The sequence below is a fragment of the Patiria miniata genome, unplaced genomic scaffold, assembly GCF_015706575.1.
Source record: "Patiria miniata isolate m_02_andy unplaced genomic scaffold, ASM1570657v1 HiC_scaffold_5, whole genome shotgun sequence".
Lineage (NCBI taxonomy): Eukaryota > Metazoa > Echinodermata > Asteroidea > Valvatida > Asterinidae > Patiria > Patiria miniata.
In genome coordinates this window covers 36859043-37002440 of record NW_024037072.1, presented here as the reverse complement: position 1 = coordinate 37002440, position 143398 = coordinate 36859043, and the positions used below count along the sequence as shown (strand labels likewise).

General features: G+C 41.4%; 8 protein-coding genes and 1 long non-coding RNA gene across 9 annotated transcripts; 7 read left to right on the top strand and 2 right to left on the bottom strand.

Moving 5' to 3' along the window:
• Nucleotides 1-197: 197 nt before the first annotated feature.
• Nucleotides 198-7075, top strand: LOC119740496. Its single transcript, XM_038215818.1, has 5 exons — nt 198-690; nt 2700-2766; nt 4206-4271; nt 6361-6494; nt 6675-7075. The coding sequence occupies exons 1-5, from the start codon at nt 576-578 to the stop codon at nt 6806-6808; spliced, it is 516 nt and encodes a 171-aa protein (XP_038071746.1). The 5' UTR covers nt 198-575; the 3' UTR covers nt 6809-7075.
• A 15597-nt stretch (nt 7076-22672) lies between these two features.
• LOC119741419 (neuronal acetylcholine receptor subunit alpha-6-like) lies at nt 22673-25881 on the top strand. Its single transcript, XM_038217163.1, has 5 exons — nt 22673-22819; nt 23390-23434; nt 23928-24040; nt 24363-25053; nt 25786-25881. Exons 1-5 carry the CDS (start codon nt 22673-22675, stop codon nt 25879-25881), a joined length of 1092 nt encoding a protein of 363 aa, XP_038073091.1.
• A 16917-nt stretch (nt 25882-42798) lies between these two features.
• On the bottom strand, nt 42799-46223 carry LOC119741418 (neuronal acetylcholine receptor subunit beta-2-like). The gene is made up of 4 exons (XM_038217162.1): nt 46077-46223; nt 45462-45506; nt 43843-44553; nt 42799-43111 (listed from the first exon to the last, which is right to left on the bottom strand). Exons 1-4 carry the CDS (start codon nt 46221-46223, stop codon nt 43016-43018), a joined length of 999 nt encoding a protein of 332 aa, XP_038073090.1. The 3' UTR covers nt 42799-43015.
• A 16574-nt stretch (nt 46224-62797) lies between these two features.
• LOC119740332 lies at nt 62798-76320 on the bottom strand. Its single transcript, XR_005272669.1, has 3 exons — nt 76308-76320; nt 72412-72415; nt 62798-62902 (listed from the first exon to the last, which is right to left on the bottom strand). It is a non-coding gene; the product is annotated as an uncharacterized LOC119740332 (long non-coding RNA).
• On the top strand, nt 67917-78256 carry LOC119740331 (neuronal acetylcholine receptor subunit beta-4-like). Its single transcript, XM_038215597.1, has 7 exons — nt 67917-67941; nt 68630-68727; nt 75053-75177; nt 75638-75682; nt 76139-76251; nt 76530-77226; nt 77938-78256. The coding sequence occupies exons 2-7, from the start codon at nt 68634-68636 to the stop codon at nt 78040-78042; spliced, it is 1179 nt and encodes a 392-aa protein (XP_038071525.1). The 5' UTR covers nt 67917-67941; nt 68630-68633; the 3' UTR covers nt 78043-78256.
• Nucleotides 78257-84513: 6257 nt separating this feature from the next.
• Nucleotides 84514-91762, top strand: LOC119741162 (neuronal acetylcholine receptor subunit alpha-7-like). The gene is made up of 6 exons (XM_038216868.1): nt 84514-84717; nt 87345-87469; nt 88393-88437; nt 88657-88769; nt 89066-89765; nt 90508-91762. Exons 1-6 carry the CDS (start codon nt 84633-84635, stop codon nt 90610-90612), a joined length of 1173 nt encoding a protein of 390 aa, XP_038072796.1. The 5' UTR covers nt 84514-84632; the 3' UTR covers nt 90613-91762.
• Nucleotides 91763-97442: 5680 nt separating this feature from the next.
• Nucleotides 97443-107826, top strand: LOC119741163 (acetylcholine receptor subunit alpha-type unc-38-like). The gene is made up of 6 exons (XM_038216869.1): nt 97443-97640; nt 101207-101331; nt 102473-102517; nt 103987-104099; nt 104307-104997; nt 105475-107826. The coding sequence occupies exons 1-6, from the start codon at nt 97562-97564 to the stop codon at nt 105577-105579; spliced, it is 1158 nt and encodes a 385-aa protein (XP_038072797.1). The 5' UTR covers nt 97443-97561; the 3' UTR covers nt 105580-107826.
• Nucleotides 107827-112741: 4915 nt separating this feature from the next.
• Nucleotides 112742-123752, top strand: LOC119741851 (acetylcholine receptor subunit alpha-like 1). The gene is made up of 7 exons (XM_038217763.1): nt 112742-112987; nt 115979-116000; nt 116357-116456; nt 118108-118152; nt 119204-119313; nt 121200-121893; nt 123432-123752. Exons 1-7 carry the CDS (start codon nt 112894-112896, stop codon nt 123534-123536), a joined length of 1170 nt encoding a protein of 389 aa, XP_038073691.1. The 5' UTR covers nt 112742-112893; the 3' UTR covers nt 123537-123752.
• Nucleotides 123753-127934: 4182 nt separating this feature from the next.
• Nucleotides 127935-138990, top strand: LOC119740260 (neuronal acetylcholine receptor subunit alpha-6-like). Its single transcript, XM_038215516.1, has 6 exons — nt 127935-128135; nt 132933-133057; nt 134837-134881; nt 135992-136101; nt 136834-137527; nt 138535-138990. Exons 1-6 carry the CDS (start codon nt 128042-128044, stop codon nt 138637-138639), a joined length of 1173 nt encoding a protein of 390 aa, XP_038071444.1. The 5' UTR covers nt 127935-128041; the 3' UTR covers nt 138640-138990.
• Nucleotides 138991-143398: the final 4408 nt, after the last annotated feature.

Sequence of the window (143398 nt, the reverse complement as noted above, 5' to 3'; positions counted from 1 at the left end):
ACCTGTTACATTTATTCTCGATAATGAAAAACGCAGCGCACCTGACGCCGAATTGAAAATGACTGGCATAGGATATCGCGAAACTCCATACGTTGCCTTAATAATAATTGCCGTTGTTCGCACAAGAGCACGTACCGTGGGCGACACATCTTCCATGCTTAAACGAAGCGGGCAGCGGCACAAAATTGTACCACGGATGCATTAAACACCCGGCATCTCTTTCCATTACACGACTCGTGGCTTTGTGTAATGAATCAAACCTACAGCCTGCCACTGTCATTACGAATGCAAATGGGAGCACAGTCGGAAATTGATATGAACGCGCGGTGAATCAGCCCGCAGAAAACAGGAATAAGCAGGAAAAAACCGTCGCTGTTACCAGTGCAAAAGATGCATATAGCTCTTGACACAAAATAATAATGTCCCGTTTCCCACGAGAGGACTGCATCTTGTGCACATCCCCCACAGTGAGTGCTCGATGATGTGTGATTGATGCTGGACTGCAGTATCGAGGCATCTTCTTTTTCCGCGCTGTGTAGTCGTATAGGGCCTGGGCGTTTTTTTTATAGTAGAAAATGGCGGAGGGAGAACGGGAGGAGGTGAAGTATTCGCGGTCGACGGTACGGGCAACATGCTGTCATCGCCCGCTGCTTATCGTTGGAGTAGTCTGGGGACTGCTGACAGCTATCGGTAAGGATCAGGACTTCGGTCGATTTACCCATTGCGATCTTGTCGATGTTAAGAGATGGGAGAGGTCGAGATGTTTTTTGTGTGTGTGTGAAATTTTCCATGCTTTGCAAAAATATCATGATGCTAGATTGTGAATTTTTGGGTTTGAAAGAGTAGGCACTCAGTAATGATGAAAGTCTGTATTAGTAGATAATGGAGTCTTGAATTATTTAGTATTCTTATTTCGACAAGTAAATTTGAGTTTCATTTCAGAAGGAAAATGGGCTTTGACGCGCGGATTCTTTACAGAATAAATCAAGGAAGGATTAGGGTTTGGGGAATTGCCCATTTCGTTTTTAAAATAAACTGTTTATTATGTAATAAGTCCTGTATTTTTGAATGCTAAATTTGTTGATATCCGAATTAGGGTTAAAACGGCTGGTGTGATTGATATTTCGTACTGATGTATGAGAACTGCACATCTGTACTTAGGTATTAATTGGTTTATCAGTGTCAAGTTGACAAGCACTTGGTATACTTGAGAGTCAACCCGGTGTAGTGAGTCATACTAAAAAAACTGCTGGCAAAACGAGACATATCATTAGAATATAGGCTGTACCGGCAGGCCTGCGTGTGTACCGTCCTTAAGGCCATTTAGGATTGTATTCGTCCGTCGCAAAAATGCACGGGCAGTTTTCCCAGGACAGTTCGGCACGGATCACTGCTCGTGCCTCGCGCACTGTTGTTTCGTAATGATTATAGAGAGACAGGGAGCAACCAAAACCATATCAGGAGTGATACACTTAAAAAAGACACAGTTCACATAAAAAAAACTGTAGTCAGGTTTGATTAGAAACGTACGGTCAGACCTGACACAGCCTCTTTTCTGCATGGATAAGAAATGGGAGAATCTAACAGTTGAAGTATATAATAGGCCTGCTCTTGATATCTGAACTAATCGGTATGTTTTTCCGCTCAGCGTTAAGCTTTCCAATAACGAAGCCAGCCTCTACAGAGTGTGTGCCAAAAAGAGCAACATTCAGAAAACAAATAATTAAAACTATTTAATGTTTTTTTTTCTGTTCAATAAAATTATGTATTACATTAAAGCCTGTGGCTACTTCTCCATCCACTCCTTTTTACCCCATCCATTTGGGTCCCGAGATCCAAAAATACAATCAGTTATTAAGTGAAGGTGTAAATTTTACTTGGGCCACTCTCGCCTGGACATGCTGAATCTGGGTTAAGCATTGAATAGGCATTAAAGTTGGTGACAGCACAGGTGAGAGTGGCCCAAGTAAACTGTACATCCTTGTACTTAATTGATTGTATTTCTGGATCTACGGACCCAATTGGAATGGGGTAAAAAGGAGTGGATTAAGAAATAGTCAGGCTTTAATCTAATATATAATTTTATTGAAGAAAAACAAACATTAAACAGTTTTAATTATTTGTTTTCTAAATGTTGCACTTTTTGTTGGGCATGCTATACAGGGTGAGTAAAAAAAACCCGAAACCCAAATGTCGAGACTATTGTTTTAGTGAAGTTCTGCATGTAGCACTTTCAAAATCTAGGATATGAAAGCCCAATTCATAAACTTTCCTTAAGTACAAGAATCATTCAAATCACTTATGTACTTTTCAAGTTACGGAATTTTAAACACAACCACCGTTTTAAAGTAGTGTCCACGGATACAAAAAAAGGTAAGTGTTCTTTCAGCAAAGTACACAAGTGATTTGAGTGGTTCTTGTACTAAAAGAAATCTTATGAATTGGGCTTTCATATCCTAGATTTGGAAAGTGCTACATGCAGAACTTCACTAAAACAATAGTCCTGACATTTGGGTTTCGTTTTTTTTTTACTCACCCTGTATACGTGAGCCAAACAACTTTTAACGGACAAAAATTACGACTAAGTTAAGCTGCCTTCGTCTGACCGGCTGGTTGTGATATTAATCACTTGGACACATTAGGTGTAATTTTGACTTGGCTTTTAAAAACCTATATTGTGAATGATTTTCGTTTTGTAGGCCTTATTGCTGTTGGAATTCATACTCTCATTACCTCTGCGCTATTCTGGATCGGCATCTACCTGGTGTAAGTATACATTGGACAAACAAGCGTGCAGTATATAATGTGCATTTGAATATACAGGGTGTATAAAAAGGTCATCCAAAAATAAGTTAAGAATTTGAACACTGTCAAAGTTGCTTCATGATCGTAAAGGGTAGTTCATCAGCTATCCATGCACTGATACCTTATATGCATCTCTTCAGTCACGGATGACCGAGCACTATTAATTTCAAATCAATGGCCAGAAAACCTCTTTTTTTTTCTTCAAAGTTTGCTGAATAAGACAAGTGGTGAGTTATTTTATTTTGTTAAAAAGCTGTCCGAAGAATGTGCTGTCGCTGTGGTCTAGTGCGTTGAAAGGAGTGGGTTTTTTTCAAGGCGTCCTGAAAAAAATGGTGCATGTAAACGCCTCCATTTTTGCTAATTTACAAAAATGGATGTTTACACCATCTTCAAGGTAACAGATTTAGCTTGAGAATACCGTTTGTGTTATTGAGATTGCTTTTGTAAATCCAAAGATATGTTTGAATAACAGCAAAGCCAAGAAACCCATTTTGTGCCACTTTTTGTGAAGCAGTTAAAATCAGTATAGTCCTAGTCTAAAACCAAATCACTTTACTGTTAGTGATTTTAATATTTTTAAGCAGAGTGTGCAATATTTATTTATATTTAATTAAAGTCTGTCATTGAAGTTTTAAAGAAGTGAACCTGTCTGTACTAAATTGTTTCAACATAAAAACAAAACCCTATATTGTCGTGTGAATGGAATGTTTGTCATTGTCTGATCTTTGAAGCACTCGCTTCCTAAAAGTGGCACAGAATGTTTTTGTTTTGGCTTTGCGGTTATTCAAACATATCTCTGGATTTACAAAAGCAATCTTAATTAAACAAACGGTATTCTCAAGCTAAATCTGCAACCTTGAAGATCGTGTAAACATTTGCAGTAAATTCCGGTTGTAAATTGACGAAAATGGCGGGGTTTACATGTACCATTACTTTCAGGACACCCTGTACACCCTGCACAGAGGGTGGCAGCGGGGCACACACCGCCACAGAATCAACTATAAATTTCCGAATGATTCAGGAATTTTGGCATGCAATTTCATAAGTAGACGAGAAAATCAACCTTGCAAGGCCCATATGTTTCAGGCTTCTAGTCCAGCCTACTGCGAGCACCTGTAGAATTGTTTCTCAAACCCTATAAATTAATTAGTCGTTGTCCCCCGGTATTGAGACGTCTGAATGTTTGGTGTTGAGATGCTTGCAGTGTAGCCCTTAGTAATCCACCAACTTAAGATTAATTTATCGCTATACAAAACATCTTCCACAGAAAGAGTCCCTCGTGAATTGATGTTTATTTCTAACAGAAAGTTAAATCACAGCATAAGGGCCTTTATAAAAGAAGACTTGTTAGTTCAGTCCATATAACACGAATTAACGTGATCTTATTTTCTTACACACAGCGTCGTGGGCGGGATCGTCACTGTGCTTGAGGTGGGGCTGATCTTCGCAAACTGCGGATGCTGCAGGTGAAAGCAACCACACGTACCCACCCAAGTTTACGTTACATACCAAGTGTGGACTTTCCATTGCTTTCGTGTAGTTAAGAAAAACCAGTGAAAAAAATCAGTTTTCTCAAACTGTGAAATTTCTTTCAACCCAATTTTTTTCTATGATTCCCTTTAGTGTTTCTCTTCATTGTGCTACAGATAAACCTAACCCAAAAATGCCTCTAAACCTGTTTTCCAGAAATGGGGAAACACTGTGTGGACTTGCCCAAGTCCGCACAGCGTCTCCTCTACCTGGTTTATGTGGACCTATCTTTTGTTCAGAAGTCCACACAGTGAATGTAATGCCTGTACACCTAGACTCGAGAAAAAAATCTACTCGTATACTGAACACGGTCAATACATGATCCCTAAAATTCCTCAAACTGCTACAAAATGCACGAGAAAGTATCTAGATTCTAAACATTTCCCAGGGAGATGAAGGCTCAGTATACCAGGACTGACATGTATCAACCTTTCTATGCCGTCCTATGAGGGTATTGTTGACACAATGTCTTGGAGATCTCATGCGACAGTTTTTTTTTTAATTATAACTAATTTGCCAAAGCTCCGGAAGCCATTATGCGTTTATGCGTGCAAACAGGCGAAAGAGGGCGCCATAATTAGGGTGATCCTGCCGGGAGGGATAGTGGAATTTCAAATGGGCACTAAAGCCAAGGGCCCCAGTGCTGTTTTTGTTGTTGTTGAGAGGATTAAAAAAAGAAAAGGTCCTCTACTATATCCAAAACGCACCATCGTATAAGTACCCACGCCACAATGGCGCCCCCACCATTCTAAACTTTTTAATCTTATCTCATATCACATTATTATATCATACCAATCATGCGATATGTTACACGCATGCGTATTATGGTAAATGACTTGATCCGATTGCAGAAGAACAACAATTGCTGCGAGGATCACGCTAGCCGTATCGTGTGCTTTCAGCACTCACGGGGTTGCTCCGGCACTCCCCCTTCGCCACGCGCCGTTCAAACCCAACCACGCCCTTCCAATCAAGGGCGGATCCAGAACACAATGGGGTGGCGAAAATACTTGGTCCCCAAAAAAGTGGGTCCAAAAAATTATGGAGTGGGGTTCGGGGCCCGCTAAAGGGCCCCGAAATTTTTTTTGGATTCTAGATGCTCTGTGGTGCGATTTGAGACAATTTCTGACCACTTTGACCATTTTTTTCGAGGAAAAGATGGTGGTGTACGCATGCCTGCATTTATTGCGACGTCTATGGTGTACTTTAAAGGACACCTATCTGTTATCGTCGTGCGTGTGTGCAGCTCCGTCGTGCCTGTGAGCAGGTCCGTCGTGCCTGTGAGCAGGTCCGTCGGAGCTCCCCACACGCACGACGATAACAGATAGGTGTCCTTTATAGTACACCATAGACGTCACTTAAAAAAATTTACAAAATTGGATTAGTTTTGTTGGGAGGGGGGCATGGCCCCCGTTGCCCCCCCCCCCCGGATCCGCCCTTGCTTCCAATTAATCCTCCTTAACTCAACCTCGTCCCCAGTGCTTACTTTATTTCCAACCTAGTTTCCAATAGTAAACCCTGGATAGGAAACTTTCTTCCTGCATCCTGATTCGATACGGCAGTTGGCTAGTAACGGATTTTTGACGTGTACTTGGTGTTGTTATTCACAACGTGCAGGACGTGTTTTCGCGATTTTTCGTCCACGCCTTCTCGAAAATACTCATTTCCTTCCCAATTTGTTCATATTAATATGAAATGTAATACTACATGTTGTCTCGGTAAGATCGTAACACTTTAATTAAATAAATCGTGTTTTTCGTAACTCACGCCATGCTCGCACTGCGACGAATTGTTTTTACCCCAGACACCGCATACAAAAACAAACGCAAATGTAACGCACAAGCAGGCACCAGACTATTCCTCATTTGCATACGTGTTCAAAATATCTTGCACATGCAAATGATCCAATACCAGGGTGAGAGAGCAGGTAGTGATGGGCGCGTACTGCTCGACACCCTGGGGTCGAGGTTGTCCTTAACTCGAATTCCTCTCTTGATAAAAAAATCAATCTTGTTTCTTGCGCAGAGACAAAGGATGTTGTCAGAAGTTTGGCAGACCAGTCCGTTGGTTCGACACGTGGAAGCGAGGCTGTCTGTACGTGCTCTTCGGCATCGTGTGCTTCGTCGGCGTGTTTCGGATCACTCTTGGAATCATATGCGGTAAGATCTTAGCAACTTTACACATCCAACCCAGAAACGATTCCCGGCGATCATTTTTTTGGGTAATCATTTTCTAACTTTTCAATCATGGTAGGTAATAATCCAGAAGTTTTTAAGGTTGTTATATTAATAGAAGTGCAAATGTTTGTGATAATGTGTTTTTTTGTGTGTGTTATACAGGCGTGATGCTCGTTGTGGGAGGTATCGTCTACATCCTGAAGACATGCAAAGACCGCCCTCTATCGAAGACAAAACGGGGAGACGTTGACAGGAAGCAACTTGCCGAGGAATTCATGGGAGAACAGCGAGCCTGATTGGGGCGCCCACTTACAGTGGGGGCCTTGCATGCATGCGCTTATAATTCTTTGTTTAAACATAAGAGAAACTGATGTCATTTTAAAGCAATTGGCTAAGTGTGCAGGCCAGTAAATCGATTTGAAATTGCCTACGCCGGCCAAATCACGATTTGTATGTTCTAAAATTATTTAGTATTAGAGCATTTGGGGGGCTGTGAACTTGATGATTTGTAGAAAAGAAGGTTGGAGGCCGTGCAGAGGACTGCAAGCTCGTATTTCTGTGAAATGTGGATGATGATTAGGCCCTGAAATGGCTCTATTTTGCAAGGGAGCGTAGGCGTCCATTTTCAAAATGGCGATGGGCTTCAGGATTGCTTTTAGGGGTGATCATCTTTGGATGGAATTTTCTCCTTAAAGTCATTGGTAAACCCCCAGAATATGAACAGAAAATGAAAGATAATGAAATAAGCTTTAATGTGATGTACGTCTTGAACAGCTCAGAGAGTTTTGAGTATTTTTCCTGAATTTCTGAAGTGAGGGAATTTATCATTGGGGTCTATGGAAATTTATTTGCTGGTCTGCAACCCTATATAGGTCGCTTGTGCTGCATCCATTTTGAGGTGTGTGCTTTTGCTTAACAGGGTTACGCCCGGGCAGACCTTTTGTGCCCTCATTGTTAATGAATTAACATAACAAAACACACCTCAAATATGGGTGCTGAATGCAATCGGTCTGTTGATAAGTTGCGACAACCGGCCATGTTTTCCCAAACGGTGTGCGGCGATCTCAGTGTATATGCGATTAGGTGTGCAGACTTGTAAATAGGCCCAGAGTTGCCTATACGCCGGCCGAATCACGATTTATACGCCCACAAATTCTCAGGTATAATAGAGGGCCATGAACTTGAGGATTTGTAAAAAAAAACCTTGAAAAAAAAGAAAGGATGGGAAGAAGCCATGCACATTAGGGGTGCAGACATACAATAGACACAGAAGTGCCTACCCCAGTTAAATGACGATTTGTGTGCCCTCCATTTCTTTGCTATTGGAGCATTTTCATGAATTTGAATGTTGGGTGGATGCCATACACTAGAGCGAGCTCGTATTTCTCTGAAATTTAGATGAAATTGGGCCCTAAGATTACTCTTTTTGCAATAGAGTGCAGGCATCCCTTTTCAAAACGGCGAGGAGCCAGCGTGGACTACTTGTAGGGGCAACCATCCGATTGGATGGCATTTTCTCCCAAAAGTAATAAGGTTACCACCAAAAAAAATTAAAAGAATATGAAAGATGATGAAATAAGTTATAGGTTGAACCTTGAAGTGTTGCGAGTACATATATTTCAAATATTATTACTTATATCTATGAGAGTCGATTTACAGGTCTGCATCCTATGATCTAAGTACGGTACATAGACTTTAGGCACGTGAGGGCATTGCGTGTATAGGAATCATCAAGTTTCTATCCGAAGTAGAATTTGTAGAGGGCGCCCTCTTTTCACGACGGCAACGCGATCACGTCAGTCTTCATTGTTGATATGCTTTGCCTTATATACTTTTATGTAAAAACGTGGTAATAAAACTACCATTAAAACAAACAGGTTTTTATGCGTCGTTGGGTGCTGCAAATATGCTGCTAGATTTTGAGTGCGGATAAATTTCCTGCAACGTATTTGACTGTTTTTTTAGCCGAAGGGGGCGCTGTTCCAAATGTTGGCCGGCCGGCATCTCGATTGCTGATGACAATGCATGTATTACCTTGATATAAATGTCTGGATATTTGTAAGCTTTAATCTTTAAGATATTATAGTGTCTGTTTTTTTTCACAGTGTCATTCGTCGTTAAAAGAATTGCAGACTGATTAAGCCTTGAATATTTATCTCGGTTATTAGATCGTAATTGTTACTCTCGGAATCCCAAAGAGTAAAAATTCACTCCATTCAAGTGAAGATTCACTCCTACAGTCGGAAACTAGGGACTACACGTTTTAGAGTGAAATTCCTTCAATGGAAAAAATCGAGTTTTCACTCAAACCTCGACTGAAGTGGTGCTTTTTCAGCCTATTTGAATTGATAATGAGAGTGATTTTCACTCTAAAACGTCTAGTCCCCAATTTCACTCTTTAGAATGTAGAGAGTAATATTTTGATGTGATTTACTTTTGTAGTTTTATTTAATTGGGGAAGACCCGTTTCATGGGCTATTTGGAGATTGTTTTCCCAGTGGTAATGATATACTGTACCAATCATGAGACACTTTGACGTTATAAGAGGAGAAAACAAACCTTGGCGTGCTGCTAGTGATTTTACTACTTTATGAAGAAATTACAAATAATTATATTGTTACATACTGAGCTGATGGCTCACACTGACATGGGCAATCATGTAAAACAACCACCACTTTTGAGTTTTTGTTTTAATTGTTCCAATAAAACTTTTAAAAGGGAGTATATGACCTGACTACTCAAAATTTGTAGCAGGTTGTGACAACAGAATTAGCCTATTGCATCATAACAGCGAATCCGAATTAAGGCCAAAGGTCTCCGGTTTCTGGTATGTGCGCGCGTCGCCGTAGCCATGCGCGTCGGCAAAATGAAACAGTTTTGATGATGATGTCTCAAAACCGCCAAACTCACTGGTTTGACTGGAATCCTGCTGCTGCACAATTTTAACGTGATTTAAAATTGGGTTATGGTCGAGAATAAGCTTTATGTGGCCTCTCTGGACTCCCATATATTTGCACTAAGTTTAGTCGGGCACATTTTGCAGTCATCAGCCGACATTTGAAGCAAAAAAATCAGGTAATAAAAAAAAAAAAGCCGCGTCACCGCACCACTCTAAATGTAAAACAAAATAGGTGTGCTCGGTCATTATTATGGAAGATGTTGCATCAATTAATATTAGCAAAGAGACCACAATTTTGATGTACGGTGGTGCGAAAATACAATCGAAACTGCACAACTAGATGTACACTTTATTGTGTTTTGTTCTTGTGGACGTGGTACATCGAAAGCATATCACGCACCAGAAATAGCGCCATCTTTCGGCACTAGTGAATAATGGTATTTTTTGAATGGGTTTGCCCTTTTGATTTATTCGTCCATTTTATTTCACGTCACATCACATGATAAAATCAATACAACCCGAGTCCACGAATGGATGCGTGTTTCATTTGGACCACCCCGCCGTTTCATAAATCCAGTTACAGTATACCTAGTGCGGCAGATGGGTGATTATTGTGCCTTTCATGATAATATGGATTTTGGCACACAGTCAGAGTATGTCATGAGAATGATATTTGGCTATAAGGCCATGGCAGATTTGTCCTTTAAAAAATATAGGGTACAGAATGACAATTAATGTCAGCCATTTTAAAACTTTGATAAGGCCAAAAAAAAAAGTCTCCGGTTTCTGGTATGCGCGCGCGTCGCCGTAGCCATGCGCGTCGGCAAAATGAAAAAGGTTTTTTTTTCAATAAAAGATGATGTCTCAAAACCGCCAAACTCACTGGTTCGACTGGAATCCTGCTGCTGCACAATTTTAACGTGTTTTTAGATTGGGTTATGGTCGAGAATAAGCTTTATGTGGCCTCTCTGGACTCCCATATATTTGCACTAAGTTTAGTCGGGCACCATTTGCAGTCATCAGCCGACATTTAAAGCAAAAAAATCAGGTAAAAAAAAAAAAAAAGCCGCGTCGCCGCACCTCTTTTTGGGCAAGCTCCATACCAGAAACCGGAGACTTTTTTGGGGGGCCTAATCATTGCTTGTTATTCTACCTACATTTGTTCAAAGGACAAATCTGCGATGGCCTATCTTTCATAAGACATACTTCTGACCGTGTGCCAAATGTCATGCTTGTATCATCAAAGGCACAATCCCCCCCCAACATTTCCCTTATATATAATTACCCACGGGAGGAATTGTTTGTCCATCCGATTGACAGTCGGCTGGGGGGGGGGGGGGGGAGTCAGGGTAGACTAACTGGCAATTATGCTTTGAAGTCTATATTCCCCCGTGTTTTTTGCGGCGGAAATACCAATGATTGAGTAAAATTAATTTAGTCAGCGGAGAATATTGATGGTATTTGCCGAGTGCATTAAAACAGATCCACACCATACTGGCCCCGTATAATTAGTAGGAACTGCATGCATACGCTGTGAGACTTGGTCCCAGCCTTGACCTTCAGAATGTAGTCTTGGTTCCCAGACGTCCTTAGCCTGGTGGCGAATTTTTTTGGAGGAATTTTCTTAAAACGGAAATAAAGTCCGAATTTCATAACGTTCAAAATCACTTTTTTTTTACTAATTTTCAAATTTTTCCTCATGTTTTTATAAAAGTTAAGTCCAAAACACCATAGCGTACACCCATACGTGGATGTCGTTTGGGAGAAAAAAATTGCAGCCCGGTGCGATGTTTGCGCGCATAGCACGGGTTATTGAACTATACCTTTTGCAGCGATTTACCGTAGAGGGCGCTCTCAACACACACACCCACACACCCACACGTTCGTTTTACATACCTAGTGTAGACATTCTTTTGTTTTCGTGTAGTTAAGAATGAACAGTGAAAAAGACTCGTTTTTCTCAAACTGTGAAAACTCTTTCAACCCAAGTTTTTTCTATGATTCTCTTAAGTGTTTCTCTTCATTTTGCCACAAATAAACCTAACGCCAAAATGCCTCTAAACGTGTTTTCCAGAGAGGGGGAAACACTGTGTGGACGTAGGCAAGTCCACACAGCGTCGCTGCTACCTGGTTTACGTGGATCTCTTTTGTTCGGAATTCCACACAGTGAATGCTTGTTCACCCGCATATCCACCCACACGCCAGCAGGTTGTTATGGTTGCAGACCAAGAAATATGGACTGGTTGGAAATTTATACAAAAATACCATTTTCTTGAAAATGACTTCACACCAGGTGCCATAATTTTACAGGATGCTTTAGACTGTCATTAACCAACATCCTAGTACTTATTTCGTAAAAACTTGGTAGTTTTATTTGTTGATGTTTGCAAATGTTGTATATTCCCTTTAAATTCCCCCGAAACGTCAATCCGTATTCTATAGGTATATAGTTCATGTCTCATTGGACCAAGTCTAGCCTGCAGTGGCTTTTTGCGCTTCTTTTTTTGTTCAACGGCTCAGTCTGGGTTGGTTTTTTTTTGATTTCATAAAGTTCAATCCTATTGAGGGTAGAACCAACCCTCCGTCCTTGTACTTTTTAAATCCCAACATAGCTGAAATTCCATTTGAGGCCATGCGCCATTGTTTGATGCACACGGTTACCCCGCATTTAGCGATTTCTGAACTTCACAGAATAGCAGGGATAAACCCGTCGCACACCGGCGAATTAAAGTCACACATTCACTGTTTCCCTATCCAGGGCTTACTATATTTGCGAGGTTGGAAATAAAGTAAGCACTGGGGACGAAGTTGTGTGCGCCGGGCTCTACCAGCCTTGTGGTTGCGAACGCGAAAGCATGCTTTTGGCAAGCAAAGCTAATCCAATTACGTACCTAGACGCTGTAACAGAGCAGTGAAATTAATGGAAACCCCCCCCCCCCCAAAGAAATAAATAAACCATGTCAATTTGAACGTTGTGTTTCTCAGAAAATTTGCACAGTATGACTGAAGTGTTAAATTACAACGGAAGAAATTCTAAGCTTCATGTCAGTGAAAAAAAAAAATCGCCGTCATCGATGCCGAAACGTCAATACTGGTTACTGGTAAAGCTGACCTTCAGATCTGGAAGAAACCGTTCGAAAACTTCTCCAAATCTCCAAATCTATGTAGGCCCCCCTTTTTATATCAATTTCTGGGAATTTCTCCAAGTTGTTATTTCACGAGTACAAAAGTAGTTGAACACTTATATCATCTAAGTATATTCCGAATTTCAGCCTTATCTTTCAGCTTACTCCTCTTAAACCCCCTCCCCGGCTTGGCTACGCCTATGCATGGTATCTCATGCTAATACACAAAACCCAATTTTTAGGCCACGTAGCCATGCGCGTCGAGAAAATTGAAAAGGTTTTTTTTCAATGTAAGATGATGTCTCAAAACCGCCAAACTCACTGGTTTGACTGGAATCCTGCTGCTGCACAATTTTCACGTGTTTTTAGATGGGGTTACGAGTATGAGCTTTATGTGGCCTCTCTGGGCTCCGATTACTTTGCACTAAATTTAATCGGGCACCATTTGCAGACGGTGTTGCAATTTTTTTGTGCGTCTGGAAGCCAGACTGACGGAGCGATGGTTGAGTATCTGGAACCTGTAAACGATTTATAGTCAGGCGGCATACGATCGGAATCGTGACCGACTGGTCCAAAGCACCAAACTTGGCAGATATATTATTATAGCCCTAAAGAAGATATTTAGAAGGGGTGACACCTGAAATTCTTTTGGGAAGGGGACCTAATTTGCATAAAGCGTTAATCCCTGTAGTCACCAAAGCGGTAAATGGTAAATAAAGCCGAGTACATGTATAAGTGAAGATACTCCCGTCACGGAGGTTCACAAGCGTCATTGTGCAGCTTGGAGTACGGGTCATACTAATCACCGTCAACACACACACTGTTACCGTCAACACACCGGCAACACCCTCAAAACACATTTTAAATTGACAAAAGAGGCATAGAATTGCAATGCATGAGCTAAAATAGAATTTCGATCGGTTTCAGGTTGCATTTCATTTTAATATGAAAATGGATTTCTCTTCAAGCGAAAAAAAAAAACAGTAATGATCTCTAAAGAGCACGGTGGTTGGCCGCTTCTTGCCTTCGCAAGGAGCCCGGACTATGCCATTTTTTGAGTATGGGTGTGCAGGAAATTGTGGCAAAGGTGCATGCCGGTTTCACACAACGGCCGCCCTCTGTTGGTTTATTGTATAATAATATCACCCCTTAGGCATAATGGTCCGCACTGCCCGCTGAGGCAACATGGCTGCCTATTTGGGAGCTGCACGTGAGGCAAATTTTCAAAAAATATGAAATTTTCTGACTTTTAACCTCCCGATCATTCCCAAACATGTTTCAGTACCGCATTTGTCAATTAAGAATGTGTTTTAGAGGAGTTGAAGGTGTGTCAATGGTGTGTTGACGCCTTAACGGTGTGTTGACGGTAGTTGTACGTACTGACGTGTGTTGACGGTAATTAGTATGACCGTTGCGGACGGTACGGGTGGCAGTTGCGTGATTAGAAAGTTTTCTTTACCCACATCATATCAAAATAAGTTGGAAAGTAAAATGGCGTTCCGCTGTGGTCCTCTGGTGGTAGTTGGGCTGTGTCTGCTGTATTTGAAGGGCGACGTAGGTGTATTGAGTGCAGTGTCACAAGGTGAGGCTTTCATTGTTTTACCCCATATACCAGCAGAGTCGTGGTATGTGAATATCACTAGAAAAGTCTCCCAAAGATTTGGAAAGATTTCCACAATTATCTGGCCATCACTAATATTCCCCTTTAGTGACCTATCAGCCATCAGAAAGTGATAATATGTCATAAAAAGTCAAATTTAGCAGAGAAAACATTGAAGTATAGGTTTTCCCGCTCTGAGTTTATTATTTTATCACTCGAATAAATTTCCTTCCATTCAATTTAAGAGCTTTTGGCCACAGCAGGCTGCTCAGCGATTTCAATTGAACGATCTGCAGATGTAGGTTTCAATCTTTTGCATTCAAAAGTCTCGACACGGCCACTAGCCGAATTCACTGTTTTTGTATTCCAATGAATCCTCTTATGACTTTTTTTACGAATCCGTCATTCAATTTCGACTGCGCGGTGGCATGACTGAAATACATGTAGTCTCCACAAATTCAATTTCATTTCGTAAGATTCATCTTTACATAATTTAAACTCAATTTAATTGACAGGGTTTATTCGTTGTCTTTGCCTTTTGTTCTTAATCACTTATTGCACACACTTTAATTTCAATGTAGCCACCCACACTATCTCCATCTTTATTTTATGCTCGTTTTACTCAGTTGCTTTTTATCCTTACTATGATTTTTCACTTTCTTCTTCTTCGTCTGTCTTATTGTACAGCTTTTCTTTAAGATGTCTGTTTTGATATTTCCACTGACCATTCACTATTTTCAATTTATTTAGGCATATAAATCTTTGTGTATGATTGCTGTATTAATTGTGTTTTTTTCTTTCGTATTCGTTTACTCTTTTCTTTCATCGTTATGTAGGGGGGGGGGGAGATTCCGGGTCTATTTTGCTTTTGTGTTCTTATCCGTCTATCTCCTTTCAGGAATGTTTTTTCTCAAAACTCTACTACCACACCAACCTTAAACGTGTTTCTGACTGAAATAGACAATAAAAAACATAGAAATCGTGTGATCAAAACGACACCATGAATTTCAATGTAGAAATTTCCAATTTGAATATGTAGTCCTGAAAACGAAAGCTGGAAATGCTGCTTTCGCAAGACAGCCGCGAATTCGAATGACAAGTTTGCATTTTAATACGCGTTTTAATTCGAATGTACATTGTAATCATTTGGATGACAAAAAGGCTTAACCAAATTACGAAAGTCAACATGTGAATGACTAATCCGACAGTTGAGGTGGCGTCGTGGCAAAATGAGTGCACTTATTATCAAATTGAATGTAAAGATGTTTAAAGTGAGCGGGAAAACCTATATTAACTGAGGAAAAACAGGAATGTTCAGACCAGCCTCATAGGGTTTGTGCACAGGGTGCCAAGTGATGGTCAGATATGGGAATCTGTCCCAATCCTGTGTATTAGCAACTAGATTATACTTTGGCACTTTCGTAACTCTGATCGACTTCAGAATTAACAGTGCGTTCAATTTGATATCTCGTCAATTTGCTTGGTGTGGACCAGTGTAGACTTAACGCATGTACAAGGTGTACGTGGAGGTACTGCTGCAGTCGGTCACAAGTTTGTTGTTCTAAAACGGACAGATAGATAATGGTTCAACTTTGAAAATGTCGCGGTTTAACTTTTCAAACATCGTGGTTCAACTTTTCAAACGTCGTATGCCTACTTTATCTTTCAAAACGTCGTGGTTCAACTTTTCAAACGTCGTGCTTAAACTTTCAAAACGGCGTGGTTCAACTTTTCAAACGTCGTACTTAAACTTTCAAAACGGCGTGGTTCAACTTTTCAAACGTCGTGGTTCGACTATGTGTCAAGCCAACTCGTTCCCTGGCCGACTCGCCCCTTTCAAACTCGCTCCCTAGCCATCTCACCCTTTGGATAATTATTATATTGAATGGCGCACTGAGTGCCTCATCAAGTTTGTGCACTTTGAGTTACTTGATTTTTTAAGTCTATCATTTTTCTACATTCATGAATTTGTTTTGGTGACAGGTTGATATGAATTATTCTCGGTGTATTTTTTGCCAAAAAAACAATTATTTAGGGGTCTGTATGATGCCGGTATAATAATGTTTGACCATGTTCTTTCTCTATGGTACGATTAATGTGTTTGTCTGTGTTACTTGTGACTTTTGTGTCTGATATTTAACTCGTTATTAACCGATATGAATCAAATATAACTTTTCAAGTTGGAAATAGCACGTTGTGTCTTTTAAAGCCGCTCCCTCGTACACAAGGTAAACCAACAGTTCAAGGCCCACGGATCCTACACAAGGATTAACGACTCAGCCAAACTCCTGGTTAGACGCGTCAAATTTGCAGCACTCGATCTGGTGTCAAATTCTGTCAAGTCAGCTAATTATATTTTTTGAATATTCATGATTATTGAAGTCTGATAAGTGATAACTACATTACCAAACACCGAGCACAATATCTTTAGCTTTAAAACGAACTATGAAATGTCGCATTTGTTAGTGGATCAGGACCACATCTCTCTAAAACTTTTTGATGAAAGCCTAATTAAAAACTAGATTTGAGTAAACGGTGTTCTCTTCGAAAAAGGTGTCCCATTTGGCGTTTATTTCCCGGGTAAATACTTCATCTATGACGACAAAAACTGCACAATACCATCTGTTATATCCTGAAGTGTTTATTTTTTTAAACAATTTTGGAACAAGTATATCTTACATAGGGAGTGGTTTTGCCTAAAGTTGTATGAATATTTGCGTTTTAAATGTCTTGCGAAAAAACGACAAAATGGCTCACCTTGAATATTCGCGATTAACATGCCAACGATTGTAGGCTCGTTATCACCCGTCCAACCAATTAAGGTAAGTCCGTTCCGTGCATTTTGCCCTGCAGCTCAGAACAGTCGTCCATCCTTGTGTTTAGGAGCAGTGCATAACCGAATGAAACTCTACATTCCAAACGTCCTTATGACTCGAATGCATTCCAAAACCAAATTGAAATTTTACAAACCTCAAACCTCAAAACCGAATTGAAATTTTACATTTCAAACCGAAAAGAAATTTTACAAACCTAACATGATTTTACGATTCGAATGCATTTCAAAACCGATTTTTTTTTTTACAAACCTAACATGTTTTTATGATTCGAATCCATTTAAAAACCGAATGAAATTTTACGAGCCTAACATGTTTTTACGATTCGAATTCATTTCAAAACCGAATGAAATTTTACAAACCTATCATGTTTTGACGATTCGAATGCATTTCAAAACCGAATGAAATTTTACGAGCCTAACATGTTTTTACGATTCGAATTTATTTCAAAACCGAATGAAATTTTACAAACCTATCATGTTTTGACGATTCGAATGCATTTCAAAACCGAATGAAATTTTACAATCCTAACATGCTTTTACGATTTGAATTCATTTCAAACCGAGTGAAACTTTACAAACATATATCATGTTTTTACGATTCGAATGTATTTCAAAATCGAATGAAGTTTTTTTTTTTTAAACCTAAACCAATTTATGTTCCAATCTTTTTACTCTAACTCTGCTTCGTGTGCTTGCTTTGTCGAAAGGACATGAATGACAAAACACAGTGCCACCTCGAAGTCGAAACTAAATTGAACTCATAAAATAGTCATGTTCGAATAGTTTTCTTTGGAAGGGGGGGAGAGGCAGGGTGATTGTACAATGGACCCACTAGGTGTGATTTTTTTTTTAAACAAATATGTTTTCAAAATCTGTCAGACACCCCCTCATTCTCAAGTTGAGCAAACAATCGCTGATGAGGAATTAAACTAGGCGAGTACGACGCCCGGCTAGGCTCCGCAAAACTGTCGGCTTCCCTTGATTAGTCCGCCAAACGGGTTAAAAAATAAACAGCCTGATGAAAGCAATGACAGTGAAGCCATAATTGAGTCGCTCAATACACCACTGAGGTTGCTACTTTGGAAAGGGACTATTTTTTTTTTCAGCCCGTTGTTGAATGTTTGGACTTAAGCATTTTGCCGACCTGATAAAATTTATTTTCACATTGTATGCATGTTCTTTTTTAAAGACGTTTTAGTATGTAGGACCAGACATAAAAAGAACGTACAATTTTCCAGAAACATCCATAAACCTTTATTCTGATAAACATGTTATTATTAAACCGAAGTGCTATATAGGTAAAAAAAAAAATACTCGTGTGCAAAACTGATGCTGGGATTCAAAGCCTAAACACACAAAAATATTCAGATTAAGGCATGCAGCCGCCAACGATGTAAAGATTGACTGATGACTGGGGCTGCAAAAACTGTTACACAAAGGGACCTTGTGACCTTGCTATTCAGAATTTTTGAGATGCAAGCCATACAACCGAGGAGATTTAGCGAAGAGGAACATGTTTTTACGAGAGCTACCTCCATGGTACTCACACAAAGGGATAATGGTACCTGGGTCGGGCTTTACAATTCTATAACGAGTGTTCTTTCGTTTCGTTCATATCTCATGGGTAGCCGATAGACGTGTATACCGAGCCCGATCAAATAAACAAAAATGACAATGGTTGATTTTATTTAAATCAACTGGCGAGACAGCTAATACTACGAAAGCGTATTGAGGACATGACCGAAAATATTTTTTAGGCCCACTACTTCGCCCCGGCGGATTAGTATTTCGCCCGGGCGGATTGGTGTTTCGCCCGGGCGGATTAGCATTTCGCCCAGGCGGATTACTATTCCGCCCGGGCGGATTACTATTCCGCCCGGGCGGATTACTATTCCGCCCGGGCGGATTACTAATTCGCCCGGGCGGATTACTAATTCGCCCGGGCAGACTACTAATTCGCCAGGGCAGATTACTAATTCTCCCGGCCGGGCAGACTACTAAAAAATTCGCCAGGGCGAATTAGTAATCCGCCCGGGCGAAATAATAATTCGCCCAGGCGAATTAGTAATCCGCCCAGGCGAAATAGTAAAGCGTATTGAGGACATGACCTGTGGGGACAGGTAGGGGAGACGGGTAGGGGGAGACAGGTAGGGGAGGGTTGGGGGGGGGGGTCGGGGAGGGGGAGGGAAATAGGGATTTGAGCAGGGGTTTGGGTGGGGAAGTGTAGGGGTGGTTGGGGATGGGTAGGTTGGTGTGGGGGTTGGGTAAGGGGAAGGGGCAGTTTACATGTATATGGATCGGAGTAGGGGTTGGGGTCAGGCGGGGATGTATGGGTCAATATGGGAAGGGGGAATGGGGTGGGCGGGATATAGGGATTTGAGTAGGGGTTAGGGTGGGGATGTGTAGGGGTGGGTAAGGAGGGATAGGGGAGGATAGGGTAAGTGGGTGTAGGGGTTAGGGTAGGGGGAAGGAGATAAGGATTGGAGTTTGGGTGGGGTTGGGATGTGTAGGTGACTGGGTGGGAATGGGTAGGGGGAGGATGGAATGGGTAGGGGAGGATGGGATGGGTGTGGGTAGGGGGTTGGGGTGGGGGAAGCTCATGGTAAGCGTCACTTCGTTAAAACTCGAACACAGCGTTATCTGATTTTGGAGTTTTCACGAAGTATACTCATGGTTAATTAGTTTAATAACTCATTAATGTTGTTCAATAAAACTCATACATCAACGCGTCATTCAAGATCCCAGCCTTCAGAAAATGCAACAAAATATGAATTTTGAGGCTAAAACGATATTCAGATCACCGTTTCAAAACACCATCAACTTAAATCGCTTGTATCTCGAAACGCACATTTCCTCTTTGCGGGGGTTAACGTAACTTCGTGGTTATGGTGTGATATTCGCGGTAACCCACCGATGCGATAACCTGCCCTAAACCCAAAGGGTGTATTCGGAACCGGCCCGTTCTCGTGTTCAACCAACTCGCGAACGGTGTTTACGAACAAGATTCTCACTCCCCACTGTACTGATTAGGGAGTAGATACAGAACGTCATGAAAAAAATGGCGAATTTGGGCCACTAAAACTTGCGTTGATATTTGTGTATACAATTTAAAACGTTTATTCACTGCAGGAGCATTACGATACAAAAAAAATTCTACATGGTCACAGATTGGGCTTTTCTCTTATGCTTTTCTTTTGCCAATATTAAGAGCTGTTATTTGAATTATTTTCATAAAAATTCTTTTCATTTGGCGTTTGGATACGGCGGCTTCTAGCTTGAATTTTCGTCCTACTACACTTCACAAGCACTTGGGGGTTCGTAATCGACAACACGAATACATGTACACTGTTAGCCGGGGTGACCGTAAGGTCATGGCAATATTCTGCTAAATGCGCTTCAAAAAGTTGTCAGATTGATCAAAAATCTGCCAAATTCCCCACATTTCTTCGAAATGCACTAAAACTCCTTAAAATCACATGCAGATTTGTAGTACTTACTAAATTAAGGTTCAAATTACATTATTAACAATTTATAGTCACATAAAGATGTTATGAAATTATTGCGTAAATTTCAGGCAAAACGCGGTTGCGGCATGAAGTCCAGCTCCCAGTGAACCTCAGCGCCTAGACCAGCCAACCGTTCCCATTATGCAAGGGTTTGTTTGAAAAAGATTGAAGATTTCTTTAACAAATGTACATTTTTTTTCACATTTGCTATGGTATTCTGTAAATAACTATTTTTGAAGAACTCTGCCAGAAATATGCCAAAAATATCCATTATGTCATATTTTCTGTCAAACTCGTTTTTAAACAAAAAAATCTGTCAAAGTTAGCCGAAAATCGGCTAAAACGGTCACCCTGCTATTAGCGGGTCACTCGAGGACAGAGTTTCGAATACGGCCATTGTCTGCCAGCCAATATTCCGAAATTGTATACACACAGTATAATACTGCAATTACTCAACATGGGACTCAATTACTCAACATTTTCTTCCGGTCAATGGCTCACCCAAAAGTGAACTAACTACAGTCGAATACCTTTATAACGAGGTTTTTTGGGACTTTACAAATTACCAGTTGTTATAACGTGCCTTGCATTATCAGTAATGGCAAACAACGAAAAACAAAGACTATGGATGTTGTATTATTAAACAGTGCTCTTCTTATCAGGGTTCGACCGTTAATTCTTGAAAAAATGGCAATTCAAAGGAATGTGTTTTCTTTTTCGGGGTACGTGAACTTGAAAATAGCACTGGAAAAGCATGTGCACAGTAGCCTGAGACATGACGTACATAGGCCATTTTGTACAACGGTTATTGTGTAAGCGTCTGTAAAATTCCACCAGACAACATGGTATGCGTGCATTTTTTATTTCCACAAAGAAAGTCTGCAACAATGTACTTTTCTTATGGTTCGTGGTACAATGGTTATCCTCCATGCACAAATGCTTTTTATTGGGGGTAGTTGCTCACATGTATCAAACACCTGCATATCCATATGCACACCGTGGGTTCAAGGAAGGTGCGAATTTGTTGACGATTTACCAGTAATCTAGTTTTTTTCAAAGAGTTAAGCCGTGTTGCCTCCGATGTTAGATCCATTTTAAGAACCAGATTTGCCTTAAATACCCTACCCCTGTAGAAAATGTAACTTACGGGTCAGAGTGTGTCTGGGATACATTGTACATGTTCATTGCAGGGCATGCCTGTGTGAAAACACGTTCGACTCGTTGGTCATCATCCCCAAATCGGAGATCGAGAACTTGGGTCGTTCACATTTTGATCACTGCCATGCATGATGTCTATTCTAGACAAAAATTCAATCGAAGTTTACAAAAGGGATGGCTCGAGGAATAGCCTATTTTAACATCAGTGAACCGATGCTTTCTTCAACCTTTTCAATGACAGATAATGTAACTGATAGGAATCCAGAAACAAAATAACATGTAGACTCGTTGCAATGTGCTTTTAATAACTCATTGTGCAGAGATTGCAACCTTTTATCTAGCACTTCTGCAGACCGATTCATATCAAAAACCAAATAATTCGTTAAACCAAAGTAGAAAACTTTGAATATCGTGTACATCGCCCCGCCAGCAAGAAGTTTGTGCAACTTCACTGGTCAGCTCTTTTGTGGTGTGTAAGTGGGACTGGAAATGGACTGTAATTGCCTAAGTAGCGCATGCGCACTATAGTTCCCCCATTTCAGAGGAGATTTTACAAATTGCCCAAGACGTTCGAGTGTTCCTGACAGGTTCGAGGGTGATATCGGTTGGTCGTGATAACGCCCTCTCGCGGCGGCAGGTTATCGCGTATATCAAATTGCAATGTCTAGCTATGGACTAGGTTGCGGACTAGTAAATAAACTGCCATAAAATCCAGTGATAAATACGCCAATCGTTTTCTGTTTATATTTTGGGGGTTAACCAATGACGTTGGGAGGAAATTCCACACCCCTTAAAGTCATCCGTACCCCTAAAAAGTAGTCCTGTTGGTGATATCTGGGCTCCCGTTACGAAATAGAGCAGTTTTAGTAAAAGTGGGGCTGATAGGGAAAATATCTGGGGAAATGGTGCCTTTGATGATGCAATGTACAAGCATGGAAATTGGAAAATGGACAGACTATGTCATGAGAAAGATATTTGGCTAATGGGCCATCGCAGATTTGTCCTTTGCAAAACTATAAGGTACATGTACAATAATATGTTGTATTGTCTCTACACAGACGAGGAACACAACAGTCGTCACAACCTGATTGTGGAGCTTATGGAAATGCACAACAAGGAAGTCATCCCCAAGACGCCCGTGAATGTCTCCTATAGCCTGTCACTTTTCTCGATCGACGGTGTGGTAAGTCCGTTGAATTGAAATTAGTGATCCACCAGATTTCGTGACCCGTTCTTCGAAAATTGGATTCTCATGTTTCGATACCGGATCATCTCCAGTTTTGCTTTATCATTAAATGCTAGTAGATGTTAAAGAAAATCACTTGCTTCATATACCATACAGTTTCATATTTTTGTAAGAAAACATTGACTTATGTTGAGCTGAAATCTTCAAAGTTATAGGACCCAAAAAGCAGGCGAAGCCGAAATGGAGACGAAGCCGAGATTTGGGATATCCCTATCCCTTTGGAATATCCCTATTTGAAGCAAATTTCGGGGAGGATACGCTCGGTTCACAATTCGTCCGAGTTGATTTTTTTGCCAACTTCGCAGCGCCAAAGCTTGCCATGACGTCAGAAATTCGCTTTTGTGTTTGTTTAGCATGCACCAATTACTTTAGTATTCATTTACTTGTATACTGTTGTTGAGCACTTTCGAAAGAATTCCAACAAAAAGTTAACGCTTGCGCTCATGTTTTGTTATGCATATTATTTTTTCTCAGAATAAAACACTTCTTGATTGGTTTAAATTGCAGGACGAGAAGGACAATATCCTCCGAATTTCGGCTTTCGCAACTTTGGTAAGTAACCAAACGACGAACCAGTTTGATCCATTAATATTTTTGTTTTTGTCAAACAATCAGAGTTTTTACAACAGCTTTGGCCTGGGATGGAACATGTTATAGAGTTTTTCAGGAGCTAACTTTCAAAATGCTTTGAACAGAACTCAGTCCCCCTTTTCAATAACGCCTTCTTGTGATTGTTCTCTGTCGTTTGTGATGGCCGCTTCATATTTCATATTTGCGCCTCCAAGAGTTGGCAACGCGTTGGCCAATCCCAATGCGCAAAATCTGTCGACCCAATGCACGTTTGGAAAAGGTCGACTGATTTCGTGCATTGTGATTGGCCAACGCGTTGCAAACTCTTGGAGGGGCACTATTGTGAAACGACCGTTTTCACCAATCCCACCGCTGCCACCTGTGGTCATATTGCCGCTTCGCGTTATAGCGCCACAGAAAGGGAACAAAAATTATTTCAGGGAGTTTATTGCCAACATTATTTTACATTTTACAGCTATGGTCTGATCACCGTTTCCAGTGGGATCCAGCAAACTACAGTGGAGTATCCAATGTGAATTTACAAGCAAGTAATATCTGGAGACCAGACTTGCGAATGCTGTACGCTCAGTAAGTAGCGTTTCTATGAGTTGATCTTAAAAGCCGTGTGTAGTTGAGTCAAAGCACTGTAAACATGCAGCAACACTGCACAGGTCACGCCACTTTTATTATCTATGTTTTAAAGACGAATTATTTGCAGTTTTGTAGTAATTTTGGAATTTTGTACTAAAGGAGTAAGGCCTAACGAGCAAGCAAGGTTGATACAGGATACACTTGTATATATATAGATAAATGGTCATTTCTGAATTTTTTCTTTCACAATGACAATTTTACAATTGACATTTGTCAACCGAACAAGATGGAAATAACTTTATTTCACCTGTTTATTTAGGGTTGTGGAGGCAGATGTCCCTTTGGTGGCGCATTTCGATGGGACTATCAGTTACTTCCTTCCACTGCAAATAGCCATACCGTGCCCTTTTAACTTCAAGGACTTTCCGTTCGATGTCCACACCTGCGACCTTCGACTGGAATCCTGGAGCCATCCCGGTTCCGCGATCAATCTGACTATCCTAGAAGATGCAGTATCTACCTTATTCTACCATCGTGAAAACAGCCAGTGGGAGGTCCAGTCCTTCAAAGTGAATAGGACAGTGGTTGAGTATGAGGATTACACCACCACGCAGTTCATCACTCTGTCGTACCGCATCCAAATCAAACGCACAGTGAAGGAGTACACGGTCCGCTTTGTGGCGCCCTCTGTCATCACATCGCTTCTGATCCTGCTGTGTTTTCTCATCCCTCCACTCTCTGGTGGGAGGATGGTTCTCTGCTCCGTCGTCATCCTCGGCCTCTTGCTTCAGCTGTTCCACCTCAACCAGACCGTGCCCATCCACGGCTCCGACGCCCCCTTCATGGCTCAATTTCTCACTTTCAGCGTGTTTCTGGCCGTCTTTGCAGCCGTTGAGAGTGTGGTGTCAATGAATCTCTCCAGTTGGGGAACCTGGAGTGGGAGTGGCAACAACAACAGTAACGCCCACAAAGACGGGGAGGAGCTCGTGGCGCAACCCAAGCCAAATTTGGTAGGTTTCGTGTGTTGCCCTCTAGGCCCTAACAGACGTTTATCCACGATAGCAAGGTTGACAAGTTACCTTTTTTAGCACATGCATTGTTTCTATCCCCAAAGAGGCCTTGGAAATATATTTTAGACATAGACCATCTTACATTGAACATATACTTTTGTCCTTAAGCTGGACGAGCTATAGTCTGACTTTTATAGTCATGCCTAAGCTCGGGACAAGCCCACTTATGGTGTGTGCTTCGCTGGTTTCCAGTCTGTCAAGTCAGGCAGAGGTTGAGTTTTGGTCGGAAAGCTAAGTAGCACGGTCACAAGAAGAAGTGGCCAAAATGGGCATGTGGCGCCTTTTCATAGGGACTCGGTCGACTTCATTGAATACAACCAATAGGCAGCCAAGTGTTTGGGATCACTTTGACCGCTGCTACAGATTGTTCATGTTCAGTATTTGTAATTCGCAAGCCATCGAATTTCCAGTGAAAGTCACACATGATCATCAGACCTATAAGGATATCTTTGGAATTCGAGAGCAAAGAAAACGTCATTAGCATATAATGGCATGACGTCATCAGCAAACAAAGCTTCTAAGATAAAAGCCGCACATTTTTGGAACTGTGCCGATTGACCCTTGGTGGCAAACACATCTGTAGTTGTTGCCATTTCGATTTTAATCATGTTTCTTTTCACTGTGATTTTGAACTATTGAACGTCTTGTCCATTTTTCTCTTTTCCTATTCAGTTCCTGATGCAACTCGCTCGAATCATCGACTTGGTCTGCTTCGTCGTCTTCACCGTCATCTTTGCTATCGGTGGGGGCATCATACTCAATCCTTAAACGGAGTAGAGAGGAATGCGTGACACTTCAAACAGCACACAACCGGCACATTGTAAATTAAACCTTGAAATCGGGGACATTAATGTTCTCGATCTGTCGTGATTATAGGAATAGTATCAAAAATGCTTCCCCAATGCCATACAGTTGCATATCACTGAGACACTCTGCATTGTTGCTCATCTAAACCCTTCTATACAGGGTGAGTAAAAAAAAATGAAACCAAAATGTTGGGACTATTGTTTTAGTGAAGTTCTGTATGTATCACTTTCAAAATCTAGGATATGAAAGCCCAATTCATAAGCTTTTTTTTAGTATAAGAATCATTCAAATCACTCATGTACTTTTCAAGTTACGGAATTTTAAACACGAACCTCATTTTAAAGTGATGTCCAGAAATCACAAAAAGGTAGGTGTTCTTTCAGCAAAACGAAAACAAATCACATAGGATGTGTGTGAATCGTTTTCCTTTTGCTGAACACTTTTCTTTGTGATCCATGGACAGAACTTTAAAACGGTGGTTGTGTTTAACATTCCGTAACTTGAAAAGTAAGTGATTTGAATGATTCTTGTACTAAAAGTGAATTGGGCTTTTATATCCTAGATTATGCAAGTGCTATATGCAGAACTTCACCAAAACAATAGTCCCGTCTTTTGGTTTTCGATTTTTTTTTTACTCACCCGGTAAACCATAATAATACCTGTGCCGTCATACCAAAGCGCAACTGACGGGCAACCCAAATAACTGAGTATCCCTTGCATTCCATTTTCCTACGATAAAACAGATATCGCCACTTGAACACCAATCACATTTCAAGGAAGTTAGCAAGTTAGCAAGTATGTATATAATTAAACAAGTAGTTCGGTTTATTGTATTTCCTAACAGCGTAGTAAAACAAGGTGTTCAGTATTTCTTAAGTTACACGGGGTGTTTACATTATTTCGTAAGAGCGTTTGTAAGCCCAACAAGGTGTTTAATATCTTTAAACAGCGTTAATAAGCTTAACAACGTGTTTAATATTTCTCTACAGCATTTTTGAGTTCGACAAGGTGTTTGGTATTGCTTAACAGCGTTTATATGTTGTATATTCCGTACAGTGTTTATAGGTTTTTGTGTTTGGTATTTCTTAACAGCTTTCATAAGTTTAACAAGATGTGTTATATTTCGCACGGCATTTATAGGTTAAGAAAGGTGTTTGGTATTTCTTAACAGCGTTTAAAAGTTTAACAAGATGTTTAATATTCCGCAAAGCGTTTATAGGTTAAACAAGGTGTTTGGTATTTCTTAACAGCGTTGATCAGTTAGGCAATGCTCATCGTATTCATTTACATCGTTTAATTAAACAAGGTATTATTTTTTTGTTAGCAGCATCTATTAAGTAATCAAGGTGTTAAGTATTTCTTTAAACAGTGTTTTTAAGTTCAAGGAGGTGTTTTGTATTTCTTAACAATGAAAATGTACGACAAAGTTTCCTTTAATTATAACTTTAAGTCAGGCCTTACTTTTATTGCAAAGTATACATATTGTTTTTCTAATTCTAATTCTAAATATAGCTTCGACTATAATAACATGCTCACTATAATTAAGCAAACGAAATTCAAATACAGATATGAACTGTTTAAGAGTGGCACCATGCACCTAAAGACAAATTTTCGAATTGAATTGATAATTTTCTAGCATTGCATTAGTTGTGAGCTTTCCCATGGGACATCGAACGAAAATGGCCCTCAAATGCTCTGAAACTGGATATTAAAGGGCAGGCAAATCGGAAATGGCAAATGCATCTGCCTGCAGCAGTAAGACAATGTGGGCAAATGCTATCCGAAAAGTTTCCTTAGAAATGCGCACATTCCATACCGGATATGATTTCAGCGGACCATGTGGACAAAATTTTGAGCGTCGCATAATGCAATCCGACCGTTCGTGATTCGAAACGGAGCCTGAGCAAGTGGCGGGAATCGAAAATTCACCGCGCATATAAGTTTTAAAGAATTTCCTATACATTATTACGCTTTCAAAGAAAACAAAAAAATCTCTAAACTGGGATAAAAGAGTCTTAATGGCCGTTTCAAACCTTGCAGAGTCATGACCGTGATGACGTGCAGGTCACAGGTCACGCAAAATCCAACCAATCAGAGCGTGAATTCATCAGAGTATGCCAGCGTCCTGTTTGCAGGGCGGGGGTACAAGCGAGGTTTATTACCATAAATTTCCAGGATTTGTAGAGCCGTTGGATAGTTCAGTTGGATAGGATCGTGATTTTGAATCACCGTTTTTGCCTGAATGTTTTTCCTTTCTAATCTGAGGCTTTGGAGGATTTTAAAAAGAGAAATAAAGTCCGAATTTCATTACTTTAGAATTCATTTTTTTCCCCAAATTGTATATTTTTTTCTTATGATTTTATTATCAGGAAAGTCCAAAACGTCATAACGTGCACCCCATGCGGATATCGTTTGGAGAGGGAAAAAACACCTGTGGCCTTGCCATGTAGGCAGCTCTTTCTGGCAAAATATAGTACACAGCCGACAACAATAGATATAGGCCAACATGTCATAGAGCGTGTTATAATACGGAACTCAAGGATGTCGACAAGAGCCTCTGCTCAGCTTCGCGTATGGCGTGCAAACTGAACATTAACTCTCAAAATTAAGATATCGCTATTTCTAATAGAGATACATGTATTTGTTTTTCTGATAGTGATGTCTTTGTTTCAAATGGAGAATATCTTTATCACATATCCCTACTAAAAATAGAGGTATCTTTTATGAAACAAACATATATCTATTTCATTTAGAGATATGTTTTATTTCAAATAGAGATATCCGTATTAGAAACAGAAACAATGTCAATGTAGAGGAGATGTCTCTATTTCCAATCAGGCGCAGATCCAGGGTGAGGTCACTCCCCCCCCCCCCCCCCCCCGGCTTTGCCACCCCCAAAAATGTTACTGTTAATTATGTCCACCTGTGCAGAATATACAGCTTTTTAGGGGGTATTTTTACACTATTCTGTAGAATAGAGTTAAAATGGTCGGATTTTAACTTATGCTACTTTAGCGCCCCCATTGAAAGTATTTTTAGAGCCCCCCCCCCGCCCCCCCCCCCCCCCCATTGATTCTACGAGGCCAAGTGTCCATACAATAAAAACTGTCTGCATTTCAGCAATGATTTGCTGATGAACCCCCCTGCAAAAAATTCTCGATCCACCTCTGCTAATAGAGATACACCTATCTCTATTTCCAATAGAGATCGAAAATTGAAATAGAGATATCTCTGTTAAGGAGAATACTCGAGAAAGTGTGAATTCGTAATTTAAGAATTCACGAGGCGCGAAGCGCCGAGTGAATTAGTAAATTAAGAATCCACACTTGCGAGTGTATTCTTCGACTTAAACCATTGCGTCAAAAAAAATATTTGCATTAACAGTGAGTGGAGATGAAAAGACTTGGGATAAATGTTGCAACCTGACGCCACTTCCGCGATTGTGTACAAAGTCTATGGAGAGTCAAAAAATTTTTAAAAGTATTTCCTAACAAAATTGGAAATATTTCTCAGTCCCAGATTCATGTCTTATCATTATTTTTGCAATGAATGCCCTTCATTGAGATGATATATGGAGAAAAAAAGTGGCGTCAGGTTGCAACAGTTGTCCCGGCTCCTTCCGTTGACAAATTGATAGTTCAGACGACAATTTCTTTCTGACTCGAAGTAGGTTTTGCAGTGACGGCGGAGAATCTGACAGGGAAGATGCATTAGTAATTTCGGAAGGAAATTTTCACGCAGACGGTCCTATTTATGCTCATTATAGAAAACAATTGTCTGACGTGTTCAAAGTGTGGATTCGTAATTCCGAATCCAAACTTTACTAAAGATTCTTCGTTCCGAATTCACACTTTGTGACCACCCACACACACTCCAAGGTACACACACACGAACACCCAAAACCACATTATCACAAACATTTGTACTTCAATTAATATAAACAACTTTGAAAACTTCTAGATCATTACCTTCCATTGAAAAAATTGAATTAATTGAAATGATTACCAAAACAATCGCCGAGAATCATTTCTGGGTTGGATGTGTAAAGTTACTTAGAATCTTACCGCATATGATTCCAAGAGTGATCCGAAACACGCCGACGAAGCACACGATGCCGAAGAGCACGTACAGACAGCCTCGCTTCCAGGTGTCGAACCAACGGACTGGCCGGCCAAACTTCTGACAACATCCTTTGTCTCTGCACAACAAACATGATTGTTTTGTTTTGTTTTATCAAGAGAGGGATTCGAGTTTAGGAGGATTAATTGGAAGCAAGGGCGGATGGGGGGGGGGGGGGACAACCGGGGCCCCCCGCCCCCCCCCCCCCCCCCCCAACAAAAACGAGCCAACTTAACAGTCAGTGGCCGTGTCACGCACACAGCCCTGTTTGACCTCAGTTTCTTTAGTGTCCCGAGGTCACGCACGCATGGCCCAAAAGCGTACGCGAGATTTTACGAGATGTATTCGAGACTACAGAAAAAACACAAAAAGTACCTGGATATGTGCACTGTTTGGCCACGATGGCTAAATAATTGAACAGTTGAAATCGTGTGCTTTGTTTTGACACCAAAAATAACTGCTTTGGAGAAATATAAAGTGTTATTACGGCCTGTCAAACAAAATCATATTTTATATCAACAAAAGCGAAGGCCGAATATATTCGATTCTAAAAACGGCCAAAAGAAATGGCAAGGCTCAGTAGATAGAGGAAAGTATACGCTTCTTTTTTCATGTGAAACACGTGCAGGAGACTTCTAATGTTTGGTCCAAATCGCCGGTTGAAAAATGAAGACTTTTGCGAGATTTTATGATTCGCAATCACATAGCAATATTAAAGTGTATGATATATGAAGCAGGTGAATTTCTTTAAGATTGTATCTGAACAAACTTGACATGAGAATCCAATACACCATTATCATGTTGCAGCCATTTAATTTTTCCCCATTCAAATCACTGTAACCAAAGCGAGGCTGGAGGGGAAAATAGTCTGGTTTCTTTTTGCACAAAAACATTATCATTCAGAACTGATATTGGATACAGGGAACATGACTAAAATGGAGGAAGCATGATATACATGTAGGTCTATACCATTGACTTACCACACCCTCGATCGCCAGGAGGTCTAGTTTGTAGGAAACTTTTAAGGGCGTGCTGGGAATGACTAGGGGATTGTGCGTACCCAACAGATGTGTCATCAAGTCATGACGGCTGCTGTGTTCCTTGTCTGTGTTGAGGGAGAGGAAAACAACAAATGGTCTAATAGGATCAGGAAGGTCATGGGCGTCCATCGGTGGGGAAAAGGGGATAAGCCCCCCGCCCCCACTTTTTAAAGGGGGAGGGGGTATCATATTGTTCCCCCACACTTTTTTCGTCTTCGAATAAAAATTGTAGCCATGCTCAGAATATCTAATTCAATGACTCCAAACTCGAAAATAAACCAAAATTGGTTTAAGTTGTCAAAAATTGTCTCAGATCACACGACAGAGTGTCTAGAATCCAGAAATTTCCCAGGGCCCTTAAGCGGGCCCCGGAACCCCACGCCAGTAAGGCTGCGCGCTTCGCACTCGCATTAGTGCTGATCAAGGAATGCCCCCGGGCCCCCACTTTTGAGAAGCGATTGACGCCTCGAAGAAGGTTAACGAAAGATTTGGGAATTGTCAGTCTTTCACGTCATACTATATTTGCAAGTTTCCAGTATATGCAGATGTTTTATACAAACCAACTGTACAAAGGCCTTTTTCGAGGATGATTTTCGTAAGATCACTGCACCAAAATAATAATAATGGCAAAGTTTAGAACTTTTGCACGTTGATATTTCTATTCAAGGCTCCGGAGGTGCGCCACTGTAGAAGTCAACTGTACTCAGGCTCTATTGCCTTTATTCAAGTCGTCGAAAAATCGATTACCCCTTGCTCCGGTGGAAAGAAATGCGCTCCCATGACCACACAATAACAACCCAGTGAAGAAAGGGAAACCCTAAAATGAAGGAGGTCACACTATTTTTATCTGTAAAAGTTTTTTGGACCAAATCAGTCGTGTCGAGCACTAAAAAGCAAAAACTGTTCGGTCAAAGTAAACAGGAGCGCGCATTCTGCCAGCGTGGGCATTATAGTTGGAACCGTCCCAACTATAGTGCAGCAGTTGGGTCAGCCCAACTATAGTTAGGACTGGAGTTGCGCCGGACGTCGGAGGGTGTTAATGTTCCGTGGCGCTCGCACCATGTATTCGTCGTGAATGCATGCCGCAGGGCTGGCCGGCCACGTGGTGATGCCTAGTTGGATGAGTTGTCCAGCTGGGTTTTATAGTCAAGCAACATGCAAAATTCAAAGATTGGCGTGGCCCAGCTATCGATGGGCCCCACCCAAAGCTAATTTCAATGGTTCCAAGTAAAGTCAGACGTGTATAATCAGAGCTGTATAATGTTACAGTAGTTGTACAGCAAGTGAACTATAGTTAGGACTGCAAAATTCAAAGATTGATGTGGCCCAACTATAGATGGGCCCCACCCATGGAATGTTTTATAGTAGTAAATTAATGTAAACTATAGTTGGGACCGCAAAATAAAAATATTGCAGTGGCCCAACTATAGATAGGCCCCACCCATAGCTCATTTCATTGGTCCCAAGTAAAGTCAGATGTGTATCAGAGATGTAGGGAATGTTTTATAGTTGTACATCAATGTAAACTACAGTTGGGACCGCAAAATAAAAATATTGCATTGGCCCAACTATAGATAGGCCCCCCACATAGCTAATTTTGGTCCCAAGTAAAGTCAGACGTGTATCAGACATGTAGGGAATGTTCTATAATTGTACATCAATCTGAACTATAGTTGGGACACCGCAAAATAAAGAGATTGGAGTGGCCCGAATATAGATCGGCCCCCTTGATGACTCCCAACTATAGTCGAGCCATCCCAACTGTGGAACTACAGTTGGGACCAGGCGCGTACGCAGGGGGGGGGGGGGGTGTTTTGGCTGTTAAACACCCCCCTTAGCCATGTAAAAATATGGAGGGAAAAGAGAGTTATGTGACCGAGCGCGGAACAATTACAAATTATATGCATGCTCTCAACTTTAAGCTTTGAATACAGAAGACACTTCATAGGAGCAAGAGTATATAGGCCTATATGTATTTGAAACAAATGAAACAAAATATCCCCTCATAATTTTAAAAACTTCTGCTAAAAAAACCAGGGGAAAGTGGCCAGGAAACGCCTCAGATTGCACCACAGAGCATCTACGATCCAAAATTTTCCGGGGCCCTTCAGCGGGCCCCGGACCCCACGCCGTAAGTGCTTCGCGCTCCGCGCTCGCATTGGTCCTCCGGCCAAATCCCTTCTATGCTATAATTTCACCCTAGCGGTGCCCCCACCATTTTGTACCTTCAGCAGTGAACGGCTCTACAAGTGGCCTAAATCCCTTTCCAAAATAGAAAATTGTGAAAAATACGGATATGAACATGGTTCTCAACTTTGAGTACATAACAAACTTTATAAACAACAACAAAAAATAACAAATTTAAATGGAATTTTCGATGTTTAAAACGTTTTCTAAATCGCCTCAGATTGCACCACAGAGCATCTAAAATCCCAATTTTTCCAGGGGCCCTTAAGCGGGTCCCGGACCCCTCGCCGTAAGGGCTTCGCAGGTCCTGGACCCTTCATTACAATAATTCTAGGCCCCCCGGAAAATGGCAGTCTGAATCCGCTCCTGTGAGCAGAGCGCATATGTATCCTGTATCTGAAGTTTGGCCTTAGGGGTGGGGGCGGTTTACACAAAGATTCCCAACGGATGAGAATCATGAGATCCAGGGACGAAGCTGAGTAATTTTAGCCAATTACAAGAACAGATCCTAGCACTTCCGCAGCCCGTGTCACTTTTTTTCTTGAATTTCTTCTTTTGTTTTTGTTTAAATGCTGTTGAGGGGGGGGGGGGGACTGCCCACATTGACTCCTTTACTCATATGTTCATCATATACTCTAAAGACACAGAACATTTTTTTCCCGATTTACTATGCTTTAGCTCAAAAAGATTACTGATGGTCGTGGGTTCCCGGCCCTTCGAGTTTAACCCGTCCAAATATACCCTCTTTTATTTCTGGCGCCAACACAAACTCCTGACTTTTATTTTAGCGTTAAGTTTAGCCCACTGATACTATCTTTTATTTCTGGCGCCAACACAATTTACCATCTTCATTTATAGCGTCATAAATGACGACATCCAATTTTGAAACACCCCCCTTGAAAAAATCCTGCGTACGCCACTGGTTGGGACCGTCCTAACTATAGTTGGGACGATCCCAACTATAGTTGGGACCGATGCCATAGTTGGGGCGTAACAAGGATAAGAAGTTATTAGGCCAAAATAAAAGTCTCCGGTTTCAGGTATGGAGCTTGCCCAAAAGGTTGTGCGGCGATGCGGTTTTTTTACCGTTTTTTTTTCTTCAAATGTCGGCTGATGACTGCAAATGGTGCCGGACTAAACTTAGTGCAAATATATGGGAGTCCAGAGAGGCCACATAAAGCTTATTTTCGATCGTAACCCCATCTAAAAACACGTTAAAATTGTGCAGCAGCAGGATTCCAGTCAAACCAGTGAGTTTGGCGGTTTTGAGACATCATCTTTCATTGAAAAAAAAAGTTTTCATTTTGCCGACGCGCATGGATACAGAGACGCGCGCGCATGTCAGAAACCGGAGACTTTTTTCGCCTTATATCCCCTTGGATATTAAGGGAAAGCACATGCAAGCAGACATCCCAACAAGCAAACAAGCAACCCAACACCTAAACTTACATGGGCGTCGCCAGGATTTTTTCTAGAGAAGGCAACATTTGTTTTTAACAAAAATGTCTGTATTTCTCAACACATTCTCGATTCAGCAGGGTTTTTTTTTGGGGGGGGGGGGGTTGGGCAGGGACATTTTGCCCCCAACCCAACCCATTAAATATACACATTATGACTTCGCACCTCTTTTTCTTTTCTTTTTTCTTCCTTTTTTTCTTCCTTTTTTTTCTTGTCGGGGGGGGGGGGGGGGCAAGTGCCCCCTTGCCCCCCCCCCTTGCGACGCCCATGTCTCAATTGTTCTAAGGTATCCTGCCACACTTTTGTCGTGTGAATGCAACCGTTTCTGCGTGAAAATGACTTGAAACTTAAAAGGCGTTTACTGGCATGTTTACTAATGCATACCTTATTTGATCATTTCCTCCTCAAATTACACCCCCCTCCCTCTTTTTTGAATTTCCAAAGCTGTTTGTCCCCTCCCCTTCCCCTCCCCTCTCAAAGTTGTGACAAGAATTTGCCCTTCCTGCTTCCTATTTGATAATTCACAGGGTTGTACAATGTGTTGCATACATTCCAAATATTTGGGTCACTGGGGGTATACCCGATGTTCCCCAATACCGATGTTCCCTGAAATCTTATAGGATTAGGGTTAACGTTAGGGTTAGGGTTAGGGTTGGGGAACATTGGTATTGGGTAACATAGGTAATAGGGAACATATGCACCCCTTTTCTGGCGACATCCAAACACCGTGACATTGCTAGCAGGACAGAGGCAATAACAGTGCTACCAACAGCTAGACTGGATTTCGCCTGCAGCAATTGCAACAACATTACCAACACATTGTCGTAAAAGTTGGTATTTAGACATTTCTGTACAAAACCCCCTACACCTGGGGTTTGTGCAGAAAATATCACACGGTTATTTAGTACTCCTCCGATCACGCTCAATTAAACTCGGCAGCGACCGCAAACCCATTTTTATTGAATGAGGATCAAGGTATCAACTTTTGCGACAACGTGCTAGTAATGCCGGACAATGCTGGCAGAACTTTTTTGGGGGCGCGCGGGGAGGGGGGTATTTTGTATTTCGGGCTCAGAGCTCTGGTCGCTGAATGACATGATGCCCAAAAATCTTATTTGAATTTAAATAGCAGACCTGGTATCCATATGGTCCTTTTTGTGCATATAATTCCAATGAGATTCGAGAGGGTAATAGAAGGTACTGTTTGAGAATATTTTGTTTTGTGTTCACATACAAAATAAGATTTGGGTTGGCCATAGGAAAGCACCGTCTGATGTTATTCCGGTTGGTGTTCACATTCAAATGAGATTTGGGTTGGTCATAAAAAGCACCGTCTGAAGATATTCAAGTGCTGTTCACATTCAAATGAGATATGGGTTGGTCATAGAAAGCACCGTGTGATGATATTCGGGTGGTGTTCACATTCAAATGAGATTTGGGTTGGTCATAGGAAAGCACCGTCTGATGATATTCAGGTTGGTGTTCACATTCAAATGAGATTGGTTTGGTCGTAGAAAGCGCCGTCTGATAATATTCAGGTTGGTATTCACATTCAAATGAGATTTTAGTTGTCTCCTGTCAGGCAGAACAACTTTGGGGCTTCACTCACGAGATCATCATACAGGTTTCTTGGGTTGAGGTGAATGTCACCGACCATATTAGTAAACAGAAGAGTGCATGTGCATTCTTGGGTTAGGTGCAGGTAGGCTACATCAAGTATAGCTGAACACAGGACAGCATGAAACAAACCGCTAAACGCGTTCCTCGTCAACTACACTTTCAAATGGTGGAGCAGTTACCATATAACATAATATAATAAAAATGATATAACGCCATCGATATTGCGTAACCGCGATCCATGTTGAAAGTGATGATCTGGAACCATGTGTAGACCTCAAACAAGATCATAGCATTACATCAAAATGAAAACACATTGACCTTTGTATGAAAAGTAGTTTATTAAATTCATCATCATCATTAGCCCAATTCGATCCAATGCTGGATGCAGGCCTCTCCACAATCTTTCCATGCTTTTCGGTCCCTTGCAAGTTGTTTTACATTTCTTCCCTATGAAATCATCTCTTCGGCTGTCTTCCTCTCCGCCTCTTCAATGATATATAATAGCGTCCAATCTGTTACTTTCAGGGTCCATAATGCTTCTCAGCATGACACGTCCTGTCCAACTCTACTTTTTCCTTTTGATCTAAACTACATGTATAAGCTTGTACCGCTGTCTTTCTTCCAAGATTTTAGTTCCTAATTCTGTCTCCCTTAATGTGACTCCAATCATTATCTTGTCCATTGCCCGTACAGTGACTGGCAGTTTTTGCTCTGATTTCTTTGAAGGTGCCCCGGTCTCAGCGCCATATGTTAGAACTGGGATGATGCACTGGTTGAAGAGTTGATGCTTAATTTTTTGTAGTATTTATCTGCCTTGAATATGCAACTCAACTTGCCAAATTTTTCCCATGCAAGTTGTATCTCCTCTGAATCTCCTCTGAATTCTCAACCTTAAATGTAATCATCATTCTGTCCCAAGTAGTAATTAATTCAATTACCCGTTATATAATCATTTTTCCTATTTGTTAAACATTATTTCATTACTTATCTGGAAATATCTGGTAGTTTAGTCACAGGTTATATATGTTATATATTGGTTTCCAAAAATATATACATTTTGAATTTAAGAGCATCAAATAAACCAAACATAATATTCGACAATCATCTTTCCTGTGATCCTTTTCATTTTAAATCACATTTAATATTCCCATACCATCTTGATCTTCCCATTCCCAATCGGGCCCTCGCACCACTCGGGCACCTGGGAAAATGCCCAAAGAGCGGCATTTGATGGCGCCAAATCGACAGGGGACTTCAATCCTGAAACGAAAATTTTTAAAAAGTGCTTTAAAGGACGACATCTTGAAGCAACACTGTACGTAGTGCATGCGACACTGTGCATTGCTTCAGTGCAGTAAATATGAACGCAATTCGACAAACAATATTTTGACTTTGTGATTCGCATGAGCGAACACCATGATACGTTCCATTGTTAGGTTTAGACTCGACGTCCCCATGGTTACATGACATAAGTGGACGACTCCATTAAACATAGCCCGTTACCAGCTTTATGTATGTAGCATGTACAAGGAATTATCGCCTAGCACGAATGCATTCATATTTTAGGAAGACATAATTATGCAGACATAATGTTTAGTCTATAGGTGCGTATTCAGAATTATAATGTCATTCCTATAAATCCATGCATCATATTTTACTCGTACACGTACACCACTTCTACATTATAAAAGATACCGACGAAATGGTCTTTGTGTTTGAATTCGTTGTTGCACAACATAATTTGGTAATAGAAACAGCGTTGTTGTAATTGAGTGAATTGTAATTATTTTCGAAGTAAATCTATCGTAAACACCAACTTGTTGAATTAAAAGTCGCGTTCGTTATTTCAAAGGTTTAGAAGATCGTGTACTCTGTATTCAGTAAACATTTGGTGATGGTAAATGTGGTCAAGTTGGCCACGGGCTTCAGGACTACGTTCAGCGGTGATCGTATTTGAAGGAGGAGAAAATAGCCTCATGTCATCTCCCCATCCAAAAGAACAGAGAGTAAAAGAGGGTAAATGAGCAGCTTGAATTTGATCAATCAACCTTTTTGATATTCACAATGCATTTTGGTTATGGAAGACAAACAACTCAGGCAGTTTGTGCACAAATCTAGCTCTTTTGAAACATGAATATTTAGGATGTTCAACAAAGACACCGGTCACACTTGTGTCTATCTTTTCATTGGGCGATGAACAGTTTCTACGCTGCTGCCGTACTACGTTCGTTCAAAACGAAGGAACACTATTAGAACGACCGAGGACGCAATTAGTTGGCGTTTGATTGCGCACAGTGAGTGAGAATTCAGTCTATGCGAGTTCATTAGCATGAAAAGTGGCCCCACAACGTTTTTTGCAGGAAAAAAAGACCGCATGGCTTAAAAAAAACCATGCACGGTGAAATCGTGTAAAAATAGCCGAGGATCTATTCCCTGGTTTTCGGGCTTCCATCTGAGGGTAGAATAGATAAAATTACGGTTGAAAATGGGTCCTATTTGCCTGAAAAAGTGTAGGGATGCCATGTGGTTGCACGCAGGCTTGGTTCTTGGCCGGCGGCCATTACCAACACATTGTTGTAAAGGTTGGTACCTGTATCTAGACATTTCTATACAAAACCTCCTGCACCGGGGTTCGTGCAGAAAATATCAGACGATTATTTATTACTGCCCCGATCTCGCTCAATTAAATTCGGCAGCGACCGCAAGCCCATTTTAAAGAATTAGTTAAGAGAGGATAAGGTACCAACTTCTTAGGCGGGGTTCTAAGGGGGGGGGGGGGCTAGGGGGCTGTAGCCCCACCCCCCCCCAAAAAAAAAGTTTGCCCATCCCCCCCCCCAAAAAAAAAAATCCATCGAAAAATTGCACTAGCCAAATTTAAGAAAATGACGTACATGCGAACGGTCTCCCCCTAAATAAATAGTCGTGATAAGGGTGCATTTGTACACTTTTAGCTAATATAGTGTGCCTGATTTAAGGATTTTATCAGCGCTCCCCATTGAAAATATGGCATTTGTTAAAACAATGACGGCCTCACCTTGTGACTCTGCACCTGCGCCGCCCTTCACATACAGCAGACACAGCCCCAGAACCACCACCAAAGCACCATCGCGGAACGCCATTTTACTTTCCAACTTGTTTTTTTTTTGTGGCTTAATAAGTATTCATCACCGCCCGTCGACCTCCCGTCTGCGCGGGACCATGCTTTTATGTATATTATTGCTTTGATGTGGGTGAAAAATAAACTTTTTTTTCGCCTAAGTATTGATCATCGCCCCTAAAGTATGGAATGCAAATGTAACACCTAATACCGAAATAGAGATATCTCTATCTTAGTAATGATATCTCTATTTTAAAAAATATAAAGGTATTTCTTCTTCCAATAGAGATATCTCTATTTCAATTTTCGATCTCTATTTCAAATAGAGATAGGTGTATCTCTATTTGCAGGGGTGGATCGAGATTTTTTTGCAGGGGGGGGGGTGTTTCATCAGCAAATCATTGCTGAAATGTAGACAGTTTTTATTGTATGGACACTTGGCCTCGTAAAATCAATGGGGGGGGGGCTCGTAACATACTTTCAATGCGGCGCTAAAGTAGTATAAGTTAAAATCCGACCATTTTAACTCTATACTACAGAATAGTGTACAAATACCTCCTAAAAAGCCGTATTTCCTGCACAGGTGGACATAATTAACAGTATCATTTTTGGAGGTGTCACAGCGGGGGGGGGGGGGGGGGGGGGGGGGGGGGCCTTGGATCACAGCGGGGGGGGGGGGCCTTGGATCCGCGCCTGATTGGAAATAGAGACATCTCCTCTCCATTGACATTATTTCTGTTTCTGATACCGATATCTCTATTTGAAATAAAACATATCACTAAATGAAATAGATATATGTTTATTTCATAAAAGATACCTCTATTTTTAGTAGGGATATGTGATAAAGATATTCTCTATTTGAAACAAAGACAACACTATCAGAAATACAAATACATGTATCTCTATTAGAAATAGCGATATCTTAATTTTGAGAGTTAATGTTCAGTTTGCACGCCATACGCGAAGCTGAGCAGTGGCTCTTGTCGACATCCTTGAGTTCCGTATTATAACACGCTCTATGACATGTTGGCCTATATCTATTGTTGTCGGCTGTGTACTATATTTTGCCAGAAAGAGCTGCCTACATGGCAAGGCCACAGGTGTTTTTTCCCTCTCCAAACGATATCCGCATGGGGTGCACGTTACGACGTTTTGGACTTTCCTAATAATAAAATCATGAGAAAAAATATACAATTTGGGGAAAAAATGATTTCTAAAGTAATGAAATTCGGACTTTATTTCTCTTTTTAAAATCCTCCAAAGCCTCAGATTAGAAAGGAAAAACATTCGGGCAAAAACGGTGATTCAAAATCACGATCCTATCCAACTGAACTATCCAACGGCTCTACAAATCCTGGAAATTTATGGTAATAAACCTCGCTTGTACCCCCGCCCTGCAAACAGGACGCTGGCATACTCTGATGAATTCACACTCTGATTGGTTGGATTTTGCGTGACCTGTGACCTGCACGTCATCACGGTCATGACTCTGCCAGGTTTGAAACGGCCGTTAAGACTGGTTCATTTTTATCCCAGTTTAGAGATTTTTTTATTTTCTTTGAAAGCGTAATAATGTATAGGAAATTCTGTAAAAATTATATGCGCGGTAAATTTTCGATTCCCGTCACTTGCTCAGGCTCCGTTTCGAATCACGAACGGTCGGATTGCATTATGCGACGCTCAAAATTTTGTCCACATGGTCCGCTGAAATCATATCCGGTATGGAATGTGCGCATTTCTAAGGAAACTTTTCGGATAGCATTTGCCCACATTGTCTTACTGCTGCAGGCAGATGCATTTGCCATTTCCGATTTGCCTGCCTTTAATATTCAGTTTCAGAGCATTTGAGGGCCATTTTCGTTCGATGTCCCATGGGAAAGCTCACAACTAATGCAATGCTAGAAAATTATCAATTCAATTCGAAAATTTGTCTTTAGGTGCATGGTGCCACTCTTAAACAGTTCATATCTGTATTTGAATTTCGTTTGCTTAATTATAGTGAGCATGTTATTATAGTCGAAGCTATATTTAGAATTAGAATTAGAAAAACAATATGTATACTTTGCAATAAAAGTAAGGCCTGACTTAAAGTTATAATTAAAGGAAACTTTGTCGTACATTTTCATTGTTAAGAAATACAAAACACCTCCTTGAACTTAAAAACACTGTTTAAAGAAATACTTAACACCTTGATTACTTAATAGATGCTGCTAACAAAAAAATAATACCTTGTTTAATTAAACGATGTAAATGAATACGATGAGCATTGCCTAACTGATCAACGCTGTTAAGAAATACCAAACACCTTGTTTAACCTATAAACGCTTTGCGGAATATTAAACATCTTGTTAAACTTTTAAACGCTGTTAAGAAATACCAAACACCTTGCTTAACCTATAAATGCCGTGCGAAATATAACACATCTTGTTAAACTTATGAAAGCTGTTAAGAAATACCAAACACAAAAACCTATAAACACTGTACGGAATATACAACATATAAACGCTGTTAAGCAATACCAAACACCTTGTCGAACTCAAAAATGCTGTAGAGAAATATTAAACACGTTGTTAAGCTTATTAACGCTGTTTAAAGATATTAAACACCTTGTTGGGCTTACAAACGCTCTTACGAAATAATGTAAACACCCCGTGTAACTTAAGAAATACTGAACACCTTGTTTTACTTCGCTGTTAGGAAATACAATGAACCGAACTACTTGTTTAATTATATACACGCTTGCTAACTTGCTAACTTCCTTGAAATGTGATTGGTGTTCAAGTGGCGATATCTGTTTTATCGTAGGAAAATGGAATGCAAGGGATACTCAGTTATTTGGGCTGCCCGTCAGTTGCGCTTTGGTATGACGGCACAGGTATTATTATGGTTTACCGGGTGAGTAAAAAAAAAAATCGAAAACCAAAAGACGGGACTATTGTTTTGGTGAAGTTCTGCATATAGCACTTGCATAATCTAGGATATAAAAGCCCAATTCACTTTTAGTACAAGAATCATTCAAATCACTTACTTTTCAAGTTACGGAATGTTAAACACAACCACCGTTTTAAAGTTCTGTCCATGGATCACAAAGAAAAGTGTTCAGCAAAAGGAAAACGATTCACACACATCCTATGTGATTTGTTTTCGTTTTGCTGAAAGAACACCTACCTTTTTGTGATTTCTGGACATCACTTTAAAATGAGGTTCGTGTTTAAAATTCCGTAACTTGAAAAGTACATGAGTGATTTGAATGATTCTTATACTAAAAAAAAGCTTATGAATTGGGCTTTCATATCCTAGATTTTGAAAGTGATACATACAGAACTTCACTAAAACAATAGTCCCAACATTTTGGTTTCATTTTTTTTTACTCACCCTGTATAGAAGGGTTTAGATGAGCAACAATGCAGAGTGTCTCAGTGATATGCAACTGTATGGCATTGGGGAAGCATTTTTGATACTATTCCTATAATCACGACAGATCGAGAACATTAATGTCCCCGATTTCAAGGTTTAATTTACAATGTGCCGGTTGTGTGCTGTTTGAAGTGTCACGCATTCCTCTCTACTCCGTTTAAGGATTGAGTATGATGCCCCCACCGATAGCAAAGATGACGGTGAAGACGACGAAGCAGACCAAGTCGATGATTCGAGCGAGTTGCATCAGGAACTGAACAGGAAAAGAGAAAAATGGACAAGACGTTCAATAGTTCAAAATCACAGTGAAAAGAAACATGATTAAAATCGAAATGGCAACAACTACAGATGTGTTTGCCACCAAGGGTCATCGGCACAGTTCCAAAAATGTGCGGCTTTTATCTTAGAAGCTTTGTTTGCTGATGACGTCATGCCATTATATGCTAATGACGTTTTCTTTGCTCTCGAATTCCAAAGATATCCTTATAGGTCTGATGATCATGTGTGACTTTCACTGGAAATTCGATGGCTTGCGAATTACAAATACTGAACATGAACAATCTGTAGCAGCGGTCAAAGTGATCCCAAACACTTGGCTGCCTATTGGTTGTATTCAATGAAGTCGACCGAGTCCCTATGAAAAGGCGCCACATGCCCATTTTGGCCACTTCTTCTTGTGACCGTGCTACTTAGCTTTCCGACCAAAACTCAACCTCTGCCTGACTTGACAGACTGGAAACCAGCGAAGCACACACCATAAGTGGGCTTGTCCCGAGCTTAGGCATGACTATAAAAGTCAGACTATAGCTCGTCCAGCTTAAGGACAAAAGTATATGTTCAATGTAAGATGGTCTATGTCTAAAATATATTTCCAAGGCCTCTTTGGGGATAGAAACAATGCATGTGCTAAAAAAGGTAACTTGTCAACCTTGCTATCGTGGATAAACGTCTGTTAGGGCCTAGAGGGCAACACACGAAACCTACCAAATTTGGCTTGGGTTGCGCCACAAGCTCCTCCCCGTCTTTGGGGGCGTTACTGTTGTTGTTGCCACTCCCACTCAAGGTTCCCCAACTGGAGAGATTCATTGACACCACACTCTCAACGGCTGCAAAGACGGCCAGAAACACGCTGAAAGTGAGAAATTGAGCCATGAAGGGGGCGTCGGAGCCGTGGATGGGCACGGTCTGGTTGAGGTGGAAGAGTTGAAGCAAGAGGCCGAGGATGACGACGGAGCAGAGAACCATCCTCCCACCAGAGAGTGGAGGGATGAGAAAACACAGCAGGATCAGAAGCGATGTGATGACAGAGGGCGCCACAAAGCGGACCGTGTACTCCTTCACTGTGCGTTTGATTTGGATGCGGTACGACAGAGTGATGAACTGCGTGGTGGTGTAATCCTCATACTCAACCACTGTCCTATTCACTTTGAAGGACTGGACCTCCCACTGGCTGTTTTCACGATGGTAGAATAAGGTAGATACTGCATCTTCTAGGATAGTCAGATTGATCGCGGAACCGGGATGGCTCCAGGATTCCAGTCGAAGGTCGCAGGTGTGGACATCGAACGGAAAGTCCTTGAAGTTAAAAGGGCACGGTATGGCTATTTGCAGTGGAAGGAAGTAACTGATAGTCCCATCGAAATGCGCCACCAAAGGGACATCTGCCTCCACAACCCTAAATAAACAGGTGAAATAAAGTTATTTCCATCTTGTTCGGTTGACAAATGTCAATTGTAAAATTGTCATTGTGAATGAAAAAATTCAGAAATGACCATTTATCTATATATATACAAGTGTATCCTGTATCAACCTTGCTTGCTCGTTAGGCCTTACTCCTTTAGTACAAAATTCCAAAATTACTACAAAACTGCAAATAATTCGTCTTTAAAACATAGATAATAAAAGTGGCGTGACCTGTGCAGTGTTGCTGCATGTTTACAGTGCTTTGACTCAACTACACACGGCTTTTAAGATCAACTCATAGAAACGCTACTTACTGAGCGTACAGCATTCGCAAGTCTGGTCTCCAGATATTACTTGCTTGTAAATTCACATTGGATACTCCACTGTAGTTTGCTGGATCCCACTGGAAACGGTGATCAGACCATAGCTGTAAAATGTAAAATAATGTTGGCAATAAACTCCCTGAAATAATTTTTGTTCCCTTTCTGTGGCGCTATAACGCGAAGCGGCAATATGACCACAGGTGGCAGCGGTGGGATTGGTGAAAACGGTCGTTTCACAATAGTGCCCCTCCAAGAGTTTGCAACGCGTTGGCCAATCACAATGCACGAAATCAGTCGACCTTTTCCAAACGTGCATTGGGTCGACAGATTTTGCGCATTGGGATTGGCCAACGCGTTGCCAACTCTTGGAGGCGCAAATATGAAATATGAAGCGGCCATCACAAACGACAGAGAACAATCACAAGAAGGCGTTATTGAAAAGGGGGACTGAGTTCTGTTCAAAGCATTTTGAAAGTTAGCTCCTGAAAAACTCTATAACATGTTCCATCCCAGGCCAAAGCTGTTGTAAAAACTCTGATTGTTTGACAAAAACAAAAATATTAATGGATCAAACTGGTTCGTCGTTTGGTTACTTACCAAAGTTGCGAAAGCCGAAATTCGGAGGATATTGTCCTTCTCGTCCTGCAATTTAAACCAATCAAGAAGTGTTTTATTCTGAGAAAAAATAATATGCATAACAAAACATGAGCGCAAGCGTTAACTTTTTGTTGGAATTCTTTCGAAAGTGCTCAACAACAATATACAAGTAAATGAATACTAAAGTAATTGGTGCATGCTAAACAAACACAAAAGCGAATTTCTGACGTCATGGCAAGCTTTCGCGCTGCGAAGTTGGCAAAAAAATCAACTCGGACGAATTGTGAACCGAGCGTATCCTCCCCGAAATTTGCTTCAAATAGGGATATTCCAAAGGGATAGGGATATCCCAAATCTCGGCTTCGTCTCCATTTCGGCTTCGCCTGCTTTTTGGGTCCTATAACTTTGAAGATTTCAGCTCAACATAAGTCAATGTTTTCTTACAAAAATATGAAACTGTATGGTATATGAAGCAAGTGATTTTCTTTAACATCTACTAGCATTTAATGATAAAGCAAAACTGGAGATGATCCGGTATCGAAACATGAGAATCCAATTTTCGAAGAACGGGTCACAAAATCTGGTGGATCACTAATTTCAATTCAACGGACTTACCACACCGTCGATCGAGAAAAGTGACAGGCTATAGGAGACATTCACGGGCGTCTTGGGGATGACTTCCTTGTTGTGCATTTCCATAAGCTCCACAATCAGGTTGTGACGACTGTTGTGTTCATCGTCTGTGTAGAGACAATACAACATATTATTGTACATGTACCTTATAGTTTTGCAAAGGACAAATCTGCGATGGCCCATTAGCCAAATATCTTTCTCATGACATAGTCTGTCCATTTTCCAATTTCCATGCTTGTACATTGCATCATCAAAGGCACCATTTCCCCAGATATTTTCCCTATCAGCCCCACTTTTACTAAAACTGCTCTATTTCGTAACGGGAGCCCAGATATCACCAACAGGACTACTTTTTAGGGGTACGGATGACTTTAAGGGGTGTGGAATTTCCTCCCAACGTCATTGGTTAACCCCCAAAATATAAACAGAAAACGATTGGCGTATTTATCACTGGATTTTATGGCAGTTTATTTACTAGTCCGCAACCTAGTCCATAGCTAGACATTGCAATTTGATATGCGATAACCTGCCGCCGCGAGAGGGCGTTATCACGACCAACCGATATCACCCTCGAACCTGTCAGGAACACTCGAACGTCTTGGGCAATTTGTAAAATCTCCTCTGAAATGGGGGAACTATAGTGCGCATGCGCTACTTAGGCAATTACAGTCCATTTCCAGTCCCACTTACACACCACAAAAGAGCTGACCAGTGAAGTTGCACAAACTTCTTGCTGGCGGGGCGATGTACACGATATTCAAAGTTTTCTACTTTGGTTTAACGAATTATCTGGTTTTTGATATGAATCGGTCTGCAGAAGTGCTAGATAAAAGGTTGCAATCTCTGCACAATGAGTTATTAAAAGCACATTGCAACGAGTCTACATGTTATTTTGTTTCTGGGTTCCTATCAGTTACATTATCTGTCATTGAAAAGGTTGAAGAAAGCATCGGTTCACTGATGTTAAAATAGGCTATTCCTCGAGCCATCCCTTTTGTAAACTTCGATTGATTTTTTGTCTAGAATAGACATCATGCATGGCAGTGATCAAAATGTGAACGACCCAAGCTCTCGATCTCCGATTTGGGGATGATGACCAACGAGTCGAGCGTGTTTGCACACAGGCATGCCCTGCAATGAACATGTACAATGTATCCCAGACACACTCTGACCCGTAAGTTACATTTTCTACAGGGGTAGGGTATTTAAGGCAAATCTGGTTCTTAAAATGGATCTAACATCGGAGGCAACACGGCTTAACTCTTTGAAAAAAACTAGATTACTGGTAAATCGTCAACAAATTCGCACCTTCCTTGAACCCACGGTGTGCATATGGATATGCAGGTGTTTGATACATGTGAGCAACTACCCCCAATAAAAAGCATTTGTGCATGGAAGATAACCATTGTACCACGAACCATAAGAAAAGTACATTGTTGCAGACTTTCTTTGTGGAAATAAATAATGCACACATACCATGCTGTCTGGTGACATTTTACAGACGCTTACACAATAACCGTTGTACATAATAGCCTATGTACGTCATGTCTCAGGCTACTGTGCACATGCTTTTCCAGTGCTATTTTCAAGTTCACGTACCCCGAAAAAGAAAACACATTCCTTTGAATTGCCATTTTTTCAAGAATTAACGGTCGAACCCTGATAAGAAGAGCACTGTTTAATAATACAACATCCATAGTCTTTGTTTTTCGTTGTTTGCCATTACTGATAATACAAGGCACGTTATAACAACTGGAAATTTGTAAAGTCCCAAAAAACCTCGTTATAAAGGTATTCGACTGTAGTTAGTTCACTTTTGGGTGAGCCATTGACCGGAAGAAAATGTTGAGTAATTGAGTCCCATGTTGAGTAATTGCAGTATTATACTGTGTGTATACAATTTCGGAATATTGGCTGGCAGACAATGGCCGTATTCGAAACTCTGTCCTCGAGTGACCCGCTAATAGCAGGGTGACCGTTTTAGCCGATTTTCGGCTAACTTTGACAGATTTCTTTTGTTTAAAAACGAGTTTGACAGAAAATATGACATAATGGATATTTTTGGCATATTTCTGGCAGAGTTCTTCAAAAATAGTTATTTACAGAATACCATAGCAAATGTGAAAAAAAATGTACATTTGTTAAAGAAATCTTCAATCTTTTTCAAACAAACCCTTGCATAATGGGAACGGTTGGCTGGTCTAGGCGCTGAGGTTCACTGGGAGCTGGACTTCATGCCGCAACCGCGTTTTGCCTGAAATTTACGCAATAATTTCATAACATCTTTATGTGACTATAAATTGTTAATAATGTAATTTGAACCTTAATTTAGTAAGTACTACAAATCTGCATGTGATTTTAAGGAGTTTTAGTGCATTTCGAAGAAATGTGGGGAATTTGGCAGATTTTTGATCAATCTGACAACTTTTTGAAGCGCATTTAGCAGAATATTGCCATGACCTTACGGTCACCCCGGCTAACAGTGTACATGTATTCGTGTTGTCGATTACGAACCCCCAAGTGCTTGTGAAGTGTAGTAGGACGAAAATTCAAGCTAGAAGCCGCCGTATCCAAACGCCAAATGAAAAGAATTTTTATGAAAATAATTCAAATAACAGCTCTTAATATTGGCAAAAGAAAAGCATAAGAGAAAAGCCCAATCTGTGACCATGTAGAATTTTTTTTGTATCGTTAATGCTCCTGCAGTGAATAAACGTTTTAAATTGTATACACAAATATCAACGCAAGTTTTAGTGGCCCAAATTCGCCATTTTTTTCATGACGTTCTGTATCTACTCCCTAATCAGTACAGTGGGGAGTGAGAATCTTGTTCGTAAACACCGTTCGCGAGTTGGTTGAACACGAGAACGGGCCGGTTCCGAATACACCCTTTGGGTTTAGGGCAGGTTATCGCATCGGTGGGTTACCGCGAATATCACACCATAACCACGAAGTTACGTTAACCCCCGCAAAGAGGAAATGTGCGTTTCGAGATACAAGCGATTTAAGTTGATGGTGTTTTGAAACGGTGATCTGAATATCGTTTTAGCCTCAAAATTCATATTTTGTTGCATTTTCTGAAGGCTGGGATCTTGAATGACGCGTTGATGTATGAGTTTTATTGAACAACATTAATGAGTTATTAAACTAATTAACCATGAGTATACTTCGTGAAAACTCAAAAATCAGATAACGCTGTGTTCGAGTTTTAACGAAGTGACGCTTACCATGAGCTTCCCCCACCCCAACCCCCTACCCACACCCATCCCATCCTCCCCTACCCATTCCATCCTCCCCCTACCCATTCCCACCCAGTCACCTACACATCCCAACCCCACCCAAACTCCAATCCTTATCTCCTTCCCCCTACCCTAACCCCTACACCCACTTACCCTATCCTCCCCTATCCCTCCTTACCCACCCCTACACATCCCCACCCTAACCCCTACTCAAATCCCTATATCCCGCCCACCCCATTCCCCCTTCCCATATTGACCCATACATCCCCACCTGACCCCAACCCCTACTCCGATCCATATACATGTAAACTGCCCCTTCCCCTTACCCAACCCCCACACCAACCTACCCATCCCCAACCACCCCTACACTTCCCCACCCAAACCCCTGCTCAAATCCCTATTTCCCTCCCCTCCCCGACCCCCCCCCCCCCCCCCCCCCCCTACCTGTCTCCCCCTACCCGTCTCCCCTACCTGTCCCCACAGGTCATGTCCTCAATACGCTTTACTATTTCGCCTGGGCGGATTACTAATTCGCCTGGGCGAATTATTATTTCGCCCGGGCGGATTACTAATTCGCCCTGGCGAATTTTTTAGTAGTCTGCCCGGCCGGGAGAATTAGTAATCTGCCCTGGCGAATTAGTAGTCTGCCCGGGCGAATAAGTAATCCGCCCGGGCGAATTAGTAATCCGCCCGGGCGGAATAGTAATCCGCCCGGGCGGAATAGTAATCCGCCCGGGCGGAATAGTAATCCGCCTGGGCGAAATGCTAATCCGCCCGGGCGAAATACCAATCCGCCCGGGCGAAATACTAATCCGCCGGGGCGAAGTAGTGGGCCTAAAAAATATTTTCGGTCATGTCCTCAATACGCTTTCGTAGTATTAGCTGTCTCGCCAGTTGATTTAAATAAAATCAACCATTGTCATTTTTGTTTATTTGATCGGGCTCGGTATACACGTCTATCGGCTACCCATGAGATATGAACGAAACGAAAGAACACTCGTTATAGAATTGTAAAGCCCGACCCAGGTACCACTATCCCTTTGTGTGAGTACCATGGAGGTAGCTCTCGTAAAAACATGTTCCTCTTCGCTAAATCTCCTCGGTTGTATGGCTTGCATCTCAAAAATTCTGAATAGCAAGGTCACAAGGTTCCTTTGTGTAAAAGTTTTTGCAGCCCCAGTCATCAGTCAATCTTTACAGCGTTGGCGGCTGCATGCCTTAATCTGAATATTTTTGTGTGTTTAGGCTTTGAATCCCAGCATCAGTCCTGCACACGAGTATTTTTTTTAACCTATGTAGCACTTCGGTTTAATAATAACGTGTTTATCAGAATAAAGGTTTATGGATGTTTCTGGAAAATTGTACGTTCTTTTTATGTCTGGGCCTACATACTAAAACGTCTTTAAAAAAGAACATGCATACAATGTGAAAATAAATTTTATCAGGTCGGCAAAATGCTTAAGTCCAAACATTCAACAACGGGCTGACAAAAAAATAGTCCCTTTCCAAAGTAGCAACCTCAGTGGTGTATTGAGCGACTCAATTATAGCTTCACTGTCATTACATTCATCAGGCTGTTTATTTTTTAACCCGTTTGGCGGACTAATCAAGGGAAGCCGACAGTTTTGCGGAGCCTAGCCGGGCGTCGTACTCGCCTAGTTTAATTCCTCATCAGCGATTGTTTGCTCAACTTGAGAATGAGGGGGTGTCTGACAGATTTTGAAAACATATTTGTTTAAAAAAAAAATCACACCTAGTGGGTCCATTGTACAATCACCCTGCCTCTCCCCCCCTTCCAAAGAAAACTATTCGAACATGACTATTTTATGAGTTCAATTTAGTTTCGACTTCGAGGTGGCACTGTGTTTTGTCATTCATGTCCATCGACAAAGCAAGCACACGAAGCAGAGTTAGAGTAAAAAGATTGGAACATAAATTGGTTTAGGTTTAAAAAAAAAAAACTTCATTCGATTTTGAAATACATTCGAATCGTAAAAACATGATATATGTTTGTAAAGTTTCACTCGGTTTTGAAATGAATTCAAATCGTAAAAGCATGTTACGATTGTAAAATTTCATTCGGTTTTGAAATGCATTCGAATCGTCAAAACATGATAGGTTTGTAAAATTTCATTCGGTTTTGAAATAAATTCGAATCGTAGAAACATGTTAGGCCCGTAAAATTTCATTCGGTTTTGAAATGCATTCGAATCGTCAAAGCATGATAGGTTTGTAAAATTTCATTCGGTTTTGAAATGAATTCGAATCGTAAAAATATGTTAGGCTCGTAAAATTTCATTCGGTTTTCAAATGGATTCGAATCATAAAAACATGTTAGGTTTGTAAAAAAAAATTTGGTTTTGAAATGCATTCGAATCGTAAAATCATGTTAGGTTTGTAAAATTTCTTTTCGGTTTGAAATGTAAAATTTCAATTTGGTTTTGAGGTTTGAGGTTTGTAAAATTTCAATTTGGTTTTGAAATGCATTCGAGTCATAAGGACGTTTGGAATGTAGCGTTTCATTCGGTTATGCACTGCTCCTAAACACAAGGATGGACGACTGTTCTGAGCTGCAGGGCAAAATGCACTGAACGGACTTACCTTAATTGGTTGGACGGGTGATAACGAGCCTACACCCGTTGGCATGTTAATCGCGAATATTCAAGGTAGGCCATTTTGTCGGTTTTTCGCAAGACATTTAAAACAAAAATATTCATACAACTTTAAGCAAAACCACTCCCTATGTAAGATATACTTGTTCCAAAATTGTTTAAAAAATAAACACTTCAGGATATAACAGATGGTATTGTGCAGTTTTTGTCGTCATAGATGAAGTATTTACCCGGGAAATAAACGCCAAATGGGACACCTTTTTGAAGAGAACACCGTTTACTCCAATCTAGTTTTTAATTAGGCTTTCATCAAAAAGTTTTAGAGAGATGTCGTCCTGATCCACTAACAAATGCGACATTTCATAGTTCGTTTTAAAGCTAAAGATATGGTGCTCGGCGTTAACATGGTTATGTAGTTATCACTTATCAGACTTTAATAATCATGAATATTCAAAAAATATAATGAGCTGACTTGACAGAATTCGACACCAGGTCGAGCGCTGCAAAATTGACGCGTCTAACCATGAGTTTGGCTGAGTCGTTAATCCTTGTGTAGGATCCGTGGGCCTTGAACTGTTGGTTTACCTTAATTGTGTACGAGGGAGCGGCTTTAAAAGACACAACGTGCTATTTCCAACTTGAAAAGTTATATTTGATTCATATCAGTTAATAACGAGTTAAATATCAGACACAAAAGTCACAAGTAACACAGACAAACACATTAATCGTACCATAGAGAAAGAACATGATCAAACATTATTATACCGGCATCATACAGACCCCTAAATAAAAGGGTTTTTTTTTTGCATAAAATACACCGAGAATAATTCATATCAACCTGTCACCAAAAAAAAAATCATGAATGTAGAAAAATGATAGACTTAAAATATCTAGTAACTCAAAGTGCACAAACTTGATGAGGCACTCAATGCGCCATTCAATATAATAATTATCCAAAGGGTGAGACGGCTAGAGGGCGAGTTTGTAAGGGGCGAGTCGGCCAGGGAACGAGTTGGCTTGACACATAGTCGAACCACGCCGTTTGAAAAGTTGAACCACGCCGTTTGAAAAGTTGAATCACGACGTTTTGAAAGATAAAGTAGGCATACGACGTTTGAAAAGTTGAACCACGATGTTTGAAAAGTTAAACCACGACATTTTCAAAGTTGAACCACTATCTATCTGTCCGTTTTTTATTTTGCTTGCACAAAACCGGTTCTTCCTTGCTATTTTCTCAGCTAGAAAACCACTTCTTTTTAAGAAAACACAAGTACTTATCAGACTTCAATAATCATGAATATCTTTTTAAGAAAACACAAGTACAAGTCTGAGGAAAACTAACATTCATGGTTAAATTCCATTTAACTTAACTTGTAGTGCATGGCGACATGTATAATTACGCCCTTTCCCTGTAAACACAATCATGGATCAAGCTAAAGAGCACAAATCTAGAAAGAGAGACAAGCTACAGTTCTGATGTGATGCTTGCGATGTAATTTATCAACTTTGAAGACCAACCCACTAAAACACGAATACATTTCATTTAAAAAGTCAGGGGAAAGTGGCCAGGAAATGCCTCAGATTGCACTACAGAGCATCTAGATCCAAAATAGTTTTGCGATGAGCAAAATGTCCAAAACTTTTTTACTCTAGGGAGGGACAGCCATCCTAAAATTGAAAGGAATTGTGGATTTTTGGTGACTAAAGTTCTAGGAATGCAGGCAGAACGCGCAGCCACCACTCGTAAATATTAAATTTATTTCCGTTTTGAAATGCATTCGAATCGTAAACTCAATCAATCAATCAAGCCGAGGCCCTTTGGCAGCTCGAGTCTAATCGCAAAAATACATGTTATAAGTTTGTACAATTCATTCTGTTTTGAAATGCATTCGAAATCGTAAAAACATAACTTTGTTAGGTTTGCAAAAATACATTCGGTTTTTCAAAAAATATGTTCCAAACACTTTTACTCTAGGCTAATTCTGCTTTGTACTGCATGATGCTGCTGCTAGTGGTGCTGCTGCTGCTGTTTCTACTGCTAGGCTGCGACAAAAAAAATTAAAAACAAATATTGTGACTTTTGGTGCTGAAGCAGCTCAATACTGACTTTCATGCCTCGAACTACTATACTTCACAGTTTTGAATATCGAAATTGTATTAACTTAAAAACCAAGAGGGCACCAAACACCTTCCAAAATAGCAATATAAGACTGAAAATGAAGTTCAATGGGATACAAAGGTGATGTGTTTTCAAGTTTATTTCCTATAAACCTCAAAGCAATTAGTAGGCCTACAGGTTGTACGCATGCATATACCTTCAAACATTTCTTTCCCACGCACTGCCGTACTAAGAGCACTGATCCGTGTGATCTAAATTTTTGTGATAACATTTCCTTCAAATAAATTGGTGGCGTGAACGGTTACCAGCAACTTTGAAAAGAATAGGGCAGTGGGTACCAGTGAACTTGAACATTTCACAAGTGGGGGGAAGTCCCATTTATAAAATTAGTGCGTCACGACGAAAACCATTCACAATACAGTTGGGCATATATAAAGCGCCCTTCAAGTAACACAGCGCTGTACAAGGCAATACAAATTACACAATGAAGTTACACAGGATTGGGACAGATTCCCATATCTGACCATCACCTGGCACCCTGTGCACAAACCCTATGAGGTTGGTCTGAACATTCCTGTTTTTTTCTCAGTTAATATAGGTTTTCCCGCTCACTTTAAACATCTTTACATTCAATTTGATAATAAGGGCACTCATTTTGCCGCGACGCCGCCTCAACTGTCGGATTAGTCATTCACATGTTGACTTTCGTAATTCGGTTAAGCCTTTTTGTCATCCAAATGATTACAATGTACATTCGAATTAAAACGCGTAATAAAATGCAAACTTGTCATTCGAATTCGCGGCTGTCTTGCGAAAGCAGCATTTCCAGCATTCGTTTTCAGGACTACATATTCAAATTGGAAATTCAGTTACATTGAAATTCATGGTGGCGTTTTGATCACACGATTTCTATGTTTTCTATTGTCTATTTCAGTCAGAAACACGTTTAAGGTTGGTGTGGTAGTAGAGTTTTGACCAAAAAAAACCAATCCCGAGAGGAGATAGACGGATCAGGACACAAAAGCAAAATAGACCCGGAATCTCCCCCCCCCCCCTACATAACGATGACAGAAAAGAGTAAAGGAATACGAAAAAAACACAATTAATACAGCAATCATACACAAAGATTTATATGCCTAAATAATTTGAAAATAGTGAATGGTCAGTGGAAATATCAAAACAAACATCTTAAAGAAAAGCTGTACAACAAGACAGACGAAGAAGAAGAAAGTGAAAAATCATAGTTTAACCGTAAGGATAAAAAGCAACAGAGTAAAACGAGCATAAAATAAAGATAACGAGATAGTGTGGGTGGCTACATTGAAGTAAAAGTGTGTGCAATAAGTGATTAAGAACAAAAGGCAAAGACAACGAATAAACCCTGTCAATTAAATTGAGTTTAAATTATGTAAAAATGAATCTTACGAAATGAAATTGAATTTGTGGAGACTACATGTATTTCAGTCATGCCACCGCGCAGTCGAAATTGAATGACGGATTCGTAAAAAAAAAAGTCACAAGAGGATTCATTGGAATACAAAAACAGTGAATTCGGCTAGTGGCCGGGTCAGACTTTTGAATGCAAAAGATTGAAACCTACATCTGCAGATCGTTCAATTGAAATCGCTGAGCAGCCTGCTGTGGCCAAAAGCTCTTAAATTGAACGGAAGGAAATGTATTCGAGTGATAAAATAATAAACTTGAGCGGGTAAACCTATACTTAAATGTTTTCTCTGCTAAATTTGACTTTTTAAGACATATTATCACTTTCTAATGGCTGATAAGTCACTAAAGGGGAATATTAGTGATGGCCAGATAATTGTGGAAATCTTTCCAAATCTTTGGGAGACTTTTCTAGTGATATTCACATACCACGACTCTGCTGGTATATGGGGTAAAACAATGAAAGCCTCACCTTGTGACACTGCACTCGATACACCTACGTCGCCCTTCAAATACAGCAGACACAGCCCAACTACCACCAGAGGACCACAGCGGAACGCCATTTTACTTTCCAACTTATTTTGATATGATGTGGGTAAAGAAAACTTTCTAATCACGCAACTGCCACCCGTACCGTCCGCAACGGTCATACTAATTACCGTCAACACACGTCAGTACGTACAACTACCGTCAACACACCGTTAAGGCGTCAACACACCATTGACACACCTTCAACTCCTCTAAAACACATTCTTAATTGACAAATGCGGTACTGAAACATGTTTGGGAATGATCGGGAGGTTAAAAGTCTGAAAATTTCATATTTTTTGAAAATTTGCCTCATGTGCAGCTCCCAAATAGGCAGCCATGTTGCCTCAGCGGGCAGTGCGGACCATTATGCCTAAGGGGTGATATTATTATACAATAAACCAACAGAGGGCGGCCGTTGTGTGAAACCGGCATGCACCTTTGCCACAATTTCCTGCACACCCATACTCAAAAAATGGCATAGTCCGGGCTCCTTGCGAAGGCAAGAAGCGGCCAACCACCGTGCTCTTTAGAGATCATTACTGGGGTTTTTTTTCGCTTGAAGAGAAATCCATTTTCATATTAAAATGAAATGCAACCTGAAACCGATCGAAATTCTATTTTAGCTCATGCATTGCAATTCTATGCCTCTTTTGTCAATTTAAAATGTGTTTTGAGGGTGTTGCCGGTGTGTTGACGGTAACAGTGTGTGTGTTGACGGTGATTAGTATGACCCGTACTCCAAGCTGCACAATGACGCTTGTGAACCTCCGTGACGGGAGTATCTTCACTTATACATGTACTCGGCTTTATTTACCATTTACCGCTTTGGTGACTACAGGGAATAACGCTTTATGCAAATTAGGTCCCCTTCCCAAAAGAATTTCAGGTGTCACCCCTTCTAAATATCTTCTTTAGGGCTATAATAATATATCTGCCAAGTTTGGTGCTTTGGACCAGTCGGTCACGATTCCGATCGTATGCCACCTGACTATAAAGCGTTTACAGGTTCCAGATACTCAACCATCGCTCCGTCAGTCTGGCTTCCAGACGCACAAAAAAATTGCAACACCGTCTGCAAATGGTGCCCGATTAAATTTAGTGCAAAGTGATCGGAGCCCAGAGAGGCCACATAAAGCTCATACTCGTAACCCCATCTAAAAACACGTGAAAATTGTGCAGCAGCAGGATTCCAGTCAAACCAGTGAGTTTGGCGGTTTTGAGACATCATCTTACATTGAAAAAAAACCTTTTCAATTTTCCCGACGCGCATGGCTACGTGGCCTAAAAATTGGGTTTTGTGTATTAGCATGAGATACCATGCATAGGCGTAGCCAAGCCGGGGAGGGGGTTTAAGAGGAGTAAGCTGAAAGATAAGGCTGAAATTCGGAATATACTTAGATGATATAAGTGTTCAACTACTTTTGTACTCGTGAAATAACAACTTGGAGAAATTCCCAGAAATTGATATAAAAAGGGGGGCCTACATAGATTTGGAGATTTGGAGAAGTTTTCGAACGGTTTCTTCCAGATCTGAAGGTCAGCTTTACCAGTAACCAGTATTGACGTTTCGGCATCGATGACGGCGATTTTTTTTTTCACTGACATGAAGCTTAGAATTTCTTCCGTTGTAATTTAACATTTCAGTCATACTGTGCAAATTTTCTGAGAAACACAACGTTCAAATTGACATGGTTTTTTTTTTTTTTTTTAGGGGGGGGGGTTTCCATTAATTTCACTGCTCTGTTACAGCGTCTAGGTACGTAATTGGATTAGCTTTGCTTGCCAAAAGCATGCTTTCGCGTTCGCAACCACAAGGCTGGTAGAACCCGGCGCACACAACTTCGTCCCCAGTGCTTACTTTATTTCCAACCTCGCAAATATAGTAAGCCCTGGATAGGGAAACAGTGAATGTGTGACTTTAATTCGCCGGTGTGCCGCGACGGGTTTATCCCTGCTATTCTGTGAAGTTCAGAAATCGCTAAATGCGGGGTCACCACGAGTGCATCAAACCATGGCGCATGGCCTCAAATGGAATTTCAGCTATGTTGGGATTTAAAAAGTACAGACGGAGGGTTAATTGGTTCTACCCTCAATAGGATTGAACTTTATGAAATCAAAAAAAAAAAAACAGACTGAGCCGTTGAACAAAAAAGAAGCGCAAAAAGCCACTGCAGGCTAGACTTGGTCCAATGAGACATGAACTATACCTATAGAATACGGATTGACTTTTCGGGGGAATTTAAAGGGAATATACAACATTTGCAAACATCAACAAATAAAACTACCAAGTTTTTACGAAATAAGTACTAGGATGTTGGTTAATGACAGTCTAAAGCATCCTGTAAAATTATGGCACCTGGTGTGAAGTCATTTTCAAGAAAATGGTATTTTTGTATAAATTTCCAACCAGTCCATATTTCTTGGTCTGCAACCATAACGACCTGCTGGCGTGTGGGTGGATATGCGGGTGGACAAGCATTACATTCACTGTGTGAAATTCCGAACAAAAGAGATCCACGTAAACCAGGTAGCAGCGACGCTGTGTGGACTTGCCCACGTCCACACAATGTTTCCCCCTCTCTGGAAAACAGGTTTAGAGGCATTTTGGGGTTAGGTTTATTGGTGGCAAAATGAAGAGAAACACTTAAGAGAATCATAGAAAAAACTTGGGTTGAAAGAGTTTTCACAGTTTGAGAAAAACGAGTCTTTTTCACTGTTCATTCTTAACTACACAAAAACAAAGGAATGTCTACACTAGGTATGTAAAACGAACGTGTGGGTGTGTGTGTTGAGAGCGCCCTCTGCGGTGAATCGCTGCAAAAGGTATAGTTCAATAACCCGTGCTATGCGCGCAAACATCGCACCGGGCTGCAATTTTTTTTTTCTCCCAAACGACATCCACGTATGGGTACACGCTATGGAGTTTTGGACTTAACTTTTATAAAAATATGAGGAAAAATTTTAAAATTAGTAAAAAAAAAGTGAATTTGAACGTTATGAAATTCGGACTTTATTTCCGTTTTAAGAAAATTCCTCCCAAAATATGACTTTAATTCGCCGGTGTGCGACGGGTTTATCCCTGCTATTCTGTGAAGTTCAGAAATCGCTAAATGCGGGGTCACCGTGTGCATCAAACAATGGCGCATGGCCTCAAATGGAATTTCAGCTATGTTGGGATTGAAAAAGTACAAAGACGGAGGGTTGGTTCTACCCTCAATAGGACTGAACTTTATGAAATTAAAAAAAAAACAAGACTGAGCCGTTGAACAAAAAAGAAGCGCAAAAAGCCACTGCAGGCTAGACTTGGTCCAATGAGACATGAACTATACCTATAGAACACGGATTGACGTTTGGGGGGGAATTTAAGCTTTGCATCCATTTTATAAGACTGTCAAACTTCTGTAACTTTGCGCGACTCACTCATTCACCGTGGCACACTATTTAGGCCGCCATGCTTGTTTGCGTTATCACTACCGCTGTGATTTTCAAGAAAGCGTACACTGAGAAAGGTCTATATTGCCAGTCCATATTTCTTGGTCTGCAACCATAACGACCTGCTTGCGTGTGGGTGGATATGCGGGTGAACAAGCATTACATTCAATGTTTGGAATTCCGAACAAAAGAGATCCACGTAAACCAGGTAGGAGCGACGCTGTGTGGACTTGCCCACATCCACACAGTGTTTCCCCCTCTCTGGACAACAGGTTTAGAGGCATTTTAGGGTTAGGTTTATTTGTGGCAAAATGAAGAGAAACACTTAAAGGGAATATACATCATTTGCTTTTGCTGTAATTTTCAGAAATGGATGGAATTGGGGGTTGGAAATATATAGCAAATATAGTTACACTGACTTTTTGGAGGTTTTGGGTTCGAAAATGCTATAAAAACCAAGAAAAACGATCATTTTCCTGTAGTCTGGTTCCCTGACTCCATATAAGAAGAAACAGAGCAGTTTACATACATTGGGGAATTGTAAGGTCAGGGAACCAGTCTAGCTGGCTCGTACCCGTTCATAGGTTTGTAATCGATTGCAGACAAGTGCAATGGTCAATTGGGGCCAGTATTTGAAAAAAAAGCCAGTTGTTTCCAACGCTGATCGGCCGATCAGCGTTGGAAATTGATACAAAAATACCACTTTTCTTGAAAATGACAGTATACCAGGTGCCATAATTTTACAGGATGCTTTAGACTGTCATTTACCAACATCCTATTAAGGTATTTCGCAAAAACTTGGTAGTTTTATTTTCCGATGTTTGCAATTGTGGTATATTCCCTTTAAGAGAATCATAGAAAAAACTTGGGTTGAAAGAATTTTCACAGTTTGAGAAAAACGAGTCTTTTTCACTGTTCATTCTTAACTACACGAAAACAAAAGAATGTCTACACTAGGTATGTAAAACGAACGTGTGGGTGTGTGGGGGGCGGTGTGTTGAGAGCGCCCTCTACGGTGAATCGCTGCAAAAGGTATAGTTCAATAACCCGTTCTATGCGCGCAAACATCGCACCGGGCTGCAATTTGTTTTCTTTTCCCAAACGACATCTACGTATGGGTGTACGCTATGGTGTTTTGGACTTAACTTTTATAAAAACATGAGGAAAAATTAGAAAATTAGTAAAAAAAAAAAGGTGAATTTGAACGTTATGAAATTCGGACTTTATTTCCGTTTTAAGATAATTCCTCCAAAAAAATTCGCCACCGGGCTAAGGACGTCTGGGAACCAAGACTACACTCTGAAGTTCAAGGCTGGGACCAAGTCTCACAGCGTATGCACGCAGTTCCTACTAATTATACGGGGCCAGTATGATGTGGATCTGTTTTAATGCACTCGGCAAATACCATCAATATTCTCCGCTGACTAAAGTAATTTTATTCAATCATTGGTATTTCCGCCCCAAAAAACACGGGGGAATATAGACTTCAAAGCATAATTGCCAGTTAGTCTAACCTGACTCCCCCACCCAGCCGACTGTCAATCGGAGGGACAAACTATTCCTCCCGTGGGTAATTATATATAAGGGAAATCTTGGGGGGAATTGTGCCTTTGACGATACAAGACATTTGGCACACGGTCAGAAGTATGTCTTATGAAAGATAGGCCATCGCAGATTTGTCCTTTGAGAAAATGTAGGTAGAATTACAAGCAATGATTATCAAAGTTTTCAAAATGGCTGACATTAATTGTCATTCTATACCTATATTTTTTTCAAAGGACAAATCTGCCATGACCTTATAGCCAAATATCTTTCTCATGACATACTCTGACTGTGTGCCAAATTCCATATTATCATGAAAGACACAATAATCACCTATCTGCCGCACTAGGTATACTGTAACTGGATTTATGAAACGGCGGGGTGGTCCAAATGAAACACGCATCCATTCGTGGACTCGGGTTGTATTGATTTTATCATGTGATGTGACGTGAAATAAAATGCAGGAAGAAATCAAAAGGGCAAACCCATTCAAAAAATACCATTATTCACTACTGCCGAAAGATGGCGCTATTACTGGTGCGTGATATGCTTTCGATGTACCACGTCCACAAGAACAAAACACAATAAAGTGTACATCTAGTTGTGCAGTTTCGAATGTATTTCCGCACCATCGTACATCAAAATTGTGGTCTCTTCGCTAATATTAATTGATGCAACATCTTCCATAATAATGACCGAGCACACCTATTTTGTTTTACATTTAGAAAATCGCCAGTAATTTCTATAACCTAATGTGAACACACCGTCTTGTTTAGGGTGCCTTAATTCGGATTCGCTGTTATGATGCAATAGGCTAATTCTGTTGTCACAACCTGCTACAAAAATTGAGTAGTCAGGTCATATACTCCCTTTTAAAAGTTTTATTGGAACAATTAAAACAAAAACTCAAAAGTGGTGGTTGTTTAACATGATTGGCCATGTCAGTGTGAGCCATCAGCTCAGTATGTAACAATATAATTATTTGTAATTTCTTCATAAGTAGTAAAATCACTAGCAGCACGCCAAAGTTTGTTTTCTCCTCTAATAACGTCAAAGTGTCTCATGATTGGTACAGTATATCATAAACACTGGGAAAACAATCTCCAAATAGCCCATGAAACGGGTCTTCCCCAATTAAATAAAACTACAAAAGTAAATCACATCAAAATATTAACAATACCGATCTAATAACCGAGATAAATATTAAGGGCTTAATCAGTCTGCAATCCTCTTAGCGACGACCGACACTGTGAAAAAACAGACACTATAATATCTAAAAGATTATAGCTGACCAGGGGCGGATCCAGGAATTTTCGTAGGGGGGGGGGGTTCATTAGCAAAAAAATCTGAAAATGTACACAGGTTGCTTTCCCCGGACACTTGGCCTTCGTAAAATCAAAAACTGGGTTTTTTGGGGGGTGGTAATCCTATTAATTTTGCGAGAAAATGCTATCCAATCGGATGGTTGCCCCTAAAAGTAGTCCAGTGCTCCTCGCCATTTTGAAAAGAGATGCCTGCGCTCTGTTTGGCAAAACATGGCCGGTTGTCGCAACTCATCAACAGACCGATTGCATTCAGCACCCATATTTGAGGTGTGTTTTGTTATGTTAATTCATTCACAGTGAACGGACAAGAGGTCGGGGCCCAATTTCACGGAACCCGTAACGGTTAGCGAGAAATCGCCGCTAACTATAGCGGAAAATTCCGCGCAAACGCTTAGCGTATTTCACGGGTTAGCAAGGAATTTTGGCTTGTGCGCATGCGCACTTCCCGTAACTAAGGATTCTGTGCTTACAAGGTTAGCACAGAATTTTTGTGCTAGCTCGGTTAGCACAAAATTGCGGGTCGTTAGCACAAAATTCGGCGTTACGGATTCCATGAAATTGGGCCCTGCTCGGGCGTATCCCTGTTAAGCAAAAGCACACACCTCAAAATGGATGCAGCACAAGCGACCTATATAGGGTTGCAGACTAGTAAATAAATTTCCATAGACCTCAATGATAAATGCCCCCACTTCAGAAATTCAGGAGAGTTACTTAAAACTCTCTGAGGTGTTCAATACGTACATCACATTAAAGTTTATTTCATTATCTCTCATTTTCTGTGCATATTCTGGGGGTTTACCAATGACTTTTAGGAGAAAATCCCATCCAAAGATGATCACCCCTAAAAGCAACCCTGAAGCCCATCCCCATTTTGAAAATGGACGCCTACGCCCGATTGCAAAATTGAGCCATTTTAGGGCCTAATCATCATTTCACAGAAATACGAGCTTGCAATCCTCTGCAAGGCTTCCAACCTTCTTTTTTCATCAAGTTCACGGCCTTCAAAATGCTTTAATACTGACGAATTTTAGGGCATGCAAATCGTGATGTGGCCGGCGTAGGCAATTTCGGATCGATTTACTGGCCTGCACCCATAGCCAATTGCTTTAAAATGGCATCAGTTTCCCTTATGTTTGAACAAAGAACTATATAAAGTGCATGCACGCAAGGCCCCCATTGATGTGTGCGCCCCAATCAGGCTCGCTGTTCTCCCATGAATTCCTCGGCAAGTTGCTTCCTGTCAACGTCTCCCCGTTTTGTCTTCGATAGAGGGCGGTCTTTGCATGTCTTCAGGATGTAGACGATGCCTCGCACAACGAGCATCACGCCTGTATATAACACACCCACACACACACACACCCAGACTTGTTTCACATACGTAGTGTGGACTTTCCTTTCTTTTCGTGCAGTTAAGGAACACCAGTGGAAAAACTCATTTTTCTCAAACTGTGAAAACTCTTACAACCCAATTTTTTTTCAATGATTCCCTTTAGTGTTTCTCTTCATTCTGCTACAGATAAACCTAACCCAAAAATGCCTCTAAACCTGTTTTCCAGAAATGGGGAAACACTGTGTGGACGTGGGCAAGTCCACACAACGTCGGTGCTACCTACATTATGTGGACGTCTTTTGTTCGGAAGTCCACACTGCGTATGTAAGACAAGCTCACACACGCCAACAGACCAAGTAATATGGACTGGACTTGAAATTCAAAGCTAGGCAAATAACACAAACAAACATGGCGGCCTAAATAGTGTGCCACGGTGAAGAGTGACTCTCGCAAAGTTACAGAAGTTTGACGGTCTTATAAAATGGATGCGAATAAGCTTAAATTGCCCCAAAATGTCAATCCGTATTCTATAGGTATAGTTCATGTCTCATTGGACCAAGTCTAGCCTGCAGTGGCTTTTCGCGCTTCTTTTTAATCAACGGCTCAGTCTGTTTTTTTTTTTTTTTATTTCATAAAGTTCAATCCGTTATTGAGGTTAGAACCAACCGTTGGTCTTTGCACTTTTTAAATCGTGGTGACCCCGCATAATAGCGATTTCTGAACTTCACAGTATAGCTAGGGATAAACCCGGCGCACACCTTTCCGAATTAAAGCCCAAGTCACACATTCACGGTTTTGGAGCTACGGATCTCCACGGTTTGAAATTCGTGATAAACCGTTGGAGTACCTTATTCATCCTCAGTTCAGCCGTGGTTATCCACCACTTCCTTGGGTATTCGATGAAGGGGCTACGGAAGTTTTAAACTGTTCATAACTTCCGTGGTGAACCGTCATGAAAATGTATCCATAGTGCAACCGTGGGACATCCGTGCAGGACAACAGTGTATTTATTCGTAGTGTTATTCGTCTATTCCTGCCTATTCTTGGAGATTCATTCGTAGCTCATTCGTGGTATAAATCTCTACGAATTCGCTACGAATGTCCTACTACGGATATGCCCGAATGTGCTAGGGTTTTGCTAAGGTTGTACTACGAATATGCCGTAGAAGAACCGTGGCCCAATCGCAGACAACCTTGGCGTTTAACGTCGTTTAACGGTATTCTTCATCAATCTGCTATTTTTTTGACAAACCGTGGTGTATTCGTAGAAAAACCTTAGGACAGTCGCGGCTATCCGTCCTGAAACCGTAGTGCATTCTTAGAAAGTCGATTTTTCCACGAATCTCGACGGTTCATCGTGATCGATTGATTCTTGGTAAACCGTGGATATTCGTAGCTCAAACCGTGAATGTGTGACTGGGGCTCCACCAGTTCATCGGATGATCATCGTGCCACCGAACAAAGGTGTGCAGAAAATTCGGACCAATCTGACCGTAATCTGACCGGGCGACCAGCTGAAATCAAAATTCAAGTTTATTTTTTTCGCATCCGATTTCACCGGATCCGATATCACCGGACGCAATAGTTATGTTAACCAATCAGATTCACGAAGGAAGTCATATACGGTTGTCGTCATGTGACTGATCATTATGTGACCGATTCAAAAGACGGAATCGGCCATGTGTGCAGGTAACGTTGCAGTCTAACCGCAACGGTGAGAAACCGTACCGGTGATGGGTGATCCGAGAAACCGGTAAAATCGGAATGGTGTGCGCCGCAACCTCGTCCCCAGGGTGTCGAGCAGTACGTGCCAACCACTACCTGCTCTCTCACCCTGGTATTGGATCATTATTTTGCATGTGCACGATTTTTGAACACGTATGCAAATGAGGAATATTCTGGTGCCTGCATGTGCGTTACATAAGCGTTTGTTTTTGTATGCGGTGTCTGGGCAAAAAAACAGCATCAATTCGTCGCGCCGTGAGTTATAAAAATGCGAATTTTTTTGGGAGTTAAAATGTTACAATCTGGCCAGCCAAATAATTTGCAGTATCACATTTCATATTTATATGAGCAAACTGGAAAGAAAAGGAGTATTATTGAGAAGGCGTGAGCGTTATAATTACAATAATCGTGAAAACACGTAATGCACGTTGGAAATAACAACGCCAACTACACGATATAAATCCATTATTAGCAAATTGCGATATCGAATCAGGATACAGGAAGAAAGTTTCCTATCCAGGGCTTACTATATTTGCGAGATTGGAAATAAAGTAAGCACTGGGGACGAGGTTGTGTGCGCCGGGCTTTACCTAGTCTGGTTCCCAGACCAAAAGATTTTTAGGTCCGGTAGCCTCTGGTAATACATTGTATTACAATTTACGTCACGTGACTAAAACGGGAGGAATCCCTCCTTTTTCCGAAAATTTCCGAAGTTTGCCGAATTCCTTTCGTCGACAATCGGATAGCGCCCGAGTATTTCCGAGTATAATATAGGTTTAATTAGCTGCTAATTGCTTATTAATTTTTTTTTAATGAGTTGATAATTAATATTCATTGCTTTCATTTTAGAAAACTTGAAATTCAACGACGATTTTGGACATCAAATATACTCGGATCGTATTGGCGAAGTTTTTGCTGCGTCATGTACTATTTTGAATTTGATGAACGTTACAGAGATTTTCCAAAACTCGGTCTTCGTTCGGCTCCGCCTGCTAACAGTGCTATTTGGGTGCCCAATTTGAAGACCAACATTAGTCAATGTTATCTTGCAGAAATATCAAACTGTTTTATAATAACTGTATGATATTACGAAGCAAGTGATTTATTTACAAATTTGATCAGAAACATTAAAAGCTATAAAACAGTGATAAAGCGAAATCGGAAACGTAAAAAACGAAGCCGAGCTTTGAAAAAGGGCCGTCAATGTCGTCATGTTTATTTTTAGCCACGGAGGATGCCTGACCTACAATTTAGACGTGAGCGTCGGGAATAATTGTCAGGTCTAGGGAACCAGACTACTAAAATTTAGATGCGAGTGTCGGGAATAATTGTCAGGTCTAGGAACCAGACCGGGCTTTACCAGCCTTGTGGTTGCGAACGCGAAAGCGTGCCGGTTGTCAAGCAAAGCTAATCCGATTACGTACCTAGACGCTGTAACAGAGCAGTGAAATTCGTGAACCCCAAAAAACATGGCCTTTTTGAACATTGTATTTTTCTCAGAAAATATGCTCAGTATGACTGAAATGTTAAATTACAACGGAAGAAGAAATTCTAAACTTCATGTCATTGAAAAAAAATAATCGCCGTCATCGATGCCGAAACGTCAATACTGGTTACTGGTAAAGCTGACCTTCAGGTCTGGAAGAAATCGTTCGAAAACCTCTCCAAATCTATGTATTTATATCAATTTCTGGGAATTTCTCCAAGTTGTTATTTCACGAGTACAAACGTAGTTGAACACTTATATCATCTATTAAATATATTCCGAATTTCAGCTTAATCTTTCAGCTTACTCCTCTTAAACCCCCTCCCCCGGCCTGGCTACGCCTATGCATGGTATCTCATGCTAATACGCAAAACCCTATTCTTAGGCCACGTAGCCATGCGCGTCGGGAAAATTAAAAAGGTTCTTTTCAATGTAAGATGATGTCTCAAAACCGCCAAACTCACTGGTTTGACTGGAATCCTGCTGCTGCACAATTTAAACGTGTTTTTAGATGGGGTTACGATCGAGTATGAGCTTTATGTGGCCTCTCTGGGCTCCGATATATTTTGCGCTAATTTTAATCGGGCACCATTTGCAGACTGTGTTGTAATTTTTTTTGTGCGTCTGGAAGCCAGACTGACGAAGCGATGGTTGTGCAGTTGGAACCTGTAAACGCTTTTTAATTAGCTCAATATACTTCTCAAGCCTTATGGCCTTACTGAGGTCACCTCAAGCTGCACTCTGAAGGATATTTTGAGAGTTTTAAGGGGATCAAAGCGTCATCTGCAACATCAGCCGACATTTGAAGAGAAAAAAAAGTTAGGTAAAAAAAAAAAAAAAAAACCGCGTCGCTGCACCACTTTTGGGGCAAGCTCCATACCAGAAGCCAGAGTCCTTTTTTTGGACCTTAAAATAGAAATCATGCCACAAGTGGCTTTGCCTGGGGCCTCCTTTGTGGCAAAATCTCAATGAAGTCACCAAAGCGGTAACTGATAAATAAAGCCGAGTATAAGTGAAGATACTCCCGTCACGGAGGTTCACAAGCGTCATTGTGCAGCTTCGAGTACGGGTCATACTAATCACCGTCAACGCACACACTGTTACCGTCAACACACCGGCAACACCCTCAAAACACATTTTAAATTGACAAAAGAGGCATAGAATTGCAATGCATGAGCTAAAATAGAATTTCGATCGGTTTTAGGTTGCGTTTCAATTTAATATGAAAATGGATTTCTCTTCAAGCGAAAAAAACAGTAATGATCTCTAAACAGCACGGCGGTTGGCCGCTTCTCGCCTTCGCAAGGAGCCCGGACTATGCCATTTTTAAAGTATGGGTGTGCAGGTAATTGTGGCAAACGTGCATGCCGGTTTCACACAACAGCCGCCCTCTGCGGTTGGTTTAATGTACAATGCTATAAGTATCACCCCTTAAGCATAATGGTCCGCGCTGCCCGCTGAGACAACATGGCTACCGTTTTTTGAGCTGCACAGCGGCAAATTTTCTAAAAAATATGAAATTGTCAGACTTTTAACCTCCCGTTGTTAAGCCAAAATATGTTTCATTATCGCATTTGGCAATTAAGAATGTGTTTTGGAGGAGTTGAAGGTGTGTCAATGTTGTGTCGATGGTGTGTTGACGGTAGCTGTGCGTATTGACGTGTATTGACGGTAATTAGTATGAACGTCGTGGACGGGTGGCGGTTGCGTGATAAAAAGTTTTTTTTACCCACATCAAAAAAATTTGGAAGTAAAATGGCGTTCCGCGATGGTGCTCTGGTGGTGGTTCTGGGGCTGTGTCTGCTGTATGTGAAGGGCGGCGCAGGTGTATCGACTGCAGAGTCGCAAGGTGAGGTTGTCATTGTTTTACCTCGTATACCAGCAGAGCAGGGGCGGATCCAGGAATTTTCGCAGGGGGGGGGGGTTCATCGACCAGTAGAAAAATTGGGTGACAGAGCCCGTGGGGGGGGGGGGGTTCGCATTTTTTCCATAAGTTTGTATGGACATTTTTTTGGACAGAGCTGGGTTTTTTTACCCCCCCCCCATCCGTGCCTTTAGAGTCATCGTATGTGGATATCGCAAGAAGAGTATCCCGAAGATTTGGAATGTACACCATCCAATCCTGTGTATTATCAACTAGTACATGTACATGTATATACTTCATTTGCCACTTTCGTAAATCTGATCGACTTCAGAATTAACAGTGCGTCCAATTGGATATCTCGTCAATTTGCTTGGCGTGCACGGTGTGGACCAGTGTAGACTTAACGCATTTTACAAGGTGTACGTGTAGGTGCTGCTGCTGTTGCTGCTATAGGCTGGCTGGCTGCTGCTGCTAGTAAGTTAGCTGCGCAGCAGCCGGTCACAAGTATGGTGTTCTAAAACGGACAGGTAGCCTAGTGGTTCAACTTTGAAAATGTCGTGGTTTAACTTTACAAACATCGTGGTTCAACTTTTCAAACGTCGTATAGTAGGCCTAGTACTTTATCTTTTTAAACGTCGTGGTTCAACTATTCAAACGTCGTGGTTCGACTTGGTGTCAAGCCAACTCGTTCCCTGGCCGACTCGCCCCTTACATACTCGCCCCCCCTAGCCGACTCGCTCCCTAGCCGTCTCACCCCCTGGATAATTATTTTATTGAATGGCACACTTTGCTTCATCAAGTTTGTGCACTTTCAGTTACTAGATTTTTGAAGTCCGAGAAACCTTTTTATTTAGGGGTCTGCATGATAATAATGTTTGATCATGTTCTTTCTCTTTAGTACGATTAATGATTTTCCTGTGTTACTTATGACATTTGTGTCTGATATTTAACTCATTATGAACTGATATAAATCAAACATAACTTTTCAAGTTGGAAATAGCACGGCGTGTCTTTTGAAGTCGCTCCCTCGTACACAAGGTAAACCAACATTTCAAGGCCCACGGATCCTACACAAAAGGATTTACGACTCGGCCAAACTCCTGTTTAGACGCGTGATAACGGCCCGTAAGGTGGCAATTACCATGAACACTCGTCAACAAAGACCCAGACAGCTTACCCGCTTCACTAGCCGCGCCCGGCGGCTTTCAAATTTGCAGGGCTCTGCGCTCGATCTGGTGTCGAATTCTGTCAAGCCAGCTAATTATATTTTTTTGAATATTCATGATACTATGTTTTTGGCCTTGATTATTGAAGTTTGATAAGTGATAACTACATAACCATGTTAACGCCGAGCACAATATCTTTAGCTTTAAAATGAATTGTAAAATTGTTTTATTGGTTCGGGATCACATCTCTCTAAAACATTTTGATGAAAGCCTTATTAAAAACTAGATTTGGGTAAACAGTATTCTCGTCGAAAAGTTGTCACATTCGACTTTTATTTCCCAGGTAAATACTTCATCTATGACGACAAATCCTGCACAATACCATCTGTTAATATATCCTGAAGTGTTTATTTCTTTAAAACAATTTAGGAACAAGTATATCTTGCAGAAGGAGTGGTTTTGCTTAAAGTTTTATGAATATTTCCGTTTTAAATGTCTAAAAAGGTGTCCGTTCTTTCAGCAAAACGAAATCAGTTCACACACATCCTTTTGTGATTTGTTTTCGTTTTGCTGAGAACACTGAACTTTTTGTGATCCGTGGACAGAACCTTAAAACCGCGGTTGTGTTTAAAACTCCGTAACTTGAAAAGTAATAAGTGATTTGAATGATTCTTGTACTAAAAAAACTTATGAATTGGGCTTTCATATCCTAGATTTTGAAAGTGCTACATGCAGAACTTCACTAAACCAATGGTCCAGACATTTGGGTTTCGCTTTTTTTTACTCACCCTGTATAGGTAAAAAAAAAAATTACTCGTGTGCAGAACTGATGTAGGATTGGGATGGGATTCAAAGCCTAAACGCACAAAAATATTCAGATTAAGGCATGCAGCGCCAACGCTGTAAAGATTGACTGATGACTGGGGCTGCAAAAACTTTTACACAAAGGGACCTTGTGACCTTGCTATTCAGAATTTTTGAGATGCGAGCCATACAACCGAGGAGATTTACCGAAGAGGAACATGTTTTTACGAGAGCTACCTCCATGGTACTCACACCATAGAGGGATAATGGTACCTGGGTCGGGCTTTCCAATTCTATAACGAGTGTTCTTTCGTTTCGTTCATATCTCATGGGTAGCCGATAGACGTGTATACCGAGCCCGATCAAATAAACAAAAATGACAATGGTTGATTTTATTTAAATCAACTGGCGAGACAGCTAATCCCGCTCTCTGCCTAAAATCTCTGGCGTTACAACAATGTACAGGGACAAGCTAAAACGCTCACTGACCGTGGAATTGTCATCTTTGTGCGGCGGTAATAGAGCCTGAAAGTTGAACCGTGATGGTGGCGCGCTTCCGGACCCCTCGAGTAGGAAAACTAGCGTGTAAAAGTCGGAGTGTTTACAATTTATTTTTGGTTCATTGATTTCTTAAGAAAATCACCCTCGGAAAAGGCCTTTGTAAAATTGTTACTAGCATTTCAATTTATGGAAACTTTAAAATCGCATGACGAAAAAAGAGAAATATCGTGCCAAAAATTGACCTCTCACTTCCGAAAATGAAAATTTATCAATCAATCGGGATTTCAATTTTGAGTTGTATTTTTCATCGAGTGTAAAGCTGACGAGCGCAAATCAATAACAGGCCTACTTATAGTTAGAACTACTTATAATCTGGTGAAAGTATATAAAAGGGCCCTATAAATGAGACACACGAGTTCAGAAATCTGATATTGTGTCCCCCATCCTTCACTAGTTGGGGAGGGGGGGGGGACATGTGCCCCTGGTCCCCCCCCCCCCCAGGATTGACGCCCATGCTTGCATGCTTGGTTCCCAGACCTGACAATTATTCCCGACGCTCACGTCCAAATTGTAGGTCAGGCAGTAACCGCGGCTAAAAATGACGACATTGACGGCCCTTCCGAATTCGCTTTATCACTTATAGCTTTTAATGTTCCGATCATATTTTTTTTTTACAGTTATGATATACAGTTTGATATTTCTGTAAGAAAACATTGACTAATGTTGACCTGGAATCTTCAAAGTTAGGCGCCCAAATAGCATTGTTAGCAGGCGGAGCCGAATGGGGACCACGCCGAGTTCTGGAAAATCCCAGTAACGGTCGTGATCGTCAAATTCAAAAGTATGACGCAGCTAAAAGTTCGCTCCTCGTATACGATCCGAGTGCACACTTGATGCACAAAATCGTCCTTGAATTTCAAGTTTTCTAATTGCAAGCAAAATGTATTCATTATCAACTCATTTAAAAGTATTTAATAAGCTAGGCAGTTAATAAAACCTATATTATACTCGGAAATACCCGGGCGCTATCCGATTGTCGACGAAATGAATTCGGCAAACTTCGGACATTGTCGGAAAAAGGAGATATTCTCCCGTTTTAGTCACGTGACTTATATATATATATATATTTTGTATAGGTACTAGCGGCTGCCTGGCCTAAGATTCATCAGAAATAGTCAGAATCTTTTGGTCTGGGAACCAGACTACTGGCTGGCTGGCTTGCACGCTTGCTTGATATGCATGCTTGCTATGCATGCTTGCTATCTGCATGCTTGCTTGTTTGCTTGTTTGCGCGCAGGGTTTGCGTGCTTGCTTGTGCTGCCCCATTTTATCCTACTGTAGTCGGGGGTCTTAGGGATATTTTGGTTCATTATGGCGGACCCTTGGGCGTCTGTCTTGCCTCAAATCATTAAAATAACATCAGATTCAGATTGCTCGACCCCGAAAATACCTGAAAAGTGGTATTATTTATGATTCTAGCTCGTTTAGTTTGATTGACCTCTGACCCGGTTGGCGGCCATATTGGATTTTGCCAATATGGCGGCCCCGTGGGGCGCCTGTCTTGGCGCCCGTCAAAAACCGAAATAGTATGGTATGGACGACAGCTGTGCCGAATTTGGTTCTTTTGGAAGAATCTGAACCAAACAGCCCCTATAACGCCCTAACATCCCTGACTACTGCGCGTATATCACCTTTTGTCCTCAGTTAAGTTCCCACACTCACATATCCCAGAATGTGCGTGCCTATATCGTAGTATTGTTTACTTAAACCGAGCAATTTTGCTGTTAAGTGCTCATGCCTGGTTTTGGTACAAAACAAGTTTTACTGAGAAAACTAGTGAGGGTCTCCATTTTTCATTGGCTTGTCATTGTGTGGTCCGAGACGCGTGGTCTTTTTTTTTCACCGGAGCGAGGGGTAATTTTTTTTTTCCTGGCGACTTGAATGAAGGCAATAAAGCCTGAAAGTTGAACAGACCCCTACAGTGGCGCACTTACGGACCACTTGGATCGGAAAATGAAAGTGCAATTCTTTTTGCTTCACTGAATTATTAAGAAAATCACCCTCGAAAAAAGGTCTTTGTAAAATTGTTACGAGCATTATTTATGGAATCTGAAAAATCGCATGACGTGAAAGAGAAATATCCTGCCAAAACCGACCTCTCACTTCATAAATTCTTTACACCATTGATAATTGATTGATCAGCACCCTCTGTTTTTACTGTACATGTACCCCTACATATAAACCTTGTATGATGAAGCCCCTCTTCAGTGCATCTGATGAAGTAGTTGTATCTACCAAACCTTATGCACACTTTCACTCTAGTTAGTCATTTAAAGTGCTACCTTACTTTTATATGTACACGTATTTGAGTTTGCCTGACCTACACGCGCGGCGCCCACCACTTTTAGGTCCAAAAATCTAAAATACCTTTGGACAAGTGGAACTCGGTGTACTCGTACAACGAAGACAATTTATGACGCTCGTTGGGTAAAAACTGAAAGTTGAATAGGAGACTAAAATGTCTTTGTGATAATCAATTTCTTTGGGAGAAATTAATCTAACGTTCGCTGTGAATTATTAGGCCTACGTTCGTCCAACCCTCCTCAAAAGCAATCGTCCCCAAAAAACTAACCCCCTGTCCAATTTGCCTGTTATAATAATAGCAATTTAGGAAAGCAAAATAATGCAAGTGGCTGGGTAAGATTTAACAACACTACAACTTTATGCATCATGTTTGCCGATCTCAAGCAACGACGAATTAACGTGCTAATCATTGAACATGGGGTTAATAATCGAGTACTTAACAGGCAAACTATCAAGCACTAGAGTGAGAGAGAACCTAGTGGGATTGTACTGCTCGACACCATGGGGACGAGGTAGCAACTTAGGTACATCATGGAGCTATAAAACACATGTACATGGTTGCAGACTAATAAATAAACTGCCAAAGAACTGCAGTGCTGCACCTTCCTCCGGAATAAAGCTTATTTCATCATCATTCATTTTCTTTTCAACTATTTTGGGTTTACCAATGACATTTGGGAGGTAGTTCCATCTAAAAATGATCAGCCCTAAAAGTTACACCTGAAAGTAGTCCTGTAACCCATCGCCATTTTGAAAAATGATGCCTGCGCTGCACTGCAAATTAGAGCGATTTTAGGGCCCAATTTCATCTGAATTTCACAGAAATGCGAGCGGGCAGTCCTCTTCACTGTTTTGTTCTTGTTTTTTTTTTTTACAAACCCTCAAATTTATGGCCAACTAATTGCTTACATAGCAAAAAAGATTGAGGGCATGCAAATCAGGGCATGTATACAGTCGAACACCTTTATAACTAGGTCCTTGGGACTTTACGAATTACCTTGTTATAACAGGTACCTTTTATTAACAGTAATGGAAAACAAAGGAAAAGAAAGAAAATCAAAGATTTGGGACCTAAAAATGTGCTTGTTATAAGCAGCATCTTGTATTAACAGTGCTTTTCGGGGTTCGACAATATAGGCAAATATACTGGTCTGCAACCACATACAAACCTCAAAGCCGGGGCTTGAGATGGTCAAGGTCTCGGAAAATTCCCAAATCTTTCGTTAACCTTCACTGGAAAAAAAAGTTGAGGTCATTGTGGTCATACATGACCAAATTGAATTTGGTCTTGTATGACCACCAGTTTTGATGATATTTAACAGAAATTCTAACCCAAACAATTGGTTATAGAATTGAACAACCCAAGTTTAGGTTGTTGCAGTTTTCATCCTTTATTGGGTTAAATTAATCCAGGCAAGTTTTCAGAGTTCCTGGTAGATCAATTTGTTGGGTTTTTTTCCTCTGTCTCTACACAGACGCGCAACACGACAGTCGTCACGACCTGATTGCGAAGCTGATGGAAGTGCACAACAAGCTAGTCATGCCCAAGACGCCCGTGAATGTCTCCTATGGCCTAACTCTTCTCTCGATCGAGGGTGTGGTAAGTCCGTTGTATTGAAATTAGTGATCCACCAGATTTCGTGACCCGTTCTTCGAAAATTGGATTCTCATGTTTCGATACCGGTGTTATATGAAAATCAGACTCGTATGAAAATCGGACTCTTTTTCCCTTTTATTGGTTAAACCCTCTCACGTGACCAGTCCCTCTCCTAATCATCTATGCATAAGCATGCGCAATACCACCAATGAGTCCGTATTTCATAAAACCTAAATTCATGCTACACCGGATCATATCCGGTTTTGCTTTATCGTTAAATGCTTTCAGATGTTAAAGAAAATCACTTGCTTCATATACCATACAGTTTCACATTTTTGTAAGAAAACATTGACTTATGTTGAGCTGAAATTCCTACAAAAAGTAAACGCTTGTGCTCATGTTATGTTATGTATATTGTTTTTGCTATAAGAATAATACACTTCTTGATTGGTTTAAATTGCAGGACGAGAAGGAAAATATCCTCCGAATTGCGGCTTTCGCGACGATAGTAAGTAACCAAAGGACAAACCAGTTTGATCCATTAGTATTTTTGTTTTTGTCAAACAATCTGAGAAGTATCAATTTTAACTTTCAAAATGCTTTGAACAGAACTCAGTCCCCCTTTTCAATATTGCCTTCTTGTGGTTGTGCACTGTCGTTTTTGACGGCCGCTTCATATTTTAAACACAATTAAACTCTGGGAAAACATAGCTGACAAACAACATTTATATTGTGCATTTTTTTCTGCAATCATACAGTGTAACCCTTCTTTAAATACTTATAATTAATTTCCCTGCCTATACCAATAATCCCCATACGGATTTCAACGTTGATAACTCGCCAATTCGCCAATCCCACCGCTGCCACATGTAGTCATGTTGCCGCTTCGCGCTATATGGCGACACAGAGAGGGACAAAATGTATTTGAGGTAGTTTATTGCGAACATTATTTTACATTTTGCAGCAATGGTTTGATCACCGTTTCCAGTGGGATCCAGCAAATTACAGCGGATTATCTTTTGTGAATTTACCAAGAAATAGTATCTGGACTCCAGACTTCAGAATGCTGTACGCTCAGTAAGTAGCCTTTCAATAAGTTTATCTTGAAGCCGTGTTTAGCTGAGTCAAAGCACTGTAAACATGCAGCAATACCGCACAGGTCACGCTACTTTTATTATCTATGTTTTGAAGACGAATTATTTGCAGTTTTGTAGTAATTTTGGAATTTTGTATTAAAGGAGCTAGGCCAATGGCAAACAAGGTTCTGAATTTATTTTATTCACAGGGACAATTTTAAGATTGACATTTGTCAACCGAACAAGATGAAAATAACTTTGTTTCATCTGTTTATTTAGGGTTGTGGAGGAGGATGACGTCAACTTGATTGCGTATGCCGGTGGGACTGTCAGTCACTTCCTTCCGCTGCGACTAGCCATACCGTGCTCTTTTAACTTCAAGGACTTCCCATCCGATGTCCACACCTGCGACCTTTTTCTGGAATCCTGGAGCCATCCAGGTTCCCTGATCAATCTGACTTTTTTTGAAGATGAGACAGCAGCCAGCTTAGCCTACCATCGTGTAAACAGCCAATGGGAGGCCCAGTCCTTCAAAGTGAATAGGAAAGTGACCAAGTATCCGGATTACTCCACCGAGGAGTACATCAATCTGTCGTACCGCATCCAATTCAAACGCACAGTGAAGGAGTACACGGTCCGCTTTGTGGCGCCCTCGGTCGTCACATCGCTTCTGATCCTGCTGTGTTTTCTCATCCCTCCACTCTCTGGTGGGAGGATGGTTCTCTGCTCCGTCGTCATCCTCGGCCTCTTGCTTCAACTGTTCCACCTCAACCAGACCGTGCCCATCCACGGCTCCGATGCCCCCTTCATGGCTAAATTTCTCACTTTCAGCGTGTTCTTGGCCGCCTTTGCAGCTGTTGAGAGTGTGGTGTCAATGAATCTCTCCAGTTGGGGAACCTTGAGTGGGAGTAGCAACAACAACAGTAACGCCCCCAAAGACGGGGAGGAGCTCGTGGCGCAACCCAAGCCAAATTTGGTAGGTTCCGTGTGTTGCTCTCTTTTTGTATAGGCCCGATCAAGGTTAACAAGTTGCCCTTTTTAGCACATGCATTGCCTTTATCCCCAAAGATGCCTTGGATATATATTTTAGACATAGACCATCTTACATTGAACACACGCTTTTGTCCATAAGCTGGACGAGCTAGTCTGACTTTTCAGTCATGTCTGTTCGGGACAAGCCCACTTATGGTGTGTGCTTCGCTGGTTTCCAGTCTGTCAAGTCAGGCAGAGGTTGAGTTTTGGTCGGAAAGCCAAGTAGCACGGTCACAAGAAGAAGTGGCCAAAATGGGCCTGTGGCGCCTTTTTCATAGGGACTCGATCGACTTCATTGAATACAACCAATAGGCAGCCAAGTGTTGGTGACCACTTTGACCGCTACTACAGATTGTTCAAGTTCAGTATTTGTAATTCGCAAGCCATCGAATTTCCAGTGAAAGTCACACATGATCATCAGGCCTATAAAGATATCTTTTGAATTCGAGAGCAAAGAAAACGTCATTAGCATATAACGGCATGACGTCATCAGCAAACAAAGCTTCCAAGGTAAAAGCCTCACATTTTTGGAACTGTGCCGACTGGCCCTCGGTGGCAAACACATCTGTAGTTGTTGCCATTAATTTTGATTTTAATTATGTTTCTTTTCCCTGTGATTTTGAACGTTTTGTCCACTTTCTCTTTTCCTGTTTAGTTCCTGATGCAACTCGCTCGAATCATCGACTTGGTCTGCTTCGTCGTCTTCACCGTCATCTTTGCTATCGGTGGGGGCGTCATACTCAATCCTACAACGGAGTAGAGATGAATGCGTGACACTTCAAACAGCACACAACCGGCTCGTTGTAAATTAAGCCTTGAAACCGGGGGCATTAATGTTCTCATCTGTCGTGATAAGGACTAGTATCGAAAATGCTTCCCCAATGCCATACAGTTGCATATCACTAAGACATTTTGCATTGTTGGTCATCTGGATCCTTCTATACAGGGTGAGTTAAAAAAAAAAAAAAAAAAAAGAAACCCAAATGTCAGGATTATTGTTTTTAGTGAAGTTCCGCATGTAGCACTTCAAAATCTAGCATATGAAACCCCAATTCATAAGCTTTTTTTTCAGTACAAGAATCATTTAAATCACTCATGTACTTCCCAAGTTACGGAATTTTAAACACAACCATCGTTATAAACTGCTGTCTACGAACCACAAAAAAAGTTCAGTGTTCTTTCAGCAAAACGAAAACAAACCACATAGGGATGTGTGTGAATTGTATTCGTTTTGCTAAAAGAACGTACACTTTTTTTGTGATCCGTGGACAGAACTTTAAAACGGTGGTTGTGTTTGAAATTCCGTAACTTGAAAAGTACATGTAAGTGATTTGAATGATTTTTTGTACTAAAAGAAAGCTAATGAATTGGGCTTTTACACCCTAGATTTTGAAACTGCTACATGCAGAACTTCACTAAAACAATAGTTCCGTCATTTGGGTTTCGTTTTTTTGACTCGCCCTGTAGATAATACCTGTGCCGTCATACCAAAGCGCAACTGACGGGCAAGCCAAATATCTGAGCATCGCTTGCATGCCATTTTCCTACGATAAAACAGATGTCGCCACTTTAACACCAATCACATTTCAAGGAAGTTAGCAAGTTAGCAAGCATTGTATTTCCTAACAGCGTAGTTAAACAAGGTGTTCAGTATTTCTTGAGTTACACGAGGTGTTTATATTATTTCTTAAGAGCGTTTGTAAGTCCAACAAGGTGTTTAATATTTCTTATAGTGGCGTTTATAAGTTCAACAAGGTGTTTAGTATTTTTAAACAGCGTTTATAAGCTTAACAACGTGTTTAATATTTCTGTACAACATTTTTAAGTTCGACAAGGTGTTTGGTATTTCTTAACTGCGTTTATAAGTTTAACGAGATGTTTTATATTCCGTACAGCGTTTATAAGTTTTTGTGTTTGGTATTTCTTAACAGCGCTTATAAGTTTAACAAGATGTTTTATATTTCGCACAGCGTTTATAGGTTAAACAAGGTGTTTAGTATTTCTTAACAGCGTTTATAAGTGTAACAATATGTTTTATATTCCGCAAAGCGTTTATAAGTTAAGCAAGGTGTATGGTATTTCTTAACAGCGTTTATCAGTTAGACAATGATCATTGTATTCATTAACAGTGTTTAATTAAACAAGGCATTTAATATTTTTAACAACATCTATTAATCAATCAAGGTGTTAAATATTTCTATAAACAGTGTTTATGAGTTCTACAAGGTGTTTAATGTTTCTTAACAGCATTTTTTAGTTCAAAGAGGTGTTTTGTATGTTAAAAAAGTACGATAACGTTTCTTTTAATTATAATTGCAAGTCAGGCCTTACTTTTATGGCAGAATATAAAAACAAATTCTAACTCGTGGCTGTGGAGGATTTTCAAAGGGAAATAAAAACCGAAATGTCTTCAGGTCTGATTTCAACATTTTTGTTTCTTAATCGTGGCTTTGGAGGATTTTTGAAAGGAAAGCAAAGTCCAAAGTTTCATTAGGTCTTATTCCCAACCCTAAATATCACCATGATACTGTAAGTGCCGCCGCAGCATAATATTAGTTATCTTGCGAGCGCGAGTGGAACACGGAATAATGTAGTCCCCTTTGGTCTCTATATTTTGGCTGGTCTTGAGTCGAGACCGGCAATATGTAGCATTTTAACAGCTCGATCGATTACTTTGTGTTCACTTCGTTCAGTACCGTTGATAGATCATGTTGTCAACCTTGTTAACAAATAGTGATATGTCATGGTTGGTTCAGACTCACATTGGAAAGTCCCCAAAGTACATGAAAAGCTGCAGCTAGCTGTAATAAGGGCCCAATTTGGGGGAATTGTGTAGTTTAGCCCACCCTTGTGGGCATAATCACTTGTATTTTTATTTATTCTTTAAATAAATGAGCTTCTCGAAATAAGTGACATTTTCAACCCACACAATCTTCTCTTTAATTGGGGATAGTATTTTTGGAGAAAAAGTACGGTTTTGTATCTGATTTCCCAGCAATGAATTCACACACTCTTACCAATTATCACTCACTAAGGGGGTGACTGTGTAGTTTAGGATCCGAGTTCCTACCGGTACATGTATAGCAGATGAAACATCCACCTTAAACTTTTTACTTTTGTCAAGTTTTAACATTGCAAAAAGATAAGTAAACATTTTCGCACAGTGCGAAATTTAAGGTATGAAGCAAACATGAAGAGTACTCGCATGACACAAGCAGGAACTAGTACAAGTGATTTCTAGTGTTCAAACACTTCCTTCATATCCCTGCCTTCAACATTCATCATCTCAAGGATAGACTGTTCAGCTGTAATTATGTGTCTTGGTTATTTATTTAGATTATTGTTATTTATTGTCCGCGGTCTCGGTCTCGGTCTCGGTCTCGGACCATATCGGTCTCGGTCTTAGCCTTGGTCAAGGCGCTAGTTGTTATTAATCCCGGCCGTAGCGCGGTAAACGATATCCTCGCTAGCGCTAAGCATGCGGTGCTAAGTACAGCGCGAACAGCGACCTCACGCGGCCAACATTTCTATGCAAATCAGTTGGACCCAATCTAGCGCCTTGGTTCAATCGTCGGCAAAAGCTTATGTTTTGCGAATACATAAGTGTAGGTGGGGCTAATATGTGGAGTGTCCAATCACACCTTGGTAAATCCGGACGTCATCAAATTATTTGCAGCCATTCGCCTTTTGCGGACATGACAGGAACCACAGTTTTTGTGCATTGGTGCCGTGTGCAGAGACACACAACGTGTACGTGTATGGATTATGTACGGTGCCACGTTTCACTCTGCAAGTTTCCTCGCAACGATCGACCAATACGAAAATGACATTTTAGGTCAGCTAAGGCTATTAACATAATGAGCACCACCCCCAAAACCTCACATGGACGATTGAACCAAGGCGCTAGATTGGGTCCAACTGATTTGCATAAAAATAGTGGCCGCGTGAGGTCACTGTTCGCGCTGTATTTTTAATGCACCGCATGCATAGACATATGACTGCATGCATAGCGCTAGCGAAGATATCGTTTACCGCGTTACGGCCGGATAAATAACAACTAGCGCCTTGACCAAGGTTATCTCGGTCTCGGTCTGCATTGAAGGGGCTGGTCTCGGTCTCGGTCTCGGTCTCGGTCTCGGTCTTGGACCATATCGGTCTCGGTCTCGGACCATATCGGTCTCGGTCTTGGTCTGCCTTGAAGGGGCCGGTCTCGGTCTCGGTATGGAAACTTCAGGTCTCGGTCTTGGTGTTGGTCTCGGGCTATCCGGTCTCGACTACAACACCGGTCTTAAGGCAGTAAGCTTAAGCGGTCCATTAAGAATACATTCTGGTAATTTTCTCTCAATTTTTGTCTCCAGGATTTGTCACTTTTTAAATTGTATTTTTTTTTTATAGAAAAACCCCTATAAAATCATTTATCGACACAATACTTTTTTTTGGGGGGGGGGCATAAAACTTACCAAATATGCAATTGACCATTAGAAAAGATTACCATTAAAAGCTTGACAATCAAGGTGGGCGCTATGAATAGCCAGTATGACCATGCAGTACATGCCATACATACCGCGTGTACTTCAACCTCGTCCCCAGTGCTTACTTTATTTCCAACCTCGTTTCCAATAGTAAACCCTGGATAGGAAATTTTCTTCCTGCATCCTGATTCGATACCGCAATTGGCTATCAATGCATTTTTATCGTGTACTTGGTGTTATCCTTCACAACGTGCGGTACGTGTTTTCGCGATCATTCGTCCACGCCTTCTCGAAAATTATAGTAATTTCCTTTCCAATTTGTTCATATTAATATGAAGTATGATACTGCATGTTGTCTCGATAAGATCGTAACAGTTTAATTTAAAAAATCGTGTTTTCGTAACTCACGCCTTGCTCGCGCTACGACGAATTGACTCTGTTTTTACCCAGACACCACTTACAAAAACAAACGCCAATGTAACGCATATTCAGGCACCAGACTATTTCTCATTTGCATACGTGTTCAAAAATCTTGCACATGCAAATGATCCAATACCAGAGTGAGAAAGCAGGTAGTGATGGGCGCGTACTGTTCGACACCCTGGGGACGAGGTTGCGTGTACTATGCATTGTCCCGTGTACTGTGTCACTGCACTGGGTCAAATTGCACGGCGCTGCTAAGCACAAAATTTGCTTAGCACAAAAAAGTCTGGCTTATAAAAGCAGGTTACCAACCAAATTTCCGTGTGATATATATTGTTCGTGTTATTCAGCTGTTGTGTGCTTAGTAATCACGTGGAGTGTTTGGCTGGTAACCTGCTTTTATAAGCCAGACTCTCTTTATGCTAAGCAAATGTTTGTGCTTAGCAGGGACCCTGATCTAACGAAACTGAGTCTGGATCAAGCAGTGGATTTTTCACGTGTCTTTCTTTTGTTCTCTGTCTTTTTTTAATTTTCATATAAAGTTCAATCTTATTTGAGTTTAGAATAGATCGACCCTCGGTCTGTGCACTTTTTAATCCCAACATAGCTGAAATTCCATTTGAGGCCATGCGCCATAATAGCGATTTCTGAGCTTCACAGAATAGCAGGAATTATAGACCCTTATCATGCTGCCACCTTTTCAGTCATGTTCCCTGTATCCAATAACTGTCCTGAATGACAACCTTTTTTGTGCAAAAAGGAACCAGACTATTTTTCCTTCCGGCCTCGCTTTGGTTACGTTGATTTGAATGGGAACACATCATGATGGCCGCAACATGATAATAGTCTATCCCGGCGCACACCTTTCCGATCTGGCCAGTTCATCGGATCATCGTCGTGTCACCCAACAAAAGTGTGCAGAAAATTCGGACCGATCTGACCGTATCTCACCGGGCGGCGAATTATGTTTTCCCAAACAACATCCGCAATACATGTTGAGCGCCCTCTACGATACTTTTATGATACGTACGTCTATTACCATGAATTTCCAGGATTTGTCGAGCAGTTCGATAGCTCAGTTGGATAGGATCGTGATTTCGAATCACCATTTTTACCCGAGTGTTTTTCTTTTCTAATCTGAGGCTTTGGAGGACTTTTTAATAGAGAAATAAAGTCCGAATTTCATTACTATAGAACTCTTCTTTTTTTTCCCCAATTTTTATATTTTTTTCTCATGATTTTATAATCAATAAAGTCCAAAACGTCATAGCGTGCACCCCATGCGGATATCGTTTGGAGAAAAAAAAATCACCTGCGGCCTTGCATATAGGCAGCTCTTTCTGGCAAAATATAATACACAGCCGACAACAATAGATAGGCCTTCATGTAATGGAGAGCGTTACAATACGGAACACAAGTAGGCTATGTCGACAAGAGTCATCGCTCAGCTTCGCGTATGGCGTGCAAACTGAACATTAAGTTCCAAAATTAAGATATCGCTATTTCTAAAAGAGTTACATGTATTTCTATTTCTGATAGTGATATCTTTATTTCAAAAAGAAAATATCTCTATCAGATATCCCTATTAAAAATAGAAATATCTCTATTTAAAATAAAGATATGTCTATTTTATTCAGAGATATTTTTTATTTCAAATAGAGATATCCGCATCAGAAACAGAGATACAGATATTATGTCAATTGAGAAGATTCATCTCTATTGCAAATAGAGAGGAGATATCTCTATTTCCAATCAGGCGCAGATGGGGTCAACCCCCCCCCCCCCCAGCTCTGTCCAAAATTTATTACAAAAAAAACCGCGAAAACACCCCCCCCCCCCCCCCCCCCGCTCTGACACCCCGAAAAACTAAACTGTTAATTATTTTTCCGCCTGGGCACAAATTATATTTTTTTAGAGGGTATTTGTACACTATTCTGTAATACAGAGTTAAAATCGTCGGATTTGAACAGCGCCCCCATTGAAAGTATGATACGAGTCCCCCCTCCCCCCATATTGATTTTACGAGGCCAAGTGTCCGGACCAAAAAAACCTGTCTACATTTCAGCCATGATATGCTGATGAAACCCCCCCCCCCGCAAAAATTCTGGATCCGCCCCTGCTAAATGAGACACATGTATCTCTATTTGAAATAGAGATCTAAAATTGAAAATAGAGATATCTCTATTGGAAAAAAGAGATACCTCTATACTATTTAAAATAGAGATATCATTATTAAGATAGAGATATCTCTATTTAGGTATTAAGTGTTACATTTGCATGCCATACTTTGGTGGCGCGGTTGCACGATCAATACTTTTGCGAAAAAAGTTTTTTTTCACCAACATCAAAGCAATAAATACACATAACAGCATATGGTTCGCGCTGACGGGAGGTGGACGGTGGTGATGAATACTTAAGTTAATTCACCCACACAAAAAATAAGTTGGAAACCAAAATGGCGTTCCGCGATGGTGCTCTGGTGGTGGTTCTGGGGCTGTGTCTGCTGTATGTGAAGGGCGGCGAAGGTGCAGAGTCACAAGGTGAGGCCGTCATTGTTTTACCCCGTTTACTCTTCTGTTGGCATCCGTCTGTCTCAAGATACAATAGAGTTTTGCGCCGTAGGACAGTCCTTCTTAGAGTTGCAGCGCCTGCTGTGGTTGTACAGCCCAGTCCTGTTGTTGCAATTGCTGCAGGTGGTCAAGCCGAATCTGGCTGTGGTAGCGCTGATGTTGCCTCTGTCCTCCCAGCAATGTCACGGTGTGTGGATATCGCAAGAAAAGGGGTGCATATATTCCCTAATACCTATGGTCCCCAATACCGATGTTCCCCAACCCTAACCCTAACCCTAACGTTAACCCTAATCCTAAGGATTTCGGGGAACATCGGTATTGGGGAACATCGGGTAGACCCCCAGTGTCCCGAATATTTGGAATGTATGCAACACATTGTACAACCCTGTGAATTATCAAATAGGAAGCAGGAAGGGCAATTTCTTGTCACAACTTTGGGAGGGGAGGGGGAGGGAGGGGACAAGCAGCTTAGGAGATTCGAAAAAAAGAGGGGGATCTAATTTGAGGAGGCAATGTTCAAATTAAGTATGCATTAGTACACATGCCAATAAACGCCTTTTAAGTTTTACGTCGATTTCACGCAGGAAACTGTTGCATTTACACGACAAAAGTGTGGCAGGATATCTTGGAACTATTGGGAAACATAAAGCGCACACTTCGTCAGTGTTTTCACAAATGGACGAAATAGGCCAAAAGCATTTCACGAATTCGCGCAAAGGGTATGGGTATTTGATTTTACGGAGGCCAAGTGTCCGGAGAAAAAAAACATTTCAGCGTGGATGTGCGGTTTCCCACCTGACATCAAAAGCAGGACACGCTATTGGGTTAGGGTTAACTTGAACGTTACTCCTTACTTTCTCTTGTTCATATATTGAAATAAGTTATCATTTCTTCAAAGCGCATTTTACTTTTATTACTTTTGAGTCAAATTTATTGATTTTGTTATTTTGCTATTTACCAGTCTTTGTTTTATTTATGGATGTATTCTTTAAAGAGTGTGGAATAAATGTCTTCTTGAATTGAATTGAAGGTTATAGGGTTAGGGTTGGGGAACATCAGTATTTGGGGTCATATTGGGGAACATATATAGAACGGAGTCAGGCTTGTGTGCGGGAAATATTAAACCGAACAGTGAAAAAAACAGTGGTGCGGGGATCCAGTAATATCGGAAAGGTGTGCGCAGAGCATGCAATTCTTTTGCTGTCCAGAAACAAGTAGGAATCAATTAGGTTTAGAGCGCGTTTCCACAATGTTTTTCGACTCTCAAATTACGAGGTGGGACACTTGATTGATTAATTGTTTGCTTGCTTATTTGCTTGATTGCATACTCGCTGGCTGCCTTGCTTGCTTGCTTGATTGATTGATCGCATGCAGGCTGCTGGCTGGCCTGCACCCCTGCTTGCTTGATTGCATGCAGGCTGGCTGGCTGGCTGGCTGGCCTGCTCCCTCCCCTGCTTGATTGCATGCAGGCTGGCTGGCTGGCTTGCTCGCCTGCTTGCTTGCTCCCCTGCGTGCTTGAGTGCTTGCTTCATTTAATGCTGGCTGGCTGGCTGGCTGCACTGGCTTGCTGGGGTGTTAAGGTGTTGGGTCTGTTCGTCTGCTTGTTGGGTTGTCTGCTTGCTTGTGCTTTCCCTTAATATCCAAGGGGATATAATCACCTTTTATCCTCACTTTATAGGTCTATTATGCCCACCACACTGGCAGAATGCGCACACCTGTGGTATTGTTTACTTTGACCGAGCAGTTTCGCTTTTAGTGCTCGACACGAAATAGTTTGGTACAAACAACTTTTACAGATAAAAAAGAGTGTGACCGCTTTCATTTTAGGGTTTCTCGTTATTCATTGGGTTGTTATTGTTAGGTCATGGGGGCGCATTTTTTTCTTTCAACCAGAGCAAGGGTTAATCGATTTTCGACACTTTGAATAAAGGCAATAGAGCCTGACAGTTGACCTCTACCTTAGCGCACCTCCGGAACCTTGAATAGAAATATCAACGTGCAAAAGTTCTAAACTTTGCCATAATTTTTTTTTGGTGCAGTGATCTTAAGTAAATCACCCTCGAAAAAGGCCTTTGTACAATTGTTTTGTATAAGGCATCTGCATACTGGAAACTTGCAAATATAGTGTGACGTCACTGACGTGAAAGACTGACAATTTCCAAATCTTTTGTTAACCTTCTTCAAGGGCGTCAATCGCTTCTCAAAAGTGGGGGGCCCGGGGGCATTCCTTGATCAGCACTAATGCGAGTGCGAAGCGCGAAGCCCTACCGGTGTGGGGTTGGCCCCGGAAAATTTTTGGATTCTAGACACTCTGTGGTGCGATCTGAGGCAATTTTTGACAACTTAAACCAATTTTTGTGAGCAAAACATCATCTTTTAAACATTATTTTCGAGTTTGGAGTCTTTAAATTAACTATTCTGAGCTTGACAACAATTTTTATTCGGGGACGACAAAAGTGGGGGGGGGGACAAACGATATGATATCCCCCCACTTTAAAAAGTGGGAGGGCCTTGTCCCCCCTTCCCCCACCGTTTGACGCCCATGACCTTCCCGATCCTGATAGACCAATTTGTTGTTTTCCTCTCCCTCCACACAGACAAGGAACACAGCAGCCGTCATGACTTGATGACCCATCTGTTGGGTACGCACAATCCCCTAGTCATCCCCAGCACGCCCTTAAAAGTTTCCTACAAACTAGACCTCCTGGCGATCGAGGGTGTGGTAAGTCAGTGGTACCGGCCTAGTCCGGATTTCGTAAAGCGTTCCTCGAAAATTGGATTCCCATGTCAATTATGTTCAGATACAATTTTAAAGAAATTCACTTGCTTCATATATCATACACTTTCATATTGCTGTAAGAAGCCATTGGCTTATGTTGAACTGAATCCTTCAAAGTTATATTATTAGGGACCCCAAAACAGGCGAAGCCGAAATGGAGACGAAATGGAGTTTTCAGTTTTGGAATCCTAACCGTTGTCAATTCTAAATAGTACATCACGCAGCAAAGCTCGCAGCTCGTAAGATCAGAGTACACAAAGTCGTTATTCAATGTCATTTTTTTTTAAATGCCAGCAATGAATATAATTATAACAATTTACAATAGTATTCAACAAGTATGGCAGGTAAATACAACCTTTTGTCTATCCGGAAATTCCCGGGCGCCTATGCAGTAAACTCCGGACTATTTCGGAAACCCTCCCGTTTTGGTCACGTGACATTTGGCAGCTGCCTAACCTAAGATTAGTCAGAAATAGCCGGAATCCTTTTCATCTGGGAACCAGACTACTCCATGCACAAGTAACCCATCAACGGGAATACTGGGAGAGTTGAAACTACTGGGGGAAAAAACTTTCGATCGCATTGCCGAATTTGAAGCACATTTCGGGGAAGAAGATTCGATTCGCAATTCGCCCGAGTTGAATTTGTGTTGACGCAAAGGTTTGCCGTGACGTCAGGAATTCGTTCGTGTTCGTTGTCACATGCACCAAGCATAAACCGGCATTATTTTACTTGTATACTGTAGTTGTGCGCTTTTGAAAAAAATCCTTCAAATCAAAAAGATTTGAAACTACAAAAAGTGTTCGTTTGTATATTCATGTCTATATTTCTAAGAGTAAAGCTGTTTTGGATCGGTTTAATTGCAGGACGAGAAGGAAAACATCCTCCGAATTTCCGCTTTCGCAACGGTGGTAAGTATCCAACGGGCAAACCAGTTGAATCCACGATTATTGTTAGTTAAACAATCCGAAAAGGACCCGACAGCTTGGGTCGTAGATGGAACCAAGTTATACGGTGTCTGAAGAGTTTATTTCCAAATTACAAGTCGCTTCTCGCTAGATAGCACCACCAAGAGGGAGAACATTCATTGGAGGGAATATATTGCGAACATTGTTTTTTACATTTTGCAGTTTTGGTCTGACCACCGTTTCCAGTGGGATCCAGCAAACTATAGCGGTATACTTTCTGCGAGCCTACCTAAAAAAGCTATCTGGCATCCAGACCTCGAACTGCTGTACTCGCAGTAAGTAAATATATCTTGAAGTTGTGTATGGCTGAGTCAAACCACTGTAAACGTGCAGCTAGCAACACCGCGTAGGTCACGCTATTTTATTATGTACGTTTCGAAGACAAATTATTTGCAGTTTTGTATAAATCTCGTATTGTATTACTTGTATGTACAGGAGCTTTGTACAAACAAGGTTGAAATTTATATAGATAAAGTTTTCTCAATTTATTTATTCGCAGAGGAAATCTTAAAATGGACTTTTGTCAAGCGAACTAGATGAAAAACAAACTTTGTTTCATCTGTTTATTTAGAGTTGAGGAGATAGATGACATCAACTTGCGTGTGTTTCCCGATGGGTTTGTCGGGCACTACCTTCCGATGCGTCTGGCCATACCGTGCTCTTTTGACTTCAACGACTACCCGTACGATGCCCACACCTGCGACATTCGGGTGGAATCCTGGACCAATCCCGGTTCCATGCTCAATCTGACTCTTGGTGGGGCGTCAGCAGCCGGCACATGGTACCATCGTGTCAACAGCCAGTGGGAGATCCAGTCCTTCACAGCGAACAAGACCGTGGATATTTTTCCACCTTCCCCAGAGCAGTACATCTATCTGACGTTCCGTCTCCAGTTCAAACGCACGGTGGGCGAGTACGAGATACGCGCTGTGGTGCCCTCTGTCATCACATCGCTTCTGATCCTGCTGTGTTTTCTCATCCCTCCACTGTCTGGTGGGAGAATGGTTCTCTGCTCCGTCGTCATCCTCTGCATCTTACTTCAACTGTACCATCTCAACCTGACCGTGCCCATCCGAGGTCCCAACGCCCCCTTCCTGGCAGATTTCCTCTGTTTCAGCGTGATCCTGGCCGTCTTTGCAGCCGTTGAGAGTGTGGTGTCAATGAATCTCTCCAGTTGGGGAACCTTGAGTGGGAGTAGCAACAACAACAACAACAACAGTAACGCCCCCAAAGACGGGGAGGAGCTCGTGGCGCAACCCAAGCCAAGTTTGGTAGGTTCCGTGTGTTTCTGTCTTTTTGTATAACAGACGTTTATCTACGATCATTGGCAATTTAGGTAGACAAGTTGTCTTGTTTTAGCACACGCATTGCCTTCATCTCCAAAGAGGCCTATGTCATACACATATACATGTAGATCATCTTACATTGAACACACACTTTTGTCCATAAGCTGGACGAGCTAGTCTGACTTTTCAGTCATGCATAGCCTATTCAGGACAAGCCTTATTGTGGGTGCTTCGCCGGTTTTAATGGACTTCTAGTCTTTCAAATCAGGCAGATGTTGACTATTGGTCGAATAGCCGAGTCAAACTTGGTCAAAAGCAGAAATGGCCTCGATGGACTGTATACAACTGATAGCCAGCCATAAGTGTTGGTGACCACTTTTGACCGTTAAGATTGTTCATGTTCAGTATCGCGCATTTGTAATTCGCAATCGCCTTGCCAATGAAAGTCATACCGACCTCGCTCTGTATAATGTTCAGGCCAATAATAAGGATATAGTTAATTTGAGAGCTAATATCACGATGACGATATTTAGCATATAATGGCATGACGTCATCAGCAAACAAAGCTTCTAACGTAAAAGCCGTATACATGTTTTATACAGGAACTGTGCCGACGTCTGACCCTCGGTGGCAAACATATCGGTAACCGCTGCCATTTCGATCGTAATCATGTTTCTTTTCACTGTGATTTTGAACGTCTTGTCCATTTTTCTCTTTTCCTGTTCAGTTCCTGATGCAACTCGCTCGAATCATCGACTTGGTCTGCTTCGTCATCTTCACCATCACCTTTGCTATCGGTGGGGGCATCATACTCAATCCTAAAACGGAGTAGAGAGGAATGCGAGACACTTCAAACAGCACACAACCGGCACATTGTAAATTAAGCCTTGAAAACGGGGGCATTAATGCTCTCGATCCGTCAAGATTAGTTAAGTTATATAACGAAAACCGTTCACAAAATAATGCCACACAGTTGCATATCACTGAGACTAAAACTTTTAAATTTGCGTTGTTGCTCCTCTGAAATCCTAGTACAGTGTGACGTCACACCAAAGCGCCACTGACGGGTAACCCCAAAACAATGTATCTCTTGCATGCTCGGTTTCCTTCGATAAAAACAGGTGTCATCACTTTAACACAGTTTCTTGGAAGTTAGCAAGCGTGTATAATTTTGTTTAGTATTTCTTAACAGCGTTTATAAGTTAAACAAGGTGTTCAGCATTTCTGTACAGCGTTTATAAGCTCAACAAGGTGTTTAAAATTTCTTAACAGCGTTTATGAGTACAACAAGGTATTTGGTATTTTTTTTAAACAGCGTTTTTAAGTGAAACAAGATGTGTTAAATATTTCTTAACATTGTTTATGAGTTCAACAAGGTATTCAGTATTTCGTAATATCGTCTGTAAGTTAAACGAGGTTAGTATTTCTGTATATACAGCGTTTATAAGTTCAACAAGGTGTTTGGTATATTTAAAACAGCGTTTATAAGTTTAACGAGAAATTCAATATTTCTTAACAGCATTTATGAGTTCAACAAGGTGTGCAGTATTTTTTAATATCATTTATAAGTTAAACAAGGTTAGTATTTCTTATCAACGTTCATAAGTTAAACAAGGGGTTTAGCATTTCTGCACAGCCTTTATAAGTTAGACAGGGATTATGGTATTTCTTAACGTTTATTAAATAAACATGGTGTTTAATATTTCTTAAGATCCTGTATAAATGAATCAAGGTGTTCAGTATTTCTTAACAGCGTTTATAAGTCCCACGAGGTGTTTAGTATTTTCTTAACAGCGTTTAGAGTTCAACGAGGTGTTTAGTATTTCTTAAGAGCGTTTATGAGTTCAACGAGGTGTTTAGTATTTGTTTTAACAGCGTTTATGAGTTTAACGAGGTGTTTAGTATTTCTTAACAGCGTTTATGAGTTTAACGAGGTGTGTAGTATTTCTTAACAATGAAAAGTACGACAATTCTTCCCATAACAATTATTGCTGGTCATGGTCATTCTTTTTATCGTAGAAGATATATACATGTATATTGTTCTAATTCGTGACTCTGTAGGATTTTCTTGCGTATTGCGTTACATAATACAGGGCGCGTGACCACAGCCTTTGTTGCTGTGTATAGGGTACTTTTTTTATCCATGTCTATGACGGTGTATGACCAAAGACCCGATATAGAAAGCGCCCGTTGATTGGTCAAAATCTAATTCAAAAAAGAGGGGGCATCTGATTTGAGGGGGCAATGTTCAAACAGATTTGGCAAGCTCAATGCACCATGGAGGTTGCAAACACAAAAACAAAATCTATTTACACTTGGATATATTTATTAAAGGGAATATACATCATTTGCTTTTGCTGTAATTTTCAGAAATGGATGGAATTGGGGGGTTGGAAATATATAGCAAATATAGTTACACTGACTTTTTTGAGGTTTTGGGATCGAAAATGCTATAAAAACCAAGAAAAACAATCATTTTCCTGTAGTCTGGTTCCCTGACTCCATGTAAGAAGAAACAGAGCAGTTTACATACATTGGGGAATTGTAAGGTCAGGGAACCAGTCTAGCTGGCTTGTACCCGTTCATAGGTGTGTAATCGATTGCAAACAAGTACGATGGTCAATTGGGGCCAGTATTTGAAAAAAGCCAAATGACAGTATACCAGGTGCCATGATTTTACAGGATGCTTCACACTGTCATTCACTAACAGTCCAGCAAGGTATTTCAAAATGATTTGGTAGTTTTATTTTTTGATGTTTGCAAATGTTGTATTTTCCCTTTAATGGAACATCGCCATTGCTATGGCGCGCCAACCCAAAAGCGTTTGTGGTGTCAATCCCCCCTAACCAGGGCCCCATGCACCCCATCGCCCCTGGGATGATTACTGCAAAGCAAAAGCTGTGAGAAGATTGACGACTCGGGCTGCAAAAAAAACACCATTTATTCAACGATACGGTGCATTTCACTCGCTTTTCAGACTTTTTGTCATCTCATACAATGTAGTTACTAAAGCTTTCAAACGTAGTTTTCTCTGTGGTACGAGTGACCTTGCTAGCGCTATGCATGCCATACCACTGAGGAAATTAACAGAAGAGGCCCATATTTTTACGAGAGCTACTTTGCGGACCGGGGTACTACTCACACAAAGGAATCAACCTGGGGCTTTCAAAATGTATTGATTTATTCAAATCAACTGGCAAGGCAGCTTTATAATCTGGTGTCTGTGTAAATTCTATTTTGGTCTCAACGTGCAGGAGAGTAGCTCACTGTGCTACATGTAGTAGGCCTAAGTACTACCTGTGGAATTTATTTGGTGCGGGGGTAATCCACGAAGTTTAGGCTTTGCTTTTTAGAGACCCCCATCCACATATTGTAATGCTATGATTTTCGTGGCATATTGTTTTGTATTATAAAGTAAGATCAGTGGATTGATTGATTGATCGATCATTACATTCAGAGGTGTTTTCGAGCCCAAAATGCACATTGATTATGCCTTAAGTCGACTTTCATGGTTAATTGTCTCGTATCATTAGTTTACATGTTTGTTTCTTGAGATAAAAAATTAAGACAGATATAAACAGACACTTCGAAACTGAACAAAGTAGAATGATACACATGAACAGGTCAAAACACCTGAAAATCTCGCATCTTGCCTTCGTTTTTCTCATTTTGAATGCAGAAAGTACCAGATATAGAATATGCACGGGAATGCAAACGAAAATAAGAATCCCGTCCGTGCAAATAACCCTGAACCAATTGAACCGATTGCCAAATCGATTGATAATTCAGCCTTAACTGAATAACAGAACTTCCACAGGATGTGTTCAACTTGAAACATGTCAGGTGAAAACAAATTTGAACGTCTGAAATGGATTGACAACAGGGAGCTGGTTCACTTCAAACCGGCCTCTTTCAAGATGAATGTGAATACAGTTTTTGTTTGAGGAATTGATCAGGAAAACATATGTTATAAATATTCTGGCGTTTGTACACAGCAGACTGACATAATGGTTTTGGGTTCGTCATGTTATTAACCCTCCAACTCCCTGGGCATTGTTGCTAGGATGCAAGTTGCAACCCCAATCCTGCAAACTCCTCCAACTGCCTCCATGTCAAAGCATTATGCCTCAATCATGCAAAATCCTCCGTTATTTCTTGAATGTGGTCCTTGGAGGGGTAAACAATTGTCCCACTTCTGCAAAATCCTCCAGCAATCACTGTCAATATTATGTTGAGGTAGGGCCAGTGACATCTTGGAGCAGTGTGGAGGGTTTCAAGTAAAAGCTAGATTTAAATTCGTGCGTGGCTATAGGCTGAGCACCGTCACAAAGTCCGGCCCAAAATCTCGATACGGTGCATCCTCTGAACGCACATTTTTTATTTGTCCAAAAAGCCTCAATCCTGCAAAATCGTCCATTTTGCAAAGAGGATGTTGGAGGATTTGGGAAGGTGAGGGCTAAATGTTAACACAGTCATGCACTGTGAACCATTCCGTATTTTATTCACCTTGTACAAGAGACATTCCAACAAATTAACCCAAACGTCATACATTAATTTAATGAAAATACGAGAACCAGAGCACACGGGGACTACTTCCAACCAGCCCACGAATCAGTCGCCAGTCGTTGATGATTTAAACACCATTACTCCTTCTTATATAACTTATTCTCTAAAGCCACGGACATCATGAATTATGCATGGCGCAGTGAAAGCGCCCTCTTTTGAAATTGTCCGATCTCGCTTGGGAAAAAAAATTCGCGGACGGGCAGCACTCCGATTTCGCCGGACGCGATATTTTTGTAAACCAATCTGATTCTTGAAGGATGTCACGTGACCTGCTTATCTGACCTGGTTAAGCTGACCTGGCACTTTAAGCGTCACATTGTTAGCACAGTTCACGCAGATTGCGCGCAGGACAGTTTAATTACTATTTTGTTTTCTTTGCAGTTTTTGTAGCCTCGGTCAAGGCGTTCGTCAATGGCCGTCCGCCCCAGCCTTGGCCCAACTGTCGGCGTGAGGTTTTGGGGTGGTGGTCATTGTGATCAATCAATCAATCAAATCTTTAACTTTTCCCAACACATACATTGTGTATGTATGGATGGATGGATGGAGGTCTCCAAAAAGCATAAGCTTGTCGAGTGGAGACCCCCACTGTAATAAAGAACAATTACAATTACAATTACAGTTACAATTAATTACAAGTACAAGTACAACGATAGGAGTTAAATAACAAAAACTATTGGTACAGAACTAGTAATACGACATAAAACTAAAATTATTTGGTCTTACAAAATGAGATTATTAAAAAGTGGTTTTCTTTTTGGTCGAGTTGTGCGTAAAAATTGCTATGGCTTTGTGCCTGGCCGACCGGAACGCGTATTTTTGTTTTGCAGCGTAGGCCTACATCGTATTTCAACCAATCACATCACGCACCCCGAAAAAGGGGCACCTTCCGTCGGTGTGAAAGCGAGACCCCTTCGGCCTCCGCAATGGCAGATCCAGAACACAATTTTTTGAGGGGGGGGGGGTCCACAAATTCATGGCGTGGAGTTCGGGACCCTGAAAATGGATTGTAGATGCTCTGTGTTGCGATCTGAGGCAAAATGATTTGTGACCACTTTAACCAATATTGGTGAAAAGATGGTGGAGTACGCCATGCCTTTTTATTGTGACTTAACAAAAAACAATTCGGATTCGTGGGGTTTTTTTTTGGGGGGGGGGCATTGCCTCATTGCACCCCCCCCCCCCCCCCCCCTGGATCCGCCCGCGGGCCTTCGGCACACACCGCACACCCTGAATTTGACTATTATAGAAAGACCATTATTTTTTATTGCGCGAGGGGCACTGTTGCTTTTGATGGCCAGCTCATTGGCCATTGTATTTACGTGAGGAGGAGCACTATTATTTTTAAAGACCAGTTTTCCATTGGCATAATTTTATTGTTGCGAGTGGGGCACTAATATTAGGTTGTGCTTTCGAGGAGCAGTTTTCCATCTCGAGAAGTTATCGTGAGATGCACTATTGTTTTTGATGGCCAATTTTCCCATCTCGAGAGGGGCGCAACTTTATTGTTGCCTAGAGGGGTATGTGGGCTTTCGAGGGGTAGTTTTCCATCTCGAGAAGTTATCGTGAGATGCACTATTGTTTTTGATGGCCAATGTTCCATCTCGAGAGGATATTATTGCGAGAGGGGAATATGTGCTTTCAATGGGTAGTTTTCCATCTCGAGAAGGTGCACAATCTTATTAATGCGAGAGGGGCACTTGTGTTTTTGAGGGGCAGTTTTCCATTACAAGAGAGAAGATTTTATTTTAAATGTATTTGTATATATCGCGCTCATATTCTTTTGTTGGCCTGGGAAAATCTGAGGGGCAAGTGCCCTCCCCCTCTCCAGTTCCGCAGCCCCTGAACCAGCTGAATAATAATGACCATTGACGACTGCCGCAAATAAAAACACCGCCGCAGCAGCTCCGAGCTGTTTTAAAGGGAAGATACAACATTTGCAAACATTAAAGAACGAAATGATCAAATTATCACGAAATACCTTACTGAACTGTTAGGTGATGACAGTCTAAAGCATCCTTTAACATCGTGGCTCCTGGTGTGCTGACATTTTCACGAAAAACTGTATTTTTCCTACTTTTTCATATCAAGTTATTCTGACTTTTCTTTGCAATTGATTACCCACCTGTGAAGGGGTACAAGCCTGCGCTAGACTTATTCTCGACCTTACAGTTCCCCAAAGAGTATTAATTGCTCCGTTTCATCTTAAGTGGGGTCAGGGAACCAGACTACAAGAAAATGATAGGTTTTCTTGGTTTTTCCAGCATCTTCAAGACCAAAACGTGAATTCAGTCATTTTAACAATATTTTCTATAACTTACTAATCCGCCAAATCCATTTATTTCTGAAAATTGCAGCAAAAGCAAATGTTGTACATTCCCTTTAAGTGTGAGGTTTGATATTACAGACGCTTTACACACAGACTGGAATCCCATCATAACTTATGATAGGTCTTTATTGTTTCAGTGCCAAGTCACAAGTGAAGGTTAGTTATGGCCTAGCTGGGTCTGTGGCCTTATTGCAAAGTTGGCATGTACAATTTTTGTAGACGTGGACTCTGGCTAGTATATTTGTGCAATGAGCTTAGATCAGCATATCAGCACACGAGCAAAATGGAGCTGTCTGGAAAATAATGGATTTCAAATAACCAGTCGGCGGCAAATCCGGGAAAACGTCGTGACCACGAAGAAAGTATTCCAAGGACCACTGCTCAGAGTCGAAAAACTTAGAGGACTAATTTAAGCAAACGACCCATCTTCGGAAGCTCCATCGGACGACAAACGATGCTTGCTGGCAGCTTTGTCATTGCTGCATATTAGCCCCGCCCTCACACGAGGAGGTTGGACTATGCCATTTTTAAGTATGGGTACTGGGTGTGCGGGATAAGGTTGTCAAGCGTGCATGCCGGATTCGCACAACGGCCGCCTTCTGTTGGTTCATTATACATGTATAATACTATTAATTACCCCCTTTTCGCTCGTACCCCCGCCCTGCAAACAGGACTGTTTGCAGGGCGGGGGCACTAGCGAATTACCCCTTAAGCATAATAGTATGGTCCGCGCTGACCCAGGCCCATTTTCTTGAATAAAAAACTACGTGTTGCGTGTGTTGACAACAAATAGTGTAACGTCGCGGATGGGTGAGGTTTGCATGATCAGTACTAGAGATTTGTATTAGTCTCAGTGTCTCACCCACAACAAAATAAGTTGGAAAGTAAAATGGCGTTCCGCGATGGTGCTCTGTTGGTGGTTCTGGGGCTGTGTCTGCTGTATGTGAAGAGCAGTGAAGCGAATGCAGGTTTGTGGAAAACTTACGGAACGAATGCTGCAAATTGACGCTACTTAAGCGGTTGCGTGCAAAGTCAATCTGTAGAGTCAAGATTTTTTTAAAAGTATTTTCTACAGTTGAAAATGTTTCTCAGTGCCAGATTCACGTCTTACCATCATTTTTTGCAATGGGTGACCGTCATTTCGATGATATATGAAGAAAAAAGCAGCGTCAGATTGCAACATTCTTTCCAAACTGACAATTCTAGAGATACGTTCAATGATTGGTCATATCAGAGTAGTAATGACTCGAGTCACAATTGTTGGTGACTCAACACGAGTCCCTATAAGGGGTAAATGACTCGACCCGCTGCGAGTAAATGACTCCAATCGACTCGAGTCCCCGTTCATCAGAAGAAGTCGGCTTGACTTGAGCGAAGGCTAAAAAGACTTGATTCCCAAAAATATCAGCAAAACTTTTGGGAAAAAAATATTTGCAATGACTCACGGTGCAAAAGTTCAACTTCACGTCAATGTTCACGTTGTTCGGCTAATACAGCGGCCACTGGTCCTGTATCCAGGAACCGGATTTTAATTTTAAAGAATTCCGATTAGTTTTATCATTGGCTTTGGGAGATTTCATTATGGATTCGAACGCCGGCTAAATGTATGCCCTCCTTTTTTTAATCAACTAGATACATGGAACTTTTCAATAATCAGAAAACTGTTTGGAAAGACTGCCATATCTGTCCATCACTATTTTTTCCCTTCAGTGACCTATCAGTCATCAGAAAGTGATAATATGTCCTGACTGATGTCAAATTTAACATACGGTTTGTGCACAGGGTAAAAAGTAATGGCCAGATATGGGAATCTTTCCATATAAAATCAAAGTTTCACTTCTTGTTAACTGCAGTGATACAAATAACTTTCTCTCTTGTTTTATTTGTAATATGTTCAAAAATCGTGACCGTCAGAATCGACTCGGGCTAAATATTTGACTCGACTTTCTTGACCCTTCGAATATATCGACTCGACTTCAGTTGGCTTTTTAAAAATTATTCGACTTGACTCGAGTCACAAAACACATTGACTCATTACAACTCTGAATCATGTGTATTATCAACTAGGAAGCAGGAGGGGCAGTTGCAATATCACTGGGATGTGGTGAAAACACCTTTCATATAACGGGGGGGGGGGGCATTTAAGGGGCATCTGATTGAGGGGCAATATTCAAATAACAGTTGATGCAAAATGTATGCAGTACATGTCCATGTGCACCTTTTAAATTGTACGTAATTGATTGAACTGTTTTTGGATTCTAGATGCTCTGTGGTGCGATCTGAGGCAATTTCTGACCACTTTAACCAATGTTTTTTTTGAGGAAAAGATGGTGTTGTACTCATTGCCTGCCTTTATTGCGATGTCACATACCAAAAAAAAAAATTGGTCTCGTTTTTTTGGGGGCCATGGCCCCCTTTGGCCCCCCCCCCCCCCTGGATCCGCCCTTGGTTTATACATGACATTGGCATAGTGGCAGAATATCTTAGAACTTTAGGGATACTCAAAGCAAACACTTGTACAAAATCTACACACACGGATAAATTATTGGTGGAACTTTCCATTGGCACCCCGCCAAATTAAAAGTATTTGGGTTGCGAAATTCCCCCTTACCAGGGCCCCACCCCATTCCCCGGATGGCTCGCCGCCAATGCTGTGAAGATTGACCGCTCAGTGTTACGAAATGGGCGGGTGCATGCATGAGCTCGCCATTCAGGCTGGTGAGGTGGATGCCCTGGAGTTTAACCGAAGCCGGGCCCCAGTTTTCACGAGAGCTACTCGTGCGGGGTTCTTTTGGTACCTGGGCTTTTATTCAGCATGGATCGATTAATTCAAATCAACTGGCCAGGCAGATAATCTGGTCTCTCCTGTTTAAAATCTCTGGCAACACAACAATGTACATTAATGTTGTACAGGAGGGCCGGGGTAGGCTAACAAGTACCAAAGAGCAATAATAATACCATGGAGCCATGCTCATGCATACCAGCCTTGTGGTTGCCGATTTGTGAGGCCGATTTGTGAGGGTTACGTAATGGTGGGAAAGAACAGAATTACACATTATGTTCTCTTTTGAAATTAAATGCTGTCAACTGAAAAGTAAGCGCCGATAAAATTATATATGGTCGACGATTCTTGACATCCGTCCAATCTGGAAATGGTATCGTTCAATTTCTTTAAATTTGCTAATTTCGGCCCGCAGCACGAGTTGGCTGGCGTACGAGTTGGCTACCGTACGAGTTGGCTGCCGTACGAGTTGGTTCACGTACGTTTCCTGTTATAAAACAATGTCGTCAAAACAGGTGTTTTCCCAAAATTAAATATAAATAAAATAAATAATAAAATAAAATATCTGATCAAAAGTACATTTGTTTTGACACGTTTGGTGCTAAGGTGAGAGAGCAGCCAGTGGGCGTGTACTGCTCGACACCATGGGAACGAGGTTGCTACACATGGGGCAGAGGTTGCCACATCACCGTCACCACGAAGTGACACTAACATCGGAAAATCGATATTTTGTGATTTCGATTTTTTTTTCCTAATTTGTGATTAATTACACATAATCTATCACCTCAAGAAGTTACTATACACAGAGTTTATTAGATTTGTCAAAATATCAATAAACATTGATTAACGTTTGTAACTTAACGGGTCACAAAAATATTTTCACACGTACACAAAATATATTCAGACTTATTTTTTTGTAGGTGTGAAAATATTTTTTTTGTACAGCGGCCGCCACTTATTATGTGGCGGCCGCTGTACAAAAAAATATTTTTCACACCTACAAAAAAACATATTTTTAGACTTATTGAGTGGCACTATCCGTCTTCATGGGCGTCGCCAGGATTTTTTTCTAGAGGGGGGCAGGAGCATTAACGATACAAGTAAAATTCTACATGGTTACAGAGTAGGCTTGTTTTTCATGCTTGTCTTTGCCAATTTTAATAGCTGTTATTTGAATTATTTTCATAATACATTGTAATTCTGTTCATTTAGCGTTTGGATACGGCGGCTTCCAGCTTGAATTTTCTCCCAACTGCACTCCACACGCACTTGGGGGTTCGTAATTGACAACACGAATACATGTACATTGTTAGCCAGGGTGACCGTAAGGTCATGGCAAAATTCTGCTAAATGCGCTTCAAATGTACAATTTTTTTCTGTATAATAACCATTTTTGCAGAATTCTGCCAAAAATATGATTCTGTCAAATTTTCTGTCAAACTCGTTTTTTTAACAAAAAATCTGTCAAAGTAAGCCGAAAATCGGCTAAAACGATCACCCTGCTGTTATTCCTGTTGATGATATCTTGGCTCCCGTTGCGAAACAGAGAAGTATTAGTAATAGTGGGGCTGATAGGGGAAATGTTTGGGGAAATGGTGCCTTACAATGTACAAGCATGGAAATCGGAAAACGGACAGCCGATGTCATGAGAAAGATAGTTGGCTAAAGGGCCATCGCAGATTTGTCCTTTACAAAACTATAAGGTACATGTACTTGTAGAATAATTTGTTGTCTTCCTCTGTCTCTTAACAGACGTGGAACACAACAATCGTCACGACCTGATTGTGAAGCTTATGGAAGTGCACAACAAGCTGGTCATTCCCAGGACGCCCGTCCAACTTTCTTTTGGCCTGGTAATGCGCGCAATCGAGGATGTGGTAAGTCCATTGCACTGAAATTAGTGATCCACCGGATTTGATGACCCGTTCTATGATAATTAGATTCTCGTGGGTTTTTTTAATGGATCGTCTCCGGTTTTACTTTGTCGTTAAACGTTTTCAGATTTTAAACACAGTCACTTGCTTTTATTTAAGGAAACATTGACTTATGTTTAGCTGAAATCTTCAAAGTTAGGGACCCAAAAAGCAGGCGAAGCCGAAATGGAGACGAAGCCGAGATTTGGAATATACCTTGTATAGAGGCTCGACGTTGTTATTGTTTGTACGCGATAGCCCGCCGCGCCGGCGCGATAACCCGCCGCCGCGCGAAGGCGCTATCACAACCTACCGTTATCACGCATGAACCCGTCGAAGCACAGGGGCCATTATCGGTTGGTCGTGATAGCGCCCTCGCGCGGCGGCCGGTTATCGCGGCGGCGCGGCGGGCTATCGCGTACAAACAATATAACAACGTCTAGCCTCTAGACTAGAATACACCATGGAATCGTCAGATTCTAAAATGCAATGTGGTACATGACGCATCATAGCTTGCCCATCGTACGATTAATGTCAAATGTTTTATATGCAAGCAATGAATACATAACTTTTTTTTTAGTAACGGTATATAAATGTGTGCGGGCCGGTTATAAACAGTATTTTTTTTAGACCGGTTGGAGTCTGGATGCAGTTAATTACCTGGTCAGGTGATATTGGCGGCTGTCTGACCTAAGATTAGTCAGAAATAGAATCTTTTGGTTTGGGAACCAGACTACTCCGCGACCAATCGACGGCAAGACAGAGAGACCACTGGGAAAGACATGATGCGATCGCATTGCCGACTTTGAAGCGAATTTCGATAGAGAAAACATTCGCTTAGCAATTCGCTCGACGTTTGATTTTTTTCCCCCAACTTCGCAGCGCCAAAGCTTGCCGTGACGTCGGCAATTCGTTCGTGTTCGTTGACGCATGCACCAATTGTAAACCGGCATTTTCTTGTGTATTGTATTTGTGTATTGAAAAAAAAATCAATCACATCATACATATTTGAAACAACAGAATAATATACACTTGTTCTCATGTTGTGTTTAATTTTGATCTATACGAATATCGATATAACTCTTCATTTTGGTTAAAATTGCAGGACGAGAAGGCAAACATCCTCCGAATTTCCGTTTTTTCCGATATGGTAAGTAACCCAAGGACACCTAGTGTGAACATGCCTTTGTTTTCGTGTAATAAAGAAAAACCTGTGAAACTGACACTGTGAAAACATCTTTCAACGCAAATGTTTTACTATGATTCCATGGAGTGTCTCTCTTCATGTTGCGACGGATAAACCTCGACCGAAAATGACTTTAAACCTGTTTTCATGAGAGGGGAAACCTTGTACAAGCACTACATTCACTGTGTGGACTTCGGAACAAAAGAGGTCCACGTAAACCAGGTAACAGCGACGTTGTGTGGACTTGCCCACGTCCACACAATGTTTCCCCTCTCTGGAAAACAGGTTTAGAGGTATTTTGGGGCTAGGTTCATCGGTGGCAAAATGAAGAGAGACACTAAAGGGAATAATAAGAAAAAAAATGGGTTGAAAGAGTTTTCAGTGTGATGATGAGTTTTTTCACAGGCTTTTCTTAACTATACGAAATCAAAGGAATGTCCACACTACGTATGCAACGTAAACATGCGTGAGTGGACATGTGTAGCCTAAGTCCTTACAACGTATCTGAAAACTGGTTTATGTGGACATCGTTTGTTCGGACATCCAGATGCATAGACATATACACACCCTTTCTTATTTATGGTAAAGCGGGTATTATTTAACTTTATTGTGATCCGTGGGCAAGATTACAAAACGGTGTTTGCGTTAAAACTTCCATAACTGAAAACGTGAGCAATTTGATTCATTCTTTCACTAAAAGAAAGCTTATGAAATGGACCGCCATATAGATCTGGAAAGCGCTACATGCAGAACTTGTCTTTCTTAATAGGGCGCACCGTTTTGGTTTTTCCTTTTTTTTTTTTACTAATCACTCCTGTATTTGAAGAGTGCATATCCAAAATGCTACGAACACCACTCTATCCCCTTTACTATAACTCTTCTGATTGCCCACATTCATTTTGACGGCTGCTTCATGGTAATAAAGACAATAAAAATGGGGAAAATATAGTGACCAACATTTATATTGTGCATTTTCTTTATACACATACACTCATTGCATGTGCAGTGTAACCTTCTTACTTTGAACAAAATCAAGAAGTCCTTTAAACTTTCGCGCAACCACTTAATCAATCTATGTTTTAATTTCTCGTAAAACGAATCTTGTTGTAAATGTGGTCACCATCGCCCCTATGAAGTTGTGTTCATTATTTAACTTTTTATTTAGAAGTCAAAATGTTGATATCGCATGTGCAGTTTGATTCATGCCGAACTATCTTATTTTGATTAAGAATTTTCAAAATGTACATCTTTGTATTAATAAGTTCAACAAGTTTCAAATTACAAAATCACCCTACCTAGTTCAACGTTGATAAACCGCCACCAATTCACCAATCCCATTTTGATGTGCTCATGGCGTCGCTTCTCGCTAAATTTATATGGCGCCACCACGAGGGAAATATTAATTGGAGGGAGTTTTGGACATTATTTTACAGGCATGGTCTGACCACCGTTTCCAGTGGGACCCTGCAAACTATAGCGGAATATATTCTGTGAGTCTACCACTAAATAGTGTCTGGCGTCCAGACCTCGTCCCAAGTTACGCTAAGTAAGTAGCTTTAAAATAAATACATGTGTATCCTGAAGCCGTGTATGGCTGAGTCAAAGCACTGTACACGTGCAGCTACACCGCGCAGGCGACGCTACTTTTGTTATCTATGTTTTGAAGACGAATTATTTGCTAGTTCGTAAATCTGATAAAGAATTTAGTCAACCAAACAAGACGAGAATAACATTGTTTCAACTGTTTGTTTAGGATTGAGGAGGAACATGTCACCGTGGCTGCGTTTGTCGACGGGACTGTTCGATCCTACGTTCCGCAGCGTTTATCCATACCGTGCTCTTTTGACTTCAACGACTACCCGTACGATGTCCATACCTGCGACCTTAAGTTCCAATCCTGGACTCATTCCGGTAACAGGATCAATCTGACTATCATTGATGAGACAGCAGCCAGCTTGACATACCATCGTGACAACAGCCAGTGGGAGATTCTGTCCTTCAAAGCGACTAGGACTGCGACTACGTATCCGTGTTGTCCCAACGAAGAGTATATCGACGTGTCGTACCGCATCCAATTCAAACGCACGGTGGGCGAGTACCAGGTCCGCGTTGTGACGCCCTCTATCATCACATCACTTCTGATCCTGGTGTGTTTTCTCATCCCTCCACTCTCTGGTGGGAGGATGGTTCTCTGCTCCGTCGTCATCCTCGGCCTCTTGCTTCAACTGGCAATTCTCAACCTGACTGTGCCCATCCGCGGTCCCAACGCCCCCTTCATGGCCGACTTCCTCTGTTTCAGCGTGTTCTTGGCCTTCTTTGCCGCCATCGAGAGCGTGGTGTCAATGAATCTCTCCAGTTGGGGGTCCTTGAGTGGGAGTGGCAACAATAATGGTGACGCCTCCAAAGACGGTGAGGAGCTCGTGGCGCAACCCAAGCCAAATTTGGTAGGTTCCGTGTGTTGCTCTCTTTTTGTATAACAAGATTATCTACGATTACTGGCAAGGTTGACACGGTTGCCTTTTTTAAGCACATGCACTGCCTTCATCCCCAAGAGGCTTCGGATATTATACATAACCCGTCTAACATCGAGCACACAATTTTGTCGATAAGCTAGACGAGTCTGACTTTTAAGTCATGCCTGGGCAGGATTAGCCCACTTAATGATGGGTGCCACTTGCTGGCTGTTATGGATCCTTCCAGCCTGGCATTCCAGCATTGGCCAATACGGGCGATTCCTAAATACAGCGCGCCACCAAAGATTGCCACGGTAAAAGCCGTACATTTTTTTTATGCTGGAACTGTGCAGACGTCTGCCCCTTGGTGACAAATAGATAGGTAATCATTGTCATTTCGATTGTCATCATGTTTCTTTTCCCTGTGATTTTGAACTTCGTGTCCATTTTTGTCTCTCCCTGTTTTAGTTCCTGATGCAACTCGCCCGAATCATCGACTTGGTCTGCTTCGTCGTCTTCACCGTAGTCTTTGCTATTGGCGGAGCCATCATACTCAATCCTAAGACGGAGTAGAGAGGAATACGTGACACTTCCAACAACCCACACATGTTTGTTTTACATACGCTATGTGGACATTCATTTGTTTTCGTGTAGTTAAGAAAACTCGGTGCAGAAAATATCTTCACTTAAACTGTGAAAACTCTTCCAACCCCCATTTTTTTGATTTCCTTGAATGTTTCTCTTCTTTCTGCGACGGATAACCCTAACCTGAAAATGCCTCTTAACCTGTTTTCCAGAGAGGGCGAAACGTTATGTGAACACGGCTTAATCCACATAACGTCAACACAACCTGCATTATATGGACATCTTTTGTTCACATGTCCACATAGTGACTGTAAGACAAACTCACAACCGGCAATTTTTAATATTAAGCCTTGAAACCGCGGGGGCATTAGTGTTCTCTATCCGTCGTGATTAGGGATAGTAACGAAAATGGTTCCATCACTGAAAAACTTTGCACTGTTGCTCATCTGAAATCCTATCTGGTTCGCCGTTAGTGACTTCGTCATACACGCACGCGCACCAGCGGGCGTGGTTTAAACTGAAATGACGTCAAACGAACGAACCGGATAGATTACCTGTGACGGTATACTAAATAGTGGGGTTGTTTAATAGGAAACAGAATTGTGTACTTTGTGACTGAAGAACGAAGCTTCCCTTGTTGGTTCTTCATGCCATGAAAACAATTTTCAGAATGTAGAAGTATTTTATATTTGACCTCTGTTGACCTTTAAGAGGTCACCGACCTTTACATACTCTATTGTGACAATTGTTCTTAAAAGCAAGACTTTCGTATGGCTCAAGTCTACGTCATATGTGAACTGTTGAATGGGATGTTGCCAGACTACTTGTGCATTTTAGCCTCACTTTATTTTTTTTTAATGTGGCTTAACACATTAGGGCATCTTTAATCACAAATTCAAATTATTCATTAAAGCAGACTGGTACTTATTTTTAATTAACTTTATGTCATTGCTGTGATTAATATCTCTTCGAAGGTTCCAAAAATGAATATTTTACCTCCCTTTCAATTTAATATGGCCGATTCGTGAATTAAGTCCATAGACCAGTGACTTAGACGTGATTCATGAGAAAGTGGCATTCTTAAGAACAGTTGTTATAAATACGGTGTATTAAGGTCATTGACCTCTAAAAGGTCACCAGGGGTCAAATATGAAATGCCCTCACATCTAAACATTTTCTTCGTGGCATGAAGAACAACCGTGCGCAGTTAAATGCACAGTCGTTAGTTATGTGACCTCAACAGCCCCACTAAAAGCGCCATCAACGGGCAACCCCAAATATCTAAGCATCTCTAGCACGCTATTTTTCCTACGATAAAACAGGTAACATTGCACTTTAACACATTTCAAAGAAGTGAGCAAGCGTGTACATATTAAACAAGTTAAGTATTTTCTAACAGTATGTTAAACAAGGTGGTTAGTATTTCTTAACAGCGCTCACAGGTTCAATATCGACAAGGTGTTTAGTATTTCTTAACAACATTTATAAGTCAAGTCCGACAAGGTGTGTAATATTTCTTAACAGCGTTTACAAGTTCAACTATGTGTTTAGTATTTTTTTAGCGTTTATAAATTCAACAAGGCGTTTAGTTTCTCAAAACGGCGTTTGTAAGTTCACCAAGTTTACTTCAGTTTAGTATTTCTGCACAGCGTTTATAAGTTAAACGAGGTGTACAGAACAGAACGGTGTTATAAACTTGAATAACATAAGGTTATCAAGTTATCTAACATATAAAGTTAAATAAGGGGGTTAGTATTTCTGTACAGCATTTATAAGTTAGATGAGGTTTATGATATATCTTAACAGCGTTTATACGTTAAACAGGATGTCAATTATTTCTTAACATGATTTATAATTCTGGTCCGACAAGGTGTATAATATTTCTTAACAGCGTTTAGTTCAGCAAGGTGTATAGTATATTTTATTTACGTTGATAAGTTCAACAAAAAGTTAATTTTTTTCGAAATGACGAGTATAACTTCAACAAGTTCAGTATTTTTTGCACAGCGTTTATGAGGTCCACCAGGTGTTTAGTAGTTCTTAACAGTGTTTTTAGATTATTAAATTGGGTTTGTTTTTCTGAACAAGTACGATGAATTTTCATATAAGTAATTCTTTAATTTAGGCCCTCCTTTTATCGCAAAATACATTGTATTTCTAATTCGTGGCCCTGACGGATTTTCTTTATAAAAGGGAAATAAAGTCCGAAATGTCTTTAGGTCGGATGTCATCATTTTCGTTTCTAAATCGTGGCTGTGGAGGATTTGTTTTGTAGGGAAACAAAGTTTGAAGTTTCAATTGGTCTAATTCCCGCCCCTAAATACAAAATCACAACGATAATGTATTTATTGATTTCTTCTATATATGGGGTGGCCCATTCAGGCCCATTGATCAGATCTGATCTCCCATGGGTGATATGGGGCCGTGGCGTATCCAGCTTTTGATGTGGGGGGGGGGGTCGCACTCGCACATCCGTCCCGAAATTGTAGAAATGTGGGTTTTTTTTTATTGTGTAGGACGATATGAGATGGAGGGAACCCCCCTCCCTCCTTTGTGTTGGTCATTGCGATTCCAGAAACTCAGGAATTCTTTTGAGAGGGGGATGTGTTAGGTAACAAGTCTATGGTTTTCATCGAGTACGGGGAGATTTTGGGGTACCCCTTCACCTCATATCGTGCAGACACTTGGCCTCCTTACAAGCAAAAAGGGGGTACCCATCTTCATAATGGAAGTGGTATTCACATTATTAAGCATACTGGAAGATATATATGCAAATTTTCACTGCGCATTGTGATGGTTTGGGGGCTTGTTTGTTTGTTTTTGTTCATGTCAGAACTCTCTACGTCTCTGCGTTTTATGTGCACAGTGACATTTCAATTAAATTCGTCATAACAAACATTTTGTTCAGGTTCGGCTAAGTTTGTTTAATACCAGTCGACTTTCAGCACGGAAGGTGTCGTTTACTTTGCATGCCAAATGTTTTTGTTTTTTTTTGCTTCTGACGCGTATCAGAGAACCATGGAGCAGTCGTTTGCTGATCTGTCATTGGTGGCATGCTCGTCCATTCACTGTGCGATGAATGTGCGCCATTTTTGTGATCTGTTGTGTACGCGCATTGATGTAAAAGTTTATCCAACCTTGTTTCCATGGGTACGATCTTGCTGCGCCATGTTGTTTCCCATCATGCCTTGCGCGAGTGAAGGAACGCGTACGCGCCCATGGAGTCGAGGCGGAATTATATCCGTCCTCCAGCACGTGACCTAACTGAACGCGCGAAGCTAGAAATGCGCACCGAGTATCCGCTGCGCACACAAGTATTTGGGGTGCCGCTCTCTGTTTCGGTTATGATCATTTTTTTCCTGCAAACTTAGAAACCTGTAAACCTTTACATTGTGCAGCCGTTTACTAATATCCAAGAGCTCTGGTTCTGTAGGAAACCTGTTCAAATTGAGTGGGGCCAAGGCTTATAAAAATGATCTACCAATTTAACTTGTGTATTATGCCACTTTAACCACTGTACTCCGGATGAGGGCTGAGTTATGAAAAAGTGCTGCAGTTAATAATGTTCACAGTTTGAGTCCTTGTTTCCGATGAGTTTGTAAAGTTCAAATATTGAGGGATCCCAGGACCATATTGGCTCCGTTCGCCAACCAAAGAGGGCGCTTTTTACCACTTTTGAGAGCCCGTGGGCGGGACACACAGCGTGTCCTTACTGTAATGTACTGATCGACGCGCAAAATACGCACGATATTCTTAAATGCACCAAAGCTGTGGTCACAGCGTGGTCTCCCAGACAGATCCCCGTGTAACCGAGCTGGAAAGGTTACGCAGAAATTTGAAAGTGACACTGGGTATATATTCCACTATAAATTGATCAAAATTTTATTACAAAAAAACGACAGTCATTCTTCAGCAGTCCAAATATTATGGATGCTGGATATGGGATACACTGGTCTACTCGAGAAGGCTTCTCTATTTGCGACCACTCAGGAACCACAGAACCACAAGCAGTAGCGGAGCAGTTGTGGCCTGTGTACCTATGCCTCGGGATGTTTGGGCAAACTACACGATATGCATGTACATGATATGTGTATGCACATGCGGCGTGCTAACCATGGCAAAACCACGTGAGAAACACAGCAAAATATAGACAAGCTGGCTCGCAATAAGGTGTGGCTGGCAGCAGCAACGACAAGCAGTCAAGTGACCTACCCATGCTTGCTTACTCTCCAAGAAAACTAGCGAAAAATTCACGGAATGTGCGTCCGAAGCCCTATGCTTTTGAGACGCTGCACGGAATAAAAGGCTTTTTCGCACTGCATGTCATATGCAAATTGTTACGCAACTCTGTATGCTCTATTCAACGGAAAACACAAGAGGGCGCTCGCAATGCTTCGACAACTTTCGCATCGCTGTTTATGCTAAAAATATAAGACATCGACAAAGAAATATTTTACAGACGGGACCTGGCAGCATGATTACAGGAATTTAAGTCTGGCCGGTCACACCCGCCCCAACAACTTTGGATCATTCGAAATGATACGCAGTGGATGAACCGGGAACCAGTCTAAGTCTCCCAATTCTTCTTTTCTGGCCGAATTGAAGGGGTACTTTGTACCAACAGGGCACGAGGAACAACGAGATGAGAAGAAGGAATTCGGAAAAAAGATGAAATTGAAAAGTGAACTAAGTTGATCGTGACCTAGCAACTGTCTGGCATACGTCTTACTTTTTTATCGAGCGCCAGCAGTGGTTTAGGTGCAAGAATATAGAAAACTGTGAAAAGTACAGGTCTAGAACTACATTGTATAATACAATGTATTGTAAAACCATAAAAAAAATAAAATTATTATGTGGTATAGGTCTTATATAATTGCAAGAACATCCTTTGATGTTCATAACTTTCAGACTTTCAGACTACCGTTGGTGGCGCTGTAACACAAATACGATACGCGAGATGACAACCGTTAGTTCTCCTAAGACGATATCGGAAGTCGAAGGTGAGGCCGAAGCTGCTAACGCAGCATGTAAAATATGCCGCAAAGCGATAAGACGAACTTGAATGTGATACCTCTGAAACTAAAACTGATGGAGGAAGGGTTTTTTTTTTTTCTTGAATACATTGGATTTTGAAAATGAACCAGCAGTTTTTCCCATCTGAAAAAAAGCATAGGCGTAGCCAACGGGGGGTATAAAGAGAGTATTTTCCCCCAATATTTTGTCAAGACTGCCCTTTTCCATTCAAATGCCCTTTTTTCAACAGCGTTTACCCCCCCCCCCCCAATATTTTGTAAAGAGTGCCCTTTTTGTAAGAAGTGTCCTTTTTTTCTGAATAAGTGCCCTTTTAAAAAAGAGGTTGTGCCTTTTTTTGTGACATCGGCCGTTCCGGGTGGTTTTTGTTTGTGGGGGGGGGGGGGTAATTTTACTCATGTATGGCCCTGAAAAGCACAGTATATTGTCCGTTAGTGTGCATAATCGTCAGTTTTAAACAACGCCCCCATCGACAGATGGTATAGTCGGACTCCCTATTATCCCTGAACGTTGCTTGCACTGACCGGTTTTCCTTGCTATTTTCGCAGCCATAAAATCACTTCTCAAAGAATTAAAGTCTGTGATTAAAATAATTCATGGTGGCGGCCATACTCCTTTCCATTTAATTTTAGATGTAGTGGCGGCATGTATGATTACGCCCCTTCCCAATAAACACGACTGAGTTGAAGAGAACTCACAAATCGAGAAATGGATCGTTCTATTAGACAGTTGCAACGCTTTCGACAGAGGAGGTTAGGCTGTGGATTTCATGTAAGGAACGTAACACAGGCGAAGACTTTGGATATAGAATAAGAAAGAAAGAAATTAACTTTAAAAAAAGGGGGGTAAGGGAGAGACACTAAACAAAGGAGAAGTGTTATCGTTCAGATGCACAGTTCTAAGCTATTCTATGAAAATTTGGTGGCTCTGAAAAGAGCCGTTTGCTTTGTTTCGAGTGAATACAGAACTATTTGATGCCGGAAACAAGCCCTCTTTCTGCCCTGCAGGCTGATTCTGACCACAGGGCAACTCATCATCGCTATCGCTAAGCATCATGAGGTCTTGTTCGGCTTCTTGGTTTCTTGAGCCGGGGGTGGGTGGGCAAATGAGTTCTAGGTTCTAAGTTAATTTCTTTCTTTCTTATTCTATATCCAAACTCTGGACAGCTCAATTGTGTGGTATACACACCGGTGAACTCATGGGCGTCGCCAGGATTTTTTCTAGAGGGAGGCAAAACATATTTTTCCCCAAAAATTCTTGTATTTCTGAACAAATTCTCGATTTCTCAGTTTGAGACGGGGGCAGGTACATTTTGCCCCCCCCCCAACTCATTAAATTTACACCACTATGACTTCGCGCCTCTTTTTCTTTTCTTTTTTTCTCTTTTCTTTCCCTTCCTTTTGTAGTTGTTGTGCTTTTCCAGGGGAGGGGAAGCGCCCCCTTGCCCCCCCCCCCCCTCGCGACGCCCATGGGTGAACTAAGTCTCAAATTAACGGAACTCTTCTCTGCATGCTAGTCGGAAGGAAAAAAAAACTCTTCAAAAAAAATGCATCAGCTCACAGAGCCTCCCGTCTTCGTAATTGTTTTGCATCCCACGAAATGTAAAGAAATGAGGAACAGCCCTGATGGTGCTGATAGTGAGTCCCACTCCTTGATAAACTCTGATTCACGGCAGCAACTCTCTTGGAATAATCTTGGAATTATCCTACAACAAATTAATATCGACGATTTATTTCCTGAACGTTGCTTGCACTGACCGGTTTTCCTTGGCCTTGCTATTTTCTCAGCCATAAAATCACTTCTCAAAGAATTAAATTCTGTGATTAATAAGAATTCCTGGTGGCGGCCATTCCTCCCGGCGCTTTTTCTTTTGCCGCGGCACTTTTCCTTTTGCCGCGGCGCTTTTTCTTATGCCGCGGCGCTTTTGCTTTTGCCGCGGCGCTTTTGCGCTTGCCGCGGCGCTTTTGCGCTTGCCGCGCCGCTTTTGCGCTTGCCGCGGCGCTTTTGCGCTTGCCGCGGCGCTTTTGCGCTTGCCGCGGCGCTTTTGCTTTTGCCGTGACAGTTGTGGGCCACCGTAGTACAGCGTTCCGACGCCGCTATAGGTATACATTATGTACGTATAATACTGACACGGAGGTTCACAAGGTCATTGTGCAGGGTAGCTTCGTGTTCGATTGGGTGGTTGCACAGTAGCCTACATATGCACTCGTTGAAAAAAAAACAAGTTTGTCCTTTTCTCACACATCATCAAAGTAAGTTTTTATTAGTAAAATGGCGTTCCGCGGTGGTGTTCTGATGGTGGTTCTTGGGCTATGTCTGCTGTATGTCAATGGCGGAGTTGGGGAAGGAATCAACGGGGAATCGAGTGAAGCGCTACCCGGTAAGCTCATTACTTCCCCCTCCACTCCAGTATGGCTATGTACTTGTGTAGGTATCTGAAGTAGGCTACCATATACATTTTGTATTACTTTCAATTGTGAAGCAGGAGTGACGATTTTTTTTCCTTTCAAATTGGAGTGTTTGTGTGTGTGTGTGTGTGGTGGGGGGGGGGGGGGGGAGGGAGCAAGCAGCTTGGAATTTTCGAAAGAGGCATCTGACCCTAGGGGGCGCTGGTCAAACAAGTGATTGTATGTATCATGCACATGCCCATAATTATGCGCATTTTGCACCGATTCCGCGCAGTAGCTGTACGTTGTCGTTTACAAGAAAAAAAAGGGTGGCATGATCTTTTGTGATTAATATGGAGTGTACATTTATGTACATTAATTTTGTCAAAATATATGTGCACTGGATATATTACCGGGGGGGGTATCGACAATACGTTTAAGCATCTCCGCCTAAACTAAAGGTATTTTGGGTTTGCACTGTGCCCTGACCCACCCCCATTCCTCGAGATTATCGCCACCCGCGCTGTGAAGATTGACCGACTCCTCGCGGGCTACGAACTTGTTTGTCCCGAACGGGGACTTTGTAATTCAGTGGTTGGGGATGCAAGGAAAATTCTCTAGAACACACCTGACTAATTTACTTTATACAAGTTTTAAACTGATTGATACAAAACGAATTTGATCTCTGAATGCTGCCATTAGTTTCGCAACAGCCTAAACGAACCTGATCTGTAGTGTAATGACGAATATTCGCGACACGATGACTAAAGAGGGTGACCAATCTTTGAAATTAAATGGTGACTACATTGATTTTGGTAAAAGCGTGTGAATTTTTTTTTCTCGGACAAAATTGAATGTCAGAGTTAGTGATTTTGAATGAAAAATTCTCCAAAATAACCGGGGAAAAACCCATACTTTCAACATGGGCGTCGCCAGGATTTTTTCTAGAGGGGGCAAACAATTTTTTTGCCAAAAAATGTTTGTATTTCTCAACACATTCTCGATTTATCAGTTTTAGAGGGGGTAGGGACATTTCTCCCCCCCCCCCAACTAATTAAATTTATACCACTTTGTCTTCGCGCCTCTTTTTCTTTTTTTTTTTTCTTTTTTCTTTTCTTTTCTTTCTTTTTTTCCCTCTTTTTGGGGGGGCTTTTCCAAGGGGGGCAAGTGCCCCCCTTGCCCCCCCCCCCCTCTCGCGACGCCCATGGCTTTCAATTTCAATAGTGGTACTGTGCATCATTTGGTGCTTTATTAACCCGAAAAAAGATACAAAGAAGTTTCCAGCGACACCAATAAACTAATACGAGAATTGAAATACGAGCACCGCAAGTGGGTACCTTGATCCTGTCTAGACTTAAACTTTAAAATGGGGTTGCGGTCGCTGCCGAAGTTAATTGGGCGTGATGGAGTAATAACTTACCGTCTGATATTTTCTACACAAACCCCCGGTGTAGGGGGTTTTGCATAGAAATGAAGATACCAACTTTTACGACAATGTGTTAGTACATGGTATAAGCTATCCATGGTGATTATATCCCCCCCCCCCCCGCATTGCGCGTATGCCGCTTTTCACCTTGGGAAGCTGTTATTCCCACACTCACATATCTCATTATGTGCGTACCCGGTGTGTTTTGATTTCCTTGACCTTCAGTTCTACAGGCGACGAATTTGTTTTTCAGTACTCAGGTTTAGTATGATCCACGTATGAAGCCCGGGAAGGGACAGGGTGGAATTTTTTTTTGGAGTTTGCTAATTCGTTCGCACGAATTGCTAATTCGTTCGCACGAATTACTAATTCGTTCGCACGAATTAGCAATTCGTGCGAACGAATTAGTAATTCGTGCGAACGAATTAGCAAACTCCAAAAAAAATTTCCACCCTGTCCCTTCCCGGGCTTCATATCCACGCGGTTGGTGTGGTCCTGGTGTAAAACGGTAGACGTGATTCGAGACATTTTGATCCACGATAGGCCGTCACCTGCATGGTTACGGCTGCGTGCGTAATACAGGGCGAGTCAGAATGATTTATACCCAAGTTCACCACTTTTTTTGATGGCAAATGGAATATTGAGATAAAAATAATACCGTGTCTTCCGTCTTCCACAGGAAGTTTGAATTTTTCAAATTCGAAGCTGTGGTGATCGAGGAGTTGTGCCATTTTCATTGAAGTGGCTCATTCCCAGTCTGGACACGGAATTGGTTTTGTCTTTTTTAAATGTGTTAATCACTTCAAGTGCCAGTCACCTTGACTAGGGTTTTATTTGTTATTACACTGCTTCACATCAGCTCGAGATTTCAATAAATTTGTTGAAACATGAAACCGTGGTCAAAGCGCTTTTCTTCAAAATGGTACAATGGATATACATAAAACTTTTTCCAAATATGTCCAAAACACCAGCATATATAACATATCTCATTTGCATTTGTTTTGCTATTTGCTTCATATTTTTAATATTCTCTTCAATTTGGGTCCAGATCATTCGGACTCATTCTATGCATATACACGTAATTGGCATAGGCCTACACACAATGCTTGTGCCATGCGTTGTTCAAGATCATTTTTGTTTCTTCGAGGTAGGTTTTAAGATTGTATAGAGTAGCATGTTCGGTCGCAGACCACATCGACTACAAAAACTAAACGTTTGTCCCAGAAGTTGTAATAAAAATGATTTAGGTAATTTCATCACAGCATATGATACTGAATGAAATACAAGAATTAACCAAACCCGCATATTCCAACGGGGTTTTCAAAACACCCACTTCATCCCTATACTGGTTTCATGTCCGACTTTATTAGAATCACTTTACAAACCTTTCATATCCGAACCAAAAGGGCATACTCCCGGAACTGTGCCCACGGCAATGATTTAATGTTCAGCCGAGTTGCAGAACATTGGACCCACATTGGGGGGTCTACCCGATGTTCCCCATTATGTTCCCGATATATATTATGTTCCCCAAAATCCTTAGGGTGGGGGTTAGGGGAACATAGGTATTAGGTTAGTATGCACCCCCACATTGGCCCGGTTCTGGTTCCCCAAAAAGGCAACCTCGTTCCAAGGGTCTGGTTCCCCAAAAAGGCAACCTCGTTCCAAGGGTCTGCTTATAAAAGCCACCCAGATAATCGTAGACCCTGGAAGAGGAGAGGAGCCAGTGGGAGCATACTGCTCGACGCAATGTGGACGAGTTTGCAAGTTAGGCACATATATAATCTCCTGATATCGAACCGGAGAGGAAGCCGTGTTTTTTTTAATACTCCCAAAATGTTTCACAAACCTTCCCGATAGATCCGGGTTTTTTTAATTTGTTTCTTTGCCTTCCAGGCCCGGATCAAGCGAGCCGCGTCAGGTTGATGGTCAATCTGCTGAGTTCGTACCATCCACTGGTCATCCCCAGAACACCTGTCAATGTTTCCTATAGCCTGGACCTCGTCTCAATCGATGGTGTGGTAAGCGCGATAACGAAATCAGTGGTCCGCCGGATTTCGAAATCCGGTGGCACAAACATTTAGATTCGCAACTCAATTTTCGATTCCGTGCCGCTTTTAGAAGGCGATTTCAAACATTGGTCATTCTATTTCACTTTTAGATTAATGTTATGTGATGCGATCTGCTATTTTCAATGAGAAAAATGTACTTTTGATTGCACTTTCACGAAATTGTATTCCAAAACTCTGCGCGAAAAGGTGTGCTTGCGTAAATGAATGCACAGGTATATAGGAATTGGCCGTCTGTTTCTCAAAACCGACTACATGAACAACGAAAATGATTGAACTTTCGTTGAATTGAAATTGGATTAAAGACGTGCATTCATATTCAGACGAAATGAAACACTGGTTTTTAGAAATGAATGAAGTTTCAGGAAATTGGCCGGGAAAACCTATTTTAAATTCTGTTTCGATAGAAAATTGTTTATTATGCTAATTTAAATATATATATATATATTTCTATAACTGTACGATGGGAGTGGTCCTGGTTCCCGCAGCACATTCGAATAGAGAGATTCAGAACCAGCGCGTAGCTTCAACTGTTCGAGTCCCACCCGAGTGATTTTTTTCAACTTTCACTCGGTAGGTAACACACTGAGTATGCAGTGTTTACACGTCGGTGAAGGGCAAAACCTAATTTGATTTACATTACCCCGACGCAAAATTACACCTTATGAATAGTTTATGCGGTACCTGCTGCTATGTACATCAGATTCGAACCAGCCAACTGACCCCGTCAGCTTGGTGGTCGAGTGGTAAGACGTCTGCACTCGAAAGCAGGAGGTCGTGGGTTTGAGTCCCACCCGAGTGATTTTTTCAACTTTCACTCGGGAGGTAACACACTGAGTATACAGTGTTTACATTTCGGTGAAGGGCAAATCCTAATTTGATTCAACTGTTTGCATGGTGCACAAGGGCCAATGGGCTATCCAGATTTTTAAAACATGGAAATCAGTGGTACTGTCCTCATCGGTAGGTATTTGCAAGTTTGCATTCACAGTTCACATATTCTACTCTCATCGATTGGCAGTGGTCAGTCTGCCGTCACTTATAATGGGCAGGCCCAATTATTTAGAGTGCTTCGATTTTTGGATCGTGACCGGCTGGTCCAAAGCACCAAATTGGTAGAAAGATTGTTATAGCCCAATAGAGAAGATATTTAGAAGGGGTGACACCTGAAATGTTTTTTGTTTTTTGTTTTGGGAGGTGCTTAATTTGCATAAATCCTACGGCCGCCGCGTAACATATTTATTCACATATTTTTGGTTGATTTTCGGGTGAAATCAAGTATATTTGGGTGTCTATTTACATATCCTTACTTAACATTTTCTAAAGAAAGTGACTTCAAGTTGATAATTATGAGGACATAATGAAAGTTCCAAAATGGCTACCATTGTACCTCAGCGGCGTAGCCGTTGAATCATCACTGGCCTCGCAGTTCAGGAGGTGAGCATTTATATAAGGATCTTGCTTTTGAGGTGCTGTTAACAATCTGACAAACATCACTGATCTTACATAAATTCAGACCATGTGAAAGAGGCGTCGTTGTACTTGCATTAATTTGTATTATTTCTAGGAATAACAGCGCTTCTGTCATCAATGTCACTTGCAGGACATGAAGGAAAAGATGCTACGGATTTCCGCCTACGCGAAGATTGTGAGTATCAACTTTCTTATAGAGTTTAGGCACTCTCCTGGAGACGGTCAGAGCATACTGACCGGAACGTCGAGTTTATACCTCTAGTTCTTTTCAGAACCATTCTCTTAGTTGAGAAATGTATTCGCATATGGTGTTTCCGCAAACCTGTCAATATTTAGTATCTCCACCACGCAAAGCCTCAAATCTTACTTATTGCGAGTATCCAACGCAATACATATGTACCAGTAAGCCACGATTTTCTCTGTGGGAAAAAAAAACTTCCGTCTGACGTATGCAAAATAATGGAGGGTACTAAAGAGATTCGAAAGAGGGTATTAAAAATCCAAAACTACAATATTTTGGACTGCTCCATGCCATGCAGTATTTGAAGCGGTTATTTTCAAATCTTGTGGTCGTAAACAGTTGGTTTTATGAAGACAAAAGTGAAGGTAAAACGTATCTTAAATTACATTTATTAGTTATAGGCAATCTTCTTTCTGGTATCATCACAGTGCGACTTTCTTACTCATCCCGAAAAATACATTCCTTATAGTTATAGCAAAGCACATGGTAATCACTATTCAGCTTTGTGCATGGTCGGTATCTCAACACATTTTTACCCAAAACTGCTTGAGTTACCACAAATAGTATGCAAAATCGCCAGTGTCTCCATGAAGGCAACTTTCAAGCATTTCAATATGTTTCAAATACTGAAAAGTAATGCCCCTCTTTTTATATAGATATAGTTGCCAGAGATCCTTTCGAATTCAGCAAAAATCGAAGCATCTCACCACAGAAATTTCACATTCTTGGCCTATTGCCATTTTTGCAATAGGCTGGATCCGCGCAAACATTAAAGTTGCGATTTTGAATTTAGGAGGCGGGATTCAGACCTATGCACGTTCTGCATATAATTTGCATACATTAGGAGAAAAGCCTCCCAATGATGCATTCGGGATTCACTGCTAGCTACATGTCCCCACATGTGAAGTCCGAAGGACAATGGAGACAGGGAACCAGTCTATTGAGAGAGTTACTAATGCGAATTCATATTATTTTGCTTTTGCAGGAGTGGCATGATGACCGTTTACAGTGGGATCCAAGCATCTTCAGTGGAGTGTCTTCTTTACTTTTACCAGCAGATAAAGTATGGCGACCAGACCTCAAACTGTATGCTCAGTAAGTAGCCAAATATACGGTGTTTTTGGTACGTCTTGAAGCTGTGTGTGGCTGAGCATTGTCGCCGTGCTACACATCGGATCCTGTTAACGTTTGTGTCTTGAAGATGCAATTGTTTGAAGACAAGGTTTTGCAGTTGAAGACGTCGACTAGATGCCCTTGAGTGTATCTCTTCATTTTGCCACCGAAAAACCTAACCCCAAAATGCCTCTAAACCTGTTTTCCAGATAGGGGGGAATCACTAGGCCTATGTGTCCGTGAGCAAGTCCACACAGCGTCGCTGCTACCTGGTGGACCTCTTTTGTTGGGAAGTCCACACAGTGAATGTAATGCTTGTACATCCCATGTGCGCAGCACGAGTGTTGATTTCTGAAACAATATTCATTGCTTTTTGCATGGATGAGATTTGAGCACATGGTTATCGAAAAAGTCACTCTTGTCTTACCAAGTTCATATACCAACCAGTAGAAAAAAAACAACAGTGTCTCCACGAAGGCAACTTTCAAGCATTTCGTCTACAATTAGGTGTCAAACACTGGACAGTAAAGCCCTTCTCTTTTATTGAAAGTTGCCTGAGAAACTTTTGAATTCAGCGAAAATCGAAGCTCATCACCACCGAGATTTTGTATGCGTGTTACCATTTTGCAATAGGCTGGTGCCGCCCAAATATAATTTACATTCATATAATTTGCATACACTAAGAGGAAAACCTCTTAACGCATTCGGGATACACCCATTATTTGAAGGCCGAATGACAATGGAAGGACTGGGAACCAGTCTACTGAAGACGAAAGAAAAAGGCGAAGGTTTTGCGTTACGTACTTGAAGCAGCTATTTGTAAACAAGGTTGACATTTTGCAGCACCTCATTCTGTGATATAAAAACAAGTGCGTGTGTACAATAAGCTCTGGCCGTGTTGCAAGAAGTCTTGCATGAAAACGCCATACTTTTGGTCAACTTTCGGAACAGACAGACCGACCGACCGACCACCAAGTGACTTGTTGAAGCTCCTGTCATAGCTTAGTCATTCCAAATAGCTCATACTTTTCTGGTTGGGAAAGCGGTTATTTTGCTTGTTTATCAGTTTCACTTGTTTAAAAAGACAGTTCCTAACATTACTTGTGCAACTTACGAACGGGTAGGCCCTATTTCTTAGTACATCATCACCTCATGCGATATGCGTTGCCAGCCCGGCCGATTTTGCACATAAAAAAAGTGGAGTCATGGACAATAAGCGCTGGCCGTGTTGCAAAAAGTCTTGCATGAAAGTCTTGCATGAAATCGATCCCAATGATCCCTGCCAGAGCCCTGAAAAATGCGACACCGAAAATGCGACGCCGATGGCACATTATGGAATACCATACTTTGGGTCAATTTTCCAGGGACAGCCCGACAGACCGACAGACAGACAGACCACTTTGTGACAGACAGACCACTTTGTGCTTAAAAATAAGTGTGTTTATATAGTCCAATATAATACTACCTTGAAAATGTTGTCGTACATTAAAAAAAAAACAACTAAAAATACACCTGAAACAAAAGGTCATTCGGTAATCATATATTTCGTGAGCTTGTTTATATATGTGACACTTAGATCTTTTCACATTGAATTGCTTTGTATTAAAAATACCAACGACGTGTCTCAAATCGAAAAGAGTGCCGAATGTACATTTAGTATAGCTTGAAATATCCAGCTCACTGGGCTCATGACATGGATCCAGCTCCCACGTCACTGAGCCTAGTGCTGGATATTTCAACCTATTGTGTAACTGTAAGAGTTTGATTTTTAACTCATTAGTTATTCGCGGGCAAATTTGACAGAAAGGACTTCCGCCAACAGAACACAATGAAGGTATTGACTTTGTTTGATCTGTTTATTTATCTAGAGTCCTGGAGGAAGAAGACTTCAACCTGCGTGTGCATGCCGATGGGTCTATCTTGCACTACGTTCCGATGCGTCTAGCTGTACCTTGCCCTATGCAATTCGGCAACTACCCGTTCGATGTCCAAACATGCTACCTTAGGCTGGAATCCTGGGGCTACGACGCGTCCATGATCAATCTAAGTCATCACGAGAGGTCACCGGGGGCCGGCTTATACTACTATCTTTCAAACGCCGATTGGAAAGTCCAGTCCTTCACTGCGTCGACGCACGACAAGCTGTTTGTGTGCTGCGAAGAGCCCTACATCGAACTGTCGTTCCGCATCCAGGTGAAACGCAAAATCGGCGAGAAGGCCGCGTACTCAATACGCGTGCTGGCGCCCTCTGTTCTCACATCTCTCCTGCTCCTGCTGTGTTTCCTCATCCCTCCACGCTGCGGCGAGAGGATCACTCTTTGCTCCGTCTTGCTCCTCTGTGTCCTCCTTCAACTGTTCCACCTCAACCTGACCGTGCCCATCACCGGTCCTGACGCCCCCTTCCTCGCCGACTTCCTCTGTTTCAGCGTGTTCTTGGCCTTCTTTGCAGCCATGGAGAGTGTGCTGTCCTTGAATCTCTCCCGTTGTGGAAGTGGGAGTGGCAACAACAATGGCCGCCCCATCGACGGGGAGGAGTTCGTGACGCAGGACAAGCCAAGTACGGTAGGTTTCGGGTGTTTTCTTTATTTTGCAAAACAGAATTTAACGACATAAGTTCATTCCGGGTCTTTGGTGAACTCATCATTCATCATTCGGCTGCTCCAGACCACAATTTTCTTCTAACTACGCCGGTTACTGTCATGGTTGACTAGTAGTGTTGTTGGAAGCACATTGTCCTCATCCCTGAAGAGGTCTTGCATAATATCTTAGATCAGCTGTTGTCGGCCGCGCTGCTTTTTATGCCATGCGATGGAACATAGTGAGGTTACCTTTTGGGGGTTCCCATACTTATCTTGAGCACAGTCTTGTCTTATCAATAAGTTGGACTAGCCTGACTGTACCGACTTCAATAACTTACACATGTATGTCCTCGCTGGTCTTCCATTCAGTGACATTATGATGGTTTGCAGAGATATTTTTCAAACCTTAACATAAACTTAAAAAGTGGTTCTGGTGTTGTTCACTTCCCTCTTCACTGCTTGTAGCGTTTGCATCTGTAAGTGGTCATGTTGGCCGGATCGGAGTAGGTCACCACCAGCATATTTTAGGGGTGTTGAGTACAAAAATGGGGATGGGTTTACAACCCACCCCCGGCAAAGATGGTTATATATCCTCCCCTCCCCCGGGATCTACGTCACCTCAAAGTGTTGAAAGGATGGTCACTGTAAAGGCATATAGGATCATTTGCATTTATCCCCAAAGTAACCTACCGAATATTTATTAGCAAAAATCTTACTAAGGCCAAAAAAAAAATATTCGGTCTCTGGTCAGACCAAAGTCTCGGAATTGACGCGGCGACGCGGCTTTTTTTTTTTTTTTTTTTTCTTCCTTCAAGCTTGGATTGTACAGACAAGGTGGGGTACTATTTTGTTTTTTTGGTGTCCTCCTGTACATTGGTGTCTTTCATAATTTGCCTTGGTGCTCTCGATCATTTGCTGTGGTGCAACTTCCCATTCCTTGGTGCTCTTTGGTAAAAAAAAAAAAAAAAAAAAAAAAGAGGAGGTGCGGCAATAGAGGGCGCTGTTGGAGCTACCGCGGAACATTTTGGGGAAAAAAAGATTGACGCGCATGATTAAAATCGACGCGCGCGCTGACCAGAGACCGACTTTTTTTTTTTTTTTGGCCTAAGAGACTAAAGATTGTAGCAGTACTATTGGTACTGCATGGTATTAAAATACCCCATGATATTATTCCGTCTGGCTTGCTGTCACATTACAAGAAACAAGAAATATAGGGGATTTCCAACCATCAGTCAATTGATTATGATTTTGGAAATAAAGAGTGCTATCGACAAAATCGTGTTACTCGATCAAAAGGTTGGACATGATTTTTCACTGTTTTCTCCAAAAGTGCAATATCCCTTGAGCTGAAGTTTCACCAGGTTGGGTTTTGAACATTCTTCTTTGGATTTTGAGTGGTTTTGTTATTGGAAACGAACAACATGCATGAAACTCAAAATGATACTACATGTCTTCAAATAACTGTTTTCTTATGTGATCTTGAATGTCATGTCTACGTTTTTCTCGTTTATTCGTATTCAGGGCCTGATGCGAATCGCTCGATTCATCGACGTGGGCTGCTTCATAGTGTTCACCTTCATATTTGCTGTCGCTGGGGGCGTCATACTCAATCCTGATACAGAATAGAGAGATCACATGACCCTTCATACTGCACATAATAACCGGCAAAATTATAATTAACGTTTGAGACCTAGGGGGCGTTTTCGAATCCCTGTTCTTGACAACACTCGGGTTAACCCGACACGAGAACAGCGGTCTCGAACGTGACGAACAGACCCGAGAGGGCGTTCGCGGATCGATTTTTTCACTCCCCGGTTGATGGAGGGTTCGGCGAGGTGCAGCTTTAACAAAATTGCGGACTGTGCAGATTCGTAATTTGTTTTGTGTTGGTTTTTTTTGCTAATACCCTAATGATTGGAATAAGAATACCATTATAGTGCAGGTCTGTAATTTCATCCCCGCATGTCCGGTTTTGCAACAGTCGTCCTCGTTCATTTACAGGCCTAGGTACAAATTCAGACGATTGTCGGCCATTTTGCATTGCTTTATATCGATGCGACACGCACCCGCGCGTTCGTAACAACCACCTCGAGAACACGTTCTCGTGTTACACGCGTGTTGTCAAGAACAGGGATTCGAAAACGCCCAGGGCGTCAGTGCTCACGAGATTTGGTAATGAGGAATAGTAAAGAAAATGGTTCCCCAACGCCATACCTTTGATAACACTGAGAAATTCGGCTTTGCTGCTTATCTTAAATCCTGCTATATAGACCATGTTACCTGCGACGTCATACCAAAGGCCCACCGACTGGCAACCCAAACATCTTAGCATCTTTTGCATGCTATTTTATGTCACAACTTGTACACCGATCACCCTACAAGAGATGCACATACACTGCAGAAGAGAACAATATGCTAGTAAAAGGTGTGTGTTCTTTCAGCAAAACGAAAACAATTCACACACATCCCTATGTGATTTGTTTTCGTATTGCTGAAAGGACACTTAACCTTTTTGTGATCCGTGGACAGAACCTTAAAACGGTGGTTGTGTTTAAAATTCCGTAATTTGAAAAGTACATAAGTGATTTGAATGATTCTTATATACTGATGAATTGGGCTTTCGTATCCTAGATTTTGAAAGGGTTACATGCAGAACTTCACTAGAACAATGGTCCCGACATTTGGGTTTCGTGGTTTTTTTACTCACCCTGTATAATAAATGGCTTGTTTAAAATTTCAGCTCACTGAAAGCTATTGGTACTTAATAATGGTTTTGCAGGTGGATTCCGATACATGTACTATATCTCTTCCGATAACTGAAACAGCTTGAGTGCCGGGGATTTAACTATTTTTTTATATTAAATCTTAAGTTAAAGGATACAATCTAAAATGTAAGCAGGGGCTGTCAAGGAATGAACAAATGTATAACATTTGATTGAATGATTTGTGTTCACCTATAAATGTTAGTTGGTTTAGTGTTTAATGTGATTTAACTGTCATTTGTTTGTGACAAACTTAAGCGTGTATATCGACTTGTCCTGAAATTTGTTTTCTTTGTCTTTGTCTCTATGCATATCAGTTCATGTAGCTTTTTATTGTTTATAATATTAGTAGTCGACTAGTTATTACTTACTTTTAGTGTGTTTTTTGTAGTAAGCTGTCAAACCATATGTAATTCCTTTTTCTAAGGATAGACAACGTTTTTGGATTGAATTGAATTTACATATACTCCTGATAATTTGTAGTGATACTCCCGCACATAGCCTACTTCTTTACCTTCTTTAATTAATTGATATTGTTCGGTAATAAAACTAATTCGATATAAATTGAATTCCTTTTATTTATTTATTTATTTATTTTTGTTTTGTGGCTAGTTTTTATTTCCCCCTCGTGTATAAGTGGGGCATTCTGTCCTACTTTTTAGGCCATTTGTTTTGTTTGTTTGTTTTGATGGAAAGACCTATATTTTATGGGTTATTTGGGGATTGTTTTTGTTCAGTGCTTATGAAACCACTCGTAGAGACAAAATAATGAGAACAAAATAATATTGAAAATTTTAATTGCAAAACTGATGGCTTATAAGGGGTGACTGACATAGGCAATCATGTAAAAAAAAAACCACATACACAAATACACGCACGCACATTCTCACCGTCGATCGTGGGCGTCCTATTGTCTCTCTTTTGTTAGTACTCTAACTTTTTAGAAAGACTCCCGTGGGTTTTGTACATGACACCAATCCCAGACGTATGCTGGGAATCGTGGACGATATTGTTCTCTTTGTTCTCTCAGATTCTCTCAGCAGATTTTTCCCCGGCAGTTTACCGTCGGCTTGGGGTAGACTAACTTGTTTATGCTGTCAGTATCTACTTTCTCGTGTTTTCTGCGGGGATTGAAAAAAGTGCTTCAACCAGTGGAGAATATTGATGGAATAACCGAGTGCATCAAAACAGATCCACAGACGGCCCCCTGGGCGCACCTGCTGTGAGACTTGGCCCAGGCCTTGACCTTCAGATGATGAGATTTGCAGTATGCTTGTCCTACAAAGAACCGAACAGTCGAAAACAAATTAAAACAGGTAGGCCTATATTGCATGTGAGGTTTGGAATATTTTCATATTACCTCTACAATCAGATGACCAATCTGCCATACAAACCTTATTTAATTCATTCAAATCGATGCATTGGAACAAACGCTATGCTTCATCTAACTCAATGGTCTTGGGCCACTTTTCTTGAAAGTGAGAAGGCGCAGATTGCTGTATCTTTTGAGCAAAATATCCTAATGAAATCAACTAAACAGCGTTTGGAAGACCACTTATTCTACTCAGCAATTAATACATTAGACACGATTTTGATTTCTACCCCCACTTTTCTGAAAACATGCCCGATTCGAATGTTAGGTTTTGTGTGGGACAACCTATAGCTGTAAGCGTCATCTGCAACATCAGCCGACATTTTGAAAAAAAGTAGGGGGAACAAACCGCGTCGCCGCACCGCTTTTGGGGCAAGCTCCATACCAGAAACCGGAGACTTTTTTGGCCTTAAATGATCCTCCACTATAAATGCTCGATGCTGATAGATTTGTTGGGTAGCGCCTCAGGTTACACCTTCATCACAAGCTCTCACACTCACAATGCATTAACCTTTTTTTCAGGAGAAACACGAGTCAAAGCCACCATTTCGCATGCATTACCCCTCCAGTAATGAGTAGCAGTGGGGTGCACCTATGTTACCCAATACCTATGTTCCCCAACCTTTACCCTAACTCTAACCCTAAGGATTTGGGGGAACAGATGTATTGGGGAACATCGGGTAGGCCCCGTAGAAGCGGTAGAGCTAGCCTTTCGCCAAGTCCATCGTGGCTTACCTTGCCGGCATATTAGACAAAGCGGCGAAGCCGTGAAGCGACTGGAGCAGGAGACCACACACGCGAGTGCCGAAGCCACGAGGCCTTTTCCAACTTGTCAAGAATTTCTTATGTTTTTCTTTATAATCTCGATTTTTGCTACCCTAAAAGGGTAGCAAATTTCCCATGCACGCCGTGCCCCGGGTGCTGGCTCAAAATTAAAAAAAGAATGCGAGTATAGTTATAGTTCTCCACGAGATCGTGACGGCGTAATTGTTCTTTCACTATCATATTTTAATTTTACCTATAACAGTATTTCAGGAAATTGTTTGAGTGTATGAACTTATTTTTTTTATCTGAACTTATAGTTATTTCCTCTTACGTTTTCCATTACTCACCCTTCTTTCACAAATGGACGCAACTATAGGCCAAATCCGCGTTGTGATTGGTTAACCTTTCAGCACTCTACTTAAAGGGAAAATACAACATTTGCAAACATCAAAAAATAAAACTACCAAATCATTTTGAAATACCTTGCTGGACTGTTAGTGAATGACAGTGTGAAGCATCCTGTAAAATCATGGCACCTGGTATACTGTCATTTTCAAGAAAAGTGGTATTTTTGTATCAATTTCCAACGCTGGTCGGCCGACCAGCGTTGGAAAAAACTGGCTTTTTTTTCTAATAGGCCTACTGGCCCCAATTGACCATTGCACTTGTTTGCAATCGATTACACACCTATGAACGGGTACAAGCCAGCTAGACTGGTTCCCTGACCTTACAATTCCTCAATGTATGTAAATTGCTCTGTTTCTTCTTATATGGAGCCAGGGAACCAAACTACAGGAAAATGATTGTTTTTGTTTTTATAGCATTTTCGAACCCAAAACCTCAAAAAAGTCAGTGTAACTATATTTGCTATATATTTCCAACCCCCCAATTCCATCCATTTCTGAAAATTACAGCAAAAGCAAATGATGTATATTCCCTTTATTATTTGCTTTTAAAATATGAATAATTCCACAAAATCAAGTTAGAAAAGGCCTTCTGGCTTCGCCACTCGTGCTCACTGAATTAGTCTTTGCTCCAGTTGCTCGCAGTCTCGCAGCTCTAAGCCACGATGGCCTAGGCGAAAGGCTACGGTAGAGCGTGTATGGTATGTGACACCGAGTTTAACACGGGTTATTGTGCAGCTTCGCGTATACAGGCGGTTGCATGATCAATACCTGTGAGAAAACAAGTTTGTCTTTTTCACCCACATCAAAGTGAAGTTGGGAAATAACATGGCGTTCCGCAGTGGAGTTCTGATGGTGGTTCTCGGGCTGTGTCTGCTGTATTTGAATGGCAGCGTAGGTGTATCGAGTGCAGGGTTAAAAGGTAAGGTTGTCATTTTCCCTCTAGTAGCAAAGTCATGGTCATAGCTCAAGCAGAGATCCATGCACCGAAGGTTTTGAATTTCGGATGTAGAATTAATTCCTGGGCAGTACTATAAACTATAAACAGGAGCGGCGATTTATTGTCAACTTTTAAGGGGAGAGAAGGGGAGAGGGGAGTGGTGTTGGAGGGGGGGGCGACCAGCTTAGGAATTTCGAAAGGGGCATCTGACTGTAGGGGCGCGTATGTATGTATTGTACACATGCCACTAAATTATGCGCGTTTTAGTACGCCGATTCCGCTCAGTAACTGTTGCACTATTAACAGGTACGTGAATTAGATCATTGGGGACAAACGGTGTGCATATGAACAAGTGGTTAAAATAATATGCCGTGAGTACGAGTATGAGTACGATTATACGAGTACTGTCCACTAGCAGGAGGAGCAAATTCAAGATCGCTATTTGCTGTCAAACTTGGCATTAAACAAACGCAGACGCCTCCTAATTAACAGGTGAAAACTGTTTTTTTTTCCTGTATGTAGCTCTTAATATTAAAAAAAGTATATATATATTGCAGGGAGGGGGGGGGGGACTTGCGGGAGAACATTTGCGAATACCTGCGAGTACGAGGTGAGTACGAGCGAGTATACTTTAATTGTTACGGGCACGTGTACGGGCATTTTTTTCTTGTTGAGTATGAGTACGAGTACCTGTTCACGAGTACGAGTAGCAAAAAGTACTCAAGTACGAGTACGATAACTACCACACTGCTAAATTTTTGAACAAATATATTGTTAAAGTCAGCAGATTTCGCCAACTTTCATGCTTAAAATTAAGATTGACAACTATAGAGGTAATAGATGTGACGCGTTTTGGGACCTAGCTTTGATGAAAAGCGCCACACATTAAGCGACACACGTCATTATTATGAAGGGAATAAACATGCTGGCATGCTTGGCCGTACGTTTCAAACCGGCTAGGGGCCTGGTCGTCGAGAATGGTCCGAGCCGAGGGCGAGGCGCCATTATTTTCCCCACTCTTAAATGACGAGGAGGAGCATTAATTGCGATTGCATTTTGCTCCCCCGGTGCGCGTATATCGCTTTTCATCCTGAAAACTATTTGATAATAATTTCCTGCCCGCTCACCGGTGGCGTAGCAAGGATTGTTTTTAGTTGGGGGGGGGGGGGGGGGGGGGGGGGGCACCAGCATTTTATCAGGGGGCACCGGACCCAACAACATTTCCCCGAACAACATTTCGGACCAAACAACTCCCCCCCCCCTTCAGGCCCCCCCCCCCCCTTTCTCATGCTACGTCACTGACGCTCCCACATTCCTATACGTGCGCGTGCCTGCCTGTAGTATTTTGTTTTCCTTGACCTTATAAGCTCTATAGGTGAACAATTTGCTTTTCCATGATCAGGTTTAGTCTGATCCAGGCAACTTTGACCCTGTTATGCTGATGGGATTGTGATCTCAATTTAGGGTCCCCGTTCTTCATTGGGTTGTCATTACTGGTCCTGGTGTGATGCTATAGACTTGATTCGAGACGTTTTGATCCACGACGGTCTTTAGGCTTTCTTCCTATTAAACTTGGCTATTGTTGGATGCGTCAAAAAATTGGATATACAACTTCAACTTACAAGTATACTCGTGCCATATATTTATTTTGTGAGAGGTTTTGCTAATATTTTATTATTAACCCCAACAGTCCTAATACTTCAATTTTAATATGATTTTTCTTTTCACGAGAGAGTAATTGGGTTATGTGTGTTTGTCCATATGGAACAAATTATTTCAATAAAATATGTGTCATTTTCACAGCAGTTTGTGATGTTGGGATAGAAAATAGTTTAAGCCCAGATTTAGAATCTCAATTAACTTTAATTACATTATCCTTACTTACCCGTTGACATCTTTCAGATTATTTTTAATTACTTTGTGGTCCACACAGACAGTTCTCAGAGACACTCTGTCTCCATTTGTGTGGTCACACTGGGCTTGGTCGTAGATCAATAAAAACCACATCCTAGATTCTTGGTATTTGCTGTCCTTGGTTTAATTCACTTACACCCAATCCATTATGTTTCATTCCTGTATTTTATCAGCCCCTTTCCCCCTAAGTTCTCACTTTCTCTATCTCTTCTCTCGTCTCTAGTCATCACTCTGTCAAGCGATTTTAATCGTTGCTCTCAATAAACACACATGACCCTATGATCCTTGTCAGGAGTTTTATTTCTTCAGTAAAAGTTTCTTCTCCGTCTTCAACTTAATCTTCTGTCCGCTCGGGCTATACGCGCTACTAGGAGACATATCATTTTATACATATGTACATCTCTCCTGTAACCAAGACTCTAGGACTGGTAGTCAACCACCTATGAACCAAATACTTTGTGTTACAATAGGATGGGTGCCAAACCAAACCTGTGCCAAGAGGTTTTTCAATACCCCGAATGATCTCCGCCTTCAAGTTCATGTGTTAGAATAATTAAAAAAGTCTTTAATATCCAAGCCAAAAGTGTAGACTCCAAATTCTGGCCATATTATTTTGATGTTCCACGGACCTGCAGAACACTGGACCCACAGTTCTATAGTTCCTAAAGGTAAGGCAACCTCGTTGGGCCCACCTGAAATTACCGTCGAGATAATCGTGAACCCCTGGGAGGGAACCTTGCTTCTTGTTCCTGATTCGATCCTGCTAAAGCAAGTATTTGGGATTTATTTTCCACGTAAAGGTTTACGTTCGCTGTAAATTATTAGGCCTACGTTCAACCAGGGGCTTCAATCGCTTCTCAAAAGTGGGGGGGGGGGGGACATACTTTGATCAGAACTGATGCGAGCGCGAAGCCCTTACGGCGTGGGGTTCGCTTAAGGGCCCCGAAAAAATGGATTCTAGATGCTCTTTGGTGTGATCTGAAGCCATTTTTTACCATGCTTTAACTAATATTTTCTTAGCAAAATATAATTATTTGAACATCGTTTTCGAGGTTGGAGTCATTGAATCAGCTACCAGAATTCTGAGCTACAGGCGTGGGGTTCGGGGCCCGCTTAAGGGCCCCGAAAAATGTTGCAATCTAAATGCTCTGTGGTGCTATCGGAGGCAATTTCTGACCACTTTAACCAATATTTTCTAAGCAAAAGATACATTGTAGTACATAATAGGGCCCTGTAAATGAGACACGAGTTCAAAAATCTGGGGGGGGGGGGAACTTTGATATTGTGTCCCCCACCCATCAAAAAGTGGGGGGGGGGGAGAGACATGTCCCCTGTCCCCCCCCCCCCCCAGGATTGACGCCCATGCGTTCAACCCTCCTCAACAGCAATCCCCCCCCCCCCCCAACAAAACAAATTCGAATTGATCTCGAAAGCTGTGGGCCAACGAATTTGTGTTCATGCATAACGTGATTGTGCCGTGTAATTTGTGGAAGGAGTAGTGTTTTGAGTACAACAATCAGGTTCTTAACCCCATAGTGACTCCATGATGACTGTTGACGGTCACTGAATGAAGACCCAGTGACACAAAAGAGGGCCAGGTCAGGAGGGACGAGTTGGTAGCCACGCAAGCCTGCACTGGAACGTTTGTTACTAACTAACGCGGAGACATGACGATTTGTTGCGCTGCTGTCCGCAGCTAAAAATATTGCAAGAGGCTATGAGTAAGACGATAACATCACAACTTTGCAAAAAATAATGTGTTTGTCGATCTCAGGCCACGCCCATGCAATATATATATTTTTTTTTTAAATACAATCCTTGAACATGCAAGTTTGTGTTCCATTTTAACCCTATATTCAATTTCGGTTTTGCCATTTTCAAGGGTATTTTGGTGATTTAGTTTTGGGTTTTTTTGCCAATGCAAATTTCCATATTTTCATGAGCAAAAGTTGGATGTCATTTCAGGCAGTAAACTTAATGTTTTTATAGGTATTTCAGCAACAAAAATGTTTTGGATATTTCGCTGATATTCTCTGAGTGGTAATATACGTTGTTGTGTCAGTACATGGCAGTATTAAGCCAATGAGCAAATTTTTCTTACAAATGTTTCCAATGAGAAGATGTTGGGTTCAACATTTGAACAGGAAACCCCTAAACTCAACAGTGTCTTCCTGAAATTACATCACAGCAACAGCGCCCTCAGTAGTCCGGAAAAGTATGGCAATGCCTTCCCAGCATGAGTGTCAATCCCGTGGAAAATTGGGAGGATATATTCCCCCATTTTTTCGACTGGAGGGGGGCATTGAACCATCTCCCCAGATTTTTGTGGTGAGAACCCCTCCCCCCCCCCCCATGCCAATTTTGAAGTTGTCTTGTAATTTTCTAACTGTCCGAATTTCTTGAATAAATTTGAAAAAAAAGAGAACAAACAGCAGAGAAGCCTTGAATGTACCGTTGTAATGTAAGATTAAGAGACGAAAGCGCGCGTTTGCGTATTTTGTATCATGAACAGCGCCCCCTAGTGTCACGTGGTCCCCCCCCCCCTTTTTTAAATTTCCACTGCCGATGTCACATGAAAATCCGACTCCTATGAAAATCGGACCCCTATTTCTCTATTATTGGTTGATCCCTCGCACGTGACAGGTCACTCTCCTGAAACGATCCTAAAAATAGCATAGCATCGTACTCACGCGTGCGCAGTACTACCAATGAGTCCACAATTCATGGAGTCGGATATTCACGCTACTCCTGGCTAATTTCAGGATTTTGCGGTATTGCCACCAACCCCTCTCCCACACAGCGGACTTACGCCATTGCTTCTCGATAGATCACTTTAATGTTGTTGTTTTTTCCTTTGCCTTCCAGACCCGGTACACGATAGCCGTGCCACGTTGATAGTCCATCTGCTGAGTCTGTACCACCCGATGATCATCCCTATGACACCTGTCAATGTTTCCTACGGCCTGGAACTCCTCTCCATCGATGGTGTGGTAAGTCTGTCGCAACAAAATGGGACATCAATCTGAGAAGGAACACACGAAGTTGACTTAATCTCCAACCGGTACTGCGGAACTTATTTTTTGAACATTTCTTTTACAACAGTGTAACGTGGCCTACAAGTTTCGATACCGGGCTGAGATGCAAGGGGTGGGCAAAGTGTACAGTAATGCACAAAATGCATTCTCTGTCGCTGTTTTGGTTGACAAAATTGTACTAGACCTTAAAACAAGTTTTCTTTCTTTGTTATCACTATATTCTATATCACAAAGGGCATACAGCTTGGTTAATCAGATGATATACGGTCATCATCTCCGAAATTGCACATTTGGTATTCGTCGCTTTTTGCCATTTTGCAATGAGGCCGGTTGCGCGCAAACATTACCGTTGTGGTTTTGAATTCATTTCAGGAGGCGGGATTCAGACATTATGATGTGTGCATATAATTTGCATACATTAGGAGGAAAGCATCCTAATGTGCGCAGGATTTATTACTAGCTACCTGTTCCCATATTTGAAGTCCAAATGACAATTGGGACAGGGGACTAGACTAGGGTAGACCATGCCAAGCACACTATCATTACAGTACGGTGCGTTCGCTTAGCTCACCATGGGTCGACATGAGTCAGCCCCGTGCCGTTCGATTAGCTCTGACGTCATTTTCGGGGCTCACCCAGGTCAGTCACCACAGACCCTGCTCGTGGAGCAGAGTCACGGGTGGAAGCACGTCACGCATGCGTTGTTCATTCCCTAGAAACGGACAAATATGGCGGCCTGACAGCAGAAATCTCAAGTGGACTTAAACGTTGACTTTATTTGAAGTCTATTAAAAGGTAATCATTTAGTGAGTTCATTGCAACTTTTGAGGCTATAATTTCAGTCTAACTTTTTTTGAGCTTTGCAATTGACTAAAAAGCAGTAAACTCCAACTAAGACCCAATCCGCAACGGGCGTTCTTTCAGCGGTGCCACGTGAGGATCATGCTGATGGCCCGTGATTGAGCGTTCGATTGGCCCTGCTGTCGTGGCTGACCCGTATGCCTTTACCCGTGTCGACTCGGGTGAGCTAAACGAATATACCAGATATTCATGGAGGCCCCCTTCAATGGCGAAAGTATGTGCCAGCTATTGTTCAAAGCAAAACTCTCAGGACGGATAATCTGAACAATGTTTTCGCCATTGAAGGGGGCCCCAGCCTCCTTGAGTGTATATAGCGTCCTCGGAATGGTCTCTGTACAACGGTGTGGTCACTGGCGGATCCGTGGCCACGCCCCACTCCAAGTGTCAGTTTTGTTTTAATAAGTTTCTTTAAACCCACCGTTATGAAAGATGTTATTACAGGCTAGTGGAAGCTAAGGCCTGCCATGAAACATGAATGTATCGACGTGTATAGATACAGAAATTTCGAATACGTTCTTGAATTCATGTACTAACTTTATTATCTCCAGATAGATGGATACATGTAAAATGTCAATCTATTCATTTCCCATATCAACCAATTTTTGCTTTTAAGCACACCTTTGAGAGATTTTAAAATTACATAAAAAATTACAATAATTATGTACAGGGCTCAAAAGGGTAACAGCTTGAGCCAAGAATGCCTTCATTGTGTTTGTCCAATTCAAATGGAAAGCAAATGTTCTCGAAAAATGAAAACCATAAACTCCCCTTTTTCTGTCTTTCCTTTATTTCAAATCTATGCAAGTTATTTACTTTAAAAAATTTAAAGACATATCCTTTAATAACATGCTTTCTTATCTTCGTCACTTGCAGGACGAAAAGGAAAATATCCTTCGCTTTTCCGCCTGGTCGAGGATTGTAAGTATCCGAAGCAAGTACGCCACAATCCCATGCAATAGCATAGAGGGTACCAAAGAAATTCGCAAGATGGTATTTAATCCTTCGAGCAGCTTGCCCAAAAAATTGACGCGGTGGAACCACCATGAGAATTTTATCACATAACGTGTTTCTAGGTCAATAACCCTGGCATGCCTGTACATGCACAAGATATAGGTCATTCACATGTCCAGGGAGTTTACAACCTGTCCGGGCTCTAGGCGGCACGAGGGGTTGACACAAAGGGATCGGCGGCACTTAAGGTTTGGCCGCTAAGATCTCCAATTATTGCACAAAGGCATTAGCCGCCATCTTGGCTTCTATCTTTCAACACTCCTTACTCCGGAGTGGCTAAAGGGTCTGGCCAATGGGAGTCTGCAGGCTTGTGGTGTATAGTAGGGGTGAAGTTTACATGGAAGCTTGGCCTTATTGGCCCATTGAAAAAAAAATGTGACCGTATTTGGAAAGCAATGAGATTTTATTTCACGCGCCGCTGCTCGAAAGGTTAAAATACAAAACACCTTTGGACTGAACGAATAATATAGTGAGAGCTTATTTCCCAAAATGCTGTCAACGGCATTTTGTCCATTTTTTAATAACGCCCTCTTGTGGTTGCCTACAGTAATTTTTGACGGCTACTTAATAAGCATAATACAAAATTCAAACAAAAATAAAGTGAAAATGTACCTTACAAACAACATTATTGTGTATGATCTATCTGATATCATCACAGTGAAACATTCTTACTTTGATCAAATGGAAATAATGCAGTGTAGAAATTAACTACAACTTTTGCGCGACGACTTTTTTCATCTTCGTTTCGATTTCATGAAAAAAAATTGTAAATTTGGTCACCGTCGCCCCCATAGATATATACGTCTTTAAATTAGTAAGTGTCGCCCCCATAGCTACGTCTTTGAATTAATAAATGTCTCCACCTACTAATAATCCCCTATGGAGTTCAATGTGGACATAACTCAACAAGTTACTAATCCCACCGCTGCCACTTGTGGTCATGGCGTCGCTTCTCGCAATTTAGCGCCACCATGCAAGAGCGATACAATTCATGATAGGATTTTTTTGCATTTACAGCAGTGGCGTGATCACCGTTTCCAGTGGGATCCAATAGAGTATAATGGAGTGAATGCTATAAATTTACCAGGACATAAAGTCTGGCGACCAGACCTCAGACTGTACGCTCAGTAAGTACCCTTTGTTAGGGCCTATATATCTTGGAGCCGCGTATGACTGAATCAAATCACTGTAAACGTGCAACACAGGTGCTACGTTTATCGTCTATGTTTTCAAGATGCACATTTTTGAAGACCTTAATTTTGCAGTTTTCGTACTCGAGGGAGCTACTTGCAAACAAGGTTGAAATTTCGCATACAAAAATATATCCAAGGGTGAAGTCCTGTCAATACAATAATTCTGAAAATATTGTGGTACATTCTAAAAGCTTCTGGGTCAGATTGAGCCAGAATCTGAATCTTATTCTGCTCAGTCCTTTTCCGGGTCAAAAAAAGACACTTTTCTGGGTCAAAATGAAAGGGAAAATTTTTTTTCCCAAAACAAAAGTGTCATTTTGACCCGGAAAATGACTGAGCAAATACAGGTCAATTTGACCCAAGAGTTTTTCGAGTGTACACTTACGAAATAAAACTGAAATTAGTAGATCTCGTGAGTTCGTACTCTCGGATGCGACCCCTCAAAATAAGATATTTTCACATTGAATTGTTTTGTATTAAGCACGCTAACAATGTGTCGCAAAATGAAAAGAGAAGTGAATGTATACATGACTCAATTGACTTTGGTAAAAAATAATAATAATAATAACATTTTTTTTTCATAATTTATTCGCAGGGAAAATGATAAATATCACTTCCCGTCTGAAGAACACAATGAAATAAAGTTTGTTTCACATGTTTGTTTAGAGTTCTGGAGGAAGAAGACGTAAACCTGCGTGCGTATTCCGATGGGACTATCTATCACTTGGTTCCGATGCGTCTAGCTGTACCGTGCTCTATGCAGTTCGCCAACTACCCGTTTGATGTCCAAACCTGCGACCTTAGACTGGAATCCTGGACCTACGACGGGACCATGATCAATCTGAGTCTCTTCGGGGGGTCATCGGGGGCCAGCGTAGGTGACTTCCATCGTCCAAACAGCCAGTGGAAGGTCCAGTCCTTCACTGCGAGTAGGCAACTCCTGTCGTATGTGTGCTGCGTCGAGAAGTACATCAATCTGTCGTTCCGCATCCAGGTCCAGCGCCAGGTCGGCGAGTACACGGTGCGCGTGCTGGCGCCCTCTGTCGTCACATCTCTCCTGATTCTGCTGTGTTTCCTCATCCCTCCACACTGCGGTGAGAGGATCCTTCTTTGCTCCGTCTTGCTCCTCTGCGTCCTCCTTCAACTGTTCCACCTCAACCTGACCGTGCCCATCAGCGGTCCTGACGCCCCCTTCCTCGCCAACTTCCTCTGTTTCAGCGTGTTCTTGGCCTTTTTTGCAGCCGTGGAGAGTGTGCTGTCCTTGAATCTCTCCCGTTGTGGGAGTGGGAGTGGCAACAACAATGGCCGCCTCGTCGACGGGGAGCCGGAGGAGTTCGTGATGCAGGCCAAGCCAAATACGGTAGGTTTCACTTTTTATTTTATTTTGTATAACGGAAATTGACGATATTGTGCAGTGGTTGACTCGTCATTCATCATTCGGCTGCTCCGGACCACACATTTCTTCCAACAGCTATAGTCACTGACAAGGTTGACATCATCGTCATCATCTACCGGTCGCAACTGAGATCTCGTTCGCAACGCCACGTCTGGTGCCGTTATCCCTCATGATGTACGGAAGGTCTTCAAGTTGACAAGTTGTCTTGTTTGAAGCACATTGTCTTCATCCCTGAAGAGGCCTTGGATGATATTTTAGATAAACTGATGTCGGCCGCCCTGTTATGCAATGTGATGGAACGTAGAAATTTTATCTTCTTTTCTTTGTTGGTTTTCCATAGTTTGACTGAAATTGAACAAAGTCTTGACTTGTTTATAAGTTGGACTATAGTCTGACTACAGTAACTTTCACATACTCGCTGCTCGTCCATTTACAATAGTTTGCAGTGATATCTTTCAAAAAGATTAAATATTAAAAAGTGGTTTTGCTGTTGAGTCAGTCTTCCCTTTTCACTGCTACTGGCGTTTGCGTCTCTGAGTGGACACCTTGACATCAGGAGTGCGTCATAACCGGCATGTATTTTATGGTGTTGAGTACAAAAATGGGATGGCATGATTTTACAGCCCTCCCCCGCCACCGTCTAAGATGCTAATACATGTAGTATCCTCCCCTTCCCCGGAGTTTCACCCCCCCCCCCCCCCCCCCCCCCCCTTATTGATTTTCGGAGGCCAAGTGTCTGGAGAAAAAACACCCTGTCTACATTTCAGATTTTATTCCCGATGAAACCCCCCCCCCCCTGCAAAAAATTCCTAGATCCGCCCCTGACAGGGTAGGTATTGAACATTCTTCTTTGGATTTTGAGAGGTTTTATCATTGGAAACGAACAACATGCATAAAACGCAACTTGTTTTATTTTTTTCCATGTGATCTTGAATGTCTTGTCCACATTTGTTTCTTCGTTTCGTATTCAGAGCCTGAAGCGAGTCGCTCGATTCATCGACGTGGGCTGCTTCATCGTCTTCACCTTCATCTTTGCTGTCGCTGGGGGCGTCATACTCAATCCTAAAACGGAATAGAGAGATCACGCATGATCCTTCATACTGCACATAATAACGGGCAATTTTCAAATTTAGGCATTGGTGCTGGCGATCTTTGGTAATGAGGAATAGCAAAGATAATGGTTCCCCCGTGCCTTGAGTGTTAACCTAATTGGTACCAACCTCGTCCCCAGTGCTCACTTTATTTCCAACCTCGTTGCCAGTAGTAAGCCCTGGATAGGAAACTTCCTGTATCCTGATTCGGTACCGCAATTTGCTAGTAATGGATTAATATCGTGTTGTTGGTGTTGTTGTTTCCAACGTGCATTACGTGTTTTCACAATATTATTGTAATTATAATGTCCACGCCTTCTCAAAAATACTCCTTTCCTTTCAAATTTGCTTATATTAATATGAAATATGATACTGCATATTGGCGGGCCAGATTGTAACATTTTTTAACTTCCCCAAAAAAATCGTGTTTTCATCTCACGGCGCGACGAATTGATGCTGTTTTATCCCAGACACCGCATACAAAAACAAACGCTAATGTACCGCGCATGCAGGTACCAGACTATTCAAAAATCTTGCACATGCAAATGATCCAATACCAGGGTGAGAGAGCAGGTAGTGGTGGGTACGTACTGCTCGACATCCTGAGGACGAGGTTGAATGGGCACTACAATAATCATTGGTGCGCGCGCGTATATGACGTTATTACTGAAGAACCGGGTACACGAAGGAAATCCAATTGGCTGGCTGGGGGGGGGGGTCGCATAAAATTTGCATGCTGGGATATGTCAGATGTTGAAGTGTGGCTCTGCACACGTGAACGTCTGATCCGCAGACAAGGCAAAGTAGGATGTATAATAAATGACTTGCTTAAAATGCTAGCCCACTGAAACCTATGTACTTTAATGGTTTCGCAAGTGGATTCCGATACTATCTCTTCTGATAACGCAAACAGCTTTTGTGCATGGGATTGAATGATTTGTGCTCACCCATAAAAATGTATGTTTTAATGTAATTTAGCCAAGTGCAAACCTACAGCTTGTTTTATTTCGACTGCATGTAGTCATGAAATTTGCTTTCTTTATATCTTTACACAAATATTCATTATACATGTAGTTTGAATAGTAATACTCCTGAAGCCTACTTCTTAAAACCTTCTTGTATTGGTAGTGTTCCTTAAATCCTTTTTTTTTCTTTATTTGTGTTTGTCGCTAATTTTGCTCCCTGCCCACTCGCATAAGTGGGGCGTACTGTTCTAAATGTCGCGTCACCAAGCCGGTGCTTCATTCTCATAATTGAACCACACAAAGTCACAAAGGAGATGTATCTACATTAAGATCCTATACGTGGTTTGTCTGTCTGATGTTTGTCTGATGTCTGTGTGCCATTTTTTTTAAAGGCCTAAGGAGTGTGCGGCAAGGGCGGATCCAGAACCAAATTTTTGGGGGGAGCCCCAAAAAAATTTGGTCCCCCAAAAAGTGGGTCAAAAAAATTACGGCGTGGGGTTCGGGGCCCGCTTAAGGGCCCCGGAAAATTTTTGGATTGTAGATGCTCTGTGGTGCGACCTGAGGCAATTTCTGACCACTTAACCAATGTTTTTTGAGGAGAAGATGGTGGTGTACTCATTGCCTGCCTTTATTGCGACGTCACATAAACAAACAATTGGTTTAGTTTATTTTTTTGGGGGGGGGGACCATGGCCCCCTTTGCCCCCCCCCCCCCCCGGATCCGCCCTTGGTGTGCGAAAGCACAAATGCAAGGCTTAAAGGAAACATGCAGTGGAAATTCTGCTCATCTTATTTTCATGCACATTACTATGTGTTGCAAAAATTCATACCAGACCTTAATACTTGTTTTTATTGGAAGTGTTAAGAAAGTAGTAGTTTATTTCAATTATTGGAAAATCCTTTCATAAATACATGTAAGAGGACGCTGTTTTGCTTTTGTCACACAAGGTATTCCTTGTCAAAAGTGCATAATGAACAGTACAAAAATAAGTCCTTCAACATTACCCACAAAAGAAGTTGTCGAGAAATATTGGCCACTACTATTGTCCAAACAAGCTGTTTTACATGATAAACAAGAAAAAAGTCAAACTTACACCAAGAAAATAAAAAAAAGGTTGATGTGTATTTCTACACAAAGCTACGGAGACACTACTGTTCTGCCTTGAATGACATCACGTTTTGGCTCATGAAAATGGAAATTGCCATTAGCATAAAAACTAAAATGTTGAAATTTCTCCCTTTTACTGCTACAAAGAAGGTGAAAAGTCATAGTTACATGGCAAGTAAGTTGTTTTAAATGTATTTCATTCACAACAATCCAATTGCATGTTTCCTTTAATGGCGAGGCTTAGTTAAATAAAATAAACGGTTTCTCTCATTATGCGGTCACCTAGAATATTCAAGTCCTTAAATGGTAAATGTATGCTACTATTTCACTGCCCCTCGAAGTCACGGTTGGCTTGTTAATTTTTTTTATATATTTTTTTTAAGGCAAACTTGTTTCTTTGAGACTTTGAATAGTTAAATATAGCAACACAGAACCTTAAAACGGCGCTTGTGTATAAAACTCCGTAGATTTGAATTATTCTTGTACTAAAAGAAAGCTTGTGAATTGGGCTTTTATATCCTAGATTTTGAAAGTGCTACATGCAGAACTTCACTAAAACAATGGTCCCGACATTTTGGTTTCGTTTTGACTCACCCCTTTGCTTCAGACGTGGCCCTCCATATCTCCAGATCCACCCCATATCCTCTCCTGCATGTACCGGAACAACCCCTGCTTCATATACCAACCCCTGCACCAACCCAAGGCCCCTCCTCACATTAAGAACAATGAAAATCCTGTCCCTCTTGAATGCAACAAAGTACGTGGACAAGCCCTGCAGGTGTTCTGGTGTTCTTTTACTATGAGTGTTGGAGTACTCGTACTCGTACTAGAGTACAACTCGAGTACACGCAAGTACTCGGCTCGTACTCGACTATCAGTACTCGAAAATTATTTGGACTTGACCTTATTTGATTCTTTGTACTCGAATTTTGCAAGGACTCGATGGTTTGGTACTCGGTACTCGACTCCAGTACTCTGGAGTACAAATCGGGTACATTTCCTTTTATTCGATTCCATAGCTCAACGTCTCCGCAGCAGACCGGCACCGTGCCAGAGCAAAAGTTGTAACCGAAATTTTACAGGGAGTTCAATTCCAGCAAGCTCAAAATAATCACCTTCTTCATAAATATTGAGTTAATGACTGACGCGTTACGATATTGTTTGTTTCCCTGATCCAACTCACCTCCCTCGGGAAGTTCACCCATTCCTGTTTAACACTAACTATACTAGGAGTCTACAAATCGCGCTTTTTAATATTTGGTCATGATCTATCGCCAAATCATGATCAAATGTTAAAAAACTAGCGGAATAGAACAAAGGGTTTTTCGCAGTTTTTGTTTTGTTTGAAATTAGCATGTTTTGTTTGTTACTTTAAAAAAAAAAATTATCCGGTTAAGTTGGTACATTGGGGGCGGAACGTTTTTCAAACTAGGGGGGGATCACTAATTTCTCAACTCGAGAGGGCCACAATTATTGCGAGAGGGGTGTTTTTATGCTTTCGAGTGATATTTTTGCATAACAAGAGAGGAGACAATTTGTAATCGCAATCATAATGCTTTCATGTGTGCGTTTGAGGGTCAGTTTTGTTTTCATCTCGAGGGCCCGGGGCACCATAATGACCGCGAGAGGGGCACTTTTGTTGGCCTGAGAAAATTTGGGGCAAGTTCCCCCTGCCACTCCACCCCGCCGCCCCTGGAATGGGGCGAGCAAGGTACGAAAGACGCATATAAATAAATTCAAATTAGCTAAAACGTATTATGTTTTGAACGAAAGAAAATACATGCAGTCTGCTTCACCTTGATAATTATGTGGAATGTACTCAGTCAATGCAAATTTATAATGAAGATTTGGCCCCAACGACACCTAATGCGGAAAAAATGCGTTCAACTTAGTATTCCGGAAGGTTCCGTATAACACAACTAGACAATTCGTCATGAAAGAATCTCGAATGTCACTGTCTGTGTTTTTTCATTGATTATTTCAATTCAGTTTTTTTTTTAACTGCGATACGACAGTTCTTTTATTTCGCTATGTTTCAAGTTGATAACGTCTTCATACTCACAGTTACGCATGTTTTCCGAGACAAATTATAGTATATTTTTCCCGGTACTTTTAACACTATAATCAGGCGCAGATCCAGGGGGAACCCCCCAGCTCTGTCAATATTTTTTTCTCATAGAAATTCATTCAAAAAATTTTGCAACCCCCCCCCCCCCCCCCCGTTTTGACACCCCCAAAAAATTAAATAATGTCCGCCTGAGACCAGTTGTTACCGGAGTATTTATACACTATTGTGCAATAATTTCGTCGGATTTGAACAGCGCCCCCATTGAAAGTAAGGTACGAGCCCCATATTTACTTCTTTATTCATTTAAGTGCAGAGATGATCCCATATCGAACCCCGGTCAAACAGTAGAGGGATGTTTCCCCCCCCCCCCTGATTTACGCCCCCGATACTTAGGCCAAAAAAAGTATCCGGTTTCTGGTATGGAGCTTGCCCAAAAAGTGGTGCGGCGACGCGGCTTTTTTTTTTTTTTACCTGATTTTTTTGCTTCAAATGTCGGCTGATGACTGCAAATGGTGTCCGACTAAACTTAGTGCAAATATGGGAGTCCAGAGAGGCCACATAAAGCTTATTCTTGACCATAACCCAATCTAAAAACACGTTAACA

What these genes read in the sequence shown, in the direction of transcription:
- LOC119740496 (XM_038215818.1), top strand. Translation starts at nt 576, where the DNA reads ATGGCGGAGGGAGAACGGGAGGAGGTGAAGTATTCGCGGTCGACGGTA. An exon ending in GCAAACTGCGGATGCTGCAG is followed by an intron (nt 4,272 to 6,360) that starts GTGAAAGCAACC and finishes TTTCTTGCGCAG; the next exon opens with AGACAAAGGATGTTGTCAGA. An exon ending in CACTCTTGGAATCATATGCG is followed by an intron (nt 6,495 to 6,674) that starts GTAAGATCTTAG and finishes TGTGTTATACAG; the next exon opens with GCGTGATGCTCGTTGTGGGA.
- LOC119741419 (XM_038217163.1), top strand. Translation starts at nt 22,673, where the DNA reads ATGTTGTATTGTCTCTACACAGACGAGGAACACAACAGTCGTCACAAC. An exon ending in TTTTCTCGATCGACGGTGTG is followed by an intron (nt 22,820 to 23,389) that starts GTAAGTCCGTTG and finishes TTTAAATTGCAG; the next exon opens with GACGAGAAGGACAATATCCT. An exon ending in TTTCGGCTTTCGCAACTTTG is followed by an intron (nt 23,435 to 23,927) that starts GTAAGTAACCAA and finishes TACATTTTACAG; the next exon opens with CTATGGTCTGATCACCGTTT.
- LOC119741418 (XM_038217162.1), bottom strand. Translation starts at nt 46,223, where the DNA reads ATGTTGTATTGTCTCTACACAGACGATGAACACAACAGTCGTCACAAC. An exon ending in TTTTCTCGATCGACGGTGTG is followed by an intron (nt 45,507 to 46,076) that starts GTAAGTCCGTTG and finishes TTTAAATTGCAG; the next exon opens with GACGAGAAGGACAATATCCT. An exon ending in CGCAACCCAAGCCAAATTTG is followed by an intron (nt 43,112 to 43,842) that starts GTAGGTTTCGTG and finishes TTTCCTGTTCAG; the next exon opens with TTCCTGATGCAACTCGCTCG.
- LOC119740331 (XM_038215597.1), top strand. Translation starts at nt 68,634, where the DNA reads ATGGCGTTCCGCGATGGTGCTCTGGTGGTGGTTCTGGGGCTGTGTCTG. An exon ending in ATCGACTGCAGAGTCGCAAG is followed by an intron (nt 68,728 to 75,052) that starts GTGAGGTTGTCA and finishes GTCTCTACACAG; the next exon opens with ACGCGCAACACGACAGTCGT. An exon ending in TTCAGAATGCTGTACGCTCA is followed by an intron (nt 76,252 to 76,529) that starts GTAAGTAGCCTT and finishes CTGTTTATTTAG; the next exon opens with GGTTGTGGAGGAGGATGACG.
- LOC119741162 (XM_038216868.1), top strand. Translation starts at nt 84,633, where the DNA reads ATGGCGTTCCGCGATGGTGCTCTGGTGGTGGTTCTGGGGCTGTGTCTG. An exon ending in CGAAGGTGCAGAGTCACAAG is followed by an intron (nt 84,718 to 87,344) that starts GTGAGGCCGTCA and finishes CCCTCCACACAG; the next exon opens with ACAAGGAACACAGCAGCCGT. An exon ending in TTTCCGCTTTCGCAACGGTG is followed by an intron (nt 88,438 to 88,656) that starts GTAAGTATCCAA and finishes TACATTTTGCAG; the next exon opens with TTTTGGTCTGACCACCGTTT.
- LOC119741163 (XM_038216869.1), top strand. Translation starts at nt 97,562, where the DNA reads ATGGCGTTCCGCGATGGTGCTCTGTTGGTGGTTCTGGGGCTGTGTCTG. An exon ending in TGCGCGCAATCGAGGATGTG is followed by an intron (nt 101,332 to 102,472) that starts GTAAGTCCATTG and finishes TTAAAATTGCAG; the next exon opens with GACGAGAAGGCAAACATCCT. An exon ending in CTCGTCCCAAGTTACGCTAA is followed by an intron (nt 104,100 to 104,306) that starts GTAAGTAGCTTT and finishes CTGTTTGTTTAG; the next exon opens with GATTGAGGAGGAACATGTCA.
- LOC119741851 (XM_038217763.1), top strand. Translation starts at nt 112,894, where the DNA reads ATGGCGTTCCGCGGTGGTGTTCTGATGGTGGTTCTTGGGCTATGTCTG. An exon ending in TCGTCTCAATCGATGGTGTG is followed by an intron (nt 116,457 to 118,107) that starts GTAAGCGCGATA and finishes TGTCACTTGCAG; the next exon opens with GACATGAAGGAAAAGATGCT. An exon ending in TTTCCGCCTACGCGAAGATT is followed by an intron (nt 118,153 to 119,203) that starts GTGAGTATCAAC and finishes TTGCTTTTGCAG; the next exon opens with GAGTGGCATGATGACCGTTT.
- LOC119740260 (XM_038215516.1), top strand. Translation starts at nt 128,042, where the DNA reads ATGGCGTTCCGCAGTGGAGTTCTGATGGTGGTTCTCGGGCTGTGTCTG. An exon ending in ATCGAGTGCAGGGTTAAAAG is followed by an intron (nt 128,136 to 132,932) that starts GTAAGGTTGTCA and finishes TTTGCCTTCCAG; the next exon opens with ACCCGGTACACGATAGCCGT. An exon ending in TCCTCTCCATCGATGGTGTG is followed by an intron (nt 133,058 to 134,836) that starts GTAAGTCTGTCG and finishes CGTCACTTGCAG; the next exon opens with GACGAAAAGGAAAATATCCT.